Source organism: Ahaetulla prasina, chromosome 2 (genome assembly GCF_028640845.1).
Source record: "Ahaetulla prasina isolate Xishuangbanna chromosome 2, ASM2864084v1, whole genome shotgun sequence".
In the NCBI taxonomy this organism is placed as follows: Eukaryota; Metazoa; Chordata; class Lepidosauria; order Squamata; family Colubridae; genus Ahaetulla; species Ahaetulla prasina.
In genome coordinates, this window is record NC_080540.1 from 237,243,469 (window position 1) to 237,387,647 (window position 144,179).

Genomic DNA, 144,179 nt, shown 5'->3' on the forward strand with positions numbered 1-144,179 from the left:
GTTCAGAAAGTCCATTAGGCTTGGTTTGTGATCCAACAGGGCAGTTGAACAACAGGAGCAACATAATAGATAATAGAATTTTTTATTGGCCAAGTGTGATTGGACACACAATGAATTTGTCTTTGGTGCATATGCTCTCAGTATACATAAAAAGAAAAAATACATTCGTCAAGAATCATAAGGTACAACACACTTAATGATAGTCATAGAGTACAAATAAGCAATCAAATCATATTAGGAAACAATCAATATAAATCGTAAGGATACAAGCAACAAAGTTACAGTCATACAGTCATAAGTGGGAGGTGATGGGTGATGGGAACAATGAGAAGATTAATAGTAATGCAGACTCAGTGAATAATTTGACAGTGTTGAGGGAATTATTCGTTTAGCAGGGTGATGGCCTTCCAGGAAAAACTGTTTTGTGTCTAGTTGTTCTGGTGTGCAGTGCTCTATAGCATCATTTTGAGGGTAGGAGTTGAAACAATTTATGTCTAGGATGCAAGGGGTCTGCCCTCTTTTTAACTTGTGCAGTATACAGTTCCTCAATAGAAGGCAGGTTGGTAGCAATTGTTTTTTCTGCAGTTCTAATTATCTTCTGAAGTCTGTGTCTGTCTTGTTGGGTTGCAGAACCAAACCAGACAGTTACAGAGGTGCAGATGACAGACTCAATAATTCCTCTGTAGAACTGGATCAGCAGCTCCTTGGGCAGTTTGAGCTTCCTGAGTTGGTGCAACAACATTCTTTGTTGTACTTTTTTGATGACATTTTTGATGTTAGGTGTCCATTTTACGTGCAGGTTTATCTGTAACATTACACAAATGCTCCTTTTGGTAACCAGAGACATCTTGCTACTCATGCAACTTTCAACAAGGAGCATCCTGTTTTCCTCAATTTATGACCACAATAAAGAATTTCTAAGAAGGTGGCTGTTAAATGAGTTTGTTAAACGTGAAAAGTTGGATAGTGTGAGAGAAAGAGGAATCCCAAAGGTAGTCTGAGCTGCTTGAAGTTAGTTAAGCTTGGAGCTCTGCTTCATGAGGGAAAAACCAGAGATAAACAAAACAGAGGGTACGATGAGTCATGCCTTGGTGCTCCAACTTGTTGATTTGTTTTGTGATGCAGATGTTTCAGGCCCTGAGCTGAATCTCCTGCCAAAGTGCCAGATTTGCTAATTTAATAGTGTTCCTTGTGGGTTGCCTGATTGTGTGGTGATCACTTTGTGAGAAAGATCTGTTTTTTTAAGGCATCCTTCAAAACAATGCTGAAAGGCTTTGATATACAAGGATGGAACAAGTCTGCTGTTGTTTAAAAGAAACAGACACTCACTTCCAGTGGCCAAAGAAAACAGGAGAGGGAGAAATCACTCCTCTTAGGCTTTTAGGCACTGGTGAAGATTTTGGGTCAGGTTTCAGGATGGTTTCTTGACCCTCTAATTACTATTATTAATGTTCTTAACAAGACTCTTTAGAAAATCCTCCTGGTAAAAAGAGCCAGAGTGAGCTAATGAGTAGGAGAGGGAGGAGAAGGTCCTGGCTGGCATTATAAATACTCCAGCTTGCTAATTGGGGGGCTAAAATGAGATTCTTCTCTTTAGAAGAGAGAGAAGTAGGGAGGGGGCTAGGAAAATGAATAAGAACAATGTTGGTTTTTAGGGCTGACTTGTCACTTTTAAATATGCCCACTGCTGCTTTGACATAGCACTGGACATATTTTAAAGTAACAGTAGGTAACTTGATCCTCCCTCTGGGCTCCTGCAGGATTTATTTGTTTTTGTTTTTTAAAACAAGCAGGTTAGGTTTTTCCAAGGGCTTTTCCAAGGTTCTCAACTTTAACGAAGAATAATAATCTTTGATTGAACTGGGCAACAGGCATCTCTCATTTTCCAGCCCAAAGAAAAATCTGAGACAGGAGATCCTGTATCCATTGTTGCGTTACTGTCCCGTAATCTGAGCTGCTTCCACACTGATTTCACTCTGAAGGTGAGACCTTTGAAAGGTAAAGAGATGGTGAAAAACAAACGTTGACATTCAGGATGGAACTACACATTGTCTATCTATGTAATAAATCCAACCAGATCTTATAGGAAAAAAACATTAGGGGAGAGGCTTTATTTTAGTGTAATTTGGTGTAGATGTTAGCCAATTTGGTGTAGTCGTTAAGACATCAGGCTAGAAAGCAAGAGACCATAAATTGTAGTCCAACTGAGCCTCAAAGTTAACTAAGTGATCTTGGGCCAGTCACTTTCTCTCAGCCCTAGAAACGAGACAGTAGCAAACCACTTCTGAAAAACCTTGTCAAAGCAACTGCAGGGTCTTATCCAGGCAGTCTCCAAGAATCAGAGATGAACAAACAGAAGGAAAAAAAAAAGAGCATTAATGAAATCCTTCCCTTCCTTTCCCCCCCCTGAATAAATGATCTCAAAATGTCAATGTGAATTTGAGATAGATTTTTATCTCTGCAACATAGAATCTTAGAGTTGAAGACTTAGAAGGGATCCTGGAAATTATACTCTCTAACTTTAATGCAGGAATCCACTACTATAGATTTGTATTTATTAGTTTGTCAAACTTGTTCAAGATAGCAGGTATAAATATAAACATGGATATGAATGAGAGAAATGAATACAAATAAATGGGGACAGTAGGACAGGGACGGTAGGCACGTTGGTGCACTTATGCACTCCCCAACCCTTTACGGACCTCTTAGGAAGTCCATGGTAGATAGTTGAAGGTTGGAGCTGTGAGGGTTAGAGGATGTAACAACAGACTCAGGTAGAGCATTCCAGGCGTTGACCACTCCGTGTCATATTTTCTGCAATTGGAATTGGAGCAGTTTACCTTGAGTTTGTTCAATGTAACCGATGAATGCCATTTTTGAATGTAATTCTACATTGCTTAAAAAAATAGCAAAAATTACTTGAAAATAATGCACCCTGGACATCATTATATTAGGTAATTCCAACAAGTTTCAACATATTTTTCTTAGACTGGATTATGTTGTAGAATTTCAGCTCTAAGGCATTCAGCATGAGACAAATTGAAGGTGATGAAATGAATAAACCAATCTTCTTCAATTTTGTGATCCCCAGGTGTTATGAGGCTATGACTTCTTGAATTTCCATGTTCTACACCACCATCTTCTACAACTTATCCAGAAAACGGATGTGATGGGCTGCTAGAATAGATCATGCCTAGATTGAAAGTAGGTGAGCATATTTATATCTGGGGCAATTGCCATTAACCTAGGACTTCTGAGTCTGGATATAAATTGATTTGATTCATCACAATACCTTGTGATTGACCCGGGAAGCCGGGGGGTGGTGGGGAAGGGAGGGGGGGAAGGGGGTTTTGAGGGGGGGAGGGAGGGAAAAAGGGGAAAAAATATTTTTGTTTGTTAAAACTTTTTCAATAAAAAAAATAAAAAAATAAATTGACTTGATTCTTACACATGTATTTGCTTTAAAGCATAGTTATTATATTAAAACAATAATTTGTAACAATAACTTTTACACCATCAAACAATGACAACTGCCTATCCTAGGTCCTCAGGGAGGACTCAGTAAGGGGATTAAAATGCTAAATCCTGTCTACACATCTTATTGACTATGTGACCAACAATAATAATAGCATAGGTAAACAAAATAAAATCGCAAATCACATATGATCCTTGGAAGCCTTGAACTCCAAAGTGTCTCTTAAAGGGAGAAACATTATTTAATACATTAAGAACTCTTATACTACTTAATTCATTTAATACAATTCTATTCACCTTTATATTTACTACAATGTCGTTCACTCTGTTCGTGACTACTTCTGGACTATAGAATTGCAGCACACAGAGAAAAATTGTGCATCCTTACTTTGAAAAATGAACACCTACCTTTCACATACAGTCTGCTTAAAATATAGCTTTATTTGTAGAAAACTGGGATAATGCCAAAATAACCACTCGTAAGATTGCCCCACCACAAAAATGCCACCATTGGGTATTTGCATCTCAACATTTGATACAAGTCATTCCCCTTCCTTGTTCCCTCCCTGCAGAGCCCCACAATCTGTGTTTAGAACATACTGTAGAACATAAAATAATAGAGTTGGAAGTGATCTTGTAGGTCTACTAGTCCAATCTCCTGCTCAAGCAGGAGATCGTATACCATTTCAGATAAATGGTTGTCCAGTCTCTTCTTAAAACTTCCAGCAATGGGGCATCCACAACTTCTGAAGGCAAGCCATTCCACTGGTTGATTGTTTTCACAATTAAGAAATTTCTCCTTAGTTCTAGATTGCTTCTGTCCTTGATTAGTTTCCTTCCATCGTTTCTTGTCTTGCTTTCTAGTGCTTTGACCCTCCTCATCTTTGTGGCAGCCCCTCAAATATTGGAACATTGCTATCGTGTCACCCCAGTCCTTCTTTTCACTAGACTAGATATACCTAATTCCTGCAACCGTTCTTCATATGTTTCAGCCTCCAGCCCCTTAATCATCCTTGTTGCCCTTCTCTGCACTCTTTCCAGAGTCTCAACATCTTTTTTATATTGTGGTGACCAAAACTGGATGCAGTATTCCAAGGATGGTCTCACTAAGGCTTTGTAAAACAATACTAATACTTCACATGATTTTAAAATTTAAAAGATAAGATGATCTTAGCTTCTGATGTAAACTAAAACAAAATTCAACTGCAGAATAAAAGAAGTCTTTACCCTCTCACCAAACATGGACATTTTAACAGACTGTAGTTTTGAAAATTGGAGGGTATACTTAGAAACTTTCTTTTATAAGAAGACTTATTATTGTCATCCAGCGATAGACAGCTACTTCTAATATATGGAAAGAACCAAGAATTGCTATGCATGCACTTTAGGTCTAACCTTAAGAAAAAACTTCATTTAAAATAAAATAAAAAAGTCTTCCATGCCTGAGGTTTGCAATTAGCCACTCAGAATGAACTTTGATGGCTTTTGAACAGGTCATCACAATGTGGTCTTTGAAAGAGATTTTAAGCAAAAGCAGATTGTTGATTTTACCCCCTATTCCATGACATCCCAATGTGATGCTGGCTGACCAGAAAGCCAGACACAAAAATGAGGTGTATGTGGGGAACATATGGTACTGGTTTCCTTCCCAATGATAAACATATGGATTTCCTTTATATCTTTGTCACTGTTTTAGCAACCCCGAAATAACTTGGACACTTCAAGTTGTACTCTGAAGTAATCAAGTGTATGTTCCATTAATGCAGCCTTGCACTTGGCAGTGGAAAAAAGAAGAGTTTTGAGGAACCCTTCATAGAAATAATCTTCCCCAAGAACCTTGCATTTTAAGCAAGTGTGACAAATGCATGAAAACTCTGTTCAGCTTCTCACTAATAAGTGGATCTTTCCACTGGGTGAGTGAAGAAACGAAATAAAATCACCCACAGTTTTAGAATTTTAGAAACCACCACTGGCCTGTTTTGTTCTTTCTTGCCATAGTATCTGGCAATAATGCCCTTTCTTTGTCAAGAGATCTACTGAATTAAGCACTTCACATATCTTTCTTGATATATGTAGGGATTAGCAAAATCATGAAAATTCAAAGCAGTGTGGAAATGAATGATGGGAATGCAAAGATTGTTTCAGATCTCCTCAGATTGCATAAAGGTATGTTTTCCTGTAAGTTTTGAAACGTTTCCTTGAATTATTTTTCAGTAGGAACTTTTTGGTAGATTTTAAAGATTATTTGGGGTGCGGTGGCTCAGTGGCTAAGATGCTGAGCTTGTCGATCGAAAGGTCAGCAGTTCAGCAGTTCGAATCCCTCGTGCTGCTGTGTAATGGGGTGAGCTCCCGTTACTTGTCCCAGCTTCTGCCAACTTAGCAGTTCGAAAGCATGTAAAAAATGCAAGTAGAAAAATAGGGGACCACCTTTGGTAGGAAGGTAACAGCGTTCCGTGTGCCTTTGGCGTTTAGTCATGCCGGCCACATGACCACAGAGACATGATCGGACAGTGCTGGCTCTTTGGCTTTGAAACGGAGATGAGCACTTCCCCCTAGAGTCAGGAACATCTAGCACATATGTGCAAGGGGAACCTTTACCTTTAAAGATTATTTAGGCAGGCTTTAAATGGTTAATGTGTAATTTTAAAGCTAAATTAATATTATAGTCTGCTTTTGGGTTCTGGACACTTGCTGCTTAGAGGAATGTTCTCTATGAGCTAAGTTATTTTATAAGTATTATCAAATTTCACATTAGCTATAGTGCATGGAGGTCCAATCTACACTGACGATCCAGTGATGAACAGAAGCCATGTCCCTTTTGCTGAAGAAGGGATTTGTAGAAATTAAAATACACACCTACACTTCCACTGGCAGCAATGAAGCTTTTTTAAAAATGTGAGGCTTAGGTATCATAAAAGAAGGTTCATAGTCCACTATTGACAGATTGCACACTTTCTCTAAAAGTGTTCTTTTACTGCAAACTTGAGTGAGGTCACCATCATTTTCTTGAACAAGACACCTCACACCCTAGAAACAGCTGATTCAGTCACTGAAATGAAACACTAATGTAATTTGTGGCTTTCCGGGTGCGCTTCAAGGTGTTGGTGACAATCTTTAAAGCGCTCCATGGCATAGGGCCGGGCTATTTACGGGACCGCCTACTGCTACCGAATACCTCTCACCGACCCGTGCGCTCTCACAGAGAGGGACTCCTCAGGGTGCCGTCAGCTAGGCAGTGCCGTCTGGCGACACCCAGGGGAAGGGCCTTCTCTGTGGGGGCTCCCACCCTCTGGAACGAACTCCCTCCAGGGCTTCGTCAACTTCCGGACCTCCGAACCTTTCGTCGCGAGCTTAAAACGCACTTATTCATCTGCGCGGGACTGGATTAGATTTTAAAGTTATTGGTTTTAAGGTTTTTTTTATTATTTATATTGTTTTTTAAATTGGGCAATAGAATAAGTTTTTTAATTGTTGTTTTTAATCTGTATTTATATGTATTTTAACTGCCTGTGAACCGCCCTGAGTCCTTAGGGAGATAGGGCGGTATATAAATTTGAAAAATAAAAATAAAATAAATAAAAATTTGGCTCAGCAATGTGTGTTGTGTCACTGTGAGAAGGATGCTAGAGTCCTAGTGGACAATTATTTCAATATGAGTCAGCAGTGTGATGCAGCTGCCAAAAAAGCCAATGTAATTCTAGGCTGCATTAACAGACGGATAGAATCAAGATCACATGAAGTGCTAGTACCACTTTATAATGCCTTGTAAGATTACATTTGGAATATTGGATCCAGTTTTGGTCTCTGCAATATAAAAAAGATATTGAGACTCTAGAAAGAGTGTGGAGAAGAGCAACAAAGATGATTAGGGGACTGGAAGCTAAAACATACGAAGAATAGTTGCAGGAATTTGGTATGTCTAGTTTAATGCAAAGAAGGACTAGGGATGACGTGTCCCAATATCTAAGGAGCTGCCACAAAGATGAGGAGGTCAACCTATTCACCAAAGCACCTGAAGGCAAGACAAGAAGCAATGGATGGAAACTAATCAAGGAGAGAACCAACCTAGAACTAAGGAGGAATTTCCTGACTGTTAAGAATTAATCGGTGGCACAATTTGCCTCCAGAAGTTGTGGGTACTCCAACACTGGAGTTTTTTAAGAAGAGGAAACCATTTGTCTGAAAGGTATAGGGCTTCCTGCTTGAGCAGGGGGTTGGACTAGAAGACATCTAAGGTCCCTTCCAACTCTGTTCTTCTGTTAATTTATGTGATGGATCTGAAAAAAATACTGGTTTTCGGTTATGAAAAATCTAAGTTTAATTATACTACTAATTCAGTAAAAAGCAAATGAGAAAGACAGAAAGTAAAGGATCATTTGGATAAACTGTGTTTTTCTTTATTTGTATCTTCAAAGCAATAGTCTGTTTGTAGGACTGTCCAAATTATCAGGCAAACTCTGGGAGGAGATAAAGGATAATTATGTCTCATTCTAAAGGACCAGCAAATCTCTCTGCCTGTGTTGAATTTGGAAATTCTGTACATAGGAAAAGGGGCCTCATCTTACTCTTTACTTCAACCTGTGAAATGTCTTAGCCAGACTTACAGTCTGATGTTAAAAAACTGTCAATCTAGCATTAATGAAAACCAATTCTGAACAAAAGAGCACAAAAAAAGAATATAATCAAATCCATGTCATCTTGGAATAACAAAAATATTGAAGTCTCACCTAAAGGCCAGTTGAATGAAACCCAGACTACTGACTTCAAAGGGTCAGTATGATAGAATTTATTAGTAGTAATCTAAGCCTGATTCTCATTTAAGTAAAAAGCTAGATAAACTCTGCCAAGGATGCTTTTTTAGGTCTAAAAAAGGAAAGAAGATGAACTTGAAGAGCATTTTTGGCTAGGCTGCATGATGTGTTAAGGATTGGATCCAGAATTATATGAAAATGCTCTTCTTCCTGTACTCCTTACATGGAGCAGTCAAAAGTCTCTTACTGAGCAGAACAAATATAATTGCTGGAAGGCATGGAAGCCTGTTGCTGTTTTGGTCTTGGCTGTGAAAGTAAAATGAAGTGACATCTCTCTAGAAACAAAGGTTTAAAAAGTTGGCCTCTTTGGTTTACTTAAATAATTCCACATGGTGGTGTTGTGAAGTGAAGCAGTGAAGACCAGATAGATATGGAGATGGCGATACATTTATTATGTATTCTTCAGCTGTGTTGCAATCATGAGAATGGAAAGGTATAAAGGAAGATATACATGCCAGATTTAATACTGATTGGCCCATTGGTCTTTTCTTTTCTTTATTCACTAACTGTTGCTATTTTTCCCCTGATGCCAAATTATAATTAATAGCCCAGAATAGAGAGAGTTATGCTGATTTTCTATGCTGTTTGAATCCTGTATGATAAATCTTTGCAATAAAGTAAGATGAAACACTCATCTGCACAGTAGAATGAAGGCAATAAAGTACAAGTGACATCATTATGTCACCTATTTTTGTAGAGGTCAGGGGCTCTAGATCAGCTTCTAATCTCTTTACATGTATATGTATGACTAAACAGCCCTGATGTTATATTTTATTGAGGTGCATAAGGAATAAAACTATCAGTGGGCAGAGGAAAAGAGAAAGTCTACCTAATACCCAACCTAGCCTTATTTATTAATTTATTAACAGTATTTCTATAGTACTCATTATAGAAAATCCCCAAATAGCTTTAATTCCTATAGTAATAAAACACCCATGTCTCCAGGAGACAAGCAGTTCTCCTACTTGATAGCTGTCAAGAAATTTCTCCTTATTTTGAATTGGTTTCTCTCTCTGTAAAGCTTCTACACATTGGCACCTGTCCTATTCTTGGGCACTATATATCAAATAAATCCATATTCTTCGTGCCATGGTAGCTACCAAGTTTCTCTTTAGTCTTTGTTTTTTTAAGTAAATATACCTCGTTCCTTTGACTGTTCTGCATAGGATTAACCTCCATGTTCTTCTGTAGGAATTTAGCACCCACCCCCCTCCTAGAAGAATGAAATATTCTAGGAAATATTTTAAAAAGCAGAATATTATACCTTCCTGGATGAGAAATGGAGAAACATATTTTAAAGACAAAGGAGCTCCCTGCAACTTCCTGACTCCCTCTCCCCACCTTTGTCAATGGGCAATTAAGGCTTCAACCAAGCTCACTCAATCCCCCCATGATTTGCAACACAATACAACTGAAACTCACCACATGGCATGGCTCAAGCAAGCTTGAGAGACAGCCAGCAAGGCTAGCTAAGACTCCCACCCCCTGGGAGTCTGACAACCAATCAGGATACTCTTCCTGTGCCCCAGAAAGGTCAAAGCTCAGAAAAAGCATAAAGCCAGGGAGCACACAGGATCTCAGCCCTTTTCTGTTCAGGAACTCAAGCCATGTGATCCTGACCACCATTAAACCATCTTTCCAAGCAGCCTCCATGTTTCCAGTGTCTTTGTCCCCACTTGGAACTGAACCCAGATGGATATTTCTTCCAACAATTGGCGACTCTGGTGGGACTCCAAGCTAACCTAACCAATGGACCTGGCCCAGGTAAGCCTCCCTTGCTAGCAACAGACCCATTGAGTCTGTGGGTAAGTTTTCCTGGACCTTGGCCATTTGGAACTAGGTTTTAAAGGGGTTTTGAGTTTGAGCTCAAAGACTGCTTGGAAAGAAGGTGAGTACCTCTAAATTTTAATTTTAAGCATGGAAAAGCATGGGAAATATGTGTATGCCTGCATGTGTGTGAATGAGAGAGCCCTGCTCCCAATCACAGCTGGATCTTGCATCCTCTGTGCATTTCCTAACCGCAGAAAGACCAAAAGTCTGGAGAGCATGGGGGTTTTGCCAGAGCACAGGACCTTCTGTTAGGGAAGGAAGAAGTGTGTGTGTGGGATTCCACCTGAGGAAACAGTCTGATTCCACCTCTTTGAGCAACCTCTAGCCGCACCTCTGCCTACTGCTAGCTCCACCGAGCCGTGACCGGTAGGATAGAGAAAGCAAGGGGGGGAAGCCAAACGTGGAACTTTGTGTTTATTAGGAACGGAAGCCGAGCGAGAGGAAAGTAAGTGTGAATGAAGCAATTAAGAGAGTAAAAAAAGAGAAAAAGGAGAAAAAAAAGGAAGCAGGAAATCTGCTTGGGGCCCTGGATGCCCGGAGGCTGCCAGTACTGCCTGGTATGCTAAAAAGGAAGCAGGAAGCAGTGTTGAAGAGGTGCTCGTACCTACTGGCAGGGCAGTAGGTCCTCTGGGATCACCTTTTTTGATCCAAAACGGAAGCTCCCTTAACAGGAAGGTGCTCATACTTCGACAGAAGGGAGTCGAAGTCCTTCCCAGAACCTTTTTTTTCTGAAAACTGTAGGAGGATCCACCCGGCTAAGCCAAAGTGAAAAATAAAACCTCACATCAGAGAGGGAAACATGGGAAGCAGTAGCTCGAGGGTGGAGGGAAATCCCCTGGAAAACCTGCTGGGGGCCTGGAGTGCCCGGAGGCTGCCAGTTTTACCTGGTATGCGGAAAAAGAAATTGAGGAAATTGTGTAATAAAGATGAGAATAGGAAACAAATTTGGCTAAATAAAGGTACTTAAAAGAAAAGGGAAATATATAAATAGGAATGTTTGGGTTTTTGTTTGTTTGTTTGTCTCTTTCTCTTTCTTCTATGGAACCACGTGGTCTGTCTGTTAAGATTTGTGCCTTCCCTAATTTAACTGAGATTTATGGCGGGAATGATCAGTGTGTGTGTAAATCTCAGAGTTTTGTCCTTGTTTTTTATGTGTGTATGTCTGTCTTTGTGGGCCCTTGAGGTAATTGTAACTGTAAAATGTATCTGATCTCTAGAGACAAGAATTTTAAATTGTTAGGGAAAAAGAAAAACAAAAGGTTGAAACAATGAAAATGGGGAAGAGAGAGAGAAAAAAAAAAGGAAAGAGCCTTTTTCCTGTCTTTGTCCGGCCAACAAAATAGTAAAAAGGACTTTTCATCCTATTTCTGTTTTTTTTTCTCCTCTCTATCTTAAAGTAACAGCTCAAGTTTATAAGGAAACATTTTAAGTTCACTTACAAGAGAAGTTTATGAGGAAATGTTTTAAGTTCACTTACAAGAGAAAAAAAAATTCAGTCTTGCATTTACTGTGTATTTAAATGATTTTACCTGTTCATCCTCTTCCTGAAGTATGTGAAGTTTTTTCTTTCTCATCAGTTGTGTCTCCATTTTGTTTAAACTGCATTACCTTTTAGTAACTGCAATATTGATGTGTTGTTTCTTTTCAAACTCTGCCTGCAAGATATCTACCCCCCCCCCTTTAATCCTGTTACAATGCCTTTCCTGAGAAGATTACCCACAAAAGTGGGGAGGAGATCCTGTTCTAATGTCTTTCAGCCCTGAAAAGATGACTCTGCAACTGTGGAAGCAGAGCACATGGTTCCAGATGCTGCCTCCAGAGGAGACCTTCCATTTGTTGGAGCCAGGAATTGAGTTTGAATCCAGCCCCCACTGAAAGTCATCACAGCAACCAGATTGGAGCAGACCTTTCCAAACCTGACTGACCAACAAGCATGCCACCCAAAAGATATGAAAGAAAGGACCCTGAGATGTACAAGTAAAGACTAAAAGACTCTTTTCAATTCCCAGAAGACAACTGGAAAGACTATGGGGGAGGTGGAAAATTCATTGTAAGGTTTTCTTTCTTGTCTCATTTACATTGTAATCAGTCTAAAGTACTCATGTAAGGATTGTATTTGAGTGGCTACCACAGCAAGTTCTGAACACGTTAGATTTTTGTCTGGTGGGAGGGAAATATGTCCAAAATGTTTGTATTGCCTGTATTGTAAAAGTAGCTGCATACACAGGCACACACAGAGAGACACACCATTCAGAATTAGTCTATTCCCTTCACTTACCTCCACACAAGACTTTTAAGTTGATTTTTGCTCTGTGGCACTAAAAGCCCAAGGAGTCAGATCTCCCTGCTAATTCCATAGGGGAGGGGCATCCCTCTCAGGCAATTCCTCTCTTGAAGAGATAGCAGAAAAAGTGATATCCAAAACCCAAGCCCTGACTATGACTCACAAATGATGCTGCCCAGTTGCCCAGTAAAGCAAGATATGTTGCACTGGTGGTCTCATGAGTAGAAGTCCCAGGGCTCATTGTGTGTAATTTTTTTTAAGAAAGAAAGGAAAAAGCCTGGATTGCACACTGATTAACCTCAATTTGGACTGAAAAAAATCTTGGATAGACTAAAGTAAGAGCTAGGGCAGGTTTAGTAACCAACCCTTGGAAATGGGCAGCCTGTAATTTAAAGGAAAACCATGGCTGTGAAAATTTTGGGATGTGTGCTTGCTTGACCTGACTGGAAGCTCTCAGAAAGTGATATCTAACAGCTGAAATTAATTGGCATAGAAAATTGGATACTGTAAAATTCTTACCAGAACTTTTCCCCTGGCTGCTAGACCTTCATGGTTGAAAGCTTTTGGGAGCCACTGAAGGAATCTTTTTTTCTGTTGTCTCTATCAATGGCTTCCTTTGCATCAGGAAAATTAAAAGCACCCACTGATTTGATCAATTTTAATTTTTGCCAAGAGCATGTTTCAAAACTTACGTTTTGAAAAAAAAAAAAAAAGTAGGGATTGTAGGAATTTAGCACCCACCCCCCTCCTAGAAGAATGAAATATTCTAGGAAATATTTTAAAAAGCAGAATATTATACCTTCCTGGATGAGAAATGGAGAAACATATTTTAAAGACAAAGGAGCTCCCTGCAACTTCCTGACTCCCTCTCCCCACCTTTGTCAATGGGCAATTAAGGCTTCAACCAAGCTCACTCAATCCCCCCATGATTTGCAACACAATACAACTGAAACTCACCACATGGCATGGCTCAAGCAAGCTTGAGAGACAGCCAGCAAGGCTAGCTAAGACTCCCACCCCCTGGGAGTCTGACAACCAATCAGGATACTCTTCCTGTGCCCCAGAAAGGTCAAAGCTCAGAAAAAGCATAAAGCCAGGGAGCACACAGGATCTCAGCCCTTTTCTGTTCAGGAACTCAAGCCATGTGATCCTGACCACCATTAAACCATCTTTCCAAGCAGCCTCCATGTTTCCAGTGTCTTTGTCCCCACTTGGAACTGAACCCAGATGGATATTTCTTCCAACACTTCAATGCCCTTGTTGGTTTTCTCTGTAAACTGTCCCATTCCTCAGCATCCTTTTTACTAGACACAGTATTTCACATCTCATCCATGTGTCATGGAGTGGGATTATCACTTCCTGGGATACCAACACTATAACTGCAAAATTTCATTCGGTGTTTTGGCAACTGCAGCACACTGTTGGCTCACGCTTAACTTATGATCAAGCAGGACATCTGGCCCCTCCTCACAAGTACAAACCAGGTATCACCTATTTTACCTATCACCGATGGTTTTTCCTAGTTAAATGCAGAATCTTACATTTTCACCATTGAGCTGTTTTTTTCTTATTCAATAGCCATTCACATAGTACTTAACTCAGGGTGGTGTATTATCAGCAATATGCAGCAACAGATTCATGCAAAATGACAGAGTAAACAAATAATTTTTAAAATGCTAAAAAAAATTATCTCGTTGGTTCATACCTCTCCACCCCCCCCCGCCCCCCACAATCAAGTAACCAGTAGAAGAACCATGTTTTAATCCCTTTTAAAAGTCAGGCAGGGCCAGAGCCATGTAGGGATGCAGTTCCAAAGAATGGGGATAGTAACGGAGAAGGCATGTTTCCTGGGTCCTGTCATATGACATTGCCTAAGGAACAGCAACTGCAAAAGTAACACAGCCACAAATTGTGGATGGCTTTATTCTCACCATAGCCTTGCTGGTGATTTTATTTATTTGTTTGTTTGTTTGTTTATATCAACAAATACAAGGAAACAAGTAACAGTATAAATATAGACAAGGACACAAGAAAACAAAATTGGCACAAAAAAGGATATAAATAGGCAAAACATAGCCATAAATACATAGAATGATTACATATAATTGGGAACAGTAGGACAGGGACGGTAGGCATGCTGGTGCGCTACCAACTGGATATTGGATCCAATATTAGATATATTAGATATTGGATCTTCCAATCCAGTTATACCCAGAAAAGGATAGGTTACCTTAAATAGAGCTGCCAAACAGCAATCTGCAGACACAATAAGAAGAGGAAAATAATTCAGATTTGCCACTCTTATTGACATGACGTAAACTTTAATAAACAGTTTTACTCAAGCCTGAGAAGATTTCCTTCATTTTCTTTCAGTGATGGACTAGGCCACCATTTTATGAAAATGTTGAGGAGCAGTTGGCCCGGGACTAAATCCTAAGGCACCCCACTGCATAACTTATTCTATGTATCCATTGATCCATTAAAGTCCATGTGTTGGGTATTATTGTTTACTAACAATCAATTTATCCATTCCACATTATTCCATTTTATCAAGGAGACTATGGTCAGTTTTTATCAAATACCTACTGTATTGGAATTTAAGTCTACTACATCAACTGCATTCCTTTAGTCTGCTAATCTGATAATTTTGTCAATTTTTTTTTTTATACAGAATAAGGAAGATTACCTTGAGAGAGATAGAGCAGATCCATTATTAAAATTACAAAGGAAAAAAATGTTTGAAGTCCAAAGCTAGAAGAAGATATGTGTGAGGGACTCAGGCGAACAGCTCCCTAATTTCCATAAATTTAGGGGAGGAGTGAAACAATGTTAGCACTTCTTCAATCTTCCTGCACTTCTCTTGTACTTCAGGAATTCTCAAATATTACAGTTAGTGTTTCTGAGAACATATCCACCAGTTCCTTTAGCACCCTGAACTGTAATTTCTCTGGTCCCGAAGATCTCAATTCATTCAAAGCAGCTAGGTATTTTCTTACCAATTCCTTGTATATTTTGACCTGTATTTCTTTTCTGCACCCCTCCTCCCAATGTGGCTTCTGACATGTTGGGTCACACTTTCTGTCAGCGTTCCAGAAAACCCCCCAACTCCAAGTAAAAACTCTGAAGCAAGCATTTTTCAAAGTTCCATTTACTAGAATAGGTAAACTGGCACATCTGTGAGAACCCGAATGTGAGAGGTCCAGGTTTTCCCTCAGTAAATCAAAACCTCCAAAACCATCCCCTCATTCCTCAGTCGATCACATGCTCCAATCACCATCCGTCCCATCACGAGACAGCACTCTGACCACTCCTTCTCCAGATGCAGGATCGGCCTGACCTTGACCAACAGGAAGAATGCTATTATATCTAAAGACAACCCCTCTACTAAATCCTCCCTCCTACTTTCCCACACATGAGAAGGTGGCAGCACGGAAGTTTCCAGCCTAATATCGCTTCCAAAGCTGACACTATCTTTACAAAAGATCCATGAGAAAGAGGAATTGAATAGTTCAGATTTTTTTTTCTGTTCTCCATCACCATCTTGCCAGCTGTTTGTTACAATAAATATGGGTAGAAGGCATAACTATTGGCTCAATTAGTCTTCAGAAATGAAAGTTAGCAGAGATAAATACAAAGTATTTCATGTAGAAAACCATAAAATGCACAGATACTGTATATAGTAGGTAGGATACCGGCTTCCAAATAATAAAACAGGCCTTAGAAAAGGAATAAGTTGCAAACTGAATGTAAGTCAGCAGTGAATGTAGCTGCAAATAAAAACAAACAAATACAATTTTAACCTACTTTAATAGAAATATAGTTTCCCAATAATGGGTACTTCTGCTTTATTCTGGGATGATCAGATTCTTTTTGAGTATTGCATCCAGTCCTGGCTCCATATTTTAAGAAGGATTACTAAAAAATAAAAATAAAAGAGAAAACATTCAGAAAAGGATAACAATGATGAAACTTAGTGCTTGAAGAAACATAATGCTTGAAAGAACTTAGACTTGAGAAGAAAATATTCAGTGGCAATACAATAGTTCTGTTTAATCACCTGGAAAGATGTCTAGCAAAATAAAATTTGAAGTGGTACTCTGCAACTACAGTTACAGGAAGGCATATTTTGACCAAATGCTATGAAAAAAATGCTATACAAGTAAGAACAGTTCAGTCGTGAAATCAATTACTCAGAGAAGTAATGATGGTCTCTCTTTTCGGAATGCATTAAAGCAATGACCAGATGTCTGTCAGGGATGTTTTAATTTGCATCCCTGCACTGAGAAAAGAATCAGATTAGATGGATCTAAAAGCCACCTTCCAACTATGATTCTAATAAACTAAATTATAGTAGTGTGGCACCTTTAGGCACCTTGTAAAAATCTGCTGTGATTTTTTTTTAATTTTCTATCTGTTTTTGCCTCTCTTACTTGTGACATTCTGATGAGAAGACTAATATAATGATCATTAGTTCAGTGGTAATGCTGTGAAGAAACACCACATGCACACCTTCACACATACATACACAGACACACACACACACACACAAGCCATATGTGGCAAGGTTTGTCTTTCAAGTGGTTCACAGCACCATAAGTCTCAAATGCCGATGGAAAATTGCAGCCTTCCTTCTCTTTTTGTCCCCCCCAAAAGCAATTATTTTGCTGACCCTTAGGGTCTACACCTCAAAGAAACCCGAAGTCAGGCTTGGACCTGCTGCTCTGGCAAATTCCAACATACTCAATTACTGACCTAAGACGGAGTCAAGCATTCCAGAGATTACAGGCCCTGGGAGTTGGCTTCACCAAGGCACTCCAAACAATATGTAGGCACCATTAGCCTGCCTTTTCCAGTTAGCAAATGAGATATGTCTTAAGGCAAAATAGTTATTAACAATCAAGGGCAGGGGCTACAGTCCTAATTGGAAACAGCAACATCTGCCGAGGGAAAGTAATAAAAACAAAGAACAAGGCGGTATAGCAAGTGAATTATGATACATTTAGGCAATCATTCCAGGAGGACATTTAAAAAAAAACACACAAAAAAAAACACAAAGAGAATTTCCATGCTCTGAGAATTCAGGTTAACTTATGGTTGCTGAAAAGTATGCAAAAAAAAAAAATTCTACCTTTTGCCAATTTCATTGTAATAACTTCAGCACATTTCCCAGGTCTTATAGCATCTGTGTTACTTTTATTGGGAAAGCCTTTTTTTTTCCATCATAGAAGGAGGAAACAGAGAGATGGGCAATAATTTTCATCCCTTTCTTGGCAAGTCAAGTACTTTAATAACAGAACACTTAGAAGTGATGTAGCTGTTTAGGATGGCTGTCAGGTTGGATTAAATATTTGATTTAGACTGCACGTAAATGATACCTTGTCAAAAAAAAAATAACAATAACATCCTAAACAAATATATTTAGAAAGGGATTTGGCAGTTTTCTGTTCTTCCTAGTTTAAACCTTTTTTCAAAACTTAACCTTTTATTTATGAAGAACCTGGCAAATTTATCCCAATAACTCACGGCTAAGTTTCAAGCATGACATTCAATCTACCATATTTACCTATCTTCCTCAAAATTTTAAATAGGAGAAACCTAATAAAGGAAAATAGGTGACAGCTCTTATTCAGAGCTATTAACATGGTTGAAGATACAGGATTTAAAATCTGAAATTCTAATGGTTTTCTGCATGGATGGATAAAACTCTGCTTTTGTTCCCCTGTATTTTATTTTCAAATCATTAAGTTCTTTCCTATTAAAACAATATGTGGATTTTAGGATGTTCTTATGGAACATCCGTCTCCTTTAAAACAAGCAAACTTTCAGTAGCTGTTAAAATGATCTCTGTGACCATATTATAAGTAATTGTGTTCTCTTCGCTGATGATGTTAAACTATTTAACACTACCAACAATACAGCTACCCTTCAAAAAGACCTTGACTTTGTGTCGGAATGGTCAAAAACTTGGCAACTCCAAATCTCAACCAGCAAATGCTCTGTCTTACACATTGGAAAAAAGAATCTGAACACTAAATACAAGCTTGATGGTCATTACCTTGTAGATGACCCCCACCCCGTTAAAGACCTTGGAGTTTTCATATCGAATGATCTAAGTGCCAAAGCCCACTGCAACTACATCGCAAAAAAGACTCTAAGAGTTGTAAACTTAACCTTGCGTAGCTTCTTCTCTAGAAAGATTACACTACTAACCAGAGCATATAAAACATTTGTTAGACCAATTCTTGAATACAGCTCGCCTGTCTGGAACCCATACCTCATTATATAAACATAAATACAATTGAGCGTGTCCAGAAATATTTTACAAGAAGAGTTCTCCACTTCTCTGATTTCAACAAAATACCTTATCCCACCCGACTTGAAATCCTGGGTTTAGAAAATTTAGAACTCCGCAGCTTCGACATGACCTGAATTTAACTCATAGAATCATCTGTTACAATGTCCTTCCTGTCAAAGACTACTTCAGCTTCAATCACAACAATACACGAGCACACAATAGATTTAAGCTTAATGTGAACTGCTCCAGTCTTGATTGCAGAAAATATGACTTCAGTAACAGAGTTGTTAACGCCTGGAATGCACTACCAGACTCTGTGGTCTGTTCCCAAAATCCCCAAAGCTTCAACCAAAAACTGTCTACTATTGACCTCACCCCATTCCTAAGAGGTCTGTAAGGGGCATGCATAAGAGCACCAACGTGCCTACCGTTCCTGTCCTAATATTCCCTTTCATTGTATCCAATTTCATATAGTTATTACATACTTATGCCTATATATATGCTTATATATCATATAGTTATTTCATGCTTATGCTTATATATACTGTTGTGACAAATAAATAAATAAAATAAAAAAATAAAATAAAGGTTATTTAAGTCTAGTCCAGAATCTGATATACCTGCTGGCGGAAGTTGTTTGTAATCATATTGTTTGAATAGCTCTGATTGGTTGGGTCTAGCTGCCACTCATTTCTCATCATGCTTTGTCTTTGAAGTATTATTATTATTATTATTATTATTATTATTATTATTATTATTATTATTATTATTGTTATTGTTATTGTTGTTGTTGTTGTTGTTGTTGTTGTTGTTATTATTATTATTATTTATTCGATTTTTATACCGCCCTTCTCCCAAAGGACTCAGGGCGGTGTACAGCCAAGGTAAAACAAAACGGTACAATATACAATTAAAATACAAATTAAAAAAACTTATTATATAGTTGGCCTAAAAACTTTAAAATATATAAAACTAAAAAACCCCTTAAAATTAATAATAGAAATTTAAAACCAATAAAATTTAAGCCAGCCAAGTAGTAGCTAGTTTTGAGCCAAGATTTCCATTTTAGAGAAGGGGAAAAATTAGATGGGGTCAATAGTCCCTATTAAATTCTGGAATCTTGGCAGTTCTCTAGAATGGGGATAGAGATTATAGTATGTTGGGCAAGTCTGCATTCGAATCTATGATTTTAAAACTTGTATTGCTGCATTTTGGATTTTTAAGAGTGGTGTGTATAAAGCCATGCAAATAAAGCTTTACTCTTCCTCTTTAAAGACTTCGGTGTATTTTGCTACAGGCAATCATTGCTACTCTTCTCGAAAACTCAGGGGTTATGTTGTACACCAGTGATTCCCAAACTGTGAGCCGCGGCTCCCCAGGGAGCCGCGCTATCGTCATGGGGGCGCCGCGGAATATCTGCGCCCGCTGGGTCCGGCGCTGATGCGCCATTTCTGGGGTGTCTGGTGCGCATGCGCAGTTGCAGGTCGGATTTCCGGGGGAGCCGCGGGCGCGTCTGGTGCGCATGCGCAGTTGCAGGTCGGATTTCCGGGGGAGCCGCGGGCGAAAAAGATTGGGAACCTCTGTTGTACACATTAATTTTCTTGAGCTGTTTCCTCTGCAGGTTTGACCAATTTGGGAAAACAGATCATATACTAATACATGCCAAAATGTTTTGGCAAAGGCAAACTCTGTAGAATTTTGGGAAGCATTTTTTTGGCAAAGCTGCCACTGAAATTAATGTTACCAATTTCTGAGCACACTAAAGTTTAAACTTGTTGAAAATCATTTGGTCCATACTATTTGGCATTTCAGAGTAATTATTTTTGTTGTGGAATAATGCCAAAAGGTTTACAGCAATATGCAAAACATGCTAAACACCAGACAAATCTACTGGCCTTTTCAGAGGTCAGACATAACACCAAAAATGACAACAGAATATCATTCTTCCTTCTGTTCTGTAAGGATTGAAATGCAATGAAGAAGCTACAAGGCCAGTGGTGGGATTCAACCGGTTCAAATTATCCCCCGCCCCGCTATCAAAGTGGATCCTGGGGATGCGTTGCGCTGCAATGGAAAAACGGGCAATGGAGCAGCTGGTGTGAGGGAAAGAGAAGGCCAATTTCCCTCTTTCTTCTCCCTGCTCCTCCTCCTTCCCTCTGACTTTTCGAGTCAGCCGCCTTCCCTCATGCCAGCCACTCCATTTCCCATTTCCCCATTGCAGCACAGCGCCCAGGATCCACTTTGATAGCAGGGTGTGTGTGCTATAATTTAACAACCAGTTCATACAGGGTCAGGTTGGCCATCATGGGAGGCTCGTCCTACATGTGCAGGAAGATGGGGAGTTGGAAGACTGAGATGGGTCACGCCTCCCACAACAGCCAGTCTAACCCTGGGCGAACCGGTTGCTAAATTATTTGAATCCCACCACTGTACAAGGCTGATATTCATCTATGCATATGAATATGGTTCAGAAATGTTCTTCTCCAAATATTGAATCTTCAGCAAAAGGAGGTGGAAGGGGAATCTAAGGGAGTATTTTAGCTTCTGGAGCCCTACAACACCTGAAGCAGAAATTTGAAAAATCCCATGGTTCCTAGGCATCTAATCAGAGAACATCAGAGTTTATACTTCAGAGCATGTCAGAACACATTTTTCTTTTACAATAGCAGGAAAAGAACCAGATTACTGTTGATCATAATGTTAAGTACTCTTGAACTCCATTAGCTTTGCTTTAGTTGATAAGCCTCATTCTAATAAAATTCAAATTCTTAAATGTTCTGGTCCTATGTAGATACATCCAGTTCCACAGACAAAAATTCAGGGTAATAACACACTTCAGGCTCTTTATCAGATCAAAGGCTGACATTGTAAAGCATTTGTTGATTGATTATATGCCATCGAGTTGGTGTCAATTCTTAAGCAAGGTCAAATTTCTGAGTCAAACCTAATTCTTGTGTAGGAGTCCCTGCCAGATGCACATTCTTCTCGATGTTCCAAGTCCATCGCCCTTTTTCAATGAAGGGAATTTTGTTGAGCAATAATAGTAATTTCTGCAAATATTGTCCTCTGCTAGGATACTTTTAAACCAGTAGAGGGAACAAGAAAATGGCAGCAATAATAGATACAAAGAAGAAAAATGGGTTCATTGAGATAGCCTATTCATGGACACTCCTGAAACGTAGAGTTGATATTGGATGTAGCCCTTTTTCAGCAATTATCAAAAAGAATATTTGTATAGAAGACAAGCTTGCAAACAATTCCTAATGGAACCATGTTTGGATTACCAATCTTCTCTGCCAAAGAACAAACTCTCATGAACATCAAAAAAATAAATTTTAATATGTGGGAGTAATTGTGGGAGCATCACGTTGCTCCCATATAACACCTATCCTGCGCGGCCTGCACTGGCTGCCGGTAGCCTTCTGGGTGCAATTCAAGGTGTTAGTGCTCACCTTTAAAGTGCTCCATGGCTTAGGACTGGGCTATTTACGAGACCGCCTTCTGCCACCGATAGCCTCCCAACGACCTGTGCGCTCCCACAGAGCGGGCCTGCTCTGGGTGCCATCAGCCAAACAGTGCCAGCTGGTGACCCCCAGGGGGAGAGCCTTCTCTGTGGCAGCATCAACCCTATGGAATGAGTTACCTCCTGGGTTACGCCAACTTCCCGACCTCCGTACCTTCAAGCGGGAACTGAAGACTCTGCTATTCAATTGGGCGGGACTAGCCTAAATGTTATTTTAATTTGATTTTAGTTTAATTTAGTTTTAATTGAATTTTAAACTGTATTAATCTATTTATAATTTTATATTTTAGGGTTTTATATCGGTCTTTTGACCGTTTTTAGTTTTAAATTGGCCAGTTAAATATTTCATTTTAAATGTATTTTAAATTTATTGTGTACCTATGTTTTTTAATAAGGCTGTACACCGCCCTGAGTCCTTCGGGAGAAGGGTGGTCTAGAAATCTAATTAATAAATAAAATAAATAAAATTTATAATTCCGTATTCGGATCACGAGATTCAGAATGGTTTCACTTTCTTCTGGAATAATGGGCATCACATTTTAGAATCCTAACTCAATGACACACTGAGAAAAGAGTAGTTTCAGGAGATCAAACAGCACCTTCAAAAACATTTCATCAAATTGGCAAACCTCGCCTATTTATTCCACCAGACTCTTCACTTCAAAGGGAGAATAAAGACTTACCAGGTTATAAATAATGCCCTTAAAATTTAACTTTCCATTCCAAACAGCATGATGGAAAACAGATGATGAAGTTCTACAAATGCTTTTAATTTCACACAGGTAGCATCTCGGTCACGATATTGACTTGTCAATACCAAAACAGTATAAGATGATGAGTAAGGAAGGAGAATATATTTGCGCTGTAGCAAGATTGTTTTATATTTTCTGATTACCTCTCAAATAATTGTGTACTTCTATTAAAAGATTAATATAAAGTTTATATTAAAAGATTAATATAAAGTAATCAAATTAGCATAAAAGTAGATAATCACACTTCCAAGGTCACTTCCAACTCTGTTATTCTATTATTCAGTAAAACTCTTAAAGGATGTCAGAGTGCTCAGCACACAATTACCATTTCAAACAAATGAGCTCTCTTATCTTTCATAAAATAATGAATGATTCCCTGGCTTTAGACCAGAGGTGGGGAACTATGGCCCTTTTATGACCGTGGATTTCAACTCCCAGAATTCCAGCATGGCTCAGGAATTTTGGGAGTGAAAATCAATAAGTCATAAAAGGGCCAGAGTTCCCCACACCTGAATAAAAAAAAAATAGTATAAATGACCATAGGAAATGTAATTTTCTTCCAAAATTAGAACTTCATAAATAACAATAAACCATTGGTTGATTAGTTATTATCATATTTTTTTAATCTTTTGAAAAAATCACCCTGTTCTACTTTACTATTTAGCTCATGAAACAAATTGTGTGCTGTCACTTTCCTAATCCATCTTATAAGGTGAGGATGTGTTGCCTGAGAGAATGAAATGGAAGGAAAGCAGAAAGGATTGATAAATTTGTAATAAGCTATTTCAGCACCCCACTTGTGCTATGTGGATCTGTCCAGGAAAAACGAGCAGTGTCATAACCTTTTAACTATAGTAATTGTAACTTTATTTAAAATAATAAAATAAAAACATGCTGTCAAAAGCACTTTATGAAAGAATAGATTAACACCTATTTGCCATATTTTAAAAACATGGAAAATATTAAATTCTTCTTCTTTAGTATTATATTTTAGAATTAGACTAATGGTATTTGCCTCTAATTTAAAAGATTTTAAGTTTTCTTACAACAGGCCAAGCAAATCTATTACAACAGGCAAAGGAACCTACCAGTTTTTAGATAAGGAAGGAAAACTGTAGCTAGTCTTAGAGGTACTGAATATAATTTAGACTGGGATTTTTCATAAAACATCATACTGGCATGCAGTTAAGGATCTGTCCCCTTCCTTTGAGCAAATTAAGATAAAAGTTGTTTTTAATGTATTGCAAATGTTGATTTAAGGGTAGATACTTAAACATGGCTGAAGGCACATGCTGAAGCTAGTAAACGGGGGCCTTATTTTTTGCGCTGGCACCAATATGCTTTTGAAGTGTTAGCCCAGATCTGCCTGCATGTCATAGGCAGCTACTAAAACAGATATTCACTTCTATTCTTAATTTCTAAAGTGAGTGCAATATGAGTGACTATCTTTTTCTAGATCAAGTTTGTTTCTTCAGATTGCTGGAGATTCTGCAATTCTAAACAGACCCAAACAGATCCCCAAACCTTATTTTTTCCCCTGATTTTTCCAGATATAAAGCACTTAAGTCTTATCATTTGTTTCCTCTTCTTACTACCTTTACCAAGAATTTCTTTGCTTATTTTCTTCCAGTTAGGATGCACAAAACCTCAATTTTATTTGATGCAAAGTTATCCATTAAAAGCAAGAAGAATGGCACTGCTATAAGTCCTACCCATAGTAGGGTGTGTGCAGGGGTGAAATCCTACCGGTTCGGCCGAACTGGTAGAGGTGATTGGCATTGGTTCACCAAACCAGTAGCAATCATCCCTGGTGGCCTTGCCCACACCCGGCCATTCGCCTGCTCGCCCCTTCTGGCTCGCTCGCCCCTGCATGCGCATGCGCACACCATTTAGTTATTCATTCATCATTCATCAGCGGCAGCAGGCAATGGTGTGCACATGCGCAGCCGGCACATGGAACAGGGCAGCGTGTTTAAGAAGGGGAGCAGCTCGCTCTGGTAATTTTCACTACAAGAAGCCTGCAGTCACTGGATCGTTCAGCACAAGAAGTGCCTCCAGGTGCACCGAAAAAAAGAGGCTGTGGCTTCAGGCATCTCGCGACAGGGGAAAATAGGCAGAATAGAAATTTAAAAAAATTTCTTACCAGGTTCTGTGGGCGTGGCTTGGTGGGGAAGGGTCATGTGACTGAGTGGCTGTGGCTGTGAGGGACGTCGAGTTAGCCCTTCCCACTCAGTCACAGGACCCCTCCAAGCCATGCCCACAGAACTGGTAGGGAAAAGTTTTAGATTTTACCTCTCTGTGTATGTATATGGGCGTGTTAAGCAAGTTAGCCCCTGGTCGCTACAGTATGAAACATTTCAGTCAATCAATCAGAATAAAGCTGGAAGGGAACTTGGAGGTCTTCCAGTCCAACCTCCTGCTCAACCAGTTCAGACTAGTGCTTTATGGTGTGTATGTGTATGGTGTGTGTGTGAATAATAGGGGAAGAAGCCAGAAAACTCTTCTTTGTCCTTTATCAAAAATAAACTAATAAGTAACACACACAGACCACATACTGCATATTAACACATGTTATTTAAATTACAAAGCACATATTTAAATTTAATGGAGTTCCCTCACTTCTAGTTCCATGAAAACCAAGCAGTTAGCCAGGTCTACTTCTGAGAGCTTATGCACCAAGACAAATTCCTTGTGTGTCCAATCACACTTGGCCAATAAAAAAGTCTATTCTATTCTATTCTATTCTATTCTATTCTATTCTATTCTATTCTATTCTATTCTATTCTATTCTATTCTATTTTGAGTAGAGAGAATCAACTGGCCATTCAGTTAGGTCAGACATTCCTTCCTCCTTGCTTAGATGAAAACGATACCAAGAGTAACTGGTAAGGAAGATTTCTACATCAAAGAGAAGGTTTCTAAAGTATCTGGGTGTCAAGTTTTGGCTTGATGTGAATCACAAGGAGGGAAGTTACCAAGAACTTTAAAAGTGGATTTTATAATGGAAATGCTGACAGACCCTTCACTGCACAGCATCGCTGGGCGCCACTCTAATAAAAGGTGGCAAACATCCAGGAGTCTTTGCAGCTGCAAGTCTAGAGTTTATTAAATATCTGATTATAGTTTACAGGCCTCTGCCAGATCGTAACTCATTTAATGCTGACACATTCCACTTCATAATTAATGTTGTACTAATATGTTCCTAACTGGTATTATGATATTTTTCCTGTTTTTTAAATTTTTTTTAAAGAACCAGCAATGCACTGATTTGGCAAGCGAAGCAGCCTCATACTTTTGGAGCAAAAACAACTCCAGTGCTTTGCTTCAATCTTTGTAAAGAAAACAGCCAGCATACTCTAAGCAGGAAGAGTAAAGAGAGAGAGAGAGAGAGAGAGAGAGAGAGACTTTTCTGTAATGCAACGTTTGGCAAGTTTAAAAAAAAAAGTTTGAAAAGTTAGTATAGGACCGTGATGGCGATCCTATGGCATGAGTGCCACAGGTGGCACGCAGAGCCCTCTCTGTGGGCATGCCAGCCATTGCCCCAGTCCAGGTCTACCACACATACACATGTGCCTCCCTCCAGCCAGCTGGTCTTCAGGTCTCTGCCTCGCATTGCATTTTGGGGGTTCGCATGCATGCGTGCCCCCCCGGTGCCCCATTTTGGGCCTGGAAAGCCTCTTGCACCAACCTGGAAGCCAAAATGGGGCATGGAGGAGAGCATGGGGCACATGTCTGGGGACGTGCTCACATGCAAGGGGGCGTGTGTGAATGCATGGGGGGGCACTCTCATTGTATTTTGGGGATTCGGGCACATGCACGTGCATTTGCACGTGTGTGCATGTGCTTTGGGCACTCGGCACCAAAAAGGTTAACCGTCACTGGTATAGGGACTTACAACCAGTGGTGGGTTGCCCCTGGTTTGCACCGGTTCTAGAACCGGTAGTAAAACTGGCGGGAGGCTCCACCCACTGACCCAAACGTCATCAAAAGTGAACTGCGCATGCGCAGAAGCTTCTGCATATGTGCAGAAGAGCGTGCGTGCGCGAGTGGAGCGAGAGCTCATGCGCAGGCACGATGCAAACCGGTAGTAAAGGTAAGTAGAACCCACCCCTGCTTACAACACACAATTAAATAAATGGTCAAATAATAACCAGAATGTTACTAAAGTGTAGAGGGTAGATTTTGACACATAGCATGGATTGTTTGTGGCTGAGCTTGTCCAAAAGGGAAATAGGTCATTTGCTCTGGGCACCAAGCCCTCAATAGCAGGCATTAAGCAGTGCTTTTGGGCGCCTCTCCTAACATCCGCGTTACAGTAATTAGTGCTGCTCAAGGCAGAAAAGCAAATTTAAATCTTAATTATTTCACTGTGTTTGTGAGCCGTAAATTCTAGTTTAGTAATCTGCTATTTGGTCTGCCAATGAACCATAGGCACTCACCTAAATCCAAACCAGGAAACAGCTTTAATTGAAAAGGCACACCTTTTTCTTAAAAACAACAACAACAACCAGGGGTGGCATTAAAGTTTTGCAAGGCCTGTTGTGGAAGCTGAGTTAGACCTATGTATCAGGTTGGATTTTACAAGAGTTAATTTACTGAAAGTCCAAAAGCCATTTAAATCTGCTTTGACTGCAGAATTTTAGGACAGCCGTACAAGGCCCGATCCAGCAGAATAAGCAGGAGGGCTGCCAAAATTGCTGAAGGAACTTGCCGCAATCTGCAAGTAAGTGAGGTAATACACTCCACCAACTAAAGAAAAGATGTGGCATAAATCCGTTAAGACAGGAGTCTAAAATTCCCTAATTGCGTCATTGGTTCAGCTGTTAAAACTGATTAATATGAAGCTCAGATATGCTGTTTTGCAAATTCTGTTTGGATTTGATCTTATGGGGCAGCTTTATCTACAGTAACAGTATCTAGAAACACACAAGAAGAGTAAAATAGACCAGATCAGATGACAACACTGTAGAATATTCCAAAGTTGAGTTGGATGGAAACTTCAACTCAAACATTCCTTTCATAAGCCTTTTGAGATGGATAGTGGCAGCCAAAATTTACACACGTTCTTTCTATGCAGTTCTAAAGCAGTTTTAGTGGGGCTGGAAAAATGCAGGAATTATTTAAAGTTCCAAGTGGCTAAAGCTACCAGATCTGGGAGGCACAAATTCAAATAAAGATGAGATGGCAGCAGGAAAAATAGAAAATATTTATCTCTTTCTGTCATCTTTTTGTAAAAAAAAATTAAGTATCTTAAAAGAAAAAGGGGGGGGAATAGGAAAAACATGAAAATATTAGGTATTTATATGGAAAATCTGCAGGGGTTATATACTGGGGTAATGTACAAACAAAATAACGTTTTGGGCCAAATGTTCTTAGTACATAGTAAATAGCACAATGCTTAAACTCTTTGCATATCACATGTTCACTACCACAAAAATATATATGTCCAGAAAGAGATACAGTATCTCCGGGACCAATAAATTTTGGCAATTGTCTTCCTAGAAATGAAGTTGAGGGGGCATAGTAATAGGGGAATCATCCAATCGGAGAACATAATAGCTTGAAGTTCTGATTCAATAGCTTGCAAGCTGTTAGAAAAATATTTCAGTCCAATCTGGAGTTGAACGCTAAAGAAGCTAAAGAAGAAACATTTCACTACGCTGGCTTAGGCATTCTGGGAGTTGAAGTCCACAAGCCTTAAAGTTGCCAAGGTTGGAGACCCCTGCTATAAAGTACGACTGTGCAAGGATCAGCCCATCCGCTTTGTGACTGGATCTTCATCTTGGAAAATAGCCTGATTTACCTGGTTTTAATTCATTACTTATTCTGGAATATTGCTCAGGAAAATTAGAGCTCTGCCTGGGTTTCCTTGCATGGGGCCTACATAAATACTTAATGGCCCCAATAACCTTTTTTGTTCTTTGTCAGACTGGGATAGGATTTTCAGAAAAGTGAGACCATTATGTGGGGATAAAGTCTGCTAAATTTCATAGCGAACAGTACAAGGTTTGAGTTACCCTCTTTTGGGTTATTAAAGTGCAAAAAAAAAAAGTTTTGGCTTTTTAGCGGAGGGAATGCTCCTTGTAGAATAGCTAGATGTAATAAAGAGTTGAGCCATGTCAGATTTCATAGGTTTTCATCACAGGGCTTTTCAGTTTTGATTGTAAGCAACTTCTTGCTCAGAGTGGTTCAATTTTTAAAATGAAATTGGAATTTTGTCAGTTATAAAAATGTTTGACAGGTAACAGAAGGAGCGCTGGAAACTTGATGTCATTCAGTGGTGGGATTCAAATAATTTAACAACCGGTTCTCTGCCCTAATGATTTCTTCCAACAACAAGTTCACCAAACTGCTCAGAAAGTTAACAACCGGTTCTCCCGAAGTGGTGCGAACTGGCTGAATCCCACCACTGGTGTCATTCATATGTTTTGTAGCATTATTTTCTCATTCCCAGCTAATATGTCCAGTTTGCAGTGATTCTGTGAAGAATAGTTCAAAAGAGTTAGATCAGGGGTAGTCAACCTTTTTATACCTACCGCCCACTTTTGTATCTCTGTTAGTAGTAAAATTTTCTAACCGCCCACTGGTTCCACAGTAATGCGCCATGTATCGTCGTCTGTGCCTGCCTCTCGCGCATCGTGGATTGGGTTTGGGGGGGGCACCGGCTACCAGCTCTGCTTGTCTGTTACAGCTGGGTGGTGTGGGGGGAGATGCGCGAGCTATTCTGGGACAAGGCTGTTTTGTTTGCGGTTGCACTATAGCACCATTTAGTTTCACTTATGTAATGTGAACTAAACTTATGCGTGGGTGATACAAATAGTATATTTTCAGAAATTTAAATTGTCACGGGGAATTTTATGAAAACCTAATGAAAATGTTTTTAAATAATGCTATGAAATTTTTTTTAAAAGTCAATTAAATTTAAAAAAAGGAAAGTGCTTCAGTATTGGACAAAACCCCTACCGCCCCCATGAAATCTGGAAAGCCCCATTGTGGGCGGTAGGGAACAGGTTGACTACCACTGAGTTAGATTGTATCAGCTTCCAGGATACCCTCTACATTAGAGTAAGGCTGCAATAGACAGATGCTAACAGACTGTTTCAGTCTTTGAGAAGGTAATTTGATCTTGAAAGTTTGATCACATTACTGTACCTCTGTCCCATAGTAGGAGCAAACCAGGATGTGTTGCATAGCAAATTGGACTGTTACTTAGATTCATGGGATACAAAATCCTCTCATTCTTCAATTACATTTCCAATACAATTTCACATAATGTATTTCCTTTTGTAAGAAAGGGGAGAAAAACATTCCCTAGAAAAGATGGCAATGTTATTTCTCTCTAAAACGTTGAATCATGATTGGATCCCACTCTTGCTCTTTTTAGAAAATCTTTAAAGACATATCTCTTTCACCAAGCCTCTGTTGATTAATTTTAGTACTAAATTTTAATTTAATCCTTTCTCACTCTATTTTTTATCTGAATCATTGTTAGCTGCCTTAATTATCTGTTACAGTTGAAATGTGGGCTGTAAACTGAATAAATAAATTCCAGGAGGTCCTAGGCTTCACTGGTTTTTGTCATCTCCACCCTTCTTTTCACATTCTTCTAGAGCCAACAGATCTTCTAATGCAACTAAATTCATAAAATCAGGGTGGGGTTTTAAACAATATACTGTCAGCAGACTCAGCACAATATTCAACTCCTCTTTACTATTCTTGTTACTGGCTATTCATTTCCCCAAATCTTTGTGAACAATTCAGAGTGAAAGAGGGATATGGAGATTGCTGCTACTTCTTGCTCAGTAGCACCACTAAATTAAAAGAACACAATCAGGGGACTTTAAAGAGGGGGGGGGGAGAGGGGGAGAGGGAGAAGGAGAGGGAGAGGGAGGGAGAGAGTGAGGGGAGAGAGAGAGAGAGAGAGAAGGAGAGAGAGAGAAACCCTGACTGTCTTTTCTTCTTCCCTCCCAATTTTTCCCACAAAAAAAAATAAGTACTTCTGAAAGTGGTATTTTTCTATGGTTTTGAGATTTATTTTATTTAATGCATGTTATGAAAAGTGGTTCCCAACAGCCATCTCAAAAGAGGTAAAACATCTGGTTTGTTAATGGGGCTGTTTTTAATCAGAGGGATTAGCTCTTGTAAGGATATAATTATAATGATAAGTGCAATTTTATGCAATTTTCACCAACCCCAAAGCCTTGACAGATTTTTATGTATATTCATTGAAAAGTCCCCACTTTCCCATCCCTGGTTTGGCCCAAGTGTGGAATGCGATGTGAATGGCTCTCAGTTCACAGACTAACTGCATCCTTGGATGCTGCTCTCAGCTTTTAATAAGCAGCTGGGCCACTCTGTTTTGTTGTGGTCTCTGGAATGTGAACGAAGTATGGCACACAAAACACCCTCTGGCTTTCCTGCCTCAGCAACCTGGAACACCTCCAATGATAAAATAAGTCAGACATTTAATAGCCTGTATTACACTTTCCTTCGTTGCTTGTCTAGGATATATTCATGGACACTCTGGTTCGCACACACCAACCCTGACTATCATCTTTATTATACTTGCAGTATTTTTTTTAAAATGCTAATTGAGAATTGTTTCCATTTGGAAAGAGTCTAAAGTGGTGTTTATTCGGGTCCTCTAATCAACATGCTGGTTAAGAACTGAATTTCCTCTCACAAGGCAAAGTCCTAGGAACAGCTTTTAACTTCTCTTTTTTTCTCCAGTGTTATTGTAAAGGACCTTCAGACCACATTAAAAAACACATTTGGATGGCCGTGAAACATTTTTCCATGTTAGAACAGGTTTTCAGATAAATTTGAGGAGAGTGGAGGAACTGAAGAGGACCCATGGTTAGGCTCGGACTATTTACCCAAGAGGACTAGAACCCTGTCACTTAAGCAATAAATCAGCTGTATAATGGCTGTGCAGACCCAACATACAGAAGTTGCCTCTGATACTGAACCTCATCACTTTTATTATGGTGGAAAAGAGCTTGAGGATACAGATCAGTAAATATAACCAGAATCTCCTTGTAGAAATTTTTTTGTTTTGTTTACATTTATACCCCGCCCTTCTCCGAAGACTCAGGGCGGCTTACAGTGTATAAGGCAATAGTCTCATTCTATTTGTATATTTTTACAAAGTCAACTTATTGCCCCCCCAACAATCTGGGTCCTCATTTTACCTACCTTATAAAGGATGGAAGGCTGAGTCAACCTTGGGCCGGGCTTGAACCTGCAGTAATTGCAGGCTTTGTGTTCTTAATAACAGGCTTTACCAGCCTGAGCTATTCCGGCCCCTTTCAAAATATGGGCATATTGTGCCAGTAAAAAAGCATAGAGACCCTTTGGATGTAGTGGGTAAGCATCCAGCTAGAAACCAGGTGACTCTGAGTTCTAATCCTTAGACACAAAGCCAACTGGGTGACCTTGGGCCAGTCATTCTCTTTTTGCCCCAGAAAGCATGCAATGGTAAATCACATCCAAAAACCACATCAGTTTGCCAAGAAAACTGGAGGGATTAGTACAGGCAGTGCCAGGAGTCAACACTGACAAGAAGGAGGAGGAGAAAGAGAAAGAAGCAGATTGGCTACTGGTGGATCAGAACTTTGATTACCACAGGAAGCTTCTATTCAAACACAATTAAAGCCTTGCTGCAGATATTCACTCCCCGGGTCATAGAGAGCAATAAGACTGGTAAGAGAGCAGTTGCCTATTTAGAATTATGTATAAGGAAGGGAGTGTGTGTGTGTGTGTGTTTGTAGCCAACGGAATAACCAGTAACTAGTTCCTGATCTGTTGGTTCCTAGATGCACTGAACTTCAACTCTCATCATGGTCCAAACCTGACAATTATACCAGATGAAATACAGCATGTCTGGAAGTCCAAGTAGGTTTGGTTCATAAGCTATTCTGCCAACTAAATCCACAGCTGATAAAATAAATTATATGGCAAGCTGGAAGGAAAGCATCTATTTCAGCATTTATTTCCAAGAAGACCTTTGTGTTCTATACCAGGGGTCTCCAACCTTGGCAATTTTAAGGCTTGTGGACTTCAACTCCCAGAATTCCTCAGCCAGTTGAAGTCCACAAGTCTTAAAGTTGCCAAGGTTGGAGACCCCTGTTCTATACAACCCCTACAGGTATTTTTAGAAAATGACTGATGGGTGGCTTCTTCCCAATGATTTGTTTAGAAGCATAGGGGCTAAAACAAATAGTGGTGACATCCTCATTGGGCATCTTCATTGCAGTTCCTTAACAAAGTGTAATGGACACATTTTGGCTCTTAAAATCCACAAACTTCATCAAAAAGGGCCCAGAATATTCTGCCCAGCTTATCCTTAGCATAACTTAATTAGCTCTACCAGTTCTGGGGTGCAATAAAATTGATGCTTGCTTAAAAAAGTATATTAATTTTCTTCAAAAAGTATGAAACTTCAATACAATTCAAACAAACCTATAAAAGCTATAAAAATCTAAATGGAATAAATTCTGAGCTATCACAAATGTGTAATAAAAAATGAAAATAGTAAGAAATATCCTGAAGCAATAAAATTCTGTTCTTACAAATATTCACACTGTAATATATCTAGCTAGCATATTATATGTGGAAATACGATTTTCCTATCTTCATTTAAAAATAAACCTTCCACGGTCTGATATTCATACATACTGAAATATAACTCTTGTAGGATTGTATATGGATTAAGATATATTGATTAAGGGACTGCATACATTATATAACTAAAATAGAACTGATGTGAATGACCCCCTTGAAGTTCAGCATTTGTCCATTTTTGGAAGAAATGCTATGAAGAATGAATGGGGGTCCTTAGATGTTGGCTTGTTCTGGGTAGTAAGTGAAAATAAAAGACTATGTACCACAGAGTGCTACCATTGCTCATAATGTTATTAGTTCATCAACATTTGCTATTCAATCAAGCAAATTTTATTCTAGATGAAAAGAAGAATGGCAGCATTATGTGTGATTCTGAAGAATAAGGCATCTCAGACATTTAATTTTTAGGCACCTGAGACCTAAAAACAAAGAGTGTAATCAGTCATAATCTGATGAATCCATGATTTTAGCTGCTGCTGCTTAGCAAGTTTGTTAGATTCTGTTTCATTTGAATGAATATTGTATATTTTGCTATACTTCTATGACCTTTACAAAACACAATGAACTCTATCATACATAGAGGAAAGATGTTAGAAAGTTAGAAAGAGGCCAGTATTGCCTTAATCCCCAAAAAGGGATGAGGTTTCACTTTAACGAGAAACGAACTATAGGCCAATATAATTATGGAATAATGACTACAAGTTGTTTGCAATAATTCTACCTGATAAACTTAAAATAATTTTGCAAGCATTTATTCATGAAGATCAATGTGGGTTTTTAACCTAAAAGACAGTTAAAGGACAATATTGATTTTTCTTTTGATTCAGAGAAGGTTTTGACCATTTGAACTAGGCTTTCAAGGTTTTGGAAGATTGAAATTTTGGAGAGAATTTTATAAAAGGGGTAAGATCAATTTATATTCACAGAAAGCACAAATAATTGTAAACGGAGATCAAACAAAAAACACTGTAAGATACAAAAAGGAAAAACAGGAATGCCCATTGTCTCTTGTTTATTTTGGTTCTTGAAATACTGAATAGGCATATAAAACAAGATGAGAGAATTGTGGGAGTAAAGATTAAAAAAGAAATTTACAAGTTAATGGCTTTTGCAGATGACTTGGTGTTGGTTTTAGAAGATGCTTTAAAGGGAATTGAAATATTAATAGGCAAATTAAGATAATTTCGTGCATTAGCAGAACTCAAGATTAATAAACAGATGATGAAGATGTTAACAAACCATGAATATAAAAGATGAATTAATAAATAAAATGGGTTTTAAGATTGAGAAAGTAAAATATCTCGGTTTTACTATGACAAATATGAACTGTATGTTATTTCAAGTTAATTATGTTAAGACTTGGAATAAAGTTAAAAAAAGACACATTAATATGGGAGAATCTACTATTGTCATTGCTAGGAAGAATTTCTGTAATAAAAATGAATGTCTTGCTTAAAATAATGTTTTTGTTTCAGACAATACCAGACAATACCTGTTTTGACAACTGATGTAACATCCTTCTACCAACAGTGGCAGAAGGATGTATCTTACAAGAAAGAAGCCTTGAGTTAAATATAAGATGTTACAAGATGCAAAGGAAAGAGGAGGATGAGTTTACCTTTTACTTTCTCTTTTATTTCCCTTTTGTTTTTCTCAGTTTATTTAATTTGAGCTTCCCTTTTAAAATTCTTTAATAAAAAAATTATTAAAAAAGAAAAAAAACCACCCTGTACAATAAATGAGATCCTTTCTTCTAATAAATTACCATTGAAAGGCTTCTTAAAGGGAATAACATTCCCTATAATTAAAAGATAGGTCTCTTATTCAGTCAACTTAAATCTTTTCCTTCCAATTTATCAGTGGAACAGCTTGCCTTCAGAAATTGTGAGTGCTCTATCACTGGAAGTTTTTAAGAAGAGATTAGACAGTCACTTATCTGAAATGGTATAAGTTCTCCTGCTTGAGCAGGGGGCTGGACTAGAAGACCTCCAAGGTCTCTTCCAGCTCTATTCTATTCATTTTATTTGCTTTTGAGAGAGAGAGACTCCTTACGTCAATAGGTCACAGATTTTCTGAAATGACTAGTATATCCCTAGTATTGAGTAGAAATACACCAGATGATTGAGTAGAGAAGAAAAAGTGACAAATATCTCCAGGAGAAATAGTATTCCTAATCTTTTAAAATAAAATAAAAAAATAAGCTATCTTTCATTAAGGGTTTGTGTTAATGGGCTTTTTTAAGTGAGCAAAAAAACATGTTGCCATAAATTGCACTATCCTGGTGTCTAAGCCCTATTCTGCTTATTCAGCGTTTCAATATGGAACAAGGTAAGACTACTGATTGTTGAATTCCTCCTTGCTTTGGTTCTTATTTATTTATTTATTTATTTATTTATTTATTTATTTATTTATTTATTTATTTATTTATTTTGTCACAACATCATATAAAAAGGATTATATAGTATATAAGCATATATATGAGTAAATATTAGGAGGTATAAGCATCAATATATATATAGGAAGAAGAAAAGAAAGAAAGAAAAAAAGAAAAAAAGAAAAAACAATAGGACAGGAACGGTAGGCACGTTTGTGCGCTTATGCACGCCCCTTATGGTCCTCTTAGGAATGGGGTGAGGTCAATAGTAGAAAGTTTTTGGTTGAAGCTTTTAGGATTGTGGGAAGAAACCACAGAGTCAGGTAAAGTATTCCAAGCACTGATGATTCTGTTACAGAAGTCATATTTTCTGCAATCTAGATTAAAGCGGTTAACATTAAGTTTAAATCTGTTGGTTGCTCTTGTATTGTTGCAATTAAAGCTGAAGTAGTCTTTAACAGGAAGGACATTACAATAGATGATTCTATGAGTTAAACTTAGGTCTTGTCGAAGGCGACGGAGTTCCAAGTTTTCTAGGCCTAGGATTTCAAGTCTGGTGGGATAAGGTATTTTGTTGCTTTCAGAGGAATGGAGAACTCTTCTTGTAAAATATTTCTGGACTCACTCAATTGTATTGATGTCAGAGATGTGGTGAGGGTTCCAAACAGGCGAGCTGTATTCTAGAATTGGTCTAGCAAATGTTTTATATGCTCTGGTTAGTAGGGTAGTGTTTTTGGAAAAGAAGCTATGCAGGATTAGGTTTACAACTCTTAGGGCCTTTTTTGCTATGTAGTTACAGTGGGCTTTGACACTTAGATCATTTGACCTGAAAACTCCAAGGTCTTTAACGGGGTGGGGGTCATCTGTAAGGTAATGTCCATCAAGTATGTACTTAGTGTTTGGGTTCTTTTTTCCAATATGTAAGACTGAGCATTTGCTGGTTGAGATCTGGAGTTGCCAAGTTTTAGACCAAGTGGTTAGATGATCAAGGTCTTTTTGGATGATAGATGCATTGTCTGTGGTGTTAAATAGTTTGACATCGTCAGCAAAGAGAACACAATTACTTGCGATATGGTCACAAAGATCATTAATGTATAGTATGAAGAGTGTTGGTCCAAGGACGCTGCCTTGAGGAACGCCACTCTTGACAGGAACAGGATTTGAAAGAGCATTGCCAATTTTGACCACTTGTTGTCTGTTGGACAGAAATGCAGATATCCATTTGTGAAGTGGTCCTGAAATGCCATAGGATTTTAGTTTTAGGAGAAGTTTATCGTGTACTACTGAGTCAAAAGCTTTGCAGAAGTCTATGTAGATTGCATCTACTGTTTTGCCTTGATCGAGATTAGTAATCCATATGTTTTTACAGTGAAAAAGTTGTAAATTGCATGATAATCTTTTCCTGAAACCAAATTGTTTATTGGAGAGTAGGTTGTTAGTTTCTAAGTATGAGGTAATGGATTGGTTGATGATTGATTCCATGACTTTGCAGGTGACGCAGCATAGAGAGATTGGTCTGTAATTTTCTACTAAGCTGGGGTCTCCTTTTTTGAAGATAGGGATGACTGTGGCTAGTGACCAAAGTTTGGGAAGGGAACTGGTTGAGAAAGCTTTGTCAAAGATTATGCTTAGGGGTTCTTCTCCATAGAATGTCACCTGTCAGCAAGAAAAACAGCCTTTATGGTTGGGAAGGATTGTATGAGTGTAGGGAAATGCCTGGGATGGATGATCATCACCTTTCAAGTTGCCCGAGTGACAGGTTGCAGATACTGAGATGCTCCATGCTTGTCACCTATAACTTGAAAGAGTATTAAATTGTGTCCAAATGTAGATGGCTGATAAATAACAGGTGCTCTCTAGACCAGCGGTCACCAACTGGTGGTCCGTGGACCAATGGTGGTCCGTGAGAAAATTTTGGTGCTCCAAAATTAATATTGCACTAAATCAGGGGTCCTCAAACTATGGCCCCCTAGGATGGATATGTGCAATGAACGTTCTGTTGTGCCTCATCCGCTTTCCCCGCAGCCAGGCCCATCTTATCTGCTTCCGAACGCTGAGGAATGTCCTAGCATGCCTCCCGGCCCCAGCCCTGGCTCCATGCCCAGACAGGCCGAGGAAGAAGAAATGCTTCCAGCCCCCAGCTCTGGCTCCATGCCCAGGCAAACGGAGCAACTAGACCCCTCCCCCTCTCCCACAGCATGTGAGCCTGAGGAAGGTCAATTACCAACAGCTGCAGACTGGAGTGACCCTCGCTTCAGGAGAATTGATAGGCGGCGGCAACAGAAGGAAGGGAGGGGCAGGCCTGGATAAGTGCTGAGTCATGGAGCCACACCCCATGGCCTATATAAAGGATCTGCTTTCTGGCATTCTCTGAGTCAGGCAAAGTCTACCTTATCTTGCTGAAGTCACTTTCTGGTCTCCTGCCTGCCTTGAGAACTTTGCTAGGACTTTGGCAGAGCTGCAGAGGCATGCCTGATTCGGATTTCCCTGACCCGGCCATCAGCGGAGGAGTGGGACACGACACATTCGTGTTGCTACAGAGAGTCTCCCCCTTTGGGGTCTTCTTGTGTGAGTCGGAGGGGGGCAGAAATTCCGACCTGGGGTCTGCTTTAACCTCCTGGTGTGGGGCTTTGGGCAAAGGCTGGAGGGAAGTGCATTGGTAGCGAAGAGCTGGAGGGCCTCGTTGCAGTGGGACTGCCTCATGGCCTGGAACTGGCTGACCATCTCAGACCACTGAGCCTCCAGGTGCCAGTACCTGGCCTTGCACTCCTGCAGGTCTTCCCCCTGCTTGGAAAGCCTATGCTCCTAGTCTTCAGTGAGATGCTTCTTCTAAGTCTCCTTCTCGGACAGATCCAATTTGAACTGAGCTGTTTTGCCAACTCTTTCTCATGGTGGCTGCTTAGTTCCAACAACTGCTTTCTGTTGGGGCCCTAAGGAGCCCAGGTGGGGAGGTGAGGAGTTTGCCACACCCACCCAGCCGGTCATTAGGCAGATCATATTAGTGATCCACAGGGTTTAAAATTATGAATTTAGTGGTCCCTGAGGTCCGAAAGGTTGGTGACCCCTGCTCTAGACCAAAGTCCAGAAATATCTCAAGCTACAGAATGCAGGCCTGAAAGAGGTTTATATTCCTTCTTTGTATCTATGAGCAATAAGTTAGTCCAAAGGTGTGGAGAAAGGGTGCTGCATGAAGTAGGAAGGAGTGCTTGATAATGAGCAGCCTCTGTCCTCAACCAGTTTTGCAACACAATGCAAATTAAATCATTTCACATTTATATCTTGCCCTTATAAAATCTAAGCTGGCTTCCAATGACATAAAATGATGTTATGATACAATGCAACCTATAGCTGTGCATACTATATTTTACTTTAAAAATAACCTTTATAAAGGCACTCAAAGATTCTCTGGATGGGATTCAATTGAAGAAGGATATGTACTTAATGAAAGCTGCAGATGTATATATTAAAACAAATTCATGACATGTTCTGACTTCCTCAGCTTTCCTGTCAAACAAGAACCAACTTATCATTTTTAAAAAAAATAATAACATTGACAGAGTGATATATGAAACTTTAAATTTAGAGGCAAAACTAAGATAATTTTTGGAGAGCTTAGCATATTTGTAAATCTTTTCAGTTCAAAACAAATTAATTACAATATTAATTGTTGCATATATTTTTCATTCTAGCTTGTTGGCTGCAAACGAACAATATTGTAGAGAGGTGAGACCTCTTTGGGTAAAAGGAGTCAGAGGAGTTGCAGCTACCTGAAGAGATATAATTTGACCTAGTCCTTAATAATCAATATAGGCATTGATAACATGCTCTTCAACAGAAATCATTTCAGGGCAAAGGGCCAAAATGCTTCACCAAGAAAATATTTAGATAATTAATTCCCTTTTCTAAAGCAGTGCTTCTTGACTCATTATTAGAAGCAAATTACGTTGCTTTTCTTTTTCTTTCTTTGCAATAGGCCAGGGGTGTCAAACTCGCAGCCCAAGGGTGGATGTGTCATGCACTGGCCACGCCCATGCCCAACTGGGAGGAAAAAGTCATGATACGTCACGTTACAGTGCCGTGACGACACATGTTTGACACCCCTGCAATAGGTCATATTCAGCTAATCTCCAGAACACTAGCAAAAAAAAATTTGAAAGAATTTCTCAAACACCTTGAAAATGAGGCCTAATGCAGTCAATTTGGAAAAAACTACTCTCTTCAACTATGACCTAAGGAACAGAGATAGAAAAGGACTATTTTGAAAAGCCTTTCTGTTGATTGGCTTTGTAACACAATTTCTATCCCCCAAATTATGATCTAAGTATGGTAGAGCAAAAACTAAATTTAAGTGTAGCAGTGATAATCTGTGAAGTAACTAATTTTTGTTAAAGCACATGTTTTTATTTTTGATACAGCTATATTTTCAAAACATTTACATTTATGTCGCATCCTGGACATAAACTGTTTCAACTCCTACCCTCAAAACGACACTATAGAGCATTGTACACCAGAACAACTAGACACAAGAACAGTTTTTTCCCGAACGCCATCACTCTGCTAAACAAATAATTCCCTCAACACTGTCAAACTAGTTATTAACTTTGCATTACTGTTAATCGTTCCTGTCGCCCATCTTCTCCCATTTATGACTGTATGACTGTAACCTTGTTGCTGGTATCCTTATGATTTATACTGACTGTTTCCTAATATGATTTGATTGCTTATTTGTTCCCTGTGACTATCATTAAGTGTTGTACCTTATGATTTTTGATGAATGTATCTTTTCTTTTATGTACACTGAGAGCATATGCACCAAGACAAATTCCTTGTGTGTCCATTCACACTTGGCCAATAAAGAATTCTATTCTATTCTATTCTATTCTATTCTATTCTATTCTATTCTATTCTATTCTATTCTATTCTAAAACCAGATTAATTTTTGGAAAAATTACAATAACTGCGAGCATGACGGTACAGTTTCTTTGCTGTTTTGAGATTCCAGGTGAGGATGGGAAAGATGCAGGCAGCAATGGATTTATGATATAAAACTCTATATATTTATTTACTAGAGCCCATAAAGTGTAATTTTTAACCTTTACTTGAACTGATGGGGAGATAATTCACTAACAAAATATACACTTATTATTTGTAAAGGTGATTCTGTAAATACACCTTGTCTCAAAAATAATCCAAGCTGATATTGTATGCTATAATTATCCACTGCCACTTATTTTACTGCCAGGAGCATTATTATTTTATTTTGCTGTCTAACGTAACTTTTATAATTTGTGATGATCTTGCTAGTTTGTATTAAAAATAGTTTTTTTAAACATATGGCTTAAGGTGATTAATAAATCTGCCTGTTTATTTTTATTTTTTAGTGTTCTGTACTTTCTCTATATTTAGAATTAAATACAAAACAATTTTGACCTGTGAAAATAAAAGAATTGTTTGTAATCAAAGAATAAGAGGCTTTGTTAAAGATTGTGCAGCTACTGACAGTCATCTAATGTTAAAAACCTGAAACAAGACACATTTTCTACAAATTAAATGATCGGATGGAATCAATCGCGGGTGATTAACGAAAAGCACACTTCTCTGTATCTTGCAAACAGATCACTGAATCGGAATATGAACTAATAAAATGTAATGGTACATTAATTGCAATAATACAAGGGCAACCAATAGATTTAAACTTAATGTTAACCGCTTTAATCTAGATTGCAGAAAATATGACTTCTGTAACAGAATCATCAGTGCTTGGAATACTTTACCTGACTCTGTGGTTTCTTCCCACAATCCTAAAAGCTTCAACCAAAAACTTTCTACTATTGACGTCACCCCATTCCTAAGAGGACCATAAGGGGCGTGCATAAGCGCACAAATGTGCCTACCGTTCCTGTCCTATTGTTTTTTCTTTTTTTCTTTGCTGTTTTGAGATTCCAGGTGAGGATGGGAAAGATGCAGGCAGCAATGGATTTATGATATAAAACTCTATATATTTATTTACTAGAGCCCATAAAGTGTAATTTTTAACCTTTACTTGAACTGATGGGGAGATAATTCACTAACAAAATATACACTTATTATTTGTAAAGGTGATTCTGTAAATTTATATTAAAAAGAAATTTACAAGTTAATGGCTTTTGCAGATGACTTGGTGTTGGTTTTAGAAGATGCTTTAAAGGGAATAACATTCCTATAATTAAAAGATAGGTCTCTTATTCAGTCAACTTAAATCTTTTCCTTCCAATTTATCAGTGGAACAGCTTGCCTTCAGAAATTGTGAGTGCTCTATCACTGGAAGTTTTAAGAAGAGATTAGACAGTCACTTATCTGAAATGGTATAAGTTCTCCTGCTTGAGCAGGGGCTGGACTAGAAGACCTCAAGGTCTCTTCCAGCTCTATTCTATTCTAAAACCAGATTAATTTTGGAAAATTACAATAACTGCGAGCATGACAGTACAGTTTCTTTGCTGTTTTGAGATTCCAGGTGAGGATGGGAAAGATGCAGGCAGCAATGGATTTATGATATAAAACTCTATATATTTATTTACTAGAGCCCATAAAGTGTAATTTTTAACCTTTACTTGAACTGATGGGGAGATAATTCACTAACAGAATATACACTTATTATTTGTAAAGGTGATTCTGTAAATACATTTATTTTGAGCCTGGAAATGATGGCTCTTGAAAGCAACGTTATTATGCCACATGCCCAAGCCTGTTTCTGACAGTCATGCCGTTCTCCTGCTTTGCATATGGGAAGACTCAGCCATAAAGATTTTGGAATTGGCACTTAGCTGACAAATTTTTGATGATGCTTCAGGCAGAACACAACCTGCCACATTCTAAGGAAGCAACCCTTGGCCGGGCAGATTCCCACATCGTTCTAACATGCTTTTGTTAGTAAGTGAAGCTAATAAGAGGCAGCAGCAAGACAAGAGAGAAGCAAGTCCCCTCAAATTTCAGATCTACTGATCCCTGCTTAAAATAGTACAAGAAACAAATGAATGGTTTCCCAAATGTCTTAGAAGCATGTTGTAAGTCACATGTTTGTAGCTGATGCATTTTTCAGAGGGGGAGTGCATATAAAGATGTGTACCAAAAGCAGAGGATGTAATGTATCTTTAAGAATTGTGGAGGGAAAACTGAGCGGGAAAAAGCACGTTGCTGATTGGATGAAGCCTCTGGCTAAACTGTATATAAAGAGAGGATTTTCCCAGCCCGGGTTGCTGGGTTCACCATATAGTAAAGAGCTGTTGTCACTATCCTGGTCTCCTGCCTCGTTATTGCCCGAATCTAACACTGGCGACGAAGGTGGGATCTCGAGGCTAAGAGCGCCAGGAAAAGAGCTGAACTCACCAGGAAGACGCGAACCCAGCAAACAAGGGCGGAAAGCAGCGATGTCCGGCTACACACCGCCAGCGCCATTCGACCCAGCCAAGGAAAAATGGGGGTCATACATGGCTCGTTTCGAGTGTTTCCTCGAGGCGAACGAACTTCAAGGAGTTTCAGACAACAGGAAACGAGCGTATTTCCTGAGCCACTGCGGTCCAGAAGTTTTCGACACCGCAGAATCCCTGGCGGAGCCAACGCCGGTACAGTCGGTACCGTGGCAAACTCTGCAGACTTTATTGAAAGCCCATTATGCACCAACGCCGTCCAAGTATGTGCAACGGTTCGAATTCGGGAGCGCAGACAGCAAGAGGCGAGTCCATCAGCGATACATGGCAGCCCTGAGGAAAGCCTCAAAACATTGCGAGTACCGAGACTTGGACGAGGCATTGCTGGAGCAACTCATCCATGGGGTCAGGGACATCCGTTTGGAGGCGGCTGCTGTCTAAAAACAACCTAACGCTGGCAAACGCCTTGGACGAAGCCAGGGCTCACGAGATGTCTACCCAAGCGGCGGAAACCCTACAACAGCAAGTCACACCAACGGCTGGTGCGCAATCAACCCCCGTCCACAATGAAGAGGTCCAGGCTGAGTCGGACGGTGAGGAAGAGGAAGGAGTCTTCCACACCGGGAGGCCGGAGAAAGAAGACCGGGGTGACTGCGCAAGTTGCGGAGGGCAACACCAACGACAACAATGCAAATTTAAAGATGCGGTGTGTCGGCGGTGCGAAAGGAAGGGGCACATAGCACAGGCCTGTCGAGCACCCCAACCTTCCCGCCAAAAATTCAAACTGGCCAATCAGAGCGCGGGAACGGCGAAGCGGCCCGCGAGTGGTCAGTTTAAAAAAGGCGCGAAGTTGAATCAGACTGTCGTGAGAGTGGGTCACGCATCAACACGCCTAGAGAAAAAAATCTTTACAAAGGCAAAGATTGAGGGGGTGCCGTGCCGATTGGAGGTGGACACCGGCTCAGCGATCACGATCATGTCCTGGGACAATCTCGTGAGAGCCTTACCCGCCATCGCAAAGCGCAAGCTGCAACCACAGAAATTAAAGGTACAAGACTACCAAGGAAATCGCATCCCTGTTCGAGGGGTAACGTCCGTCCACGTCGAGTATGGACAATACAAGAAAACTCTGCCCATCACCATAGTCAATGGGACCCTGCCAAGCTTGTTGGGACTGGACTGGTTCCGAGCATTGGGCATGGGAGTGACTGGAATCTTCAGAAACGAAGTCAACCTCAAAGACGCACTCGTGAAAGAATTTGGGGATGTTTTCAGAGACTGCCTGGGCAAGTACAGGGGACCCCTATCTCTTTAACTTAGACCCCAAGTTGCCCTATCCGTCTAAAGGCTAGGAGGGTCCCGTTAGCCCTAAAGCCCAGGATTGACCGGGAACTGGACAAGCTAGTAAACCAGGGAATTCTAGTGCCAGTTGACCATGCTAAGTGGGAGACCCTATAGTCACCCCAGTCAAACCGGACGGGTCGGTCCGGATTTGCGCTGACTACAAGGCAACGCTTAACAAAGCGTTGCAAAGAGTGCTTACCCGTCGGTGGTACAGCACTTACTGCACTCAATGGGGCAAGGGCAAGTTTTTGCCAAGCTAGACTTGGCCCAAGCCTATCAACAGCTGCCCGTAGATAGCAGCACAGCCGAAGCGCAGACAATTGTGACTCACAGAGGGGCTTTTAAGTGTACCCGGTTACAGTTTGGGGTTAGTGTGGCTCCAGGGTTATTTCAGAACCTAATGGAGCGGCTATTGCAGGGCCTACCAGGGGTGGTACCATACTTTGACGATGTACTGGTATCCGCTGAGAATCTAGAGGAATTAGGAGTAAGGCTGCGAAAAGTTTTGGGCATTTTCCGGTCTGCCGGTCTCACAGTTAAACTGAACAAATGCCAGATCGGGGTTGAGTCTGTGGAATTCCTGGGCTACCGGATAGACAGGGAATTCACCCCACTGAGAGCAAGGTACGGGCCATCAGGAAGGCCCCGTTCCAAAGACCAAAACGGAGTTACAGGCATTCTTAGGTCTGGTCAACTTCTACGCGGTATTCTTAAGGAATAAGGCAACAGTAGCCGAGCCGCTGCATAAATTACTAGCAAAGACGGCTGCATGGTCTTGGGGAAAGGCGGAAGCTAGGGCATTCGAAGGGGTAAAGAATCTCCTATCGAGTGATAGCCTCCTTATCCAATACAATGGCACGCTGCCATTAGTGTTAAGCTGCGATGCATCTCCCTATGGGGTGGGGGCTGTGCTCAGCCACAGGTTACCAAATGGCACAGAAGCCCCTATTGCATATTACTCCCGAACCATGTCATCAACTGAAAGGAATTATAGCCAGCTTGATAAGGAAGCCTTGGCTATAGTCTCCGGAGTAAAGAAATTCCATGAATATGTATTTGGTCGTGATTTCGAAATCATCACGGACCATAGACCTTTGCTAGGCCTGTTGGCAGGCGACCGCCCAACGCCCGTGGCACTGTCGCCAAGACTGACCCGATGGACTATCTTCCTGGCAGCGTATTCTTACAAAATACTACACCAGCCAGGAAAGGAAATAGGGCATGCAGACGCCCTGAGCAGATGCCCGCTACCAGAGACTATCAAGACCCCACTCCGGGATACCAGTTCTGCTAATTGACTCTTTGGACTCTGGCCCAGTCACATCCAAAGAGGTGGCTCGGCTTCGTATAAGGACATTAAAATAAGAACTGTAATTGGTTGGGTCCAAAGAGGTTGGCCCCCTGCGTCGGGCGAGCGTTTTAAAGAGTTTGTAAAAAAACGTGGGGAACTCTCGGCTCAAGGGGGGTGCCTGCTATGGGGGGATCGAGTGGTGATCCCGGAGAAATTGAGGAAAAAGGTATTGGATCTCCTTCACGAAGGTCACCCAGGGATCGTGAGAATGAAGGGTCTAGCGAGAAGCTATGTGTGGTGGCCCTTAATGGACTCGGAAATTGCTGAAAGGGTAGGGAAATGCCAGGCCTGCCAGGAGTCCAGACCGCTACCCCAACGGCCCCGATTCGGGAATGGGAGAGACCCCAGGGCCCCTGGTCAAGGACCCATATCGATTCTGCCGCCCCTTCCTTGGCCAAACCTTTCTGGTAGTAGTCGATGCCTACTCCAAATGGCTGGAAATCATTCTCATGAGATCCATGACAGCCGAGGCCGTGATTTCAGTCCTACGGCACCTATTTGTAACCCACGGGTTGCCCGACACTTTAGTCTATGATAACGGCCCGCAATTCACGGCAACCCAGTTTGAGGGGTACTTGGCAGAGGAGGGCATCCGGCATGTCCTCTCGGCGCCTTTCCACCCTGCGACGAACGGCCTTGCAGAACGTTCGTTCGGAGCGCAAAGGAAGCATTGTCCAGAATCAGGCCAGGCGATTGGCAAACAAAAATCGATACATTCCTAGCAGTCCAACACAGAACTCCCTGTGTAACAACTGGCCGCAGCCCGGCAGAGCTATTAATGGGTCGGAAGCTTAGGTGCCCACTAGACCGTTTAAACCCAAACTACACACCAGACGGTTACAAAGGGGCACACGGTAAAACAAGAGGGATGGCAGTAGGCGACCTAGTGTGGGCACACAACTACAGCGAGGGCCCGACCTGGTTAGCAGGAAAAATCCTAGAGATAACAGGACCAAAATCATATCTAGTAGAGATAGCGGATGGCCGGGTATGGAAGCGCCACATAGACCAAATAAGGAAACGCATAACCGGTAAATCAGAATCAGACGAAACAGGCCCTGACTATCCAATGTTTGAATCCACAGCTGACTCAAACCCGGGGCAAACGGGACTTATCTGAGTTCCAGGAGGGCCAGCGACGCCAACCGGTTCCTCCTGAAAACAGCAGGGACGACTCTGCCAATAATCCAGGGCCGGATGGCCTAGAGGAGGAGCTGAGAGGAACAAACAGTCCCTCCGGTCAGCTCGACTCACTCCCAGAAAATGCATTGCGCAGGTCCGAAAGAGTCAGGAGACGCCCAGTCTACTTGCGTGATTACGTTGACAAATAAGATGTTAATGTTATGTAAATATTGGTAAAGTGCTCTCTGGGAGGGAAGGAGTGTAATGTATCTTTAAGAATTGTGGAGGGAAAACTGAGCGGGAAAAAGCACGTTGCTGATTGGATGAAGCCTCTGGCTAAACTGTATATAAAGAGAGGATTTTCCCAGCCCGGGTTGCTGGGTTCACCATATAGTAAAGAGCTGTTGTCACTATCCTGGTCTCCTGCCTCGTTATTGCCCGAATCTAACAGAGGACATTCAGCGTCTGCAGCATGAAACTTCTGCTTCTAATAGGGCCACCACTGATTACCTTGCCCCCACATCTACGGAGGAATGCAGGAATTACACATGTACACTTATACCAAGGCTTACTTAAGGGTTTCAATAGAGTCTGTAAAATACATTTATTTTGAGCCTGGAAATGATGGCTCTTGAAAGCAACGTTATTATGCCACATGCCCAAGCCTGTTTCTGACAGTCATGCCGTTCTCCTGCTTTGCATATGGGAAGACTCAGCCATAAAGATTTTGGAATTGGCACTTAGCTGACAATTTTTTGATGATGCTTCAGGCAGAACACAACCTGCCACATTCTAAGGAAGCAACCCTTGGCCGGGCAGATTCCCACATCGTTCTAACATGCTTTTGTTGGTAAGTGAAGCTAATAAGAGGCAGCAGCAAGACAAGAGAGAAGCAAGTCCCCTCAAATTTCAGATCTACTGATCCCTGCTTAAAATAGTACAAGAAACAAATGAATGGTTTCCCAAATGTCTTGGCAGCATTAAGAGAAGATGCACAATCTTTTGGCTGTGCTTTCTGCTATTTTCTCACCTGAAGTCAGTTGTGGGTTGCAAAATGTTTTACTACAAGTTCTGTGAGTGTGGCTTGGTGGGCGTGGCATGGCTTGATGGGTGTGGCTTGGTGGGTGTGGCAGGGGAAGGATACTGTAAAATCTCCATTCCTTCCCCAATCCATGGGGAGATTACTGCAAAATCCCCATTTCCTCCCGATCAGCTGGGACTCGGGAGGCAGATAATAGATGGGGGTGGGGCCAGTTAGAGGTGGTTTTTACTGGTTCTCTGAACTACTCAAAATTTCCGCTACCGGTTCTCCAGAATTGGTCAGAACCTGCTGAAACCCACCTCTGCTTGAAGTGAACAACTCCGTCTATTTTGGTGAAAAGATTCTCATTGCTGAAATTTCCCTAGAGACTGATTTACAAAGAGTTTGTTAACATGCATATTTACTGTAGGAAAACCACCTATAAATTCAGTATCTTCCATACTACTAGGGAGGCAGTTTTCTGTGAAGTGAGCCATATGATTGCAATTCTTAGTATCTCACAATTCACTCCTTCAGCTGTGCCAGCCAATTAGGGCAAATGCTGCTTTTCTCATTTAATTAGACATGGCTAAGCTCATTATGCTTATTTGTATAAAATATGTGCTCATTATGCCTTGGAATAGATTCAGCTTGTTATCAGAATCAGAGTGTTTGGGTGGGGGAGGACAAAAGATTTCTTACACTGTCTCACACCCACCTTTTTTTTAAAATTACCCTTTAGCTTCTAAAAACCTGATAGCAGACAGGTATCATCCAAATATTATGCTATTTCTAAAAAAAGTATGGGGTGTTTGGTCTAGGACCATATATTTTAATAAACTAAAGTATGCTGTAAGTATTCATATATTTCTAAACTTGATTTTTAAAGAGATACCTTTGCCTTCTGAATAGTTACAAAATTTGAGCAATATTCACACTATTATAAGATGAAGAAAACACAAATCTAAGCTGAAGGAGTGAGCAGGTGCAGATATGTTTATGTGTATACACACACATGTGTATATATCTTAAAGGGATAAAACATAATTAAATATAAATTCTTTTTAAATATATACTAAGTGCCACCTACAAGAGATTCAGTCTATCATTTTTTTCTATCAAAGCAGTATACATTATGGCCTCTCTCCAAAGCAAATTCAGATTCTTTATATATACTTCAAAATATGAGCAATTCCCCCCCCCGCCCAAAAAAACGGTATTTGCCATTAAAAAAAGTTTTTAACTAGTTTACCGGAATGCACCTTGCTAGGGGCTAATGCCATTACAAGAAGCAAACTTTGGGGGAAATTGCCCTTTTGTACTGAAGCATACTGCTTTGGTGGGGTTATTCCCTACTTGCACCACATTCCACAATTTCAGTGTTATTGCTTTAAAAGATGTTTGCTAGGTAAGTATAAGTGACTTGGTCCAACATATCCTTCCAAATAGCTGCATTTCAAAGTTAGCCAATTCAAGATATGTGGACTTTAGTTCTGGGAGTGGCCAAGGTTCTGTGGTGGGATTCAAAAATTTTAGCAACCGGTTCTCTGCCTGGTTGCTGGGTGGGCGTGGCCTACTCAGCCTCCTGCACCATGGTGGGGGGGGGTGTTTTAGCCCTCCCCAAGCTCCAGAGGCTTTTCTCGAGCCTCTGGGAGGCTCCCAGAGGTGAAAACGGCCACCCCTGAGCTCTAGAAACAGGCGTGAAGTCCATCAGGTTCTGACAGGTTCGGGAGAACTGATAGTGGAAATTTAGAGCAGTTTGGAGAACTGGTAGTGGAAATTTTGAGTAGTTCAGAGAACCGGCAAATACTACCTCTGGCTGGCCCCAGAGTGGCGTGGAAATGGAGATTTTGCAACATCGTTCCTCCAGGAGTGGAGAGGGAATGGGGGATTTTGCAACATCCTTCCCCTGCTGCGCCCATCAAGCCACACCACGCCCACCAAGCCATGGCCACAGAACCGATAGTAAAAATAATTGGATTTTACCACTGTTGGAGGCCCTCTGGAGGCCAGAAACAGGCCCATTTCCAGACTTCTGGAAGTTCTGGGAAACCTGTTTTCACCCTTCCAGAGCCTCTGCATGGGCGCAGCACTTACCTGGCATCCAAAATGGCCTGTGTGGAAACTCCTGGGAGGGGAGGGGTGGAGCAGGTGGGGCCAGCCAGTCCTTGCAATTACTGGTTCGGCGAACCAGTAGCATCCGATTCACCCAAACTGGACCAAACCAAATATATCCCAGCTCTGCCAAGGTTGAGAAATACAGAATTAAATTGTAATCCTGCACACCTGAAGAAAAACATGGCAACTCATAACTTTCTAGTGCTGTTAAGTACCCTTATAATATTAACTAAAAGCATATTAACAAATATAATTGTATAATATTTTATTATTCAAATATGGTAGTCTGTCATTGTATGATTTAATATAAGATGCTAGCCATCACAGAAATATGGAAAAGCAGCAAGTTTTATGTGATTTATGTTAATATCAATCATTACTATTTGGAACAGAGGCAGAATATGAATATAATAAGCTTCCAATAAACTGATATATATCTTCTGATTTAAAAGAGAATGCGTACATAATTTTTTCCCCCAAGGAAGAGTTAGAACCCGCATGTTCACATAACTGTCAGAACTATATAGATATGTCCATACTTTATTTTATCCCATGGGTTACTCTTTAGGTTCATATTCATTCAAAAATGGCATTGTTGCTTAAAGTAATATATCAATGCAGCCAAAATCTGGACCTGAAACTTGCCTTAGGATCTCATGCTAAGAAAAATAAATAATCATTTTTATCATTTTGTGTACTAGTACACAAATTCTTTAGGATTCTTTGGAAAGGCATCAAAGAAAATCTTAGAAATATATTATTTATTTGTTTGGTTGTTTGGTTGTCAACAAGTACAAAGAAACAAGTAACAGTATATACATAGACATGGACACATGAAAAAATGGCACAAATAAAAAGATATAAATAGGCAAAACATAGCCATAAACATATAGAATGATTACATATAATTGGGAACAGTAGGACAGGGACGGTAGGCATGCTTGTGCGCTTATGCATGCCCCCTTAGGGACCTCTTAAGAAATTATCCGAGTTATTTCCAAATTATTGCATAACACTGTGATGTTGAAGCATCAGGAGAAAATTAAAATAATGGCTCATAACTTCCATTCCTGTTGTTGGATAATGGTTTCAGTTAACGGTTCCTCTACATCAGGGGTGTCAAACTGGTGGCCCACGGGCAGGATGCATCATGTGTAGGCCACACCCATCCCAACTCCTCGAAAGTAAAAAACATTGTGAAACGTCACGTGATGACAATGTGATACCACAAGTTTGACACCTATGCTCTACATCAGAGGTCTCCAACCTTGGTCACTTTAAGACTTGTGGACTTCAAGTCCCAGAGGGAGTGACCAAGGTTGGAGACCCCTGCTCTACATAAATGGAGGCTCATGAAAGGCCTCTCTATACTCTGGATCTGGATGTTAGATCCAAATGCAAGAGAAGAAACTGACACAGTTAGGCAGGTTCTCAGGAGCCTTGCTTGCATCAAGACTAGAATCTCCTTTCTTTCAAATACCTTCACTAAATTTATATTTTAGCCATCAAGAACTGTACAGTATACATTAAACTGGTAATAATATGGTCTGAGCTAGAAACCTTATCAATTCTGAATCTTAGGTAGCCAACATTTGTACACATACCAAAGAAAACCAGAATGTGCAGTACCAGCTCTTGCAGTGAAAAGACATGGAACATATTGGGTTGACCAAACCCATGAAACAGATTGAGACCTGGCTTGATCAACAAAATACTCTTTCTTCTCTGTCGTATCTTGGATTTCCGTTTCCAGCTACAACTGACTATTGGTATTTTACTGATGATACACCTTCTCAACCAAGGCTGTCATAAGGCCAGCTTTGTGTGGACATCTGTACATTTTTTTGCAGTCCTTGTGGGCTTATCTAGCAGCCATCAAAAGCAAAAGCAATAGAGTATGGCTTCTAAAAGCTACCATTTATGTTAAACAAATGAAACACTGACTATTTGGCCAGCAATACTTGGCTCAACATAAAGATAGGGAACACTTTCATTCCAAAATTCTCCAAAATGTAAAATAGGCATATTTTTTGACTGAGAACAGTAATGGGCATTTAACTATCTCCTTACAAATCTAATTTTATGTTTTAATTATCCCTAATATACATGCTTAGTTTTTTTTCTTAATTCTGACAGGAGTTTGGGGTGTGGTTGCATTCATTTTTTTTTTCAATAGTGGCAACTGCATAAAAACTTCCAGATTTGCAGAAATGCTGTTGAGGTCTTGGGTAAACGAGAGCATATGTGAAAGACCCTCTTCTTTTTAAAAATGAGTGAATGATTATCATTCTTTTAAATGGAGCAACCAAAGCTGAACAAGTTTGTTTAGCTCAATTGCATTCACCTAGTTTTTTAAAACTGCCACTTTAGTCATCAGCAATAAGTAGAAAAGCAAATGGATGTGAAAGACAATAACAATCGTTTTCATCTGGATTACATATGTGATGCCAAATGTGGTGCGTGTGATTGGCAGTGTTTTTTTTAATATACTGGCAGAAAGAATCTTAAGCGGATGCAGAAGTGGGAAAGCAAATAAACAAGTATGCCTAGTCAGGTCAAACTGAATTAGTGACGTGTGAGAACAGGAGAGAGATTACATGAACAGAGGAAGCGCTCAGGGCCATGGTGTTATCCACAACTGTGTCATAGAGGAGATATAAAATGAAAACAAGAGTAGACTTTACCAGGTTTTAATGCGTATATCCTGGGCAAACTAGGGTTTCCAGTCATTTTTTTCTAGGACCTTGGTTACCATATTACAGTATATATTTAAATATAGGTGATTAAGGTCAACAATTAGAATAGAATAACAGAGTTGGAAGGGACCTTGGAGGTCTTCTAGTCCAACCCCCTGGTTAGGCAGGAAACCCTACACCACTTCAGACAAATGATTATCCAACCTCTTCTTAAAAACTTCCAGTGTTGGAGCATTCACAACTTCTGGAGGCAAGTTGTTCCACGGATTAATTGTTCTAACTGTCAGGAAATCTCTCCTTAGTTCTAGGTAGCTTCTCTCCTTGATTAGTTTCCACCCATTGCTTCTTGTCCTGCCTTCGGGTACTTTGGAGAATAGCTTGACTCCTTCTTGTTTGTGGCAGCCTCTGAGATATTTGAACACAGCTATCATGTCTCCCCTAGTCCTTCTTTTCATTAAACTAGACATACCCAGTTCCTGCAACCGTTCTTCCTATGTTTTAGCCTCCAGTCCCCTAATCATCTCAGTCTGTTTGTGTCTCTTACTTCTGAGGCTCAGTGAACGTAATGGGCATAGAACCAGAATGTTTCTTAATACAAAATAATGCAGGGATATTGAATGCCAGGTTTACATTTACATTCAGCATATGACATTGATCCTTCCTCTGCCTAATCTACCACACAAATCTCTAGGAAGAATACATTGGAGGGCAAAGCCATAAATACCACCCTGAGTTTCATGGGAGAAGATTCAGTATAGAAGTCCACCACAAAAAAGACATTTGCATCCCTTGATTTCTTGAGAGTTAATTGGTTAACATACTATATTAAGTTTGGGAGTTACAGGACTAGTTATGATTATTGACACGTTCAGGTAAATATCTCAATTTGTTTCATAAACTTTAAAAATGAGGGCAATTTCCCACAAATGATTTTGGATTTGTTAATTGTTCTAGGAAATTATGTACAGGCAGAAACTTCTCCTCATTCTCTTGCTTTTTTCTTTTTTTCTTTTTTTTGACATTATTATTGGGGGAAACAAAATCTCTTTTCATAACTTTGCACTTTTTGAAGAAGACTTGCATATGTACAACTCATAGAAATGTATCTTTGGAAGCAGATCATTTCCCAGAGACAGGCTTATATTTGAGTGCGTTGTCATTTCTGTGTACCAAACAGGACCCCAACGTATGTTTGCTATTAAATGGAAACAAACTGTAGCCTCTGAAGTGTCTATAGATATGGGGCTTCTTATTCCTATGGAACATTGCAGTATTCGTATAAAACGATAGGAAGCAAAATCTTACATTTGAGGAAATGGAGTTTATATAATTAGGAAGTTAGATAGCAAGAAGTAATGCTACAATGAGCCTGTGTATCTTTGTAAATGGACTAATGGAAGCTAAATAGTGCATCAATATTCTTATAAAATGAACTGGGTAAAAGGAAAAAGAACAGCTGATTTATAATACCTCTTAAAATATAAGAAAAGACAAATAGCATGCATATGGATTTTACTTGATTTTTCTTTCCATCATAGCCATGGGCAAAACATTAAATATGCTAACATTAAAAAAATATTTTGGCACTGTACATTGACTTAAATATTTTGCTGGCCTCAAACTAAATGACTGAATTCTTAAATCTCTCAAGAGGCAGGCTTGCTATAATGTTCCTTCCAGATCCATAACTCATTACTTAACTGCTAGTTTAGTGCTCAAAATCTATCACTAACAGAGATTCTTGGGGGGAAAAAACCATAATAATGCTATTTTTGCTGGAGGGGCCTTTCACTCTGAGTAAAAGTTGACAGCCATCTAAACTTTTTTTGGATTAGACAGAGGGCTAAAAACATCTATTTACACTCCCATGCCCACCTTGTTATAAATCTCTCCCACCCCCCACCCACCCCAAAAAACATCACGATACATCTACATTGGGCTACTTGGAAAAGTGTTTCTAACATGTTTCAATTATACAGACTCCAGTGATGCAAAATTGTCATAAAGCACAAGTTAAGCATCAAACAAGAACTATGCTAAATAGAACAGAATAGAATTTTTTATTGGCCAAGTGTGATTGGACACACAAGGAATTTTTCTTGGTGCATATGCTCTCAGCGTATATAAAAGAAAAAAATACATTAATCAAGAATCATAAGTTACAGCACTTAATGATAGTCATAGGGTACAAATAAAAATATCAATATAAATCGTAAGGATACAAGCAACAAAGTTACAGTCATACAGTCATAAGTGGAAAGAGATGGGTGATGGGAACGATGAGAAGATTAATAGTAGTGCAGACTTAGTAAATAGCTTGACAGTGTTGAGGGAATTATTTATTTAGCAGAGTGATGGATTTGGCTGGAAAAAGTTTCATTTCCGCAGAGATTAAAGAAAAAAACCTGATAAAACTGATCAATTGATAAAAATATATAGCTGATATATTGTTGCACTTTCTCATTTCCTCTAATGGTAACTAGCAATAGGGACACAATGCCTATGCAGATGTTTTGAAGGAGTAGAATGACCTGGATGTGCCATGGCACTTGGTTTTTTTGGCCATGTTTTCATGATTTTGCTTTCATCTTATCAACAACTCATACTGGAGGTTATGCAACCTTCTTCCCTCTGGAATAGCATTAAAGTCATGTCCAAACGGAGCTACTAGTCAGTTCCAATTTGGCACAATATTTTATGTGGGCAAGACTGACTACACTGCCATAGAACACTTGCACTAAACCAGAATTTTGACAGTTGTCTAAACTTGCTGTTCTAGGTATCTTTCAGAATTCTCCTCCTCCTCCTCCTGGTTATTCTCCATCCCATCCCACCTTAAGTAGAGTGATTGATGCATGTTACATTACCAGCTGGTGGAAATTAGTGGAAGGGATACAAAGCTGGTAAATCCTCTGTTTTCTGTCCTTAGTATACCTTGTACCTTAGTACAAGGATCCCTTAGTATCAAGGGTGAAATCCAGCAGGTTATGACAAGTTCTGGAGAACCGGTAGTGGAAATTTTGAGTAGTTCAGAGAACCGGTAGTGGAAATATTGAGCAGTTTGGAGAACCAGCAAATACCACCTCTGGCTGGCCCCAGAGTGGGGTGGGAATGGAGATTTTGCAATATCCTTCCCCTGCCACGCCCACCAAGCCATGCCACGCCCACCAAGCCACACCCACAGAACCAGTAGTAACAAAATTTGAATTTCACCACTGCTTAGTATCCATGACATAGCAGATAAACAATGCTTGAGCATAGTCTGTAATATTGTCTGGGACACTACACATCCTCTTCAGGACCTGTTTTCTTTGTTACCTTCTAGGACAAGGGTGTCAAATTTGATCGCATCACGTGACATATCGTGACTTTTTTGCCTTTTTTGCCACGCTGGGATGGGCGTGGCCTGCATATGATGCATGTAGCCCATGGGCTGCCAGTTTGACACCCCTGTTCTAGGAGGCTTCATGGTATCTTAAGCAGAACATCTAGATTCAGTCACAGCTTCATTCCATATTGTATCAATCTTGAAAATTCTCAAGTTTCCTCTTTCCGCTATGTATTCAAAATGGACAGTGACTAATATATATTGTATGTGTTTGTATATGTGTGTGTGTGTGTAGCATGTGTGCATATGTGTGTTAGGTAAGTGTATGGGTATATATACACTTTCTTTTAAGAGCAGGAAATGTTGGATCCGATGATGGAAGAGACGGACACAGCTCTTTCAGTAACAACAGCTCTTTATTAATAGACCAGTATAACCCAACTGAGTGCTACTCTGGCAGCGTCCTTTTTATATAGAGGGCTGCCAGACAGCTTAGCCAATGAGATTTAAGTATTTTCCCGCCTTTTTGGAGAACCTGAGTGAAAACTATGCACACTCCTTATATGGTATATAGCAGGCAATTTCATTTTTAATAATAATAATAATAATAATAATAATAATAATAATAATAATAATAATAATAATAATAATAATAATAATAATAATAATAATAATAATAATAATAATAATAATTTAATTTTTATACCGCCCTTCTCCCGAAGGACTCAGGGCGGTGAACAGGCAGATAAAATAATACAATACATTTCAATAAAACACTATTTAAAAACTTATTCCAATAGCCTAAATTTAAAATACAATACAAAATATAAAATAAACCCCAATAAAATCCATATTTAAAACCCTATTAAGCCAGTCCTGCTCGAAGAATAGATATGTTTTAAGCTCATGCGAAAGGTCCGGAGGCCAGGAAGTTGTCGAAGTCCTGGGGGAAGCTCATTCCAGAGGGTAGGTGCCCCCACCGAGAAGGCTCACCCCCTGGGGGTCGCCAGCCTACACTGTTTGGCTGACGGCACCCTGAGGAGGCCCTCTCTATGGGGCGTGCACCGGCGGTGGGAGGCATGTGGTAACAGAAGGCGATCCCGAAGATATCCCGGTCCTATGCCATGGAGTGCTTTAAAGGTGGTAACCAGCACCTTGAAGTGCACTCGGAAAACCACAGGTAGCCAGTGCAGCTTGCGCAGGATCAGTGTTATATGGGAGCCACGAGTGGCTCCCTCTATCACCCGCGCGGCTGCATTCTGAACCAACTGAAGTCTCCGGGTGCACCTCAAAGGGAGCCCCATGTAGAGAGCGTTATAGTAGTCCAGTGACGAGGGCGTGAGTGACCGTGCATAAGGCATCCCGGTCTAGAAAGGGGCGCAACTGGCTGACCAGGCGAACCTGGTAAAAAGCTCTCCTGGAGACGGTCGCCAAGAGATCTTCAAAAGACAACCGTCCATCCAGGAGAACCCCCAGATTGCGCACCCTCTCCATTGGGGCCAATGATTCGCCCCCAACAGTCAGCTGCGGTTGCAGCTGACTGTACCGGGACGCCGGCATCCACAGCCACTCAGTCTTGGAGGGGTTGAGCTTGAGCCTGTTTCTCCCCATCCAGACCCGTACGGCCTCCAAACACCGAGACAACACTTCAACAGCTACATTGGGGTGGTCAGGGGTGGAAATGTACAGCTGGGTGTCATCCGCGTACAGTTGATAACTCACCCCAAAACCACTGATGACCTCGCCCAGCGGCTTCATGTAGATGTTGAACAGGAGAGGCGAGAGAACCGACCCCTGTGGCACCTCACACATGAGGCGCCTCGGGGTCGATCTCTGCCCCCCGTCAACACCGTCTGCGATCGGTCGGAGAGATAGGATGAGAACCACCAAACACGGTGCCTCCCACCCAATCCCCCAACCGTCGCAGCAGGATACCATGGTCGATGGTATCAAAAGCCGCTGAGAGATCAAGGAGAACCAGGGCAGAGGAATAACCTCTATCCCGGGCCCTCCAGAGGTCATCCACCAATGCGACCAAAGCTGTCTCCGTGCTGTACCCGGGTCGGAAACCGGACTGGAACGGGTCTAGATAGACAGATTCATCCAGGTACTGGGGTAACTGGTGTGCCACCACACTCTCAACAACCTTCGCCACAAAGCGAAGGTTGGAGACTGGACGATAGTTACTCAAAACAGCTGGGTCCAGGGAAGGCTTCTTGAGGAGGGGTCTCACCACCGCCTCTTTCAAGGCGGTGGGAACAACACCCTCCCTCAGAGAAGCGTTAACAATCCCCTGGAGCCAGCCTCGTGTAACCTCCCGGGTGGCCAGCACCAACCAGGAGGGACACGGGTCCAATAAACATGTGGTGGCATTCAGCCGCCCCAGCAACCTGTCCATGTCCTCGGGAGCCACAGGGTCAAACTCCTCCCAGATGGTCTCAACAAGACTAGCCTCCGTCACCTCGCCCGAAACTACCCAGTTTTGGTCCAGACCGTCCCGAAGCTGAGCGATTTTGTCAAACAGATACCTGCTGAAATCCTCAGCACAACCCTGTAAGGGGTCATCGCAACCCTCCTGGTTAAGGAGGGAGCGAGTCACCCTAAACAGGGCGGCTGGGCGGTTCTCTGCTGACGCAATGAGGGTAGAGACATAGGCCCGCTTGGCCTCCCTCAATGCCACTAGATAGGTCTGAGTAAAAGACCTAACTAGTGTTCGGTCAGCTTCAGAACGGCTGGACCTCCACGCGCTCTCTAGGCGTCTTCTCCGGCGTTTCATCTCCTTCATCTCCTCAGAAAACCAAGGAGCTGGTTGAGACCTACGCCGGGTCAGACGCCGCAAAGGCACAACACGGTCCAAAGCGCCCACCGCGGCCTGTTCCCAGGCCGCAACAAGCTCCTCGGCCGAGCCGTGGGCCAGATCGCCAGGGAGCGGCCCAAGCTCCATCAGGAACCTCTCTGAGTCCATCAGTCACCTGGGACGGAACCAACGTATTGGTCCCATCTCCCTGCGGTGTGGAGCGGCGGTCCGAAAGTCCAGATGAAGGAGAGAGTGGTCTGACCATGACAAAGGTTCAATGACTAATTCTCGTACTTCCAGATCACTCAACCACTGTCCAGAGACAAAAATCAGATCCAGTGTGCTTCCCCCGATGTGGGTGGGGCCGTCAATTAATTGGGTCAGATCCATGGCCGTCATGGAGGCCATGAACTCCCGAGCCGCCGTTGACGACACACCTTTTAATGTGTGCTAGTGTGTTCACAGTAAAAAAATGACAATAAATGTTATCTCTTCTCATCTTTAAAAAGAGCACCCTTTGCTGTCATCATAACTGTAGCAAAATAGGGATCACAGTGAGAACAATTTCTGTGTAGTTTTGCTTAAAACCGGTAAGTATCACAATTAGGAAGGCGCTATGGTTTATTTACTATTAGATCAACCTTAAGATTCTGTAATAAACTTGAGAAATTCTGTGTTTTGTTATAATCTTGATTTCTTGTCATATTTAAAGGGGATATTCTCCTAAACCTTCATCTTATAAAAGCTGATGTGTTACTGAAAATAAGGCAATAGTCTCATTCTATTTGTATATTTACAAAGTCAACTTGTTGCCCCCCCAATAATCTGGGTCCTCATTTTACCCATTGAGCTAAGTCATGATGTGATCTGCTTCTTTGTGTAGGCATACCATATTCAGACGGCAAAATCTAGATGGTCTTTAGAAGGCAACACAGAGTTCTCTGTACTTCTTCATTGCTATCTTGTAATTGTTTGGAATGCCTGGGTGTGATATAGTGGCTTAGGTGCTTTCTGAAGTCATCCATGGTGTTTTGTGACCATAGTTCATGATTTAGCATCATGTGTGGTCTGTAGTCTCTTCTGAAACACAGAATCGCTTGGATTACATCATTAGCTGGGAAGGCATAAATATTTCCATTTTCACGATCAGTTTTTCCTATTAATATATTACCTCAAAGTGTCTTGTTTCAATAAGCTATTTAGTTCCTATAGCAACATATTACCTGTACTGAAGTTTACCAAGCAAAAGGGTTTCTATGGCTAACGTCATCATTGCCTGTAAACCCTCATCTGTCCCACCCTCCAGCTTATAACAACATATTTCAATTTCATAATAAGGAAATCTGACTTTGTTTTAAGCTAAATATTACTGTGTATTGTGTTCAGAAAGGCTTATAGTGGCTTGCAGCTAATGCACTCTCAACCTATACCTGTTTCCAGAAGCCTATTTTGCTTAGTTGAATTTATTCCCAGGTAAATATAGGTTTGCCATCTCTCTCTCTCTCTCTCTCTCTCTCTCTCTCTCTCTGTGTGTGTGTGTGTGTTTCACTTCCAGACAGTTTTTGGCTTCTTGATTCTGCCTGGACAAGTTCTTGCTGTTTTCTTGTCAAGATTTTAGAAGTGGTTTGCCATTGTCTCTTCCCAAGGGCTGAACAAGAGTGATTGGCCCAAGGTCACCGACCTGCCTTCATGTTTAAGGTGGGACAAGAACTCTTGGTCTTTGGCCATTTTTCCAAATGGGAATGCACAACATCATTGTCTCTTCCCCAATGTACTGGGAAGGCAATCTTTCTTCTGTTAGATATCCAAATTAGTGCTTTCTGATTTATCTCAGTGATGCGCTTGGTTTTGCCTTATGTGCAACAGGTTTCTGTCTCATACAGAGAAGGAAGCATTAGGCGGGCAGAATTTATTTATTTATTTTATTTATTTTATTTATTTAGTTTGTCAAACATGTACGAGATTAACAGGAATAATTATAAACATGGATATGGACACAGGAAATGGGTACAAATCAGTGGTGAAATCTGAAGCAGTTTACTACCAGTTCGCTGGCTGCACATGTGTGCTGTGTACACACATGCACAGTGCGCACCATGTACCAAATGCGAGGTGTATGCGTGTGTGCAGTGCACACCAAAAGGAGGCATGGGGCAAGTAGAAAAATGCACGGGGGATGTGATCAGCTGTGGCGCGCAATCTTTTTTTTTACTTTTAAAAGCATTCGGCTGAATAGGTTGTAAAAATGCTTTTAAAAGTAAAAAAAAGGCTCTGACAATCACACAACTCAGCTGTGATCGTCAGAGCCTTTTTTTTACCTTTTAAAAGCATTTTTTAAAAGAAGCGACAACCAGGCAACCGGGCGATTGGGTGGGCATGGACGGGGACAGTTTCTACCCTAGATGTGAAGTTGTGAACCTTGTAAAACTTTGCATGGAGAACTTTGTTTGGTTCTTCAATCCTGACAAACCTATTGCCTAACTATAATTTATATCCTATTAGGTTCCCTCCAGATGTGTTTGTACTGAAATTCAATTCCCAGCCAGTTTGAGTATTAGTTACAACATTTCTTGGAAGCTAGAGCTCCCACCTATCTGTGGAACACCATATTTGGGACCTCGCTGGTCTAAAAGCACAAGTAGCTTAAAAGCAAGGATTCATCAGTGAGTGGGTAACACGGTGGCTCAGTAGCTAAGGCTCTGAGCTTGTCGATTGAAAGGTCAGCAGTTCAGCAGTTTGAATCCCTAGTGCCGTGTAACTGGGTGAGCTCCCATTACTTGTCCCAGCTTCTGCCAACCTAGCAGTTCGAAAGCACGTAAAAAATGCAAGTAGAAAAATAGGGACCACCTTTGGTGAGAAGGTAACAGCGTTCCGTGCGCCTTTGGCGTTTAGTCATCCCGGCCACATGACCACGGAGATGTCTTTGGACAGCGCTGGCTCTTTGGCTTTGAAACAGAGATGAGCACTGCCCCCTGGAGTCGGGAATGACTAACACATATGTACGAGGGGAACCTTTACCTTTAATCCACTTAAAAGAAGTAACTGTAATTACGGAAATGAGGTTAAATTTCATTGGTGCAATGATGATAAAGGAAGGGAAAGGGTATCTATTCTACTCTCTTTTCAAAATTTCTCTTTCCTGAAAATTAAGACCTTAAACACATTTTCTTCAATGTATGAAATTCTGCCCCGGAAAAAAATGCTCTAAATGAGCCCATCATTTTTTCAGGCTTTTTTTTAGATGTGTTGTGTATTTTAGATCTTTGATTCTCTTTAATGCAATATGAAGCAACCTAACTAAATTTAGGAAAATGGTCTTGAAGTAAGATGACTCAAGTGTTAAAAAATACACAGTATTTCACTGAACTGAGCCAGTCAACATGAAATTAATGAAGAACCCATAGCCTCCGTGGTTGTGTTTTCCCACACAAATGAAACAGATAAAAAAGTAAAAGAATTTACTCATTGACACCCATTTAAAATATCTGAGCTGATCAACTGTTTCACTGATCTGCAGCCAGACTTTGAAGTCTATCTTGGCTCCCTGGAATTCAACCAGCCACTTTCCAGACCTTCTAATGCTTTGCAGAGCTCTTGCATTATGCATTCCAGATGGCTGTTTTTAATTCTTCTTCCCTCTTCTCCTTTTTGATTTAGTTATTGGATAATTTGGGAACAAAACGCTTTTTGAAGTATCCTTCCAGTTTTAATGCTGTTTGGAAATGAAGGGAAGATTTTAATGACTGGCAGTGTTGATTGTTGTGCTATATCTTCATTTTGAAATAATATTTACGTTTTCAAATCTGGTCATTCTGAAGCATTAGGACTTTTATGAGCTCCTGAGCAGATACTTAATTACTGAAAGAAAAGTAGGTGTGTGCATGAAAACCTAGAATAACACATCTCTTTGGACATTTTCCAACAAGGTTATTATGTTTGTACAAGAAATCAAATTTGTTGTCTTTCAAATACGCTGGAGTATGGAGTAATTAAATGGCTCCATATCCTAATAATGCCCAATTGCATATGATTCAATCATCTAAATATGATTTTTGAAAGCCTCCTAGTTTCAGCTAAGGAGGGTATAATATCCTGGGCTTTCCTGTATATCTGTAGCATGTGTTTATATGTATGTTTGTGTATGAGTGTGCATTGGAAATAATACAAGAATAGCAACCAGATTGCCTGACTGGAATCAGTATTACCATATATGGACTTTTGAGTGGGGTGTTCCTTACTCCACCTTGATATATAATAAACTGATGGTGTTTCATCAAAGCTGCACTTTACCACCTACTATGTCTGTGGTGGGTCTATCCCATATCGGATCTTGAGGGTAGATTTTTTAAAATATAGAATTCTAAACAAAGAGGGGCTGTCATGTTGCTAAGACACAAGTTGATGCATTGCTAACAGCAATTAACTATTAATAATAATTAATAATAATTAATAGTTAATAGCAGCATTCCAGTATTTGAGGGGCTGCGACAAAGAAGAGGAGGTCAAGACAAGAAACAATGGATGGAACGAATCAAGGAGAGTAGCAACCTGGAATTAAGGAGGACCTTTCTAATAGTAAGAATAATTAACCAGTGGAACAGTTTGTCTTCAGATGTTGTAGGTGCTTCATCACTGGAAAAGACTAGACAGCCACCTGCCTGAAATGGTATAGGGTCTCCTGCCTGACCAGGAGGTTGGTCTAGAAGACCTGCAAAATCCCTTTCCAGTTCTATTCTGATTGATCTGATTGATTGATTGATTAATTGATTGATTGATTGATTGAACAAATTGCAACTGACCAAAACAAAGACATTTGGGGTTCCAGCCCTATGATTCTATATTCTATTATTCTCTCTTCCTCCCTCCCTTCTTTTCTCTCTCTCTCTCTCTCCCTCTTACACACAAACACTCTCTCTCTCTCTCTTAGCATTACAATTCCCTTGAAAGTGCCTAATGGCATCATAATTATTAGAGTGATTTGTGTCTAATCTTCAGGATATATGTTCTTTTTTTTTAATGTTTTCTTTTCAGGACATAAACGTTCACATTCTTACTTCATCCTCCTCCTCTCCACAAATATACTTATTCATTATCAGATACTCTGAATACTAATAGAATTTTTCTATCTCCCCCCCCCCCCAGAAAGCCCAATTGTTTTTTGAAAAAAGAAAAAAAAATAGCACCTTTGGGATAACCATGACCTGGATGATTGAGAATCTCCGTAGACATCTCTTAGAAAAGGAAGAACTCTATAGTTTGAGGGGGGGAGGGGGAATTGTGTAACATATCCCCAAAATGCTTACATTGGAGTTTTAGGTATTCAAGCATTCTCCAAAAAAGAAAGCAACAAAATCTCTTTTAAATATCCATAGCATTTGATAGAACAGATGCTAAAACCAGATTTTTGCTCAACAAACAGTAACACTATTCTGGGTCTCTTATGACTATTGAAGCTGGAGAAGCTGTCCTGACCATTGACTGGAGATAAAATATTCATACACTCCTAAGATGTTTACATATACATTCTTTGACATTAAAACTCACAATCTTTCTCAATACTGGTACAAATGGTTTCCAAAACGTTCCTTATGTGAAGTAGGTGAATTCAGCATATGAACATTGGGGTGACCTTGTGAGTTGCATGTTTTGCACTTTTGTTCTAAAGGCTGACGAAAGTGCTTTAAAAAAACAACAACAACGAAAAACCCCATCTGATGTTCATAGAGAGTGACTTGACACAGTCTAGACTGCAAATGTGAAGTGAGACGCATGTGTTTCTCCTGCTGTGTCTGATGTAAGGCCTGTACCACTGTGTGGATTCTGTTTCAGAAGTTTTTGTGCCAGCTTAAAAGCCGGCCAATGATGGATTGGAAAAAAGTTTTTATCACCCCTTAGAAGCGGTTCAATATAAGTGATATGTGGTTGGTTATGGTGAGCCAGAACTCCTGTGGTTAGCCCTCATTGGCTGTAAGTGATTTTTAAGGTGCATTTAGGAAAGCAGAAACCAAATATCTTGGTCAGTCTTAATGGCTCCTTTTTTCAATATTCATAAAAGAACAAATTTCTTTTTCATATAGTTCTCAGATATTTAGCCAGCTGACTTTTAAAGTGCAACATGATTGTTAGTATTTACACTTTGCTGATGAATGGCCTTCAGATCAGAGATCTCGTATATGTTCTGTGGGCTCATTTACAAATATAGGTTTTAGCCTCTTCAATGTGAGGCCACAATCCTTGTGTTTCCTCATTATGCTAGCCAATATTTTGAGCAACTCAACCTACCTTGCCAGAAATAGTAGCAGGAGAGGCATTGTGTTGGTCTGTGCTATTCAAAAGTCAGGAGGAATCTGGTAGCACTTAGTAAGACATTTTATTATTAGACATAAGCTTTATGTTATTCTGAAAAGATGCTACCAACCTTGCCAGAAAATTCCAAATTTCCTCTTTTGTCTCAGCATGTCTCTTACATAACAATAAACGATGAATGGAAAATTATGCATAGGTAGTCCTTGACTTAGGACCGCAATAGAGCCCAAGATTTCTGTTGCTAAGCGAGACAGTTGTTAAGTGAGTTTGGCCAATTTTATGACCTTTCTTGTCACAGTTAAGTGAATCACTGCAGTTGTTAAGTTAGTAACATGGTTGTTAGGTGAATCTGGCTACCCTATTGATTTTGCTTGTCAGAATATCGCAAAAGGTGACCCCAGGACCCTGCAGCCACCATAAATACATGGCAGTTGCCAAGCATCCAAATTTTTATCATGTGACCACAGGGATTCTTCAACGATTGTAAGTGTGAAAAATGGCTAAAAGTCACTTTTTCAGTGCCATTGTAACTTTGAGCAGTCACTAAATGAATGGTTATAAGTTGAGGACTACCTGTACAGAAGATCTAAAACAGTAATTTTGTGAAACAATGGCAACTATTTTCTATAGGCATAAAAGAGTCCTTGTTTAAAATTTTGGAAGTCTTCTATGCGCCTTTTAATAAAATCAATAAGGCCATATAAATCCCTATATGGTACTGACACATTTCAAAAAAGAAAATCAATAATTCAAAAGAATTGATTCATTTACTGTAGGCCAATCACCTGAAGCCATTAGTTTCAAGTGCCCTCGGAATATGTTAATATTTTCTCTTTGCAATTTCTGCCATTTTTCAAGGCAAAGCAAACAGCTCATAATAATGGCACACTTTCCTAAACCACAATTTAGCACATTTGTAAATTAATTCAAACCATCCCCATTTGAATTCTTCGGTCCCTTCTCTTCTTCTCATCACCGTAAATGTGAATGAAAGGAAGACATTTTAATTTTTTTATTAATTTAGTTCAGATTCTGTTAGAAGTCAGGACTGTGTGACACTTAAAGATCCACTGCATTTCATAGTTTCAAACACTTAAAAGATTTACTATTAAAGGAGAATATTTGTAGCTCAAGGTTGACATGGGTCCTTGGTGCTTTCTGAGTTTGCTTGTTTTCTTGCAGATGTTTCATTATTCAAACAGTGCACTGATGATGTCCAGTGGTGGGATTCAAATTTTTTTACTACCGGTTCTGTGGGCGTGGCTTGGTGGGCATGGCTTAGTAGGCGTGGCAGGGGAAGGATACTGTAAAATCTCCATTCCCACCCTACTCCAGGGGAAGGTTACTGCAAAATCCCTATTTCCTCCCGATCAGCTAGGACTCGAGAGGCAGAGAATAGATGGGGGCGGGGCCGGTCAGAGGTGGTATTTACTGGTTCTCCGAATTACTCAAAATTTCCGCTACCAGTTCTCCAGAACTGGTCAGAACCTGCTGAATACCAGTTCTGAATGTTATGTAGTTTGGGTAATGAAATGTCTGCAAACAAGCTCAGAGAGCACCAAGGACCCTCACTTAAAGATTTGTTCTTCATGTAGCTCCTCAAAAAAACCAACCAAGCAAGCAAACTAAATCCAGGAATATTGTCCATATCTTTCAGCCATAGCTAAACAAACAAAATGCAGAGATTTACCCATTACCCTAATACTTCAAACCTTTTTCTTTCAGTTTTTAATTTTATTAAAAACAATACAAACAGAGCCAGAACAGTATCGAACCCATTGACCAACCATCTGATTCATCAGAGGAGTTAGATTGTTATGAGAAGCTCCATCTCTCTTACAGGGACACAGTGGCTCAGTGGCTAAGATACTGAGCTTGTCGATCAGAAGGTCAGTAGTTCAGTGGTTCAAATCCCTAGCACCGCATAACGGAGTGAGGTCTCGTTACTTGTCCCAGCTTCTGCCAACCTAGCAGTTCGAAAGCACGTAAAAAATGCAAGTAGAAAAATAGGGATCACTTTGGTGGGAAGGTAACAGCTCTCTGTGCACCTTCGGTGTTTAGTCATACCAGCCACATGACCATGGAGATATCTTCAGACAGTGCTGGCTCCTCGGCTTAGAAACCGAGATGAGCACTGCCCCCTAGAGCCTGAAACAACTAGCACACCTGTTCAGGGGAACCTTTACATTTAACATCTCTCTCTCTCTCTCTCTCTCTCTCTCTCTCTCTCTCTCTCTCTTTCTAGGTATATTTTAATAAAAGTGTTTGTGCAAGTGTTTGTGCAACTACTGAATGAGATAAGTCTACATAATACCCACTAAACAATTCAGAAGACAAACTGGATGTGGGCAGATAGGAAACTCAGTGAGGAAATCATAATTTGATCCTGTTCAGACTACATTTTTTCCAGTGGTGAGTTTCAAAAATTTTTACTACCAGTTCTGTGGGCGTGGCTTGGTTGGTGTGGCATGGTCTGGCTTGGTGGGCGTGGCAGGGGAAGGATACTGTAAAATCTCCATTCCCACCCCACTCCAGAAGTAATATTGTAAAATCTTCATTCCCACCTCACTCCAGGGAAGGTTATTGCAAAATCCCCATTCCCTCCCAATCAGCTGGGACTTGGGAGGCAGAAAATAGATGGGGGTGGGGCCAGTCAGAATTTTTACTACCGGTTCTCCGAACTACTCAAAATTTCCGCCACCGGTTCTCCAGAACTGTCAGAAGCTGCTGAAACCTATCTCTGATTTTTTCCCATAAGTCATCATTCTGTTTCTCTGTCAGGAAAGGAAATATCTCTGAAACAACCCAATGGGGTACAGGTTGTCTAGTGCCCTTTAAAAACAGCCAGCAAAGCACTTCCAGGCCACAGTCAGTAAGGACATGAGGATGAACCCTAGGTTTGGGGCAAAGGGAGAGAAATGTAAACACATGACAATTCCTCTTTAAAGTATTGATCAGCTTTTGTTACTTGACTGTAAAGATTTTTGGGGATTCCATCTCCAAAATTGAATGACATAATCTGCATATCAATTTATTTTCACAATCCACTTTTAAAACTATTCACACTATATTTTCAGTTGAGTAAATTTCTCCTCAAAGGAACACAAATGCAGTTCACAGAAGTGTCTTCCCCAGTGGTTGCTTCGTTAATCCCCTTCAGCTGATTAGCAGCACTGACCTATTTAATTGGCTTTCAGCTTGACCATTTATTTGACCTTTAAGTCCACTAAGAAGCCAATGCACACACAGTATTAATTGAGGGGGACATCTTCCCACTGTTTTGATTCTGTAAATTTATATTAAAAAAGATCAGTGTAGAATTGCTTGCCTTGTACATTCTGTTCAACATAATCTCTCCCCCCCTTGTAACAACAATCACACTAAGAATGATAGACTTACTCTATACAATTCTATAAAACTCAAGCCAAGTGTAGAGGGATAATAACAACAATAATGTCAGTCATAGTGGTCTTGCACTTAAAAATTCACCACTGGAACTGAGTCAAAATTTCTTCATCGGCTTTGGAAAACTGAGAATTCAGCTCTCCAACTTATCAGCTAAGAACTGACATCAGTAATCCAAACTGCCATTGTATGTGGAATATGCAATAATAGATGGAGAGTAGATGGCAGAGTCCTGACAAGGCTTTGGAAATGATGGATGATCCACAATTTCACACGTGCCACTCAATCTGTCTGGATTACATTTGGTCTTTATACTCACTGAGATATAAGGGAGAAGCGGCAGGTTTCCTGCCAGAGAGCACAATAGCACCCAGGTCACTGACTTCAAGTAAATGTTATTAAAATCAGCTTTATGTTTTCCTCTCAAATTAATGGCATCACAACAAATTGGTCTATTTCCCTTTTGCTGTTTTGTACTGTATATGGCATCCTGTCTGATCAATAACCGGACACTTTTGGCTGTGTATGAACTGCAGGGTTTCCACATTGTTCAGGATATTTGAAAGGAAACCTACAAACTCTTTAGTCATCTGCTGCTGTATACCTGGATGTGATTGTTGTCTTACAATAACAATTACTCTATAATAACGAATTGAGAAGTTTATGTGCTAGCAAGCTTCAATAATCAAGCTAGCATTAAGGTAGGTTTATAAGATAAGTTTCATTTTCTATTGGCACTTAGAAATCATTTTTTATCTGCACAACTTCTTGGGCAAAAACAAAGCTACAATAATCAAGTAAACAGCTGAAACAATTTACCTGTCCAAGAGCTGCTCTTTTGATGTGTCACTTTGAAGCACTGACAATTCAATGATCTTTGACTCTTCCACAAGTGGTGACAATGTGTCTGCAGCACCTTTAAAAAAAGACCCCTTTGGCAAAAAAATAACCAACCACATCTGGCTTCTTCAGAGTAAATGGAGAATGCAGCTATTAAACAAATTTTTGTTGAAGCAAACTTTGCAGGTCTCTGTCAACAACCCTAAGATGTGTGAGAAATACTAGCCTAAGGAAGAAAAGAGAAACAATTTACATTCTGCATTTTCTAACATTTACTGATGTAAATGATTATACTCACTTGCTTTCTGTCTGCTCTAAATGATTGCATAAAATCAGAGCAGATGGGGCGGGGGAGAAGAAGGAGGAGAAGAAACAGAGGCAGTAAAATAATTTCTTGATGAAATTACTTTTTAGAAGGCTAATAAAGCAATGCACAATAGCAGTGAGTATTTTGGAAAATTCTTGGAATCTGAAGGATCACTATAATGTAGGAAGGGCTGTGTGATATAGTATGCTGCAGATAACGTAATGAATTATGGCAAGGTGATTCAGTTTTTAATTATGTTCACTTATGAAATATGTTAGAGTAATATAAAATTTATGGGTTCCTACAGCTCTACTTTAATTATTGTATCTGCAATCTGGGAAGCTGTGGTTAGGAAGACATTAGGAAAGGTAAACCAAAGACATAATGAAGTTACTATTTACAACCAATGTTTTATAATTATCCACTTAATTTTAAGAGAGGAGAAATCATGGCAAGTAATTTGTGCAGAAAATATGTGCTTGCTATCTGCCACACCAATTTTGAGAGACTATCATAATCTAAATTGGAAACAGAATGCTTGATACCAAAATCAAAATTACTGAGATTCTTAGCGTTTGAAATTTCAAAATACGATTTCACAAAATACGCAAAATGTATCAATAAGTGCAATTACAACTCGTGTGAAAAACTGAGATCCACAATTCCCTACATCTACCCAAAATTCAATTGTGCTTCATTTGATTGATCGATTGACTCATTAGATTTGTGTGCTGCCCATTTCATTTTACAGTAAAATATCTAAAACACATGTTGGAGGAGAAGAATTCTTTCAGCATTTGAAACAAGAATAATGTACTATTGATACCTGATTTTTCAGGGGACAGACTTAAGCAAATGCTAAATTTATTCTTGGGTCAGGAGCAGCCAAATTAATCAGTTTACCAGTTTGCCACAGAAAAAGAACAGATGCAAATGAAATATGCATAAACGTGTTTTTTCCAAACTAAAAGCCTGCATTCTTACCACACAGCATAAGAAATATTAGACACTTGAAAGCTCTTGTCTCCAAGACAAAATGCAGCAGTGCTTGGAGCAAAAAAATGAAAATAGCATGTTCCATTTCAATTTTAGGAAGAACTTAAGTCTAGCATATAATTTTTATCTTGGAATATGGCCAAGGTTGATGGATAACATATCTATCCTAGGGAAAAGTGAAGTCAAACAATCCAGTTCAGGCTTTTGCATATTATCTAAAAGATAAATTATGACAGCTATAAGAATTTGGCATGTGATTCACATGCAAATGGAATTAAGCTATCATTTTTGTGTCTAAGGACATTTTGAAACAACAGATAGCAGTTGTCTGCTATCTATATTGAATTATATATTTCAATATTAAGGAAGAATTGTGGGGAAAGTATTTACAGAAAATATTAATTTGCAAGAAAAAATATTGGCGTCCTTAAATATTTTTAGAACAACTCACTATTACTGATCTTACTCAATTACTACTTGGACTAATGAGTATTGTAATCAGTACTATTCTCTGTATCAGATTGGTGGATCTGACTCCCAAAGAATCTTCTAGTAGAACTTTTTTTTTCTTGGAAGAGAAAAGATGAAATAATTAGCACCTTAAGTTTCAGCGTTATGAATACCTCCGGTATCCCCAACGCATAACTAATTTTGTCAAGTACGAAATGAATGGCCAAGAACCAGTGTCCTATACTATGTATATTTTTCCTCTGTATTTCACTGTCCTACATTAATTCATTACTTATTTATTTCTGACTTTTATATCTTGCATTTCCTTTAATAACTCAAGATTAGTATTCCTTGCAATTCTATCCTCATAATAGCAATTCTGTAAGATAAATCATGATGACACAGAGTGTCTAGTCCAAGATCACCCAGTGGCCATATTTGGCACTGAAGCTACTTTCTGTTGATCTTTAACACATAGCTGAAAGTGTTTGTCAATCTTGGCCTCAACCTGAAGCTTGAAGATGTGTGAATTTTAAGTTCCAGAATTGACTCCCACACATCCTCAAGTCGCCAAGGTTGAGAAACACTGCTTTCAGCTTTGTGTCAAGCATCAACATCAGGTTACATTGCCTTAAAGTAACCATGCATGTAGCATAGTGTAAACCAGAGAGGGATAAGTATGATGCAACCACCGTCCCCCAACTAAAGATAACTTACTAATTACAAATGCTGTTTCTTTAATTTTGAAACCATGCTTTACATATACATTTCTAGCATATTTTGGACTAAGTGAATCCTAAATTTTCTGCCAGAAGAAACCTCTGCAACACGATGACATAATCCTTGAAGACAATTTGTGATTAGGCCTATAGATTTATTTATTATTTAAAATGCAACATCTCAACTGTTCACTTACTTAAATAACGCATTACTTACTCTGTTGAAGTGCACTTAATTTTATGTTATGATTTCCAGGAAGAGGGGTTGAAAATGGAAGAAAATATTAATTTCTTCTGCTATTCCCTTTTTTATTATCATTTCACCCCAGAGTGAAATCAGAATGCAATTTATTTCTGCAAATGTTGGGCAGATTCTGCCTACGCGCCATGAAGTTGGGTGGTGCATCTTGGCCTCTCCAAATCAGAATGTACACTCAATTATGTCGCCACCTAAATATGTATTTGTGGTTTCTGAAGGTCTCAAATCTCTGGCTAAGATCTGAATGGCATGAGCCTGGTTTCTCTCCCAGGATTTTCCACCAAACAAGTAAGACTCCTCCCGTAGAGTCATAGTATGTTGTGAATCATAAAGAAAAAATGTTTTTCTCCTAATTTGCACCATCCTCATAGACTTTTGTGGAGAACACTTTGATTCCCTCCCCTACCATTTTTTTTTGATCAAGTAGAATATATTTGTGGATATAATTTTACTGAGTACTATTTTTTTAAAAAAAAATCATTCAGTTTACAAATTCAAGGACTATAACTACATACTTGCTGTAGTAACAACAGTAAAACCTAAAACCTTCCATTTCCAATGCTACCGTATTTATGTGAAGACCTTGATTGCTTTTTCCAATGACCTCTGAACTCATCTATAGTTATCACCCAAAATTCTATATTTGCTGTTCTATATATACTGAGTAAATAGTAATAATTTTTTAATCATTCTTTTATCTGTTCCTCTGAGTATCTCATCCAGTTCTGTCATTTCCAAATAGAAACGATATAATTTAGCATCTTTTTCATATCTTGTTTGTATTTGCAATTGTGTGTACCAGTCCATTTCAAACCCTTGTTCTTCTATTTCTTGCTTCGTTTAGATTGAAAGCATCTTATAATTCATACTGTATTACTGTTTGGTTTGGATGTATTAGTGTTTCAGACAGGGAGGCTGTACAGAGAGTGGTGAGGACGATTGGAAGTTCATGTCCTTCTATCCAGGACATGGCATATAAGTAATGCTTGAGCAGGGTCCACAGTATTGACATGGTGCTACATATAGCAATAGCACTTAGACTTATATAATATATCACTTCATAGTGCTTTTACAGGCCTCTCTAAGTGGCTTACAGAGTCAGTATATTGCCCCCAACAATCTGGGTCCTCATTTTACCCATCTTGGAAGGATGGAAGGCTGAGTCAACCTTGAGCTGGTGAGATTTGAACTGCCGAACTGCAGCTAGCAGTCAGCTGAAGTAGCTTGCAGTATTCTAACCACTGCACCACCTCGGCTCTTTCATATCCTTTCCATGACTGATTTCCTTTGTTACCTTCTGGGAAGAGGCTTCCTGGTACATGTTGTATATGTTTCTTTTCAGAATAGGCATAAGAATTTTATTTTTAACGTATGCCAGTGGGTACACCGAAAAAGTGACAATAAACGTTATCTTCTCGTTTTTCCTTTGGAAATTCATGGGGAATGATCCAACGAGGAAAGAAAGAGTAATGGCCTACAAATGCTCACATTTATCTTCCTTGCTAACAGGACTTGGAGCCATATTCTTTCCCCACCTCAATTTCATTCCAAAATTAATTCTGCCATTTTCTTATTAGGTATGTTGACAGATGTTGCTGCGATTGAAATACTGAAATTGCTCCAGATTCCAAAATCTGAATGTGATCAGGGGCTCTAATTAAGTCTGCAACAGATCAAAGACCAGATTTTGGCTAGGATATTAGAATACTTCTGAAAGCTGACATTAGCTAGCTGAGAAAAGGGATGTGGATAAAGACTGTACCCAAGACAAGAGAGTATTTTTCTTGCAATTAGTGCCGCAGTGGTTAAAGCTTTGTAAAAGCAGCAGCTGTTATGAAAACTCTGCATTAAATATGCTTAGAACAGGAAAATATGTATTGATGGTCCTGCACTTGATTGTGGGAATGGGAGGCATATGAATTATCTCTCTATAACTTTCCTGTCCTTTGAAATATGTGTGTTTCCAATCCTTTTAAAATTTCTGTGCTCTCAATTTTTATCACAATGAGAGGCTTTTTCGTCCTGCTTCCTCAATAGAATTTTCATGATTTAAAATCAAGAACTCAATATAAGCATGCTCAGTCAGATGTAATTTCAATGGGATTTACTCTCATGTTATCCTGGACATCATTGTGTGAACCTGGATGTGTTTACTCAGAAGTAAATTTTACTTTCTGTTAGTGGATTTCAGTCTTAATTAGTCAGGCAGGTCCACTTCGTATTGCAATTTATTCTGTTTAAATAGAGCCACAACCTCAAATATATGTTAGTGAATATAAATTGTATCTAGATATACAATTTATGTTAGTAACTTATCTGTGAAGCAACAAACTCTACCTAGAAGAAAAAAGTCCAAGGAGGAAACAGTGGTGAACTTTTGTATTATTGCCAATACAAAATACATTTAGATTAACTTGGTTGGCTGATGATGAGTCCTAGAATTGGGAAGTCACTCCAGTAGTTCCTGGAGAAGAATGTAGAACATCCAGGAATACATCTGGAAATGATGATATTGGCAGAACAAAGTCACGGGAAAATCTGATCTCTCATGGTTTCATTATTGAAAGAAGAGATCCTAGCTGTAAAGGACATATAAATAATAAATAATATATAAATATAAATAATATTTATATAAATATAAATATAAATAATAACTGTGACAAGCATGATTCAAGGAAAACCCAAAATAATCAAAACAGAAATTAAACATGCCAGATTGAATGTTTCAGAAAATAAGTGAATTTTGATGGACCAGACTACACAACTTCTAACAGATGCTTAGATGATATAAAGTTCAGGGCATGAAACCATATAAAAAAATCCAGTGGCAAAACTAATGAAAAATGACATTAAGTATGTGTTGAGCTACAATCCAATAAGCTACAGACTTACATTTGTTAGAATTACTGGACATCCAGTGAATGTTGATGTTCTACAAGTGAATGATGTTCTACAAGTGAAAAAGAAGGACTAGGGGAGACATGATAGCAGTGTTCCAATATCTCAGGGGTCGCCACAAAGAAGAGGGAGTCAAACTATTCTCCAAAGCACCTGAGCGTAGAACAAGAAGCAATGGATAGAAACTGATCAAGGAAAGAAGCAACTTAGAACTAAGGAGAAATTTCCCGACAGTCAGAACAATTAATCAGTGGAACAACTTGCCTGCAGAAGTTGTGAATGCTCCAACACTGGAATTTTTTAAGAAGATGTTGGATAACCATTTGTCTGAAGTGGTGTAGGGTTTCCTGCCTGGGCAGGGGGTTGGACTAGAAGACCTCCAAGGTCTCTTCCAACTCATTGTTGTTGTTGTTGTTGTTGTTATTGCATATACACAGATACAATGGTGGAAGAATATTAGAAATTCTATTGTAAACTGCAAATATACAATATCAAGAAAAGACACTCTACTACTGATAATTGGAATGTATAAGTTGGGAAAAAATGGTGAAACTGGGTTAAAAAAATGTGTTTCAAATCATGTTTTTACTCCTGTCAACTGCCCGTATTTGTCCTTCTAGTTTTCTTAGCAAGACAAGGGTTTTTGAAGTGGTTTGTCATTGCCTCCTTCCTAGGGCTGAGAGACTATGACCGGCCCAGCTGGCTTTGGGCCTCAGGTGGGACTAGAACACCAAGTTTTCCAGTTTCTAGCCTGATGCCTGAAGCACTACATCAAACTAGCTGTCTGAGTTGAGTTGGATAAACATTGAAATAGTATTCAATGTTATAGTATTACTTAAAGGAAAGTCTTTTCAATGCAGTTATTGGAAACTGAATAGCAACTACCTGGCCTCTAACTACTAAGTAACTCATCACCTAAGTAATTCTGCCTATGGGTAGTGTACTTTAGGGAAACAGGATCTACACTTGGGACCTGACTTATATTACAATAATATCCAAGAGCAGGATTCCTTTGAAAAATGGATCTTCTATTGTGCCCATAGAACAGAACTGAAAAAGAACTGTGCTTAAACCCACTTGGAAAAATAGGTTGGAAAAGCAGAGGAAACAGAAGGCTAAGCGATAATCAAGGAACACAAAATCCATCTTTTTGTTATATAACAAGCGCTAATACTCACCCATTCTTTCCTCATGAAAGGCTGAGTGGCAATGGGATATTATGGCCCATTGCAAATGCAAATGCAAATCTTTTGTCTTTTACTAACATAAATCATTCTATGCATTTTTACTACCCGTCCAAGATCCTGTGGCGCAAATTGCCTATGATTATTTGTTGACAAATATTGTTTGAAAAAAACAGTGGTGATCTAGTTATTATTTATTATTATTATTTATTATTATTTATTAAATTTTTATACCGCCCTTCTCCCGAAGGACTCAGGGCGGTGTACAGCCAACGATAAAACAAAATATATACAATTAAAACAACATTTAAAACATAGCAAATTATTAGTTAGGAGCATCACTCATTCTCCATGGTTTCCTACCAACATTAATGTTTTGAAGGCCGTGATATCTATGAAGGAATGACTATTCAGACTTAATTATTAAAGTATCAATACTTCATAGAATCAATTATTTTTTTTAAGCAAGTATAAGAAGTGATTGAGAGTAGTAACAGCTCCCATCTTCTATAGTTTAATTGCTCCTGTTTGCTTCTCTTGTTTTTCCCCCCTCCATCAAGGTTATGGGGCAAATCAAAGGAAAGGGAGCAGGCAAATCAAGGGGAAAAAAAGGAAAGTTGCTTTTTCTTTGCTAGTATCCAGCAAACACAACTCTGCAGCTGTTATCTATATTTTAAAGGAAAATTTTCATTGGCATCAATGTTAAGTCTGGAGAGGCTCTGGGTCCCTTCCTGCTCCATAACTGTGGCACAGAGGGAAACGGGTAGCTTAAACCAGGGTGTCCAAGCTTGGCAACTTTAAGACTTGTGGACTTTAACTCCCAGAATTCCGTAGCCAACGTACCATATTTTTCGGAGTGTAAGACGCACCAGAGTATAAGATGCACCTTAGTTTTTGGGGAAGAAAATTTTAAAAAAGCTGATTGGTGGGTGGATTGGCCTCCCGAAATACCCCCCAATCAGCTGTTCCCAGAGGTGAATTTTAGCAACAGGCTCCTTGGTTGTGAGCTCTGTGCCTTGCTTTTTTTTTTTTTTTTTTGCTTTTTTTTCTGCCTCTGAAACTCTATTTCAGAAAAAACTTTTTTCTGACTCTGAACGTCTCCAAAACAGAACTTCAGAAAAAAGCCTTTGGGGGCTTTTTTCCTGAAGTTCTGTTTGGGAGCTTCTTTTCTGAAGCTTCTTTCAGCCTCTGAAATCTCTGTTTGAGAAGCTGGATGGGTCTACATTCTGCTATAAGATTTTCACCCTCCTTTTTGGGAGAAAAAGTTGCGTCTTATACTCCAAAAAATATGGTAACTGTTTAAAGTTAGGACATTAAATGGCTCTTGTGAGGTGCTGTTGGTGAGGGGTGGGGGTGATTTTAGTATATTAATTTATTATATGACTCTTCTTTTATTAGTTTCATTGTTTTTATGTGGGGTTTTATATTCTGTAAGCCACCTTGAGTTGCCATGTGTGAATAGGCGGCAATATAAATTCCCTAATTAATTAAAGAAACAAATAACTAGCTGAGGAATTCTGGGAATTGAAATCCACAAGTCTTAAAGTTGCAAGGTTGGACACCCTGCACTTGATATGTATATACAAAATCAGAGGTGTCAAACTCAAGGCCTGGGGGCCGGATCCGGCCCACAGAGTGTTTAGATCTGGCCCCTCGGGCCACCCTGGAAACAGCAAAGAACTGGCCCGCAGTGCCTCTGGCAGCAAAAATGGAGCCAAGGAGAGCTGCCCAAGTTCCATTTTCAGTGGCAGAGGGTTGGAGGAAGCTGTCTCAGCCAAAAACAGAGCTCGGGAGCCCACCACAGACGCTCCCGACAAGAGTGACATCAAGCTGTCCACGTCCTCCTTGGCCATGCCCTCCCTGGTCCTCCAAGGTCAAACACAACCGTGATGTGGCCCTCAATAAAATTGCATTTGACACCCCTGTACGAAATAGTAACTGAAACTGCATCTTAATTATAACACATAATTAATATACAATTAATTAAGATTTTTTTAATGGCCCAAAGTCACTGGTAATGACATGCCTGTTTCTCAAAACAGTGGTCCAGAGAAGAAGCCCTATGTTGCTGTAATGTAACAATCTCTGATCCAACTCACAAACCTAAACCAAACAATGCATCTATCTGCACATTTACAGCGCATCCTCATTCATTTATTAGGCTAGAGAATTCCCACTCCTAGACCATACAGGAAATGGTTGAGCTTGTTTTTCCCCCCACAAACCGCAGCCTATTTGGGAAACATAAACCATTCAATAAACGAATGCTATTTTTGAAACATTAACACCCCCTCCTGGGTGTTAAATTTGCATAGAAGCAGATTAACTTAATGCTGACCCAGTGGAAAGAAAATGAGGAAACTATATTGTGCAGACTCACCACTTGCCTTTCCATTTCAGGCATAAATTAGGCTTCTTTTAAGGACCAAAAACTTCAGGGGTGATGTTCAGCAGGTTCTGACCAGTTCTGGAGAACCGGTAGCGGGAAATTTTGAGTAGTTCGGAGAACCGGTAAATACCACCTCTGACTGGCCCTGCCCCCATCTATTCTCTGCCTCCTGAGTCCCAGTTGATCGGGAGGAAATGGAGATTTTGCAGTTACCTTCCCCTGAAGTGTGGAGGGAATGGAGATTTTACAGTATCCTTCCCTTGCCACGCCCACCAAGCCACGCCCACAGAACCGGTAGTAAAAAAATTTGAATCCCACCACTGAAAAACATGTCTTTGTGGTTGCTACACTAAGCATCCCCAGTTAAGTTTTTCTTCTGTGTAATGTATAATCTTTCCAATAGTAATTTTTTTTATAGTAAATCACTTTCTACTTAAGCTTTCTATATTTAGTTGCAAAATATGGATATGAGATCCAATATCTTTTGTCAGTGATTTTTTTTATGGCCCAAAGTCACTGGTAATGACATGCCTGTTTCTCAAAACAGTGGTCCAGAGAAGAAGCCCTATGTTGCTGTAATGTAACAATCTCTGATCCAACTCACAAACCTAAACCAAACAATGCATCTATCTGCACATTTACAGCGCATCCTCATTCATTTATTAGGCTAGAGAATTCCCACTCCTAGACCATACAGGAAATGGTTGAGCTTGTTTTTTCCCCCACAAACCGCAGCCTATTTGGGAAACATAAACCATTCAATAAACTAATGCTATTTTTGAAACATTAACACCCCCTCCTGGGTGTTAAATTTGCATAGAAGCAGATTAACTTAATGCTGACCCAGTGGAAAGAAAATGAGGAAACTATATTGTGCAGACTAACCACTTGCCTTTCCATTTCAGGCATAAATTAGGCTTCTTTTAAGGACCAAAAACTTCAGGGGTGATGTTCAGCAGGTTCTGACCAGTTCTGGAGAACCGGTAGCGGAAATTTTGAGTAGTTCGGAGAACCGGTAAATACCACCTCTGACTGGCCCTGCCCCCATCTATTCTCTGCCTCCCGAGTCCCAGTTGATCGGGAGGAAATGGAGATTTTGCAGTTACCTTCCCCTGAAGTGTGGAGGGAATGGAGATTTTACAGTATCCTTCCCTTGCCACGCCCACCAAGCCACGCCCACAGAACCGGTAGTAAAAAAATTTGAATCCCACCACTGAAAAACATGTCTTTGTGGTTGCTACACTAAGCATCCCCAGTTAAGTTTTTCTTCTGTGTAATGTATAATCTTTCCAATAGTAATTTTTTTTATAGTAAATCACTTTCTACTTAAGCTTTCTATATTTAGTTGCAAAATATGGATCTGAGATCCAATATCTTTTGTCAGTGATTTTTTTTTTAAAGAACTATTGTAGTCTAATCACTGCCTCTGTAGTTTTTGACTGTGAGGGATGCAATATCGAGTTCGGTTGCTCTGTGTATAGACTTTTAGCTGCTCTATTAAGGCAGAACATTGCATGGGATATACCATCATGGAGACAGTCTATAATAGATACTGAATTATAACATCTATCCTATTGCAATTCTATGGCTCCATATTATGGTGATTTTATTATGGATTTTTCTTAATTTAAAATGTTATGTCCTAAATTGCATTGCCCACATATCATCTCTCTCAGTAGTGGGTTTCACTTACCTTCACTATTGGTTCAGAATTGTGAGTTTGCTTTGCTTGCGTATGGCGCTTCTGTGCATCCACAGAGCATCCATGGTGACATCTGGGCAGGTGGGTGGAGCATCCTGCCACCGCCACTGCTACCGGTTCACCTGAACCGGGAAAAACTGGTAGAACACCACCACTTATCTCTCTCTCTCTCCCCACTCTTTCTCCCTCTCTTCCTTTCTCCCTTTCCCTCTCCCTCCCTCTCCCTCTCTTTCCCTATCATCTATCTATCTATCTATCTATCTATCTATCTATCTATCTATCTATCTATCATCTATCTATCATCTCTCTCTCTCTCTCATCTATCTCTCATCTATCTACTGACGCTTTATTTAAACTAACCCTAACCTCTGTAAATACCATAAATTAAATAAATAAAACAGTAAGTAAGCAGAAAAGTATTGCAAACGAAAAACAAGAAATGCTGAACATACAGGAGATAACCACAGCCGGGCCATTATTTGGAAGCATTTTTTGTGCATGACTCCCAGTCTCACAAGGGCTGTTAACGTTGGTATTCCCCATCACTTGAGAACAGCACATATGTTGATGCTTTAGTTGCCCTACAGCTGCCACATCCTTTATATTAGGCTAAGCTCCTCCCTCTAGGGTTTTTCACACTGTCCCTTCTTTGGGGTGACCTCTCTCTCACCTCTGACCTCTTTTGGAGTTTTTGCCCTCACTTTAACAATGATTTATGATGTGCCTGTGCAAAGGTCAGTCCCAGTTTTATAACTAGCTTCAGATATTTCTTCTTGGGTTAGAAGACAGAAGTAGTGCTCAATAAGTGCTAAGTAAATAAACAAAAGGATACAGCCAGCTTCCTCTTCTCTGTTAACTACTGGCTGTTTTAAAAACTCGTTGTCGGAAATGTTTACCAAGTCCTCCAACAAATTAACAGTTACCTATAATCATTTGGTAGAGTAATGAAAACTGTCAAGACCCTAGAAGAATCTGGAAGGAGTAATTCCAAATTGAGTTGCCTCACAGTTCAATGAAAAGGCAACTGCTAAAGATCATTCAAAAGCCTGAAGTATTAGACAGGGAATCCATTTTTCTTTCAATCTGACAGATAGATCTTTCTTAGCCAAAAAAAAAAGTGGGGGAGGAGAAGGGAGGGACATAATTTATCAAGCATAAATTTGCTTTCAGTGCCATTTTCCCCATTTGTTTTCTGGTGGCACAAGCAAAGAGGAATGCAGAAGAATTATTGATTTAATATCAATTCTGGAATTACTTTTATTGTCTTTCTTCATGAATATGAATAGCAAGTACTCTCAGCTTTGATTAAAACAAGAAATGTATTTTTAAATGCATATTTGCAGATACTGAGGAATATGGACGGGTATTCAGGAAATAATACCAATAGTTCTGAAAAAAATAAGATGAATACAAATCAACTCTATCTTTCTATCTCTATCTCTAACTTTCTCTATCGTCTGTCTGTCTATCTCTATAACAGTTGTATAGTTGCCCATTTAACAAAAACAACTCTGGGAAGCACATAGTTAAGGACCAAATGAGGTATGAAGCTTTGTACTGGAATGACATTTCAGGTAGACAAATAAATAAATAAATAAATAATATTTTTTTATATTATTTAATTTTAATAATTGTAATTTAAATAATAAATAGCTTTTAAAATTCCTTGAAACATTAAAAATTCTGCAAATGTTTGTATTTATTTATTTATTTACATACATATAACTAATACATGCTAACTACATGTATTCATAGCTTAACAACAAATACTAATACATTAACAGGCAATACATGTTGCTAACTATCAAACACTCCGAGAGGCAAACAGGAAATTAAAACCAGAAAACAACAAGCAACACAATTAATAAAAAAAATATCAACTACAATCAATCAATCACTCGCTAGAGGTCTAAGAAAAAAACCATTCTATTTTACCGCCATTAAGAAAATAACAACCAACGTTTTAGTAATTTATTACACTCACCGACCAGAACAAATCAACTGAACTTACCTAACATCCTAACCCAAATGTCTGAAAGAACATCTGGGTTTTTAGCACCTTTGTAAGCAATAGGGTTGGAGCTGTCAATGTTTGTAGCTCAGGGTTGAACTGTGCGGTCCTGGGTGCTCTCTGAACTTATTGGATGTTTTATTGCCAAACTAGGTAACATCATCAGTGCTCCTGGGACCCACAAGATGACATTGCTTAATGAAAGGTTATAGATACCCCACCCAGTTGATTCCGGTTGGGCAAACAAAAAAAAATTAGAGACAGGCAAAGGCAAGATACTGGCAAAAATCTTACCAAGAAAATTGCAGCGACTAGTCCAACCCTGACTTGAAGTGGGAGAAGAGAGGAAGGAGGGGAGAGGGGAGGGGAGGGGAGGAGAGGAGAGGACCCTTCTTGTTGAATGGTAACAAAGGCATAAGTAACTGTCACCAACCCCTCCCCCACATTTCAGGAAAAGCTGCAACTGTAAATAGTGGACAATGTCTTATCTGGCCCTGGGCTCTATTTCTTCTTCTAGGAATACCCCCTCCCCAAATGTAGGCCTGTTTTTTAACCCCACCTAAAGCTAATGTTTGGAATGACAAGTCATCTAAAACTCTCAAGCTCTCCTTTACTCCAAAACCCAATTGGACTTGCTTATATAGAAATTTATTTATTTATTTATTTATTTATTCGATTTTTATACCGCCCTTCTCCCGAAGGACTCAGGGCGATGTACAGCCAAATAAAAAACGCAATATATAAATTAAAACAAGACTAAAACAAACATATTACAAAATGGCCAAATATTTAAAAAATTTAAAACATTTAAAATAGTTTTAAAAACCCTAAAAATATAAATAACCCCAGATTAAAATTTAATTAGGCCAGTCCCGCTTGAATAAATAGATTTGTTTTCAGCTCACGGCGAAAAGTCCGAAAATCAGGCACTTGACGTAAACCAGGGGGAAGTTCGTTCCAAAGCGTAGGAGCTCCCACAGAGAAGGCCCTGCCCCTGGGGGCCGCCAGTCGACATTGTCAATCCCCTTAGGTGATGAATTGTCAATCCCCTTAGGTGAGAATATTACTGAAGCTGTTAATATCAATGATTATTATCATGAATACTGCAGCACATGCAATGTAAAAACAATAAATTTGAATGTTTAATCATTTATCTTCTGACATGCAGAAGCATTTATACCTACTATGCCCCATCAGGTTGGTGGTTATTATGATATGATATGATATGGTATGGTATGGTATGGTATGATATTATGACATGATCAATAATTCAATTTCTAAGACAAAAGCCAAATTCTTCAGCTTTGGAATGCATGTGATGAGTGTTTTTATCAGGTAGCTCCTATATTTATAAATATGTCTAAAATGTTCTAAATATAACTTTCAGAACATTTTGATGGATGATGATTATCGTAGGATAATTGCAATCTAAACTTCACCAATACAGATATGTAAGAGGGATTCAAAAGAGGCAGAGACAGCAAAGATTACATTGGTAAAATCTGCTGAAAAAGCCAAGGGAGTTGCAAAAATACGTCCTTTTATTTTATTGACTTCACCAAGTCTTTATAACACAATAGTTTAGGGATAGCCACCGAAACATTGATAGATCAGACTACATCTTGTTGTAGAAATTATATGATAATAATTAATAATTGCTTACATTTCATATATTTAAATTTAACAAGAATAATAAGACTACACTCTCCGTCGCCAAAGACCTGGGCTAAAAGTGAAGATGTAACTGAACTTACAAATAAAATGTATACGTGAATTTTTTATTTTAACCAAACACTAACCAAGTGAACAAAAACAATAGTTTCAAATGCATTACAGTAGTTCTCAATTTATGATCACAATTGAGCCCAAAATTTCTGTTGCTAAGAAAGACAGTTATTAAGTGAATTTTGTCCCATTTTGCAACCTTTCTTGCCACTGTTGTTAAGTGACTTGATGCAGTTGTTAAACTAGTAACATGGCTGATATGTCAGTTTGGCTTCCCCATTCAGAAGGTCACAAAAAGACACTTCAACCATCACAAATACATGCCAGTTGCCAAACGTCCCAATTTTGATCATATAAATATGGTGATGCTTTTTTTTTTTATTTACATTTATATCCCGCCCTTCTCCGAAGACTCAGGGTGGCTTACAATGTATTAATGCTTTAACTGACATAAATGTGAAAAATTATTATGTTTCCTTTTTCAGTGCTGTTGTAACTTCAAATGGTCACTAAATGAATGGTTTTAAGGTGATTACATGTATTGCAGATTTAAAAGAGAATCCAGGTGGTACCTTTGCAAATATATCTATTTTTCAACTTCCTCTTTGTGATACATTTCAGTTTTTGCTTAGTAAACGTCTATCTCCAGTTATTGTGGAACTTTTTGCTATTGTTGTACCTTTTGAAATCTCAGGTGTGAATAAAATAAAGTGATAATACAAAATGATATTATGGTAGAAAATGACTAGTTAAAGGAGCTGTGTCCTACTTTATGCAGGATACTTCTCTGTTGTTATATTTTTCCCAGTCTAGGTTTAAATATAGGGTACCAAAGTAGGGAAGAATAGAGAAAGTAAAACAGTTCATCAACAATTATCACAGGAGGCTGATCAAATAAATAAATTTATTTATATTTAAATTATATTTACATTTTTAGTAAATATTTTTATTTTTTGCTGTTTGTCAACATATGTACATATGTCCCTTTTTTGTAAATTTATAAACCTAGAGTCATAGAACAGAATAGAATTTTTTATTGGCCAAGTGTGATTGGACATACAAGGAATTTGTCTTGGTGCATATGCTCTCAGTGTACATAGAAGAAAAGATACATTCATCAAGGTACAACATTTACAACACAAATGATGGTCAATAAATCAATATAAATCATAAGGATTGCCAGCAACAAAGTTACAGTCATACAGTCATAAGTGGAAAGAGATTGGTGATGGGAACTATGAGAAGATTGATAGTAGTGCAAATTTGGTAAACAGTTTGACAGTGTTGAGGGAATTATTTGTTTAGCAGAGTGATGGCCTTCGGGGGAAAAATTGTTCTTGTGTCTAGTTGTTCAGTGCTCTATAGCGTCGTTTTGAGGGTAGGAGTTGAAACAGTTTATGTCCTGGATGTGAGGGATCTGTAAATATTTTCGCGGCCCCCTTCTTGATTCGTGCAGTATACAGGTCCTCAGTGGAAGGCAGGTTGGTAGCAATTATTTTTTCTGCAGTTCTAATTATCCTCTGAAGTCTGTGTCTTTCTTGTTGGGTTGCAGAACCGAACCAGACAGTTATAGAGGTGCAAATGACAGACTCAATAATTCCTCTGTAGAACTGAATCAGCAGCTCCTTGGGCAGTTTGAGCTTACTGAGTTGGCGCAGAAAGAACATTCTTTGTTGTCCTTTTTTAATGATGTTTTTGATGTTAGCTGTCCATTTGAGATCTTGCGATATGATAGAACCTAGAAATTTAAAGGTTTCTACTGTTGATACTGTGTTGTCTAGTATTGTGAGAGGTGGAAGTATGGAAGGGTTTCTCCTAAAGTCTACCACCATTTCTACGGTTTTGAATGTGTTCAGTTCCAGATTGTTTTGGTTGCACCACAAGGCTAGTCATTCGACCTCTCGTCTATATGCGGATTTGTCATTGTCTCGAATGAGACCGATCACTGTTGTGTCATCTGCGAACTTCAGTAGCTTAACAGATGGATCGTTGAAGATGCAGTCATTGGTATACAGAGAGAAGAGAAGTGGGGAGAGCACACAGCCTTGGGGGACCCCTGTGCTAATTGTACAGGTATTTGATGTGATCTTGCTTAGCTTCACTTGCTGCTTCCTAAAAAAAAAGTCATATAATCAAGAGTAAAAATCATAGTGCTTTTTATGATGAATAATATTATTCTGAGATTAACTATCCAAAGTGATAGAGAGCTATTTAAAAATATAACCACTATTACATTCCCCAAAGAGTTAATCAAGGTCTGTTAGCTGACCAGTTTTGACTACCCTACATGAATGCAACAGTAGCAGCTGGATTGTCTTTCTTAGCATCTGTATGTTTGTACAATTCCAATAACAGATTTTTTTAAAAGGATAGGCTAAGAAAATCCAGTTTTTTAACTAAACTATTTAACCATTGTCACTGCTCTCTGGCTTGGGAAGTAATGCAAGTGGCATATTAACTATAGTTAATAGGAAACAATAGCAAAACTGGTTATAGCTGGAAATCAAAGAACACTCCTAAACTGTGAACTTTCTCATCCATAAGGACTGACAGTCTGACACCCCAGCCAAATAGAGTTTATTTCCATTACTAAGTCGACATTTCTCTTTATTAACAGCACCTCTGTCTTACCTATATCCAGTGTCAGTTTGCTATCCCATCCTAGTACATTACTGAGGTGAAACATGGATTGTTCAAATGCATTGATTAATTTTTGGGATTAAATAGCAGAGACAAGCTTTGATACACCAATGTTATTCCACCCCAAAGTTTTTCCAGTGGCTTCGTGTAGCTATTAAACAGTTCAGGGAGAAGATAAGAAAATTATAGATCAACGATATAAGTAGTTCAGAGATACCATCTCCTGAATGCACTCTATTTATTTTTATTTATTTATTTTATTTTATTTATTTGTCAATCACATATAAGATAACAGGCAAAAATATAAACATAATTTGGAGACATGGAAAGAGTAAGTAAAAAAAAAGGAATATTAGAACAAGGACGGTAGGCAACGTGGGTGCATTTATGCACGCCCCTTACAGACCTCTTAGGAATGGGGTGAGGTCAGTGGTGGGATTCAGCCAGTTCGCACCACTTCGGGAGAACCAGTTGTTAACTTTCTGAGCAATTTGGCAAACTGGTTGTTGGAAGAAATCATTAGGGCAGAGAACCGGTTGTTAAATTACTTGAATCCCACCACTGGGTGAGGTCAACAGTAGACAGTTTAAGCTTAAAGTTTTGGGGGTTTGGGGAAGAGTCAGGTAGTGCATTCCAGGCATTGACCACTCTGTAACCGAAGTCATATTTTCTGCAATCAAGTTTGGAGCGGTTTACCTTGAGTTTGTATCTATTATTTGCTCGTGTATTGTTGTGGTTGAAGCTGAAGTAGTCATTGACAGGTAGGACATTGTGGTAGATAATTTTATGTACTATGCTTAGGTCAGATTGAAGTCTGCGTAGTTCTAAATTGTCTAAGCCCAAAATTTGGAGTCTGGTGGCATAAGGTTGCAAGCAGAGGAGTGGAAGACTCTTCTTGTGAAATATCTCTGGACTCTTTTAATTGTATTTATGTCCGATATGCAGTGCAGGTTCCAGACAGATGAGCTGTGTTCAAGGATTGGTCTAGCAAATGTTTTGTACGCTCTAGTTAGTAGTACAATATTACCAGAGAAGATGCTACACAAGATTAGGTTAACAACTCTTAGTGCCTTTTTGGCAATGTTGTTACAGGGGGCTCTGGCACTTAGATCTTTAGAAATGAGTACTTCAAGGTCCTTGACAGAGTGAGGATCATCTATAAGGTCATGTCCATCTAATTTGTATTTTATGTTTTGATTTTTTTTGCCACTGTGCAAGACAGAACAACCCAAAGGTGTTTTTTCAGTAGGTAACATTCTTGTTTTTCTTTGAAGAAAAATAAGCTTCTTGTCATTCAAGAAGTTTCTTCAGCTCTGACTGGATGGTGGGGAATGGTTCTGAAGAAGCTTCCATCCTTCCATTCCCTATTATCCAATCAGAGCTGAAGAAGCTTCTTGGATGAGAAGGGAAATGTCTTCAAAGAAAAACAAGAATGTTGCCTCTTGAAAAAGCACCTTTGGGACAACCATGACCTGGATATCTGAGAATCTTCATAGATGCTCTAAGACAGGGGTCTCCAACCTTGGTCCTTTTAAGACTTGTGGACTTCAACTCCCAGAGTTCCTCAGCCAGCTTTGCTGGCTGAGGAACTCTGGGAGTTGAAGTCCACAAGTCTTAAAGGGACCAAGATTGGAGACCCCTGCTCTAAGAGGAAAGACACTGATCCATAATTCAACAATGAACATATGATATTGAAAGCTGTTAAGGAAGTTAGAAAAACAAGCAAGGTAACACTCTCCCTATCTATCTTCTAGTATCTTTTGGGCATCTTTTGGAAACTTCACGGTTTATTCACTAAGGTGACCAGAATATTTTGATTACCATATCCAGATGAAGCCCCGGTTATAATTATTCAAGATAATTAGTTTCATTTGAATAAGTCCTTTTGGGGTGGAGATGAGCAACTATATAAATCTGATAAATAAATGCATTTGGATTTGCAAAACAGCCACTTTCTCAATCACTTAATACCCAGATATTTATGAATATATTAAATGATTTATAATTTAAAATTTATAAGACCACTCATTCAAAATTCTTGCTAGTACACAGTTTAAAAACAGATACAGTAGTACCCGTTTAGGTACTACAATTGGAAACAACAACTTGGTCATTAAATGAAATGGTTGCTAAGTGAAACCGTGACTGTGCTTAGAAACTTACATCATTTCTCCTTTGCTTTACACATCTGTAACGATTGTATAAGTAAGGACTTGTTGCAAAGTTACTTTTTTTTATCACCATTGTAACTTCAAATGGTTGCTAAGTGAGGATAAGCAAGAACAATACCTAAAAGCAGGGTGGGGAGTCCAAAAAAAGCCCCACCCCAAAAAAGGATAAACATTGTTGGGCATGCACTCTAAGCAAAAGAGACCTTATATATTAATGTTTATGCTCAGGAAGAAAAGAAACAAATTTTCTAAGGAGCCATGATGGTGCAGTGGTTAGAATGCCGTATTGCAGGCTAATTCTACTTGATGCCAGCTGCCAGCAGTTGCAGCTGGCAAGGTTGACTCAGCCTTCCATCTTTCCGAGGTCGGTAAAATGAGGACCCAGATTGTCGGGAGCAAGATGCTGACTCTGAAAATCGCTTAGAGAGAGCTATAAAGCACTGAGAAGCGGTATATAAGTCTAAGTGCAATTGCTATTGCTAAGATCATTTAAAACCTTAAGCAGAGGACCAGTCCCAACTTGGCTGGCAAAGACAAAGGTCAGTTAAGCAGGTAATGGTTCTCCTATCCCCATATACATCATATCCCCTTTTAAGATATATAAGCCGAGAACAATCCACACGAACAGTTATCTCCTCATCACTTTCCCCAACTGGAATCTGTCAAAGCAAATCCAATTCAAGTTTGCCTGCAAAGAACAATGAACTATTGTCCAGGGTGACTCTTTTCCAACTCTCGTCCCTAACAACTTGTTGAAAGAGATGTTTCACCCCTTTCGCTCTGCTGGAGGAAAGAGGATACTTGGCGATATCTCCATGATCTACAGCCAGGACTTAAAGTAGGGTAGGGAATTGTTCAAGTATATTCAGAAAATTATCCATGATTGCCATCACAAACAAAATCCCGAGTCACTTTTGATGGGGACCCTCAGCATGGGAAAGAAATTGAGTGTGATTCTAGTCAATGAGATGGAATTCCTGTAGTCTACAGCCTCCCACCTTCCAGTCATATCCTATCATATCATAGAGTAAACCAACCCTTCTGCTCTTCTCTCAGACAGGTCTCCATAAAATATGCCAGAATAGCATTTCTTTCAGGATGAAATCCTGGATAATAGATGTTTTACCAGCAGAAGCTTTAAGTTGGAGAGACCGCGGTCACCTTGATTTTCAGCCTGGATTCCTTTATCTACTCAAGAGCCCTAATTTGTTTATTATATGGATCCCTGAAAGGAATTGAGGGCAACAATCTGCCTCCTCTGACAATGATCAAATTGCAATTTCTCATCATGTTAGTAGTCATTCTCATCTTGAGATAGTGAGCTCCATGGTTTAAACATGTACTGCATAACTAGATATGATTATGCAGAACTTGATATGCAGAAAATACGATTTCAGCAACAGATTTCAACAACAGGCCTCTGTGGCTCAGACTGGTAAGACAGTCTGTTATTAACACAGCTGCCTGCAATTACTGCAGGTTCTAATCCCACCAGGCCCAAGGTTGACTCAGCCTTCCATCCTTTATAAGGTAGGTAAAATGAGGACCCAGATTGTTGGGGGCAATAAGTTGACTTTGTATATAAATATACAAATAGGATGAAGACTATTGCTAACATAGTGTAAGCTGCCCTGAGTCTTCGGAGAAGGGCGGGATATAAATGCAAATAAAAAAAAAAAAGGGTGGTCAATGCCTGGAATGCACTACCTTACTCTGTTGTTACATCCTCAAACCCTCATAACTTTAATCTTAAACTGTCTGCCATGGACTTCACCCCATTCCTAAGTGGTCTGTAAGGGGGCGTGCATAAGCGCACCAGCGTGCCTACCATCCCTGTCCTACTGTTTCCATTTATTCATACTCATTTCTTATGTTTATACTTATACCTGTTTATACTTATATGTTTATATGTTATGTTTATACTTATACTTATTTTCTCATACATGCTTGACAAACAAATAAAAATACAAAATACAAATAGATTAATACAATGTACAAGGATTTTGAAAGAGACATGTTTTCAACTGTTAAGTTTTCATAGTCTTAGGGCTCTTGAGTAGGTAAGGAAATTGACACAAACAAAAACAGGTTTAGTGTTTGTCAGTAGTGGGTTTCAAATTTTTTTTACTATCGGTTCTGTGGGTGTGGCTTGGTGGGCATGGCATGGCTTGGTGGGTGTGGTTTAGTGAGCATGTTGTGTCTTGCCCGCCCTCAGAGCAGCCGGGGCCTTCTTATCTGCTCCCGAACACAGAGGAATGTATGCCTCCCGGCCCCAGTCCTGGCTCCATGCCCAGACAAACTGCAGAAGAAGGAGCACCTCCCTGCCCCAGCCCTGACTCCATGCCCAGGCAAACGGAGCAGCTAGACCCCTCCCCCTCCTCCACAGCATGTGAGCCTGAGGAGGGTTTATTACCAACAGCTGATTGGAGTGATCCTCGCATCAGAAGATTGGATAGGCGGAGGCAACAGAAGGAAGGGAGGGGCAGGCCTTAATGAGTGCTGAGTCATGGAGCCACACCCCATGGCCTATATAAAGGATCTGCTTTCTGGCAGTCTCTGAGTCAGGCAAAAGTCGAACTTATCTTGCTGAAGTCACTTACTGGTCTCCTGCCTGCTCTGAGGACTTTGCTAGGACTTTGGGCAGAGCTGCAGAGGCAAGCCTGATTCGGATTTCCCTGACCCGGCCGTCAGCGGAGGAGTGGGACACGACAGAGCATGGCAGGCGAAGGATACTGTAAAATCTCCATTCCTGTTCTGTCCCCCCACTTCACCTAAGAAAACACACGCACTGAAGGACGTCTGCCAGCAATTTATTTACAAGTTATTATTATTATTATTATTTATTACATTTTTATACCGCCCTTCTCCCGAAGGACTCAGGGCGGTGTACAGCCAAGGATAAAAAACAAAATATATACAATTAAGATAACAATTAAAACAAAGCAAATTATAAAGGCTGATAATTAAAAATTAGATTTAAAATTTTAAAATAGTAAGAAAACCCAATTAAAATCCAACACTAATTATGCCAGTCCCGCTTGAATGAATAAATATGTTTTGAGCTCACGACGGAAGGTCCGAAGATCAGGCACTTGACACAGGCCAGGGGGAAGTTCGTTCCAGAGCATCACTGCCCCCACAGAGAAGGCCCTACTCCTGGGGGCCGCCAGCCGACACTGTTTGGCGGATGGCACCCTGAGAAGACCCTCTCTGTGAGAGCGTACGGGTCGGTGGGAGGCAAAGGGTAACAGCAGGCGGTCTCGTAAGTACCCGGGTCCTAAGCCATGGAGCGCTTTAAAGATGGTAACCAAAATCTTGAAGCGCACCCGAAAAACCACAGGAAGCCAGTGCAGACTACGGAGCAGCGATGTCACATGGGAGCCACGAGCGGCTCCCGTTACTACTCGCGCAGCCGCATTCTGGACTAACTGCAGCCTCCGGGTGCACCTCAAGGGCAGCCCCATGTAGAGAGCATTGCAATAATCCAGCCTAGACGTAACCAGAGCGTGAGTGACCGTGCATAAGGCATCCCGGTCAAGGAAGGGACGCAACTGGCGGACCAAGCGAACTTGGTAAAAGGCCCTCCTGGAGACGGCCACCAGATGTTCATCAAAAGACAGCCGTCCATCCAGGAGGACGCCCAAGTTGTGAACCACCTCCTTTGGGGCCACTAACTCACCCCCAACAGTCAGCTGCGGATGCAGCTGACTGTACCGGGATGCCGGCATCCACAGCCACTTCGTCTTTCTCCCCATCCAGACCCGTACAGCTTCCAGGCACCGGGACAGCACTTCGACCACTTCGTTGGGGTGGTCCGGGGTGGAAAAGTACAGCTGAGTATCATCAGCGTACAGATGATAACTCATCCCGAAACCACTGATGACCTCACCCAGCGGCTTCATGTAGATGTTGAACAGGGTAGGCGAGAGAATCGACCCCTGAGGCACCCCACAAGTGAGGCGCCTCGAGGACGACCTCTGCCCCCCTGTCAACACCGTCTGTGGCCGGTCAGAGAGATAGGAGGAGAACCACCGATAAACGGTGCCCCCCACTCCCAATCCCTCCAACCGGCGCAGCAGGATACCATTGTCGATGGTATCAAAAGCCGCTGAGAGATCTAATAGGCAGAGGAACAACCCCTGTCCCTGGCCCTCCAGAGGTCATCCACCAATGCGACCAAAGCCGTCTCCGTGCTATAACCGGGTCGGAAGCCGGACTGGAACGGGTCTAGATAGACAGCTTCCTCCAGGTGCCGGGGGAGCTGCCATGCAACCACACTCTCTACAACCTTCGCCACAAAGCGAAGGTTGGAGACTGGACGATAATTTCCCAAAATAGCTGGGTCCAGGGAAGGCTTCTTGAGGAGGGGGTCTCACCAACGCCTCTTTCAAGGCGGTGGGGAAAACCCCTTCCATCAAAGAAGCATTTATAATCCCCTGGACTTGACCTGGTTTCCTTTGGCAGAGGAAAGTTCTGGCAGCTACTCTCCAAGTGCCTGCCAAGTTTCTTATCAGGAGACAGCGTGTTTGCAGTTCGTTGCCGGGGCAACCAGGAGTCTAAAGAATGGTCAAGAGTTACTCACGAAAATCCAAGCCTTAAATCCCAAAACTGTCTGAAGATCACATGATACAGTTTTTGTCGGTCAAAGGGGCTACGGAGCAACTCCACCCGCTTTTATCCCCTGTGGGGTGTGGCTCAGTGACTCAGCACTCTCTGGGCCTGCCACACCTCTTCCTTTGCTGTGCACGCCTCTCTCTCCGACACTGTCTGGGATCAATCCAGGATTGATCCTCCTTGCCCTGTGTCGGTGGGGGCTCCGACACCGCCTTCTTCCTGGCCTTCAGCTGGCACCTGAGGCATTGCAAAAAAGGAGGGACCTGGAGAGGGAGGCCTTGTCGGCTCCTCCCCCTCACTCTCCAAGTCATCCTCCTCTAGGCAGCCAGGCTCGGGAGCCAGAGTCACAACAATTCCCTCCCCACTCCAGGTGAAGGTTACTGCAAAATCCCCATTTCCTCCCGATCAGCTGGGACTTGGGAGGCAAAGAATAGATGGGGGCGGGGCCAGTCAGAATTTTTAGTACCGGTTCTCTGAACTACTCAAAATTTCTGCTATCGGTTCTCCAGAACTGGTCAGAACCTGCTGAAACCCACTTCTGGTTTGTTTGTGCAATGCAATCCTACACGTCTTTATGAAGATGAGGGCAAACAAGTGCCATTTAGAGTTTGGCATATGGCATTCCCTAACTTCAGGGAACTGCAAAAATGCATTGACTACACTGAAGCAAATACCATGATGTACACAACGGGATTTATTCTTTAGGTATGTTAAGGATCATTACTTGTGCTGAAGATCCGTAGAGTTATTTTCCCCTTGGGAGCAAATGCTGTAACTTGAATACTGTAATTTACATAATTGTTTTTTTCTGGTGGCATGAGATTTTCAATATATAATGACATTGCAGCCTGTCAGTGTGCTTCTCCAAACAATGCTCATAGAGCCTTATTTCCCTTTCTCTCCTTGACCAAGAGAACCAATATACACCTGTTTGTTTGTAAAGATGGCAAGTTTCAGAAGAATTCTCTATGACACCTTCTTTCATCTTTGTTGAGAATAGGTGGCAATATATTTTTACAATCCTCTTGAAACATACAGTACCCTCGGAAGGAAACTAGGAAAACTGTTTTGAGAAGAAAGAGCTGGGGGAGGAAAGAATGAACTTTGGTAAGAAAAGACATGGGAGGGGGGTGTCGGAATATGTGAATTTTCTCTGAAAACATTTCTATCCTGCTGCTTCATATTCATTAATTAGTCTGACGGTCCCTTCGTGTTTATTTTACAAAGCCACTTAAACCCACGTACCCATTTAACATATTTACGACCCCAGTTTTCTTTCTTTTCTCTGAGACTGTACCGCAATTGTTCGGTGGGCTTAGAGTTTGCAGAGGTCCTTCCCCAATGAAAAGAGACAACATAAAGAAGGAAATGAATGTGTGAGGGATGAATACCTTCCACAAAGCCACTGGGTGCAATTTGGCCCATGCTCCCAGGGGTCACTTTAATAGAGTGGTGTTTCAGACTCTATTGAGTATATAGGAGACTATTAACTCTTCACAGCGCTGGGTCTCAGGTTATTTATTTATGGCTTAAATGATTTGTTATTGCCACTTGAATTTAATATATCCTCTGGGAACCGAGATAGCAGTGTCACGTTGCAAAACCCCCTGCAAGTTATTTAAAACTGTAATTGAGATTTTTAAGAGCGCCATAAAAATCTTTCTGAACAAATAATGTCCCATGGAAGAGAAACTACAGCAGGAGACCTGTACAATTGAGTAGATATTGGAACAATACTGTATTTGTAACCCTCTCCTAAAGCAACTTGAGAAGAAAGGATAGCATTAAGACTAAACATTTATTGTTTTACATACTCATGCTTAATAATAGATTTTATTAAAAATTTAACACTTATCTTGCATTTTTACAATAACAAAGACCAACTGGCAAATATCAGAAAATCATAATGCCATAAAATGTGAAGGTTTCTCATTTTTGCAGCAACGCCCCTCTATAGTTTAATGGCTATTTGAGTGGGGGAGGGAGTGTGAATTAAGCAGTGCAGAGTCTCTCTTTTTCGGCTTTGCCCATTTTCAGATGCTCTTCTGGAATATTCAGCAATGCCATTTATACTGACTTCAATAGGGGGAATGCAAGTTTGTTATAGTGGTTGTTAGGATGTTTTATGTTTTTGAATTATGCATATTCAAAGTCCCCCTGAGCTACTTGCTTTATTTCCAGTTCAAACAAAAAGAATACAACCAATGGATTTCTCACCGCATACTTTATAGGGGAGGAAAAATGTTGAGATGGATGTTTAGAGTATGCTGTTACCATTATGTGCGGGTTTTTTTTGTGTGTGGGGGGGTGTTTTCTCGCCTTCTTTTGTCTAAGGGAGAAATGGCTTCTGGCCTTTGGCAAAAGAATGCTAGTTTCTTAATTATAGCAGATGGTCCACATGCGGGGGTGAGATTAGACTTAGAGATTAGTGTGTGCAAAACAGCAGTCTGTAGCTGGGAATGTGAGTTAATGAGACTTCCTTCACTTGCATCTAACTATGGTACAAAAATTCCCTGGCAGCAAGTATGTCTCTGCTGGGTCTTCAAAAATACGCCTCATGTCCAGCTGAAAAGTAAAAGAAAGCTTTAGTTGTCCTTAACTGGACAATTGAGAAAGTAACATTTTGCCCCTTAGGCCAACAGCGTCCAATAGATACAAAATCTGCTATCATTCTATCGTAAAGCTGAACATTGGCCAGCAGTGTGGAACATTTTTTTAAAAGTTGCCAGAACTTGACATGTTTTCTTTTTTTTAAGCAGTGAAATGGCTTAATAGGCTGAAATGGTGAAATGGACAACTGGACCATCTCTTTCCCAGTGCCTCCAGAGCACAGAGGAATCTGAATATTGATACTTGCTGTCTATATAAATAAATAAAGGGATGGGAGAAAAATCTGAAATAAAGTATTGCTTGTGACACAGCTTTGTTTTTCTTTTAAACTGTACTCAGCTATACTATGTTTGCATGTCTGTCTACTTTTATTTATTTATTTATTTATTTTGTCATAACAGTATATATAAGCATTAACATGAAATAACTATATAATATATAAGCATATATATGAGCATAAGTATGTAATAACTATATTAATTGGATATAATGAAGAGGAACAATAGGACAGGGAATGGTAGGCACGTTTGTGCTCTTATGCACGCCCCTTATAGACCTCTTAGGAATGGGGTGAGGTCAATAGTAGATAGTTTTTGGTTAAAGATTTTGGGATTTTGAGAAGAGACCACAGAGTCAGGTAATGTGTTCCAAGCATTAATAACTCTGTTACAGAAGTCATATTTTCTGCAATCAAGACTGAAGCGGTTAACATTAAATCTATTGTTTGTTCTTGTATTGTTGTGATTGAAGTTGAAGAAGTTTTCAACAGGAAGGACATTGCAATAGATGATTCTATGGGTTAATAGAATTTACTTTGGCTAAAAAATCTCTGAACTGCAGTTCCAATTAATATACACATTTTATACACAAGGACTAGGGAATGACATGATAGCAGAGTCAAGTCATAGATATCTAAGGGGCTTCCCAAAGAAGAGGGGGTCAAGCTATTCTCCAAAGTACCTGAAGGCAGGACAAGCAATGGATGGAAACTAATCAAGAAGAGAATCAACTTAGAAAGAAGGAGAAATTTCCTGACAATTAATCAGTGGAATGGTTTGCCTTCAGATGTTGTGAATGTTCCACCACTGGCAGTTTTAAGAAGACATTGGACAACCATTTGTCTGACATGGTATAGGATCTCTGCCTGAGCATGGGGTTGGAGTAAAAGGTGCCTTCTAACACTGTTATTCTGTTATGCGTTATATGTAAGCAACATTATCCACAATTGCTTCAAGTTCAACATGATGGAGTTGAGATACTGAATTTGATGCCGTAGCTTCATTCATTTCCATCTACATATACCATACACACAAGTATTCAAATCTAGTGAGAATGGCATGATATGAATAGGGCTAATTTTAAAAATGGTTGAATTGCTAGCCCAAATTATCTGAAACTGAAGATTCAGTACCTTGAATTTCCCAAACTGTTACCTAAGACAATTTTTTCCAACCTCTTGTAACTCGGAGAAATATAAACACATTAACATCAATCTGGAATCAAGTTGGTAATGAAGATACCATTGATTTTAAGCACAAGGATAAGTATTTTCTTTTTTCTTTTTTTTTCTTGATTGGTGTTTCGGTTTTTATTCTTTTAAAGATAGGCATATGTTTTAATGCTGAAAGTTATCTAGAGTTGTTTGTTATGAGATGGCAGCAAATAAATTCAATCAATCAATCAATCAACATTGGCTATTTCGTTTTTGCTTTCTTGCTTTTAACATTTGTTCTTACAAAGTCTCTATTAAAACCTACTGTCTTAACTTAATACCAGCATCTTGTATGTTAGGATAAGTATTTTCAAAAGTGTCAAAACTGTAATAATAAACATTAGTTGCCATTGTAGCTGAATTCATCCATCTTGATGGTCCTCACCCTTTTCTTTCCTTCCACCTTTCTTTGCAGTAGAGTTTTCTCTAAGAGCTAGGACTTTGCACAATATGTCCAAAATAGGATCATTTGTTCCCGATATGAAAATTCTGAATTGATTTGTCTGATGATCCAATTGTTTTTTATTAGCTGTCTGTGGAATTCTCAGAAATCTCCATCACTAAAGTTTTAAAATGCCAATATTCGTCCTATCTTTCTTCTTAAAATGCCAAGTTTCCATAGTGTGTGACAAGGAATACAGTTGCTTGCACTTTTCTTATTTTTGTATTATAGACACATTACAACTTTTTGAGTATTTACAAGCCTGGAGCAGTCTGTTTCACCATGAATATACCGTAGCTTTCTGATTTGTAAATAAGTTTCTCAAAAGAACAATGAAGTGTTCGAAAGTTTCCATTTTTCTAAGCACAGTGGTATCTTTTTTTGTATTTTATAGTGTAATTGCAATGTTTTAAAAAAATATTCAGAAGGGTTTTTTTATTTTTAAGGAAAATATCTAATTTATTAAATAAATCAAAATAAAAATACTGTTTGCATAGAGAAATATGCATAATTGATATGTGATAAAATAGATAAATAGCTTATCTATTTTAATATTCTTTGGTAGAATTTCAATACTTTAGAAGAACTGGCACCTATTGACAAGAAGTCTTAATTTTGGACTTCCGGTGGCTCCTCTCTCTCCGACAGACGCCTTAAGGGCATCGCGCTGGGATTCTGTAAAAAGCCGCGAAAACAGCAAATATCAGCTGTTCGCCGGCTGAAAGTACTTTCCCCGGTAAAGGGGAAAGGAAAGAGCAGAGGAGGGATAGGTAGAACTCTCTAGAGGCCCCGCTTTCTCGACTTGAAAGCGGGGAACTTTAAGGGGAAAGTTCCTGGAAATCCCTCTGCAGCAGCTCCAGACCCAGTGTGTCTGCTTCGGCAGAAAGAGAAGAGAGCGACCACCTCTGCTTCTGATCACCACCTCTGATTGTTATGGATTTTTATAAGCAGACGGAACAAACACAGGAGATCAGTCATTAAATTGCAAGTATTAAATCTGACTTTTATTTTTTTAAAAACTTTTTTTTTCTTTCATCTACAATCAACATAATGAAACAAAATGGCGTTTACTTGCTGAGAAAGTGAAAGTGAATGGAGACTTTATCTTATTGTGCTGGACTGTGGACTGTTGGATTATTTCAGTTTGTTTAAGTATTTCATAAGGGGACTCTCAGCAAAAATTTTGCCATGAAGGTTCTTTCAGAAGAATGGATTCGTGACTTTATACAGGATTATACAGAAAGAATGTATTTAATTATTCAAAAATACGAATTGATAAAAAATGGGGACGTTTTGGATGAGAGCTTGGAGGAAATTAACCCGTGTAATCAGTACTTGGAAAATGGAATGGAGGAGATGCAAGCAAAAGTGGGTAAAAATGAAGATATGATCGTGAATAAACAAGATGATGTAAAGAGGCTCTTTTTAAAAAGTTTGGATGAAATGCCTGAATCTGTGTTACAAGAGGCTGCCTCCCGAACCGAAAAAATTCACAGGGTTAATGCTTTACAAGAGTTCTCTTCCCGGACTGATGGAATATATGGCAGTAACTTGCGGATTGTTGGACATAAGGAACTATTAGGAAATATTGTGATTGACTTTTCAAAAGGAGTAATGAAGGAAAGACAGAGACTAATGCATCAAAAAAAAATGCAAGAGACAAAAGTATTATCCTTGAAAGAAGCTTTTTCTAAAATATTAACAGATAAAAATATTAGTGTTCCTGAAAGACTACATGTGAGAAAGATCTGGAAGAAATGGGTTGATTATATGTTTCACATCTATCATAAAAGACTAGATATTTGCATTTATACTGGATTTTGACGAGGAAGGACTAAAGTTGAATAGATATTGTAATTTCCTGTATTGAAATTATATAATGTGTTGTATTGAATTGTAAATAGAATATTCTCGAAAGATCTTATGTAAGAAAGACTTGGGGGGGAAATGGGGTGATTATATGGGTTATAGAAGCTATAAGGGAGATATTCTCTGAATTGGATTGGATTTTTATGCATTAGCTGGTTTTAAATACTTTAGGATTAATCTGTTCTATTGACTTATATATTTTATCACTATTAATTGTTAATTTTTTTGAAGGATTTTGGTTATGTAAGGAGGAAGTCAGAGCTAGAGAGGGAAAATTGGTATAATAGTTTTGGGGGGGGGAATTTTTTAGCATATGTTTGTTTTATTTTTAACTATACCTTGTGTTTGTTCCGGGAAGTCAGGGGAGGGAGGAGTTTGTGAAGGGAGGGGAGGAGTTTGTGAAGGGAGGGGAGGGGCTGGGGAAGGGGAAAAATTTTGTAAAACTTTTGAATAAAAAAAGAAGTCTTAATTTTTCTTTCTTCTTAAAATGCCAAGTTTCCATAGAGTGTGACAAGGAATACAGTTGCTTGCACTTTTCTTATTTTTGTATTATAGACACATCACAACCTTTTGAGTATTTACAAGCCTGGAGCAGTCTGTTTCACCATGAATATACCGTAGCTTTCTGATTTGTAAATAAGTTTCTCAAAAGAACAATGAAGTGTTCGAAAGTTTCCATTTTTCTAAGCACAGTGGTATCTTTTTTTGTATTTTATAGTGTAATTGCAATGTTTTAAAAAAATATTCAGAAGGGTTTTTTTATTTTTAAGGAAAATATCTAATTTATTAAATAAATCAAAATAAAAATACTGTTTGCATAGAGAAATATGCATAATTGATATGTGATAAAATAGATAAATAGCTTATCTATTTTAATATTCTTTGGTAGAATTTCAATACTTTAGAAGAACTGGCACCTATTGACAAGAAGTCTTAATTTTGGACTTCCGGTGGCTCCTCTCTCTCCGACAGACGCCTTAAGGGCATCCGCGCTGGGATTCTGTAAAAAGCCGCGAAAACAGCAAATATCAGCTGTTCGCCGGCTGAAAGTACTTTCCCCGGTAAAGGGGAAAGGAAAGAGCAGAGGAGGGATAGGTAGAACTCTCTAGAGGCCCCGCTTTCTCGACTTGAAAGCGGGGAACTTTAAGGGGAAAGTTCCTGGAAATCCCTCTGCAGCAGCTCCAGACCCAGTGTGTCTGCTTCAGCAGAAAGAGAAGAGAGCGACCACCTCTGCTTCTGATCACCACTTCTGATTGTTATGGATTTTTATAAGCAGACGGAACAAACACAGGAGATCAGTCATTAAATTGCAAGTATTAAATCTGACTTTTATTTTTTTTTAAACTTTTTTTTTCTTTCATCTACAATCAACATAATGAAACAAAATGGCGTTTACTTGCTGAGAAAGTGAAAGTGAATGGAGACTTTATCTTATTGTGCTGGACTGTGGACTGTTGGATTATTTCAGTTTGTTTAAGTATTTCATAAGGGGACTCTCAGCAAAAATTTTGCCATGAAGGTTCTTTCAGAAGAATGGATTCGTGACTTTATACAGGATTATACAGAAAGAATGTATTTAATTATTCAAAAATATGAATTGATAAAAAATGGGGACGTTTTGGATGAGAGCTTGGAGGAAATTAACCAGTGTAATCAGTACTTGGAAAATGGAATGGAGGAGATGCAAGCAAAAGTGGATAATAATGAAGATACGATCGTGAATAAACAAGATGATGTAAAGAGGCTCTTTTTAAAAAGATCGGATGAAATGCCTGAATCTGTGTTACAAGAGGCTGCCTCCCGAACCAAAAAAATTCACAGGGTTAATGTTTTACAAGAGTTCTCTTCCCGGACTGATGGAATATATGGCAGTAACTTGTGGGTTGTTGGACATAAGGAACTATTAGGAAATATTGTGATTGACTTTTCAAAAGGAGTAATGAAGGAAAGACAGAGACTAATGCATCAAAAAAAATGGCAAGAGACAAAAGTATTATCCTTGAAAGAAGCTTTTTCTAAAATATTAACAGATAAAAATATTAGTGTTCCTGAAAGACTACATGTGAGAAAGATCTGGAAGAAATGGGTTGATTATATGTTTCACATCTATCATAAAAGACTAGATATTTGGATTCATATTGGATTTTGAGGAGGAAGGTCTAAAGTTGAATAGATATTGTAATTTCCTGTATTGAAATTATATAATGTGTTGTATTGAATTGTAAATAGAATATTCTCGAAAGATCTTATGTAAGAAAGACTTGGGGGGGAAATGGGGTGATTATATGGGTTATAGAAGCTATAAGGGAGATATTCTCTGAATTGGATTGGATTTTTATGCATTAGCTGGTTTTAAATACTTTAGGATTAATCTGTTCTATTGACTTATATATTTTATCACTATTAATTGTTAATTTTTTTGAAGGATTTTGGTTATGTAAGGAGGAAGTCAGAGCTAGAGAGGGAAAATTGGTATAATAGTTTTGGGGAATTTTTAGCATATGTTTGTTTTATTTTTAACTATACCTTGTGTTTGTTCCGGGAAGTCAGGGGGGAGGGGGAGGGGAGTTTGTGAAGGGAGGGGGGAGGGGGGCTGGGGGAAGGGGGAAAAATTTTGTAAAACTTTTTGAATAAAAAAAAAGAAGTCTTAATTTTTTCTTTCTTCTTTTTGGTGTCAGCTAAGGTGATGAAGATAAATGTAGTATATCAATGTTTTGACAAAATTCATGTCTTTGTTTTCTGAGGAAAGATCACTGTTGGGTAACAAAACAATGTAATTATAATTAGCAGATTGTGGGGGTTACAGTTGATTTTGATTAAGCTGATTTTGATCAATAATAAATTAAATTGATTGTTAACTGACTTTAGTATATTGGAGGAAAGATATAACAAAATTCAAAACAGTTTGGGATATGCTGAATAGTTTGCAAATTAGCTAACCTGACTTCCTCAAGCACTTCAATGTTTTGTTCTCTTTTTTTAATATATCACATTGTGTTAGTATATTTTTTAAAGGCAACATTGAATCATTCTTTATTTTACAACAATGCTCCTTCCATATCCCTGTTTTATCAGTTGTGTTAGCTCTTAACATTCAAATGATTTGCGATGTTATTCTCTGTTGATTGACAGTAGCCTGTGCAAATCATTCAGGGAGACCTTTCAGATCCAACTCTAAGTATAATGAAATAAGACATAACTTAATGTCAATAAAGTCAGTACTCATTGTCAGCAGTAAAGTAAAGTTGTGGCTGGTTCACAATTGTGAGAAAGACTTCCTGGTATAAGAACCTCTTCAAATGAGTTACCCATGTTCAACTGATAGAAAAATTTCTGTTCAGAATTTTTATTTGTGCATTTCTTGGCTATTAATCTTAGAAATCCTGTGCTTTTTTGGGTCATTAATTCTGAAGAAAAATATATCCCATGATTATTAATATAATTCTCCTAACATCTCTAAGTACCTCTCCACTTTTAACAATTGGTTAGCAGATGGCAGCTATGGAAGATCTTTGTACATCTTTATCCAGTGTATGAGTTGTATCCCTTTTATATACCTATAAAAATATATGGGATAATGTACATTCTATAGCACTGATGGCTAACCTGCCAAAAGCATGGGTGTTTGCACCCATAATACAATGTGTGTGCCCCCCCGTGCCTTGTCCCCATGCATGCACACGTGACCTCTGGGTGCATCCCATGCATGCGCCCTGGCCCCAAGCATGTGCACATGACCCCCCATGTGTGCCCCACTCCTGAGCATGTACATGCGACCACACATTGCACCCCGTCCACTGTGCATGCGTGGCAGAGACCCAAAAACCAGCTGACCACTGGGAGATGGTCAGCTGACCTCCCACTGGTCAGCTGGTTTTTGGGTCTTGGCCACGCATGCGTAGTGGAGCTGGGCTGGGCTGATAACTCGTGTAACCACAGAGAGGGCTCTGCGTGCCATCTGTGGCACGCGTGCCATAGGTTCGCCATCACAGTGCTATAGTATAATGCAGAGGTCTCCAAACTTAGTAACTTTTTTTTTTTTTACATTTATATCCCGCCCTTCTCCGAAGACTCAGGGCGGCTTACATTGTGTAAGGCAATAGTCTCATTCTATTTGTGTATTTATATACAAAGTCAACTTATTGCCCCCCCAACAATCTGGGTCCTCATTTTACCTACCTTATAAAGGATGGAAGGCTGAGTCAACGTTGGGCCTGGTGGGACTAGAACCTGCAGTAATTGCAGGCAGCTGTGTTTAATAACAGGCTATCTTATAGCCTGAGCCACACCGCGGCCCTTTAACTTTAAGACTTGTGGACTTCAACTCCCAGAATTCTCTAGCCAGCTGTACCAGAATAATAGAATAGAATAGAATAGAATTTTTATTGGCCAAGTGTGATTGGACACACAAGGAATTTGTCTTGGTGCATATGCTCTAAGTGTACATAAAAGAAAAGATACGTTCATCAAGGTACAACATTTACAACACAATTGATGGTCAATATATCAATATAAACCATAAGGATTGCCAGCAACAAGTTATAGTCATACAGTCATAAGTGGAAAGAGATTGGTGATGGGAACTATGAGAAGATTAATAGTAGTGCAGATTCAGTAAATAGTTTGACAGTGTTGAGGGAATTATTTGTTTAGCAGAGTGATGGCCTTCGGGAAAAAACTGTTCTTGTGTCTAGTTGTTCTGGTGTGCAGTGCTCTATAGCATCGTTTTGAGGGTAGGAGTTGAAACAGTTTATGTCCAGGATGCGAGGGGTCTGTAAATATTTTCACGGCCCTCTTCTTGATTCGTGCAGTATACAGGTCCTCAATGGAAGGCAGGTTGGTAGCAATTATTTTTTCTGCAGTTCTAATTATCCTCTGAAGTCTGTGTTTTTCTTGTTGGGTTGCAGAACCGAACCAGACAGTTATAGAGGTGCAAATGACAGACTCAATAATTCCTCTGTAGAACTGAACCAGCAGCTCCTTGGGCAGTTTGAGCTTACTGAGTAGTATTTTATCAGTGCACAGATTTTCTATGTACTGTACAAGACTTTTTTATTATGGCACCCAATGCTCCAATAACCTCTGGCACTCCAACTGCTCATTTATGCCATAATCTTTCAACTTCTATTTTCAGATCCTCATACTTTGTCTTCTTTGGCTTCTACTTTATTATCCTCTGCTATGGCCACATCAATTATCCACATAGATTTCATATTAAATCTAGTATGTTATATGCCAAGACTTTATCAGTTTGTTGATGATTGTTGGCCACACAGTCAGCCAGATGTGTAGATTGGATCTGGCATTTTTATTCACCTATCCTTCCCAAAGATTTGGGATAGGCAAAAGTTGCTTGATGATGTTAAATATATTGTTGTAAGATGTAAGCTGTTCCAAATAAAATTGCCTTCTGCAGCTGACAGATGATGTTCAAATGGTGCTCCAGATATTTTGGAAATTGCACCCAGGATACTTATTACTATTGATACTATCTTTGCATTGCTTTTTTTTTTCCACCATTGTTCCACTTCTATTTTCAGGTCTTTGTATTTTGTGATATTTTTTCAGTTCTTTTATTTCTATTTTGCTGTTTCTACTATACAAACATTTTTTTTGTCTTTCTTATCAACAGTTGATAAAACTAGGGTTTTCTAGAATTATAGGGCTGGAGGGAACCTTGGAGATCCTCTAGCCCAACCCCCTGCCCTAGATAGGAGCTCTCTCCATCCCTGACAATGGCAGATGCCTGTCTTTTTGAATTCTAAAGTCCTTGAGCACTTTAGCATCTTTGTTTTCTATTACTTAGCAATTATCCATAGGTTCCTTGATAGTTTAGTGGTGCTAAAGAGTAAGAGGAAGAGAATAGAAGAGATATAGAAATATAGATATGGATACAGAAATACAGATACTGATAGACATACAGATAGATAAATGTATATAACATATATATAGAGAGATATATAACATTGGGTTAGAGTATGAATTCAATTCTTTTTAAATGGATGAATTATCCAAATGGATGTCTCCTTAATATCCCATTGAGTTAGGATGAATGGCATGAACGATATGCAATCTTGTGGGTGGTTGGTAGCTTGAGGGCATTACCTTCACTTTTTCAATTCTTCTTTTAACTCTGTTTTTAATTGTGTCTTTTTATATGTTTTTATAGCTTTTAACTGTAAATTTCCCAAAGTCACTGAGATAGCAAGATGGGAAGTATATAAATTTATCTAATGAATTTCAAGGCATTTAAGAATAACTAATTCGTTATGGATTTACTTCTTTTCATTAAAATCTATCTTGCAAAAATGATGCAGCCTTCTGCAGTACAGAAAAACAGAGTTTTTATGAATGCTGTCTGCTTTTTGAATTTCAACTTCTATGAAAAGAAGTTTCCATGTTCTATTATACAGAACTGGCTCATTTTTATTGGGGTGCCCTCCGATGAATTATGTGATGCAGTGTATTCATTATTTAAAATGGTCTAAATGTGTATTTAGAAAATCATTTATTGAACTTCAGTTTCTAATCAGGAAGTTATATTTATTTTTCATCTTGGTATTTGTATTAGTAGGATTACTGGCTTACTCTAAAGAAGCTTACTCCAAAAAGAAACATTAAATGAACAGATGTTTGAATTCTTTGATGTAATTTGATATTTAACTGTTGAGCTGAAATTTCAACTTCCTTGGTATTGTTATCACTGATAATATTTGGTTTAGGGCTGTCCTATACTGTCAAAACTTTTGAGATCAGTATTTGCTCCACAGATTATATGCATATATAGCACAATCATGCATTAATTCCAGGGAACGATAGTTGGCTTTAAAAAAGTTATAAAAGTTCAGTCGACTCACCCACACTGTATTTGTGCATTTGATTTCTGTTTCTTAAGTAAGAAAACTGTCCTTGTTTTTGTTAAATTTCACACATTTACTTAAAGCAATTTAACCAATCTGTCAATATCATTTTGATTCCCCACTCCCCTGCTTTCTGGAATATTAGCTAACCCTCTCAATTTTTGTATCAACTTCCAATGTAATACTCCTCACCATCTTTTCTGCAAAAACATCAATGAAAATAATGAAGAGTTGGAGGCTCAGGACCAAACCTTATGATCTTCCACTTAATATGCTCCCCAATTTCAGGAGCAACAATTGAAAAACACTAATTGAATGCAGTGTCTGAACCTATTATGTATCCACTTAATTGGCACGCCATTCAGTCAACTGGTTTCCTAATCAGCATGTCATGGAGTGTTTCATTAAATGTTTTGCTGAAATCAAGGTGTATTACAGCATTCTTAAAAACCATTAGGGGGGACCTTGCTCTCAAAAATGACATCAGCTTAGTTTGTCAAGACACACTGACATCTGGAAATTGCCATATTGCTTTTTATTCATCTTAGGGTTCTTTTTCTAATTAATTTTTTTTCAGAGGTGCATCTAAAGCAGGGTCTCCAATTTGTCAACTTTAAAACTTGTGGACTTCAATTCCCAGAATTCCTCAGCCAGCCAACTTCTGGGAGTTGAAATCCACAAGTGGCCAAGGTTGAAAACCATTGCCCTGAAGGCACCTCTGAAAAGGAAATTAATTACAAAGAATCCTAAGATGAGTAAAAAGTTGAAATCCACAGGTTGCCAAGTTTGGAGACCCCTGCTATAGGGGTTTAGAAGAGAGTGAAAAGATCAAGATGGTGGACTGAGATGAGGGCTTTAATTATGTGTATTATTATAGCTGCCATCTTCACCCCCTTTGTTTTTTAGCCTTTCCATTTCCCCTGCAGATGCCCCTGTTCATGAAGACAAGTTAGGAATTTCCTGGAAGGCTCATGCTTGGTAGAGCTTGTCTCCCAAGAGACTACAGGGCCATTAAAGTCTTCCATCACTATGACTTCATGCCTCTCCAAAGACCTGAAATTTTTATCAGTTCATTAGCTTATCTGCATTCTCAAGATGTTTTAAAGTTATAGCTTGTCTGCTTGAAAATGAAAAGTGGGCCATTTTTTCTATTCTAATTAGCCTTTGACAAGTAGGGTAGTGTACTTTAAAGTACCCCCTTAACTTTGACCTAGCCATTCATATTAGGAGATTTTCAGTGACAACATTGGTTTTTGTTCTTTTGTGGTCCAAATCACCTGAAATTGTTTTTTATTGCACAGTTTTATTCTTTAATTGCTGGTTTCCTAGAAGGTTAAGCAAACCCCAGACCTTACTTTGTCATGTTTTCAATTTCCTGTATTAAAAAAAAAGAACCACTAAAGCATCTCTTTAATTGTATTATGGTTCTGCACATTCACTTTATGTGTCAAAGTATACTTTGTCTGGATATGGGTATGTATAATGTTACACCCATTGCAGATGCAGCCACAAAAAGTGTTACTTATAATTCAAGTCAATAAACATATTAGGCCTGCGTTGGTTTTAATGTTCACAGCAACAATTTTTCCACTATGTCCTGCCTAATTAATAGAAAACCTTCAATAAAATATGTTTCTAAACAAATTGCAATAATTGGGGTAATCACTCTTTAATCACAGAATATCATGGATGAACAAACATTTTCAGCTTTAACCTTTCCACATTTTTCCTTCCATTTTCTGCTTCCATCTCTTACCACTGCAACCATAATAAAAGTCATTAAGCAGAATAGATGGAATTTTGTTTTTTATTAACTAAGAATTGTGTGTTCAGAAGCAATAAAAATGGATAGACATTGCATGTAAGGATTGAATCCAAAGGTCTTAAGATAAGTAAGTTATCTTACTTATTTTAAACGTGAGCTCAAGACCTTTTTATTCCACCGTGCGGGGCTAGCCTGATGAAATTTTTAAGTGGGTTTTATGATGGTTTTATCTTAGTTTTAATTCTATTAGGCCATTTTATAATCAGTTTTAATATGTTTTTAATTTTTGTCTATGTTTATGTTGTTTTATTTGGTTGTAAACTGCCCTGAGTCCTTCGGGAGAAGGGCGGTATAAAAATTGAATAAATAAATAAATAAATAAATAAATAAATAAATAAAGTAAGTAAGTAAGTAAGTAAGTAAGTAAGTAAGTAAGTAAGTAAGTAAGTAAGTTTTGGCTGGATCATGTTTGACTTTCCAGCAAATGGTAGTTAAAATTAAAAATGTGAAACTATTTTCAAGAAGGCTTTAGTATTGCTTTTACTCAAATTGTGGCTCTTTGTTTACATAAATTCGCCTGGAGATAAAAGTAGTTTTGAAAACTATCTAAGATCCAAAATGACACAAGAGAATGAGGGGAAAAAGCCATCCATTCCAGAAGTGAATTGTGTGCTTGTATTAGCTTTAAATCAACTGTACCTTCTACAGTTTGAGATTTCTATTTTAAAAAAACTATTGGATCTTTATCCAAGACTGACTTTAGGAGCCTCTGTGGCTCAGACTGGTAAGACAGTCTGTTATTAACACAGCTGCTTGCAATTACTGCAGGTTCAAGTCCCACCAGGCCCAAGGTTGACTCAGCCTTCCATCCTTTATAAGGTAGGTAAAATGAGGACCCAGATTGTTGGGGGCAATAAGTTGACTTTGTATATAAATATACAAATAGGATGAAGACTATTGCTAACATAGTGTAAGCCGCCCTGAGTCTTCGGAGAAGGGCGGGATATAAATGCAAAAAAAAAAAAAGTAAAGTCAAACTTAGGACTTGGAATTGGTTACAAATGGTTTCTTTTAGCTTTGAAAATTAGCACAGCTTTTTGAAATTAACACAATATTTTTGCAGCATGTGGGTTAGTTAAATTAATCTGATCCCATGGCCAAGAGAAAATTCACATTGAGACATACATGAAAAATTGTAAAATTAAAATTTACCATTTTTACCAATGGTAAAGTCTGAAAAATGATAAAATTAAAATCCACCACATTTAGCAATGGTAAATTGAACCATAATAAGTGACACAGGATACTGAATCTAAATTATGCCCATCTTTCAACTAATATGTCTGCTATGCCACCTGCAGTCATGGCATTATGATGTATATAAGAGAGTCTTTGAAATGATCTGGTAGCAGATTAACATATTTTGAGGTATGTATGCATACATAAGGAACAACTTGCCTCCGGAAGTTGTGGGTTCTCCAACACTAGAGCAGAGAGTTGGACTAGAATATCTTGAACGTCCCTTCCAATTCTATTACTCTGGTGTTATCATTGTAAAGTTGTGTAATATTTTTATTATGTAAAGTTGTCCATTATGTAGAGTTACTCTCTCTGTAATAAGCCACATAGTAGTGGTGGTAGCAGGTTAATCAATATTAGGCTAATCCAAATCTAAAATAGCAATAGCACTTAGACTTATATACAGCTTCACAGTGCTTTACAGCCCCCTCTAAGCAGCTTACAGAATCAGCCTATTGCCCCCCAACAATCTGGGTCCTTATTTTACTGCTCTCGGAAGGATGGAAGGCTGAGTCAACCATGAGCCTACTGAGATTCGAACTTGCCAAATTGCAGTCACCCGGCAGTTAGCAGAAGTAGCCTGCAATGCTGCATTCTAACCACTGTGACACTGCTCTTGGATAATGCCCAGTTGGGTAAGTCCTCCCCAGTTTTTCTGGGAAGGAATTCTGACTCCATCTTTATCTCTTTTTTCTTCCTCATGCTGGCATCTCTTCCTCCTCACTCCTCTGGTACTAGACTCACATTCATTGCTCCTGCTATATGCAATCAGTTTTTGAAATTAGGATAAGAAAAATATATAATAGATACAATAGATTATCTTTCTGATTTTAGCTGTTAGCTATCTGAATTCTTAAAATTATTTGGCTTTGGTCCAGACGATCTTCTAAACTTCCTTCAGAGAATACACCTCTGAATCTAATCCTTTACCGGCAAATAGCGATCAGGGGACTGCATCACTGGGCATTTTCCATTGTGCCAAGTCTCAGTTTTGCAGCAGGAGAAAGCTGCGACCTGGCATTATTGAAGGTTCTCAGTGTTGGGGTTGAATGACTGGCAGTGGCCCAACACATTTCCCAAGCAGATCTAAAATCACATCTCCTGAACTCACTCACTCTCTCTCTCTCTCTCTCTCTCTCTTCCTCTCCTTCTCCTTCTCTTTCACACACACACATTCACTGAGTTCTCAAAAACTGAAATGTTTTATTACTGCTTGCTACATTTAGTTAATCCCAATAAAACAATTGTCTAGCCTAGGCCTGTCCAACCTTGGCAACTTTAGAACTTGTGGACTTCAACTCCCAGAATTCCCCAGCCAGCAACCTTCACAGCCTAGTGCCTTCCAGATGCATAACTCTTGTGCCTAGATTGGGAATACCTTGACTGGGGAAGGATGCCCTGTTTGGATTTTTTTTGGAGAGAATTTCCCCTACTGGATAAATTTTACTTTCTTTACTGCTATTTAAAACTATTCCTTCTGATTGTTTCTATTGTATATATCTTTATAACGGAACAAGGCAGCAAAGGGTTGCATGGCTAGGAATTCTTGCATCGGACAAGCAACTCTATGGTTACAAATATTTCAGATATTAATTCCTTGTATTTCTCAACTGCTTCTTCCATTTTTCAGAATATCACCAGCGTACGGAAATTTGCAGCCCCACCCTGCTTCTCCTTGCCTCAAACATTGAAACGGGCTCGGGGTAATTGGATTTTGCACTCGGTACAATACCTGTAGCCGGCAAAAATAAATAAATAAAAATCAAACCGAAGCCAAACAACCATCATCATGACAGCAACCATAACAATTAGAGGACAAACATTTTCCAGATATTGGGTCCCTCTACACTCTTCAGTGAAGAGACCCTAGATTCCAATATCAGCTGAAAAACGGTGATTAATATAAAGTGAGTAGAGTCTGTTTCTTTAAGACAAGCTCATAAATCGTGAAAGATCACCACTTCTTTTCAAAAGAGTCTGCACGGTCTGAGCTTCCCTTCTGGGTCAGTAAAGGCATTGAAGTTTTAATGGCATGCCATGGCAGATTACACGATACAGCTGTCCCGGCACCGTGAAAATTAAGTTATGCCCCGTGTCAGCAAGGGTTTTTTTTTTCCCTCCTCTTTCCCTCCCTTCCCCCTCTCCTCTCCCTCTCTTTTCTTTCTTTCTCTGCCCCTTCCCCTTTTTCCATTCCTTTTTCTACTGAAAAGTGCACATCGATGCAGAAGTTCGGAAGACGGGAGGGAGCCATGACTGCCTAACTGCTGTCAAGCTTCAGCTATTGAACATTTGTAAATGGAGCTGATGGGGCCTGAGTGAAGAATCATCCAAATGGGGAGCTTTTGTTCTTTGGCTCCCAGACCCCCCCCCCAAAAAAACCCACCCCACCCTCCAAACCACTCTTCTTCCTGTCTCTCAGAAACCCCCCCATTAGATTCACCACCCCCCTTTCTCAATTGCTAGCCATTTCAGCTGATTCACCTTCAGCTGCTCAGCATAATCATACCAATCTGCTAGGAGTGAAACCAAGGATCCAAGTTTATGGAAATGAGCAGCTTCCTAGTAAAACTCTAATGCAAAGTGTTAAGTAGACACGTTCCTAATCCGCCCATGGAGCCTGGCTGGGGCAGGTTAAAGGGTTCACTTCCAGATCACTCATGAATTCAGAAAGTGTATCAACATTTGAGGTTCAATTTTAGAAACAGTGTCTTGTAATAGGAGATGCACTGAAATCAGCTGAGGTTTCTTTGGAGTAGAATTTCATAGGGTAGGACCAGGAAATGCAATCTCTATAGGCAGCAGAATAATCTGCCAATTGTTGCAAAGCTCCATATTTTTTAGTATATTCAGAGTTGGCACATACACACAATCTCTGTCTGTCTGTCTCTCTTTCTCTCTCTGTGTGTGTAAGTTTAATGAACTGCAATCAATGTGGATGCCTCTTCACTGAAGGTGGTTATGAATCATAATGGCTCAGGTTGGTCCACAGTAGGTTTAGCAAGTCAGCAAGCCAGCTTCTGTACCTAATGGAGAACTAGAACTTGGGTTTCCCAGCTCTTTCAGCATGTTCTGTATTGTCTCCCAATAAACCTTTCTGGTGGTCTCACATTTGTCCATTTCTGTTTTTTCTGCCAATGGCAAAAAATTGGAGAAATAAGTTCTCTTAATTCTGACTGACCTGTGCAGTCATTTCCATAGCAGAGAAAATGATATTGGACCTTTTTCTTTCCGTCATTTTAGTAGATGAAGGGAAATCAGGCTGTTGTGTCTGCGCCCCCCCGAGCCGGGCCCCCTGCCAGAAAATAACTTGGAAAGTGAGGGGGAAGGGCCATCAGGACTTACCCTGGGAGCACCGGCTTTCCTGGCTCAGCTCCAGGAGCCAGAGGCAGGCCAGATGGAGGAGATAATGAGGCCTCCATCCCCTGACTCTTTCCGCCCCCAGGCCATGTCTCCAGACCCAGCTGATGTCAATCAGGCCTGGCTGGAGCCTAGGTTTCATAGGCAGGAGAGGTGGGAACAACAGAACAACAGAAGTTGTTGGTGGGGCAGGCCTAGGAAGTGCTGAGTCATGGAGCCACACCCCACAGGATATAAAACCAGCAAGCGCTGCTGTGCCTCTTCGGAGCAGGCAAATCAACTGCTTAACTAAGAGCTGAAATACTGTTTGACTCATCGGCATCGAGGGAGATAACAGAGACACTTGGCATACGCTTGCTAGTTTGCTGCCAGAGCTGATAGTGCTGGCTAATTAAGCCATCGCTTGGACGGAGGCGAGGGGGGACAGAACACAGGCTTTGCTAATAAGAAGTGGGTAGCAGCTGCGTTAGGAAACAGATGTTGGGAAGAGAAAATAGCAGTGAGACACCAGAGAGGTTTTTATTATGGCACCCAATGCTCCAATAACCTCTGGCACTCCAACTGCTCGTTTATGCCATAATCTTCCAACTTCTAAAGTCACTATTGATTGTAGGGAAGATAGACCCATTAGATTGGACCACCCCTTGGTGACTGATGAACCCAGATGTGCTTCAGAGGAGCTGGGGGTTATCTCTGTTGGTTTGCTGTATGGTCTATTCAATGTCTTGGTTGCCACAGAAGAAGGAGATGGTTGAGGCCTTAAATTGGATCGCCCCTATGCAACCTCTCTTCTCTTGTGGAACCTTGTAACTCCCCATAGTTTATGGAGGTGCTTGCTGAAGGAGATGAAATGGGAAAACAGATGCCTAGAGTGTCTCTGATGCTCAATAAAAAAATGAGTTGATCAAACTTGGGTTACAACAGCTATTAAGGCCTACCTTATGGCAGTCAGTGTGCCAAAGCACCGGTACTTCTACCCTTATTATATCTGCAGATTGCCACCCTGCTTTTGGGTGAAACAAGAAGTGGAGAGAAATTTTTTGCAGCATCTGTCAGATTTGCAGCATCTGTCAGGTACCGGAACAGGCTTGTAAGTGGATCACAAGCTTCCTAACAAACAGGAAGCAGCAGGTGAAGCTAACCAAGATCACATCAAATACCTGTACAATTAGCACAGGGGCCCCCCAAGGCTGTGTGCTCTCCCCACTTCTCTTCTCTCTGTATACCAATGACTGCATCTCCAATGATCCATCAGTTAAGCTACTGAAGTTCGCAGATGACACAACAGTGATTGGTCTCATTCGAGACAATGATGAATCCGCATATAGACGAGAGGTCAAACGACTAGCCTTGTGGTGCAACCAAAACAATCTGGAACTGAACACATTCAAAACCGTAGAAATGGTGGTAGACTTTAGGAAAAACCCTTCCATACTTCCACCTCTCACAATACTTGACAACACAGTATCAACAGTAGAAACCTTCAAATTTCTGGGTTCTATCATATCGCAAGATCTCAAATGGACAGCTAACATCAAAAACATCATTAAAAAAGGACAAGAAAGAATGTTCTTTCTGCGCCAACTCAGTAAGCTCAAACTGCCCGAGGAGCTGCTGATCCAATTCTACAGAGGAATTATTGAGTCTGTCATTTGCACCTCTATAACTGTCTGGTTCGGTTCTGCAACCCAACAAGAAAAACACAGACTTCAGAGGATAATTAGAACTGCAGAAAAAATAATTGCTACCAACCTGCCTTTCACTGAGGACCTGTATACTGCACGAATCAAGAAGAGGGCCGTGAAAATATTTACAGATCCCTCGCATCCTGGACATAAACTGTTTCAACTCCTACCCTCAAAACGACGCTATAGAGCACCAGAACAACTAGACACAAGAACAGTTTTTTCCCGAAGGCCATCACTCTGCTAAACAAATAATTCCATCAACACTGTCAGACTATTTACTGAATCTGCACTATTATTAATCGTTTCATAGTTCCCATCGCCAATCTCTTTCCACTTATGACTGTATGACTATAACTTGTTGCTGGCAATCCTTATGATTTATATTGATATATTGATCATCAATTGTGTTGTAAATGTTGTACCTTGGTGAACGTATCTTTTCTTTTATGTACACTGAGAGCATATGCACCAAGACAAATTCCTTGTGTGTCCAATCACACTTGGCCAATAAAAAATTCTATTCTATTCTATTCTATTTGTTTCCAGTTGGATGCTGGCCTTATCTAAGTTAATGTAGGAATGGGTCAAACATGTTGAAACTGAGAAGTTGGAATTGGACAGAAACCTCAGGACTGTTAATTCAATAACCTGATTTTTAGATCCATGCCCCACCTAGCTTGTCAAAGAGGCCTAAGAGTGTTGTTTGAGTGAATTGTAGTAGTGGTTAATTCTTCTTTGAGTGAGGGGGTTTGAAAGTGTTAAGATAAGTCCTGCTTATCTTTGAAAACACAAGTGTCAAGAGTTTCATAAGCAATTTTACAGATGAATCTTACACTGACAGATCATTCAACCTCATAAAAATTAAAAACGAAACCTTTCAAAGAATGCACAAGTAAACAAGAGAGTAGGAGAATAATATTGTCAACTAAATGAAGACCTCTGACTCTATTGATCCTGGGGTTTTAATTACATTTGGCAATGTGTATATATATCTGTATGTGAAATCAGGAATGTTGGTTTATACATTGGCTGAAAGTTGAACCTGGTTTGTACCTGGTTAACTGTTTGGATGGAAGCCTACCAGAAAATCAAAAAAAATACAGGTAGTCCTCGACTTGCAACAGTTCATTTAATGACCATTCAAAGTTACAATGGCACTAAAAACTGACTTATGACTGTTTTTCACACATATGATGGTTGTAGCATCCTCATAGTCACGTGATCAAAATCCAGATGTTTGGAAACTGATTCATATTTATGACTCATATGATTCATATTTATGATTCATATTTATGACGGTTGCAGTGTCCTGGGGTCTTGTGATCTCCTTTTGCAAGCTTCTGACAAGCAAGGTCAATGAGGGATGCCAGATTCATTTAACAACTGTGGCGAGAAAGGTTGTAAAATGGGGCAGAATGCACATAACAACTGTCACTTACCAAAATAAATTTTGGGTTCGTAAGTCAAGGACTACCTGCATATGCTATATTGGGATGTTGAAAAAATGTTCCAGAACCAGGTAATGACAAGCCACTTTCATATTATTGCCAAGAAATTACATGGATGTGTTCATAACTTCATCAGAAATCAGACAGAACTTGGGTCTCCCCTCATCCTAGGGGAAGATTTGTTAGAAAGCAGGAACAGGCTTTTCTCACATTCTATACTGTTTTTTATATTGTCCTAGAAATTATTGTACTCATGGCTATCTTTTATTAAAACTACCATTTACAGAATATAAATGGCAAAAATGGAAAGAGAACCCAAGTTCTCTGCAGACCTGCAGATGAAAGGTTAGTTTTCAAATAAAATAAAAACTCTGGTTTATAGATACAAACGCCCTTCTACTAAGAACCACATTTTGGAGGAATGTGTTGGAGGTCGGCCAGCTGCAGTTGTCGTAAACTAAACATGGCTTTATGTTTTCTCGCTGATGCTTTTATTTCTCATACTTTCCTTTCTGCTCTTGACTAATTTCTTGATCCCCTTTCATGGGTCACAGAGCAAAACACTGACCACTTAGTAGACATATTTACCTTCTCTCTCAATTTCTTCTCAATTTCTCTCTTCCCCCCCTCCCACTCTCTCTGACTCTCCCTCACCCTCTCTCTCTCTCTTTCTCTTTCTATCTCTCTCTCTCAATTTCTCTCTCTCTCTCTCATAAAAAATCCAAACCCACAAACATCCCAAATATTATAAGCAAATACGTTGCCGATTATTATAAGGGTGACTTTTTCCAATTTTGGCTCTATGATACATAATTTCTGTAGGCAACGATTTTGTATGTATAAACTTTTCAACCCAATTAGTGCAAGAAATTAGCTCTTTTTAAACTCTCCATTAACTAAAATCTAGTATGGATTTAAAAAGACTGAGTGATGAAACATCTGAAACAAAATACTTTTCTGTGAATGATGTAAGATTAGATCTTTACAATATGCATGGATCAATTTGTCAAAGAATATGGACTTTGTATGCATTTCTGTGAATATACTCACATCTCCCTCTCTCTCCCCACTCTCTCTGAGAGAGAGAGAGGGAGGGAGGGAAGGAGGGAGGGAGGGAGGGAGGAAAGGAGGGAGAGGGAGAGGGAGAGGGAGGGAATGAGAATATGTGTGTGAAGGTCTGAGAAATCCTAATCCCCTAGCTCTCATGGTCTATAGATTTAGACTCCATTTGGTATAACTGGATTAAGAATCTTTTCTTATTTCAAAGGTTTGATCTCAATAAGGGTTTGATGTGATGAAATCAAAGTGGCAGGTCTGATTGGAAAACAACAATTTGATTCAGAATTTCCTAACTTCCAAGTCTTGTGTTGAAAGCCTGAAGTAGCAAACATAAATATATTAGTACATTGATAAGGATTGACTACGCTTAATGCCAACCAATTTGATGGCGAAGTGCAGAATATTTGAAAATATTCATGTAAAATAACCAGAGATTTTTCTTATTCTCCTAGTTTCTCAGGAAATTTTCCAGTTCCATTTAGAGGATATGAAGAGCAAAATGAGTGAAACAAATATTATTTTTAAACAATGAATTTCAAAGTCAATATTGTTGCTGGATTAGAAATAAATGGAAATATAATTGATATCGCATTCCTAATTATTAAACTCTCAGTATGTGCCAGACTACTTTTTCACTTTGAGATGAATTGAACATATTTAACATAATCATTAATTAGTGTTACAACTGATGCTAAAAGGCAGAATTGTCACAAACAGGTGTGCAAGTTGTGCACTGCATAAAGGTGCCATGGGATGGTGTGTGTTACGTTTGGGCAGTAACGAGGCAGGAGACCAGGGTAGTGACAACAGCTCTTTAATATACAGTGAACCCAGCAACCGGGCTGGGGAAAAACCTCTCCTTAAATACAGTTTAGCCGGCGGCTTCAACCAATCAGCAACGTGCTTGTTTCCCGCCAAAACATTTAAAGATACATTACACTCCTTCCCTCCCAGAAAACACTTTACCAATATTTACATGATATTTACATATTATTTTTCAACGTAATCACGCAAATAGACTGGGCGTCTCCTGACTCTTTCGGACCTGCGCAATTCATTCCCTGGGAGTGGGTCGAGCTGACCGGAGGGGCTGTTTGCTCCTCTCAGCTCCTCCTCTAGGCCATCCGGCCCTGGATTATTTGCCGAGTCGTCCCTGCTGTTTTCTAATGGAACCTGTTGGCGTCGCTGGACCTCCTGGAACTCAGATAAGTCCTGTGATTTTCCCGGGTTTGAGTCAGCTGTGGATTCAAACATTGTATAGTCAGGGCCTGTTTCGTCTAAATCGGATTGTTCGGCTATGCGTTTTCTTATTTGGTCTATGTGGCGCCTCCATACCCGGCAGTCTTTTATCTCCACCAAGTATGATTTTGGACCTGTTATGTTTAGGATTTTCCTGCTACCCAGGTCGGGCCTTCACCATAGTTGTGTGCCCACACCGGTCGCCTATGTCCATCCTCTTGTTTTTCGAGTCCCCCTTGTAACCCTCCGTGTATAGTTTGGATTTAAACGGTCTAGTGGGCACCTGAGCTTCGGCCCATTAATAATTCTGCTGGGCTTCTGCGGTTGTGACACAGGGGTTCTGTGTTGACGCCAGGAAAACATCGATTTTTGTTTGCCAGTCGCCTGGCTTGAGTCTGACAATGCCTCTTTGCGCCCGGACGAAACGCTCTGCAAGGCCATTCGTCGCAGGGTGGAAAGGCGCCGAGAGGGCATGCCGGATGCCCTCTTCTGCCAAGTACTCCTCAAACTGGGTTGCCGTGAATTGCGGGCCGTTATCGGATACTAACGTGTCGGGCAACCCATGGGTTACAAATAGGTGCCGTAGGACTGAGATCACGGCCTCGGCTGTCATGGATCTCATGAGAATGATTTCCAGCCATTTGGAGTAGGCATCGACTATTACCAGGAAGGTTTGGCCGGCAAAATCAATGTGGATTCTAGACCAGGGCCCTTGGGGTCTCTCCCATTCCCGAACCGGGGCCGTTGGGGGTAGCGGTCTGGACTCCTGGCAGGCCTGGCATTTCCCTACCCTTTCAGCAATTTCCGAGTCCATTAAAGGCCACCACACATAGCTTCTCGCTAGACCCTTCATCCTCACGATCCCTGGGTGACCCTCGTGGAGGAGATCCAACACCCTTTTCCTCAATTTCTCTGGGATCACCACTCGATCCCCCCATAGCAGGCACCCCCCTTGAGCCGAAAGTTCCCCACGTTTCTTTACAAACTCTTTAAAACGCTCGCCCGGCGCAGCGGGCCACCCTCTTTGTACCCAACCAAGTACAGTTCTCAAAATAATGTCCCGGTATGACGCCCGAGCCACCTCCTTAGACGTGACTGGGCCAGAGTCCAGAGAGTCAATTAACAGTATGGGCGTCCCCGGAGTGGGGTCCTCGATCGCCCCTGGTAGTGGGCATCTGCTTAACGCGTCCGCATGCCCCAACTCTTTTCCTGGCCGATGCCGCAGTTTATAGGAGTAGGCGGCTAAAAAGATAGTCCATCGGGTCAATCGGGGCGAAAGTGCCACAGGCGTTGGGCGGTCGCCAGCCAGTAACCCTAACAGTGGTCTATGGTCTGTAACAATTTCAAAGTCTCTACCAAAAACGTATTCGTGAAACTTTTACCCTGACACTATAGCTAGAGCTTCCTTATCCAACTGACTATAGTTCCTCTCTGCCGAGGACATCGTTCTGGAGTAGAAGGCTATTGGGGCTTCTGTGCCATTTGGAAGCCTGTGGCTGAGCACAGCCCCCACCCCGTAAGGGGAAGCATCGCAAACTAATACCAATGGCATTGTGTTATGATACTGATCAGTAAGCTATCGCCGAGAGTAGGTTTTTACTGCTCAAAGCCCTAGCTTCCGTCTTTCCCCAAGACCAAACAGTATTCTTTCCCAGTAACTTATGTAGCGGCTCGGCAACGGTTGCCTTATTTTTCAAAAGACCGCGTAAAGTTCACTAGACCCAGGAATGCCTGTAGCTCTGTTTTGTTTTTGGGCGCTGGAGCCTTTCTTATTGCCTTGACCTTGCTCTCAGTGGGTGGATTCCTTCCTTGTCTATTCTGTAGCCCAAGAACTCTACGGATTCTACCCTATTTGGCATTTGTTCACTTTAACCTTTAGACCGCTGACCGAAAATGCCCAAAACTTTTCTCAACGCTCCCCAATTCTTCTAAATTTTCGCTGATACCAATACATCATCAAAATAGGGACTACCCCGGGAGCCCTTGCAGAAGTCGCCCATTAAATTTTGAAATAGACCAGGTGCCACACTCACCCCAAACTGTAACCGGGTACACTTGAAAGCACCTCTGTGAGTCACAATTGTCTGGGCTTCGCTGTGTTGGCGTCTACAGGCAGTTGTTGATAGGCTTGGGCCAAATCTAATTTGGCAAAACGTGCCCTTGCCCCAGCGAGTGCAGCAAGTGTTGCACCACGGGACCGGTAAGCGCTTTTTGCAAGGCTTTGTTTAACGTTGCCTTGTAGTCAGCGCAGATTCTAACTGACCCATCTGGTTTCACTGGGGTGACGATTGGCGTCTCCCACTTTGCATGATCGACTGGCACCAGTATCCCTGACTGATGAGCTTGTCTATCTCCTGTCAATCTTGGGTTTAAGGGCAAAAGGACCCTCCTTGCCTTTAACCGTATGGGGCTACCTGGGGTCTAAATTGAAGGAAATAGGGGTCCCCTTGTACTTGCCCAGGCAGTCCTTGAAAACATCTTGAATTCTTCCATGAGTGTGTCCTTTAGGTTAAAGTCATTTCTGTAGATGCCAGTCACTCCCATGCCCAATGCACGGAACCAGTCTAGTCCCAACAAACTTGGCAGGGTCCCTCGACTATCGTGATGGGCAGGGTCTTCTTGTGTGGTCCGTACTCGGCGGACGGATGCCCTCGAACAGGGATGCGATTCCCTTGGTAGTCTTGAACTTTAGCCGCTGTGTTTGCAGTTTGCGTTTGGCGATTTCGCAAAGCTGCAAAAGTGTCCCAGGACATGATTGTGATCGCTGACCCTGTGTCCACTCCAGTCGGCACGGCACTCCTTCGATTTTCGGTTTGTGAAGATTTTCTTCTCTAGGCGGGTTGCTGCACGACCTACTATCACGGTCGCTCGATTTGACTTCGCGCCTTTTGTTTTGACCAATCACGGTCGCCTTGCCGATCCAGCGCTCTGATTGGTTGGTTTGAATTTTCGGCGGAAGGTTGGGGTGCTCGACAGACTTGAGCCAGGTGCCCTTCTTCTCGCACCGCCGACATGTAGCGCCCTTGAACTTGCATTGTTGACGCTGGTGTTGCCCTCCGCAACTTCCGCATTCATCGGTCTTCTTTTCTCGGTCTCTCGGTGTGGAAAACTCCTTCCTCATCCTCGCCGTCTGATTCGGTCTGGATTTCTTCGTTGTGGACGGGGTTGATTCGCTCGCCGTTGGTGTGGCGGCTTTTGTAGGGTTTCCGCTGCTTGGGTGGACATCTCATGAGCTCTGGCTTCGTCCAGAGCGCTTGCCAGCGTTAGATTGCTTTTTGATAGCAGCCGCCCGCAAACGAATGTCTCTGACCCCACGGATGAGTTGCTCTAACAGTTCCTCATCCAAATCTCGGTACCCACAATCCTTTGGAGGCTTTCCTCAGGGCGGCCATGTAATCGCTGATGGATTCGCCTCTTGCTGTCTGGCGCCTCCAAATTCAAAACGCCGTACGATTTGGACGGTGTTGGCGCGAAATGGTTCTTCAATAGATTTTGCAGAGTTTGCCACGATACCGATTGTACCGCGTGGCTCTGCCAGGGCTTCCGCGATGTCGATGACCTCGGACCGCAGTGGCTCAGGAAATATGCCCTTTTCTGTTGTCTGAACTCCTTGCAGTCTGCTCCTCGAGGAAGCTCTCAAACGGGTCATGTATGTCCCCATTTCTCCCTGATGGGTCAAACGCTGGCGGTGGTGTGTAGCTGGCCATCGCTGTTTCTGCCCTGAATTTGCTGGGTTCGGGTCCTCGTGGTTCAGCTCTTCCTGGTGCTTTAGCCTCGAGATCCCACCTTCGTCGCCAGTGTTAAGTTTGGGCAGTAACGAGGCAGGAGACCAGGGTAGTGACAACAGCTCTTTAATATATGGTGAACCCAGCAACCGGGCTGGGGAAAAACCTCTCCTTAAATACAGTTTAGCCGGCGGCTTCAACCAATCAGCAACGTGCTTGTTTCCCGCCAAAACATTTAAAGATACATTACAGTGTGGGTGTGTGTATTTGTGACAATTTAAGTTTCAAAAACCAGTTCTCCATTCCAAACACTAACTCTGTGTGCTTCCTTATGTCGGATTTCACATCTGAAAATAGTGTTGTATATTGATTCAGAAAAACTGTATGTATCATATTATCTGAAACCATCAGGGTCTTGCAGTACATATTGTTGTGGTTCCAAGGAAACTTATTTTAATAAATACAATCTCTGATGAGGAGTCATCCACGCAAGTGACAAAACAATAACCCTCAGTCTTTCTATAGGTTTTCCAAGTTAAAGCTTATTCTAAACGTCCTGCAAATAATTTGCAAATAATAATTTGCAAATAATTGCAAATACAATTATTAAGGGGAGGGGTGGCAAACAACTTTTTTGCATGATGGTACTTTACATGTCAGTTGTGTCCCTGCGACATTGGAAAGGATATGAATATAGCATCATGTACTAGATCAGTGAAGGAGAACCTGTAACACACGTCAAAGGTGACATATCATGACATTTTGAGTGACATGCCAACGTTCAACAACACCCAACAAAAACTATTCTCGAAAACACACCCTTTTGCTGCATAATTTTTGGAGGCTGTGGAGGTCGTGCAGAATGAGATGTGTTGTTGTACAATGCTTGGACCCACTGCAAGTTATACAAGTGGGCCCAACACTCATGTGGCCTCTGAAACCTCTGGAAATTGTGTGAGAATGGAGCAGTCTTTCATGCAAATTTCAGAGGCTAAGGAAGTTTTGCAAGAATGGGGGGTGCTCTTGTGTAGCCTCTGCAGCCTCCAGAAGTCATTCAAGAGGTCTGTGATTTCAGGCGGCCTCTGGAGCTTCCAAAAATTGTGTGAGAGTGGGGTGTGCTTTGGCATTGTTTTTGGAGCCTGTTAAAGTCAAGGCCTGGTCCTCTCAGCCTTGGTGCTGTTCAGGGTGACCTAGATGGTGGGGAATTTGTGAATTGTTTTGGGAGGGGCATGTTTTGTTTGTGTTTTGTTTGAGGGGTGGTGACAGACCAGCAGAGTCAAGTTACACATTTTTTTAATTTTTGACACGCCAAGCCCAAAAGGTTCACCATCACTATTAAATGTCCAATGTTTTTAATGTTTTAACTTTCTAATTGTTTTAGATTGCTGTTTTACAACATTGTAAGCCACGCAACAGTGAGATGGGCAGCATGTAAACTTAATATATAACTAAACAACATTTCACTGTAATTCACAGAAGTTTCGTTTCTTTTCGTGGGAAAGAAATTGCATTGCTCTCAGAGCATTTTAAGACAGGATGTTATTGTACTTTTGCCTTTTCTCACTCAGAGAATCTTAGAAATAACTATGATAATATCCCGTGGTTTCTCTTCTGTTAAGAAGGAAAAAGCCCAATGGGTACAGAATACCTATTAAGAAGGAGGTGGATGTCTAGAAACAAATTGGTTCATTTCAAATATTCCTTAATGCTATCTGATTAATGTAATTTAATTTTGTGCCTAGAAGAAGTTACACCTGCACCTTGCTCTTGGAGATGACCATGCTGAGCCAGATGCGTCAACATTCTCGAGTTCCTTCGAACCCACAAGAAATTTAAGTCCAGCCCAACTTGAATTCCATTGACTCCTGTCTACCACCAACTCGCTTTGACTGTTAGTAGCTCAGATTATTGTAGAGAGCTTTAGCATTCAAAAACCTATAAATTCATTTGATGTGTCTGAACTCCTGATTCCCTGTGCTTGAAAACTCTAGCATATTAGTTTGGATTCTTAGTACCACAACAGAATGAAGTAGGGTGTGCAAACCTTAGAATGGCTGTTCTTTAGACTAGGATTTTTCAACCTGAGAAGTGTGTTACCTTGTGATATCTTTTCTGCCTTTTTTGCATTGGGTTGGCTTTGCCCATTAATGTAGCATGTCAAGCAGCAGACAATTATTCTTTCACCTTCAGCAAGAGATTTTAAACCTGCCTTGTTTCTAGCCATCAAAATGATAGTATCAGTATAAAGGTAGTTTCACTTAGAGACCACCCGTTCAGCAACTGTTCAGATTTACAGTGGTGTTGAATGTGGAGATTTACAACCAGTCCTCAAAGTTGCAGTTGTTACAGCATCTCATGATCACCATTTGCAATCTTCTGGCAAGGAAAATCAATGGGAAAACTGGTGGGAAATCATACTTGACATCCGTGAATGGCCACAACCAGCTTAATGACTACAACCAGAACTGCCAGAACTGCTGTTATAAATTGGTGCGTCCATATGATTTTTTCACTTTATGACCATATTAGTGATAGAATTGCTGGTCATTAATTTAGTACTATCTGTATCTGGTATTTCTAATGTTTCCCAAGCAATTTTCATTCTGCTTTCCATTTCTTCTAATGCAGAATTAATTATTTTGTATTTAAATTTAAGAGATAAAGAGCAATATACAAACTTTGTCCCTTTGCCTAACCCCTTTGGTATGAGTTCTGTACTCTGTTCTAGTTGTTGGTTCCTTAACATATTATGAACTCTTAAAGGCTGATGAGATGATAACTCTTGAGTGTAAATTATGACATGAAGCAAAAGGGCAATTTTATTTTTATTCTACCACCATCTTCTGCTAAGCTGCCTCTTTATAGTAAGAGATTTTAGGAGGAGTGAGTGAAGAATGCCAGGACTATGCATCAAAATTATATACTCCCAACAGAATCAGCCAATCTATGAAGGCCATCCCAGCTACCCATCTAAAGCAAGTAAATTGGGCAACGATAATATAGACATAATATATGCTACAGATAGCTGATCACTTTAGTTACAATTATAAAGGCATGAGTTATATAACATCTTTAGCACATAACCACAATTTCAAGGAGAGTATCAACAATTATTCTGAAGTCCTGAATTTCACTAATGGGAAACCAGTGGAATTTTAGACATTAATCAAAGAAGTTGTTAAGGACACATGTGACAAAAGACAAGAAACGGAAGAAGCCAAATTTTGTGTTGATAGTATTCCAGCCCTTTAACTTTCTGTACCATCCATCTAGAACCATGATGGTGAACCTATGGCATCTTTCTTGTCAAAGAACCTTTCTTGTCAAGAACCTTTCTTGTCAAAGACAAAAAACAGAAAGTCAAATTTTGTGTTGATAGTACTCCAGCCCTTTAACTTTCTGTACCATCCATCTAGAACCGTGATGGCAAACCCATGGCATGCATGCCATAAGTGGCATGCATAGCCACATCTGTGGGCACTTGAGCATTGCCCTAGCTCAGCTCCAGCACACATTCACGCACCAGGCAGCTAATTTTTGGGCCTTCCGGGCTCACCAGAAGTCAGGAAACAGGCTGCTTCCGGCCTCCAGAGGGCCTTGGGGAGGTGAGGCCATTTTCACCCTCCCTGGGCTCCTAGAAAGCCTCTGGAGTTTGGGGAGGGTGAAAAACAGTCCTACTGGGCCCACCAGAAGTCGGCAAAGTGCTGTTTCCGACCTCTGGAGGGCCTCCAGGGGGATGGGGAAGATCGTTTTCAACCTCCCCAGGCTCCAAGAAAGGCTCTGGAGCTTGGGGAGGATGAAAAATGGGCCTACTGGGCCCACCCTGCATTCGTGTGCCAAAAGTGGGGGAGCACGAGGAGGCGTCACACGCGCTTGCACAGGGCGCATTGTATTATGAGTGTGGGCATGCATGCATACGATTCTTGGCATGCGACGGCAAAAAGGTTAGCCATCACTGATCTAGAAGTATATAACTCAGCCTTCTACAATCTGGTACAACATATATACTAGGAATATTACTCTAGAATTCTTAATCAGCACCGTCCTTGAAGAAGTTGAATCTAATTTCACTTCTGGACGCAGGTTAGGGCAAGCTAACTTAGCTGCCTCTCAGACATGAACTTCACCAGGAATTATTTGCAACAGCAAAAATTAGGATAAATTTGATTGCAAAGATCTGAGGTAAATAAAAGTAAAAATCATAGCATTTAATAAAGGGATGAGAATAAGTGCTCTAAACAAAGCAATTCCTCTAGAAATTGACTAGTATTATCGACTAAATCTCATTTATTCCAGTCATAATTAATTAGTTTAGTTTAGTTTAGTTTAGTTTAGTTTAGTTTAGTTTAGTTTAGTTTAGTTTAGTTAGATTTTTATACTGCCCTTCTCCCGAAGGACTCAGGACGGTTCACAGCCATAGTAAAAGCAATACAATGTACATAGTAAAAACAATTATAAAAATCTTATTAAACATCAGGCCAGATTAAAACTATTAAGAACATAAAAACCCCAATTTAAATCAGAATATTAAAACTGCTAAAAATTTATTTAAAAATTTCTATGCCAGTCCTGGGCGAATAAATAGGTAGGTCTTCAACTCGCGGCGAAAGATCCGAAGGTCAGGTAATTGTCGTAATCCTGGGAGAAGTTCATTCCAGAGGGTGGGAGCCCCCACAGAGAAGGCCCTTCCCCTGGGGGCCGCCAGCCGACATTGTTTGGCGGACGGCACCCTGAGGAGTCCCTCTCTGTGAGAGTGCACGGGTCGGTGGGAGGTAATCGGTAGCAGTAGGCAGTCCCATAAGTAACCCGGTCCTAAGCCATGGAGCGCTTTGAAGGTAGTAACCAAAACCTTGAAGTGCACCCGAAAGACCACAGGTAGCCAGTGCAGTCTGCGCAGGAGCGGTGTTATGAACGGCTCCCTCTATCACCCGCGCAGCTGCATTCTGAACCAACTGGAGCCTCCGGGTGCCCTTCAAGGGGAGCCCCATGTAGAGAGCATTGCAATAATCCAAGCGAAAGGTAACCAGAGCATGAGTGACCGTGCATAGGGCATCCCGGTCCAGGAAGGGGCACAACTGGCGAATCAGGCGAACCTGATAATTATTAATTATCAGGCGAACCTGATAATTATTACAATCAGAGCAATAGATGGAAGTGGGGTTTTTTTCCAGACATTTCTAATATTTGACCAATATGTTTTGAATTTTCTCCTCTGATAGGTACTCCAGTATTCTTATAAAGAAGGTACTGGTATTTATCCCTTCAGATTTCATGATTAAATGCTTTGGTGAATAATAAAACATTTAAAATACAGTACAGTAAGGAAATAGATATACTGAAATATAGAATTAGTAGAAACTTGCTAATTGTTTCTTGCAACATATATATGTATGATATATGATGTCTTTGTATACCTGCATGCTGTAAATATTTGTTTCCTGTGACACTGACATATTATGCCCTTTGTAGTTACAACACAAACATGCCACATTGTCTAACTTCCTGGACTGTTATTGGGGTGTGTTGTGAAGTATCTGCCATTTGTCAAACTATATGTCCCACCGTTTGATCGGAGCCTTATCTCTCCCCATCCTGCCTAAGAACGTATCTCATCTTTGATCTTTTGAGTTCCCACCACTCCGGGGGGCCAAATAGCCAAGTGTGAACACGAAGATGATCAGGAAGAGATAACGCTGATGATGCTCATTAAGAGGCTCTACCCTGTTCCAGAGGATATACAAACCCAAGGTGCCAGAATTGGAGGTTTATGACATTCCTAAAGAATATAAAAGGGATTCGGATTTTTTGTAGTTCTTCCCTGCATGTATCTTGTATGTGTTTGGAACAGCTAACCATTTAAGCTTGATCAAGATTAAATGCTATTTTACTTAAGCCTCTGTTTAAGTTTGTTGTTTGGCATTTATGAACTTAAACATATTAATATTGGACCTTACACATGCTCATAGCAATCTGTGATCACATTCCTATATTTGCATAATATAGGATTTGAAGCCAATTGCATGGCAGTACTTGGTCAGATACAGTGTAAATCAGGATCAGATTTATGAGAGCTGTTTGTATTTTCAAGTAATCTGAATCATCATCTCACACTTCATTATAACTGTATAAATATATAATCTGATTTATCAGGTCTAATGCAACATGAATCAGAGTTTTTGACTGAGACTTTGGTTTTCATGTAATTTTTTTAACAGGGTTTATGGTTTAAGAACTTCGGTGGATTAATTTTGATGCTACAAAAGCAGCAACATTTGGTAGGAATAAGCTTCTCTCCCTGAAAGATATTGCAGACATTTTCCGCCGGTAAACTGTCTTTATGTCAGTCGTCTTGAATTCTCTCAAAGCAATTGTTTGAAATTATTTTTGATGCTCTGACATAAGTGGCTTCCAATTTGTGATTTGCTCCAGTGGGTTCCACTTACCTTCACTACCGGTTCGGAGTCAGGAGTGTGCGCAAGTGCGCACTTGCTTTGCTCATGCGCGGTGCTTCTGTGGATGCGCTGAATGTCCGAGATGACGTCTGGGCAGGTGGGCGGAGCCTCCTGCCACTGCCACTATTGGTAGAACCAGTTTAAACCCACTACTGATTTGCTCCCTATCCCTCCAAATTAAGGTAACTTGGAGCCTTGTGTGTGTGGAATAGAAATACTTATCATTGTGTTTATATAAGCTCAAAGAAAATGTTAAAGCTTTTTAAAATGTTTAATCTGAGGCCTGAAGAAATATATCACAATGGGCGCCTCAAACCCCTGCCTGGCTGGAGACTTTGAGATGCAACCAAGAAGGAACCATATAATCCAGTGGTTCTCAACCTTTATAGTGCTGCGACCCCTTTAATACAATTCCCCACGATATGGTGACCCCTTTAATACAATTCCCCACGATGTGGCGACCCCAACCGTAAAATTATTTTCGTTTTGAATTTATCGCCTGAAGTCAGACATAGTGATCTGAACTGCTTGCGATTGCCTTGAGGACGGAGGCATTAAAGCGGAGACTCCTCCCCTATTAAGTTTATCACGCCTGAAGCCAGATTAGGCTAGCGATTGGGAGTGATTGCAGCTGGCTTGAGAGGGAGACATCAGAGCAAAGATTTCTCTTTTTTAATTCATCACGCCTGAAGCCAAATACGGCTAGCGATTTGAAGAGCCTGCACCTGGCTTGTGGAGTCAACCATTGGAGCGCGATTCTTCGACTTGCAAGTATACTTCCCATATTTCAGATGGTCATAGGGCATCCCGGTCCAGGAAGGCACAACTGGCGAATCAGGCGAACCTGATAATTATTAATTATCAGGCGAACCTGATAATTATTAATTATCAGGCGAACCTGATAATTATTAATTATCAGGCGAACCTGATAATTATTACAATCAGAGCAATAGATGGAAGTGGGGTTTTTTTCCAGACATTTCTAATATTTGACCAATATGTTTTGAATTTTCTCCTCTGATAGGTACTCCAGTATTCTTATAAAGAAGGTACTGGTATTTATCCTTCAGATTTCATGATTAAATGCTATTTTACTCAAGCTTCAGTTTAAGTTTAGTTTATTTAGATTTTTATACTGCCCTTCTCCCGAAGGACTCAGGACGGTTCACAGCCATAGTAAAACAATTATAAAAATCTTATTAAACATCAGGCCAGATTAAAACTATTAAGAACATAAAAACCCCAATTTAAATCAGAATATTAAAACTGCTAAAAATTTATTTAAAAATTTCTATGCCAGTCCTGCGCGAATAAATAGGTAGGTCTTCAACTCGCGGCGAAAGGTCCGAAGGTCAGGTAGTTGTCGTAATCCTGGGAGAAGTTCATTCCAGAGGGTGGGAGCCCCCACAGAGAAGGCCCTTCCCCTGGGGGCCGCCAGCCGACATTGTTTGGTGGACGGCACCCTGAGGAGTCCCTCTCTGTGAGAGTGCACGGGTCGGTGGGAGGTAATCGGTAGCAGTAGGCAGTCCCATAAGTAACCCGGTCCTAAGCCATGGAGCGCTTTGAAGGTAGTAACCAAAACCTTGAAGTGCACCCGAAAGACCACAGGTAGCCAGTGCAGTCTGCGCAGGAGTAGTGTTATGAACGGCTCCCTCTATCACCCGCGCAGCTGCATTCTGAACCAACTGGAGCCTCCGGGTGCATTTTAGAGCATTTTAGTAATCCAAGCGAAAGGTAACCAGAGCATGAGTGACCGTGCATAGGGCATCCCGGTCCAGGAAGGGGCGCAACTGGCGAATCAGGCGAACCTGATAATTATTAATTATCAGGCGAACCTGATAATTATTAATTATCAGGCGAACCTGATAATTATTAATTATCAGGCGAACCTGATAATTATTACCATCAGAGCAATAGATGGAAGTGGGGTTTTTTTCCAGACATTTCTAATATTTGACCAATATGTTTTGAATTTTCTCCTCTGATAGGTACTCCAGTATTCTTATAAAGAAGGTACTGGTATTTATCCCTTCAGATTTCATGATTAAATGCTTTGGTGAATAATAAAACATTTAAAATACAGTACAGTAAGGAAATAGATATACTGAAATATAGAATTAGTAGAAACTTGCTAATTGTTTCTTGCAACATATATATGTATGATATATGATGTCTTTGTATACCATACATGCTGTAAATATTTGTTTCCTGTGACACTGACATATATATTATGCCCTTTGTAGTTGTAACACAAACATGTCACAGTGACTAACTTCCTGGACTGTTATTGGGGTGTGTTGTGAAGTATCTGGCATCTGTCAAACTATATGTCCCACCTTTTGATCAGAGCCTTATCTCTCCCCATCCTGCCTAAGAACGTATCTCATCTTTGATCTTTTGAGTTCCCTCCACTCCAGGGGGCCAAATAGCTAAGTGTGAACCCAAAGAAGATGATCAGGAAGAGATAACGCTAAATGGTGCTCATTAAGAGGCTCTACCCTGTTTCAGAGGATATACAAACCAACTTCCAGGATACACAAATCAAAGATGCCAGAATTGAAGGTTTATGATGTTCTTAAAGAATATAAAAGGGATTCGGATTCCCTCTCTTGTTTGTAGTTCTTCCCTGCATGTATCTTGTATGTGTTTGGAACAGCTAACCATTTAAGCTTGATCAAGATTAAATGCTATTTTACTCAAGCTTCTGTTTAAGTTTCTTGTTTGGCAGTTATGAGATTAAACGTATTAATATTGGACCTTACACATGCTCATAGCAATCTGTGATCACATTCCTATATTTGCATAATATAGGATTTGAAGCCAATTGCATGGCAGTACTTGGTCAGATACAGTGTAAATCAGGATCAGATTTATGAGAGCTGTTTGTATTTTCAAGTAATCTGAATCATCATCTCACACTTCATTATAACTGTATAAATATATAATCTGATTTATCAGGTCTAATGCAACATGAATCAGAGTTTTTGACTGAGACTTTGGTTTTCATGTAATTTTTTTAACAGGGTTTATGGTTTAAGAACTTCGGTGGATTAATTTTGATGCTACAAAAGCAGCAACATTTGGTAGGAATAAGCTTTTCTCCCTGAAAGATATTGCAGACATTTTCCGCCGGTAAACTGTCTTTATGTCAGTCGTCTTGAATTCTCTCAAAGCAATTGTTTGAAATTATTTTTGATGCTCTGACATAAGTGGCTTCCAATTTGTGATTTGCTCCAGTGGGTTCCACTTACCTTCACTACCGGTTCGGAGTCAGGAGTGCGCGCAAGTGCGCACTTGCTTTGCTCATGCGCGGTGCTTCTGTGGATGCGCTGAATGTCCGAGATGACATCTGGGCAGGTGGGCGGAGCCTCCTGCCACCGCCACTATTGGTAGAACCAGTTTAAACCCACTACTGATTTGCTCCCTATCCCTCCAAATTAAGGTAACTTGGAGCCTTGTGTGTGTGGAATAGAAATACTTATCATTGTGTTTATATAAGCTCAAAGAAAATGTTAAAGCTTTTTAAAATGTTTAATCTGAGGCCTGAAGAAATATATCACAATGGGCGCCTCAGACCCCTGCCTGGCTGGAGACTTTGAGATGCAACCAAAAAGGAACCATATAATCCAGTGGTTCTCAACCTTTATAGTGCTGCGACCCCTTTAATACAATTCCCCACGATATGGTGACCCCTTTAATACAATTCCCCACGATGTGGCGACCCCAACCGTAAAATTATTTTCGTTTTGAATTTATCGCGCCTGAAGCCGTATTGGCTAGTGATCTGAACTGCTTGCGATTGCCTTGAGGACGGAGGCATTAAAGCGGAGACTCCTCCCCTATTAAGTTTATCACACCTGAAGCCAGATTAGACTAGCGATTGGGAGTGATTGCAGCTGGCTTCAGAGGGAGACATCAGAGCAAAGATTTCTCTTTTTTAATTCATCACGCCTGAAGCCAAATACGGCTAGCGATTTGAAGAGCCTGCACCTGGCTTGTGGAGTCAACCATTGGAGCGCGATTCTTCGACTCGCAAGTATACTTCCCATATTTCTGATGGTCTTAGGCGACCCCTGGCAAATTGTCATTCGACCCCCAACGAGGTCGCGACCCACAGATTGAGAACCGCTGATCTAATCCAAGGATTTCCAACCTTGGCAATTTTAAGACCTGTGGACTTCAACTCCTTGGCAACTTTAAGATCTGTGGACTTCAACTCCCAGAATTCTCCAGCCAGCCATTCTATGGCTGGGGAATTCTGGGAATTGAAGTCCGCAAGTCTTAAAGTTGCCAAATTGGATCTAACTACAGCATAAACATGCCGTAACCATCTCTTGCTTTCTGTCTCTGCCGTCTTCCATGACATTGCCTTTCTCTGATCATGGCTGTTGGAATCCAGTACTTTAATATTTGTATGTCTGTATCTCTTCTGATGCTGCACAGTGAGGAAGTCTAGGTTTTTCTATAGAAAAAACCACAGCAATCCTCAATAGTATTCACAGGAATACTTTAGCTTTTCTTTCTTTCTTTCTTTCTTTCTTTCTTTCTTTCTTTCTTTCTTTCTTTCTTTCTTTCTTTCTTTCTTTCTTTCAATGGATGCTAAGAAATCAGTAGAGCAGTGAGTCTCAGGCATTTTAAATCCCCCCTCCCCCCAACGTTTCCCCCATCCTTCAACTCACTGGGTGGTCTTGGAGTCAACCCCGTTCAGCTTCAGCTCCTATCTATAAAATGGGAGCATAATTAGCAATCTATCTCATTGGGGTCCTATGAATGAGATAATGGCATAAAGCATCTTTCACCTCAAGAAAGTTTCCAAGTGACAAACAGCCACAATATTAAAGAAGAATGCCATTTTTGTTACAACGAAGAAGGTGGAGGGAGCCCTGATCAACTCAGAAACTGAAAGAAGGATGGATCTGCAGATTGCAAAAGAAGAGGCTGCTGCAACAAAGACTTTTCATACACAATGAAGTGCAGCATCACCCCTCCATTTAAAAAAAACCCACTCTTTTTAGGAGGGTGGGGATCCCTTCATTCTTTATAAAGAGTCAGTTTGTGCACCACATCTGGTCCCTTAGCAGTCACGGATGGATGTTTTGTTACCTTAAAGATGTCATTTGTCTTTTCCAAGTCTGTATGCACTTTCCAAATCAGTCATGCAAAAATGTGGATTGCAAGCAGCCGACTTGCAGCTCTTAAATGACCCCAGGAAATTACTGTTGAATGAGTGGCTAGAAAGCTTCAGTAAGAAATTGTGGCAGAGAGAGAAACTCTTTGGCTCTGCTTCTTATCTAGTAGTCTCAGTTCTGCCTCTCTAATGTCTTATTATTATTTTTACATTTGCAAGCGCCGGGTCTCTTTCAAATGGCTCAGGGCAAAAGAAATGCTCTTAAAAGATCCTTATGAAATCATTTCTCTTGCAAATCCATAAAAAATCACCTTGGCCTCCTTATCAATGGAAAGATTTAAAGAGGGTGCAGAAGTCACTGAATTATGATGTGCTTGTTTTAATGAAATTCCACCCCTGCTGAGAAGTAGCCTGCAGATTTTCCATATTTCAGCATGGGAAAAGTTTGATGCTTTCCTGCTGGTGCCAAGAGTTAATTGAAAACATTTAGGAGAACTTCAGCTTGGGGGCCAACAGTTCCATTCCTTCATTATTCTTAACAATACTAGAGGAATAATATAATTATTAATAGGCATGTTGCATGATCTTAAAGTCACAGTGCATTCTTGAAACTCGGACTTTCACCCCCCCCCCCCCCCCGTTCCCCAACCAATCTGATAGCTGAAACAAACCAGAGATTGGAAAGTTTTGACAAGACCAAATGCTAGAATGGCTAGTAAGGATTTTTTAAATTGTCAGTGCATAATCTTTCCAACTGTATGAGAACTTGCAACATAATTTTACAGTGGGAAACACCAAAATAATTTGCAAAGATGATAGTGATACAATAACAGATTGACTATTGTTAATACACCCAGTGAAAAGAAATAATTGCAATTAGAAGTTTAAAACTCAGTTTTAAAATTAGGTATTTTACATGTTTGGTGTTAGTGTTTTGAAAAAAAAACAACTTTATTTTTCCCACTATATAAAATAATTTTATTCTCAGCTGCTATGTTAGCTATGTCTTATCTCTCAAGGCAAGTTGTTTGTATTTTAATTTACTAACATCCTTTTTCAGTTTTCTTTCTTTCTGTTTTGGCCCCATGACACTTTCACTCCTCTCTTTATTATCTTGCCAACCCAAATGAGAAGAGTCAACTAAGTTGTGAACTGCTGGGCTAAACCTTACAGAAATAATCATGTATTTTTCATAGTTTAAGAACCAAAAAGGCCATAATAAATATGTGCGATCATTGCTTCCAGATGTGGAATAATCTACTCCGTTCTTCAAACTGGTGCCTTCCAGATGTGTTTGATTTCAATTTCCAGAATACCTCATTGAGCAAGACTCAGATCTACTTATAGCTTTCTAGGACATTTGCAGGTCTGGTGATTGAGGAAAACTATTCTACTCCTTTTTCAGAGAATTTTAACGTGAAACAAAGAAACGGAATGCATAAACATATTCATGAATATGATAAGTGAATTATATTAATATTTTTATTATATTTGGGGTTGCAATGTTCAGAAGGAAAGACTTTATATTATTATGGATTGGTTTCCAATTTGATAACTTGTATAAATGATGAATCGATAATTTTTCCTCCCCATCATTTTTTTTCCAGAAATAGAATCTAAATCTTAATTTGCTAGTCATCTACTGCCAATTCAGCCAGCAAGTATTATTCAGTGGGTGTGAATGTTCCATTTAGTTAACACAGCCATAACCATTGATTACTTTATTATTTATGAATCAAATTAGTTTTGAATAGCTGTTCCAGCAATTGGTGAACTTCACACATAACAATGGCAGTAGTTACATGTCAGTTATGACTTGCGTAGAACATTTTTTTGTATCTATAACTGAATGTACTATATTTCCAATTTCACCAGAAAAGCATTCTATTCTAATGGTGTACAAAGGGATCACAAACATGAAGGTGAGGTGTTTTGTGCAAAATATGAGCAGTTTCTGGAATATTCCATTCTATCCCAGTTATCATGTTTTCAAAGGATAGCCAGAATTCTAAATATTTGGTCTAGTAGTACAGGAGCAGTGGTGAAATCCATTTTTTTTACTACCGGTTCTGTGGGCATGGCTTGGTGGGCATAGTGTGGCTTGGTGGGCGTGGCAGGGGAAGGATATTGCAAAATCTCCATTCACACCCCATTTTGGGGCCAGCCAGAGGTAGTATTTGCCGGTTCTCTGAACTACTCACAATTTCCACTACCGGTTCTCCGAACTCAAAATTTCCACTACTGGTTCTCCAGAATCTGTCAGAACCTGTTTGATTTCACCCCTGCACATGAGTCCCCAACAAGCACAGGTCGGTGGCATTCCAGCAACCAGGCCACGCAAACTAGCAAAGCCTATCCATGAGATACAGGCAGTATGTGAAACCACACCCCCTCCAGTCCCTCCACGGAGCCAGTCCCTGGTGCCCAAAAGGTTGAGGGCCGCTGTAGAAGGACAGCCAGTTTGGTCTAGTAGTTAACGAAACAGGTTAGAAAGCAGGCAATTATGAGTTCTAGTCCAGCATTAGGCATGGGTATCTTTGGGCCTGTCACTTTCTCTCAGCCCAATTTGCCTCACAGGATTGTTGTTGTTGGGAAAATAGGAGGAGGAAGGAATTTAGGTATGTTTGCTGTCTTGAGTTATTTATAAAAATAATAAAGGCAAGATAAAAAAAACAATCTTAACAAAACCTCTAACTTTTACTTTGAGAGGGAATATTCAGGCTACGTGATCATTTTTGTTGCTTTTTCTATAACTTGTCTCATTTCCTCTCTTTGAATGAGTCAGCTATAACTTTTAAAGGAGTTTTAAATATGTCTCTTCCATGGATTAATCAAATGACATGATCTGAGCTGTGTTCATTTCCTGTCTCCTCTTGCTTGAAGTTTTGTGCCATGTTTTCTCATAATTCCCTCTTCAAGTGAGGAAAACAGAACAAAGTCTGTGTTATAAGCATGAGATGCCACAGAGAGGCAAGTGAAATCACATATGCCATGATGGCATCATGCAAATGATGTAAAAAAATCATTTGTGTCAGCCACATCCTATCATTGTAACAGTCACGAATGCAAATTACATTATAACATTCAAACAATAACATAGTGATGTGTGTGATGTCATAAGGTCTTTTGGTAAAGGGTTATAAATTAGATTTAATTTAGCTAAAATAAAGAAGCAATCCAAAGGGGGGGGAAATAGCAAAGCAGAGTTGACCCCCATAGCTTTCTACTGCAGGTGTCACACCTCTGGCCCCAAAAGATTGGGTCCTCTTCTTTATGACATTAAGAAATCCAAACAATAAATAAAATGTATTCATCCAAAGAGTGAATTTAAATGACTGCTTTATTTTTGTTTGGCTCTTAGTGAGATAAGTAGGTGATTTATGATGGTGTAGATTTCCAACCAAGTTATGAATGGACCCCTCCCCCAAAAGCTATTTATGACCCGATTTCAAAGTTATGACAATACATTCCCTCCCATAATCAGGGGGATCACTTGCCAACCAACTTACCTTTACAGCCGTTTGTGGCAACCTGTGATCATGTGACCATGATTTTCAATGTTTTTTGCCTGATAGTCAACATTTACTGCTAGTTTCCAGCAAACCCTCCATCCGATTGGTACAATGAAATTGCTAAACAAACACTACATTCATTTAATGGCTGTTATATTTGCTTAACAACTGCCCAAAAAACCTCCAGGCCTCAGAGTTTTGATTTCATTGGGTCTGTTACTTGGAACCCTGACAATATATATGTGCCAGATCAGGTCTGACCATGTGGTGATCCACCTAAGGACTGCTATTATTTGCAATTCTAATTCTGGACCAATTACAGTCATAAGTTGAGGACTATTTGTAAAACTCCCTCAAAAAAGGGAGACATACTAAACAACAGTGATGAAGACTTAACAATGAAATGTAACTCTAGGTTTAAAAAACCCTGTAAATATAAATGGCAGTACATATATAACAATTGCCTCTCCATCCCCACACACACCTACACAATACATACACACACACACACACACACACACACACTTTTTCTCACACACATATAAACAACTTTCCCTTTCCCTGCAGTTGTGAAAATACTTAAAATTGGTCCTGAAGATGTTGCCAGCTACATCTCCAGCTCTTCCTACTTTTCTAATATTCATTTTGATCTATCTGTATAACAAGTTTCAAGTACTCAGTTGAAAGTACTTTCATTTTCCGCTGATCTGAAACAAATGCTTTCTATGAATCTTGAAAAAACTGCAATCAGACATCCATGTCCTTAGTGCATTTCTAAGAAAGATATTCCTACAAAGGTGTGTAATGATATAATGAAGTCATAACATGATGCTGTTATGGCTTCTTGTACAGAGATCATAAGCGATATCTATGATAGCAACAGATTTGGATTTCCAGAGAATATGTGCAGCTAAGGCGCAATATTTCTCTCAACTTAGCTGCACATATTCTTATTATTTTGCATGGATTTACTAAAAGTTGAGAATACTTAACTCAGAATGTCAATCTCTCCCAACGTTATATTGCATTTTAAATGGCCCTTCAACAACAATTTATTTATTTTAGATTGGAATATATTGTGCTTCTTTAATGAAGAATTCTGAAAATATCAAAGCATTCCATCTAAAAAAAATAGGCATCGAATCATTCACTCCGTACAGATGCCATGGAATTTTTTTTGACATCACTAATCCTGGAATTTCAATATTCTAGATATCAAGAAAAAAAGAACAGTGGACTCTCATATAAACTTTGTGTAAAGGAAAGCAATTATGAACGTCTGTCTTAGCTTACATCAAAAGAAATGTGGAGCAATTTTGCTTTGCATTACATTTTTGAGTTTTTAACATAAAATTAGCTTGGATCTTATTGATATTTATTTATTTGTATTACAGATAGTCCTCAACCTAAGACCATAATTGAGCCCACAACTTTGGCCATGTGATGGTCATAAGATGGGCCATCCCATCAACAGATGTATAATGCATAGGTTTATATACCTATATCTTGTTTCTACAGTCTTTTTACTTTACTTTATATTTTCAATACCATTTTCAAATTGTTTTAAATATTATTTATTTATTTATTCTTAGTATTCTTTCTACTTTCTACCTTGTGAAGTAAAAAGTCCTTTCTATTTTTGACTTCAAAATACCTTACTGTTCTGTGTTGAAACATAGAATAGAATAGAATAGAATAGAATAGAATAGAATAGAATAGAATAGAATAGAATAGAATTTTTTATTGTACACACAAGGAATTTGTCTTGGTGCATATGCTCTCAGTGTATATAAATGAAAAGATACATTCATTAGGAATCATAAGGTACAACACCTAATGATAGTCATAGGGCACAAATAAGCAATCAGGAAACAATATCAATATCAATTATAAGGATACAAACAACAAAGTTATACTCATAAGTGGAAGGAGATGGGTGGTGGGAACGATGAGAAGATAATAGTAGTGCAGACTTAGTAAATAGTTTGACAGTGTTGAGGGAATTATTTGTTTAGCAGAGTGATGGCATTCAGGAAAAAACTGTTCTTGAGTCTAGTCGTTCTGGTGTGTAGTGCTCTATAACGTCCTTTTGAGGGTAGGAGTTGAAACCGTTTATGTCCAGGATGTGAGGGGTCTATAAATATTTTCACAGCCCTCTTTTTGACTCGTGCAGTATATAGGTCCTCAGTGGAAGGCAGGTTGGTAGCCATTGTTTCTTCTGCAGTTCTAATTATCCTCTGAAGTCTGTGTCTGTCTTGTTGGGTTGCAGAACCGAACCAGACAGTTATATAGGTGCAGATGACAGACTCAATAATTCCTCGGTAGAACTGGATCAACAGCTCCTTGGGCAGTTTGAGTTTTCTGAGTTGGCGCAGAAAGAACATTCTTTGTTGTGCTTTTTTAATGACGTTTTTGATGTTAGCTGTCCATTTTAGATCTTGCGATACAGTAGAACCTAGAAATTTGAAGGTCTCTACTGCTGATACTGTGTTGTCTAATATTGTAAGAGGTGGAAGTATGGAAGGGTTTCTCCTAAAGTTTACCACCATTTCTATGGTTTTGAGTGTGTTCAGTTCCAGATTGTTCTGGTTGCACCATGAGGCTAGTTGTTCAACCACCCATCTCATGTTCAACATCTCATTTTGACAAGTATTGCTAAGTTGGTGACATAATACTTTCCAGATTCATTATGTCAATCTTGCTATCCAAAGATACATTTCTTAGTTACATGCAATCATATGAATCTGCTAAATCTTTGCATAGACAAGCAATATAATGTCACCAAGCATCCCGGCTTCTTTCAAGAAACCATATCTCATGATACAATATTGCATGGTTTATTCATTGAAATAGGATACATGCCATCTGTAGTCCCATGTATTATGAATTACAATACATTACAACCCATTAATTATTGGGGGTTGGACTAGACGACCTCAAAGATCCTTCCCAACTCTGATAATCTATGTTCTATGAGTTGTGATACTTCTGAATTTCTTCTGCATTTTCATAGATGATACTAGATCAACTGAATTGAAGTTATGTCCCTAAAGCTGTTCTTTTACTGAACTCTCTTAAGAATTCAAGCAGTGTCATTCTTAATAAATTGCAACTTATTTTAGCTTCTGTTCCCTACAGAACTTACTTACCTGCTTTTGGGAAGTCAACAAAGATATTTTCCCATTGGCATAAGCGAAAACGTCTGTTTCCTTCTGTTGTTCCCTAAAGTGGATAAGCAAGAGTTATGCTTCTGATGTAGTTATTACCATCACAACTAAACAATGCTAACCTTATCTTCAATAAATTGATCTTATCTTTTGAAGTAATCTAAGTTAACGATCATAATTATAACTTATCAAAATGAGTTTAACAGAGTTTTATTATCCAGTGTAACAAAGAGATTTCCTTTCATTTTCCCCCCAACTTTACCACTGTAGTTTATCTTTTTCTTACATTTTAGCCTGATGAAAAGTAAATACATTATCTTAATTTTTTCATTTGTTGCATATGTATTATTTTCCTGTGACACTGTTTAATTTTCAGAGCATAGCCATCATAGATATATCATGATCTCTACCCCTTTATCTATAAGATTTATCAAACTTATTTTATTGTTTACAGTATGTGTGTGTGCGTGTATGTGTGTGTGTGTGTGTGGAAGTGTCTTGGCGGCGTTTGAAATCCCATTCGTCATCTTCAGGCTAGGTGTTTACAGTTTCGTTAACACGAAGCTGTAAATACCTAGCCTGAAGATGACGAATGGGATTTCGTCGAAACGTCGCCAAGACACTTCCAATTTTACGCGGGAGAAAACCCGAATAACCAAAGACCTACATGCAAACACCCGCGAAAATATATATATATTGTCCTTCACTCAAGAGTATCAAGAATTACAAATTAGATGCAAACCTAAAAAGCACCATATTTTATTTTTTTACAATTGCACTGTTTCTTCTTCTTTCTCCTCCTCCTCTTATTCCTTTTCCTGCTCCCTTTAAAATCTACACATATTGGGGCTGAATGTCTACTTGACTTTTCATTAGTTTCAAGCATGTAAATCGGGTTGTTTATAGGCTTGCTCTACCAGGTCTGCAGATCTACAAAGTGTATGGATTTTTAATCTTTCAGTCAGTTCTCTTTCCCTTTGGACCCATAGCAAATGCAAATAAAAGGATCAGTTACATATTATATTTGATCACATGGTATCTCTTCCATGGTTGTCCATTCCCTTAGTAAAGTCTTTTGGAGGTAAGTCTCAAAAAATATTAGCTGAAGCAAGTTCTCCAGAAACCAAATCTTTCCCACATCCTTCCCTGCAGTTCCTCTTTAAGAGGTGTCAGCATGGCTGAAAGAATGAAGTGGCTCCACATTGTTTGCCTGAACTATTATGTGCTTAACATTTCCATGACAAAAGTGCCACTCGACTTCTCCCCGATTAATGCAGCTTGAGGGCTCTTGTCCTCCTTTAATAAAACGTTGTTGAAATCATTTATTTAGAGTCCCTGGTTACTACTGGGAGAATGACCATCTTTGTGCCAAAATATAGTGTATACAGTTCACTATTTTGTAGTAGATCATTCCATTATTTGAGAAATTGATTAAATGGATGCCTTAGAAAGTATTTATGCTAATACTGCATCACTTTTGTCAGTGTGGGGCTTTTCAACTGTCTGCTCCATCCAATACCTCAAGTAAAATACAGTAGGCCTACATTCACATATGCAACCGTTTCATCTTTTCTTCTAAGCCTATGTTGGGTTTTATGTTAACTTCTTCTCTTCTGTGGTATATGTACATACATAGACTTATTTTCTCCTATTTGCTGCTTTATGATTTACCTGATCCTGTATTCCGCTATAGGGATCAGACATATTGAAATGTTTTCTGTCTATCCAGCATTCCCCTGTATTGAATAAAGTGTGGAATAAAGTGTTGTGCTGACTCAACTAAATCAAATGAACACACACACACACACACACACATACACACATACAAAATTATAAAAGACTTCTTGAAATTGCCCAAAGCCCATTTTTGAAATTTTCCCAGCTTGGTTACCAGATTGCTGAACATCAGAATGCAATTAAATTTAGGCCTTTATTTAATCTCAAGTTCTCAATTAAGGCAGTTTATGCTGTTTGAAATGAAAGAAATTAATGATAGTGTTAAAATGAATATATTCATATTTTCATCAGAGCTATTACATATTATTTCTAGTAGAAAACTTCTAGATGCAAATATGCAAATATACCATATTTGCATCTAAAATGGGTAATATTTTTAGCATTCAGAGAACATAAGAATTAGGATATTCTGTTTCACATAGGATGCAGTGGAATCAGAATTTTAAAAACCATAATTCTAGGGAAGCATCAAATCCAGTTTCAAGTTACCTATATACTATTATCTACATATAATACAAAAATGGTTTGAAATACAAAATTTTTCATTCTACATTGTATGGAATTTTGAAAGGAATAATCTTCTTCTCCATTTCTTAAAGTCTCTGATTATTGTCAGCTGTCAAGAGTCATGGAGAATTGGGAGCAAGTAAATTTAATAAATTATTATTAATCTCGCAACTCGGAAATAAATTGGTTAAGACGGTTTGCTTTACTTTTCAGCCATTTTGTTTGCACATTTATTTTCAGGTGATCCATGCTTGCCCACGTACACTTTTATATATTGTTAAAAATAAACAGAGACCTTATGTTATATCCATTGTGCTTGTGTACAAAAGCCTCACAGTGCTCTTGGGTGATCAGTGAAGCTTGAATCTGCCTCTATTTACTGTATGGTCACTGTCAGTTCAATGAACTGCCTTCTTATTCTCCACCATTGTCTCACACTCCCTTAAACATTTGTCACTGAAGTGCCTCCAAAGACAAATAAACTGTCACTGAGAATTCAAATCTGGTAACTGGGGGGAAAAGGGGCACAAGGGTATCCAGTGGATTATTTTACATGAAATGGGGAGGGGGGAGTAATAAGAGAGACAGTGGGAGGGAGGAAGCATTCTTTGCCCCCACTTATTTGGTCAGGGTGGGTCAAAGCTTGTAAATATTTCAGAAATCTTGTAAATATCAAAGAAGTCAGTGCTGTATTTGTTTCTCAAGTATCCTTTGAGGCACCATCCTATTTTGGGCAAATCTCACCTGCTGGATAGGATAGTGTTGAATTGTGGTTGCTCAAGATAATAAAACTCTTAGAAATTAACTTATGGAAATTGAATGAGCTGAGAGAAATGGAAGCAAATCTTCAGTAGCAAAGTGGAGGTTTATTTTCTTATTATTGTTCTCCCCCTTACTATTTTTATTTATTATCAGTATTATAAAGTCATCATCTATAAATGTCTCAAAGAAACTAACAAGGAAATTGACTGTGATAGATATGTCTATAGAATGATCATCTCATCCATTTGATGAGCTCCAGATGTGCTACAGCTCACAATTACTAATTCTCAGTCATT

At 39.7% G+C, this 144,179-nt stretch overlaps 1 long non-coding RNA gene across 2 annotated transcripts; it reads right to left on the minus strand.

Moving 5' to 3' along the window:
* Positions 1–14,427: 14,427 nt before the first annotated feature.
* LOC131192288 (uncharacterized) lies at positions 14,428–72,499 on the minus strand. Of its 2 annotated transcripts, XR_009153688.1 has the most exons (5): positions 72,390–72,499; positions 69,680–69,926; positions 50,308–50,451; positions 16,204–16,314; positions 14,428–14,655 (listed from the first exon to the last, which is right to left on the minus strand). It is a non-coding gene; the product is annotated as an uncharacterized LOC131192288 (long non-coding RNA). The 2 variants fall into 2 exon arrangements; XR_009153687.1 differs by lacking the exon at positions 72,390–72,499 and having other exon boundaries at positions 69,680–70,002.
* Between the last annotated feature and the right edge of the window lie 71,680 nt (positions 72,500–144,179).